This window comes from Amblyomma mixtum, chromosome 8 (genome assembly GCF_055824585.1).
Source record: "Amblyomma mixtum isolate Tamu chromosome 8, ASM5582458v1, whole genome shotgun sequence".
NCBI classification, from domain to species: domain Eukaryota; kingdom Metazoa; phylum Arthropoda; class Arachnida; order Ixodida; family Ixodidae; genus Amblyomma; species Amblyomma mixtum.
The window spans coordinates 29,741,849-29,885,650 of record NC_143019.1 but is presented as its reverse complement, the minus strand read 5'-3'; the positions used below and the strand labels follow the sequence as shown (position 1 = coordinate 29,885,650).

General features: G+C 46.6%; 4 protein-coding genes and 1 pseudogene across 5 annotated transcripts; all 5 read left to right on the top strand.

Moving 5' to 3' along the window:
- Positions 1–8,137: 8,137 nt before the first annotated feature.
- Positions 8,138–27,806, top strand: LOC149331876 (protein-cysteine N-palmitoyltransferase HHAT-like; annotated as a pseudogene).
- Positions 27,807–40,875: 13,069 nt separating this feature from the next.
- Positions 40,876–68,809, top strand: LOC149331875 (protein-cysteine N-palmitoyltransferase Rasp-like). The gene is made up of 12 exons (XM_089557423.1): positions 40,876–40,898; positions 44,239–44,330; positions 45,331–45,398; positions 47,477–47,587; positions 48,417–48,611; positions 49,863–50,093; positions 51,158–51,273; positions 59,532–59,738; positions 62,229–62,264; positions 63,137–63,338; positions 66,450–66,594; positions 68,615–68,809. The coding sequence occupies exons 1-12, from the start codon at positions 40,876–40,878 to the stop codon at positions 68,719–68,721; spliced, it is 1,533 nt and encodes a 510-aa protein (XP_089413549.1). The 3' UTR covers positions 68,722–68,809.
- A 4,178-nt stretch (positions 68,810–72,987) lies between these two features.
- LOC149331874 (protein-cysteine N-palmitoyltransferase HHAT-like) lies at positions 72,988–89,337 on the top strand. The gene is made up of 12 exons (XM_089555587.1): positions 72,988–73,105; positions 74,925–75,016; positions 77,264–77,331; positions 78,812–78,922; positions 79,868–80,062; positions 81,120–81,350; positions 82,451–82,566; positions 83,388–83,594; positions 84,282–84,317; positions 86,010–86,211; positions 87,854–87,998; positions 89,098–89,337. Exons 1-12 carry the CDS (start codon positions 73,032–73,034, stop codon positions 89,202–89,204), a joined length of 1,584 nt encoding a protein of 527 aa, XP_089411713.1. The 5' UTR covers positions 72,988–73,031; the 3' UTR covers positions 89,205–89,337.
- Positions 89,338–91,415: 2,078 nt separating this feature from the next.
- LOC149331873 (protein-cysteine N-palmitoyltransferase HHAT-like protein) lies at positions 91,416–107,472 on the top strand. Of its 2 annotated transcripts, XM_089556913.1 has the most exons (13): positions 91,416–91,496; positions 91,897–91,982; positions 92,097–92,188; positions 93,453–93,520; positions 94,043–94,153; positions 94,881–95,075; positions 96,800–97,027; positions 97,981–98,096; positions 99,575–99,781; positions 101,682–101,717; positions 103,427–103,628; positions 105,840–105,984; positions 107,288–107,472. In XM_089556913.1, the coding sequence occupies exons 2-13, from the start codon at positions 91,909–91,911 to the stop codon at positions 107,404–107,406; spliced, it is 1,593 nt and encodes a 530-aa protein (XP_089413039.1). In that variant the 5' UTR covers positions 91,416–91,496; positions 91,897–91,908; the 3' UTR covers positions 107,407–107,472. The 2 variants fall into 2 exon arrangements, with proteins under 2 accessions (XP_089413039.1, XP_089413038.1); XM_089556912.1 differs by lacking the exon at positions 91,416–91,496 and having other exon boundaries at positions 91,560–91,982.
- A 1,864-nt stretch (positions 107,473–109,336) lies between these two features.
- On the top strand, positions 109,337–132,361 carry LOC149331872 (protein-cysteine N-palmitoyltransferase HHAT-like). The gene is made up of 12 exons (XM_089556914.1): positions 109,337–109,608; positions 112,368–112,459; positions 114,578–114,645; positions 116,710–116,820; positions 117,880–118,074; positions 118,861–119,094; positions 120,427–120,542; positions 122,104–122,310; positions 124,006–124,041; positions 125,267–125,468; positions 127,852–127,996; positions 131,723–132,361. Exons 1-12 carry the CDS (start codon positions 109,529–109,531, stop codon positions 131,839–131,841), a joined length of 1,605 nt encoding a protein of 534 aa, XP_089413040.1. The 5' UTR covers positions 109,337–109,528; the 3' UTR covers positions 131,842–132,361.
- Positions 132,362–143,802: the final 11,441 nt, after the last annotated feature.

Genomic DNA, 143,802 nt, shown 5'->3' with positions numbered 1-143,802 from the left:
TCTTGTGTGTTTTTTTTTTCAAGCGAAAAACTTCTTTGAAGGGCAGTTCGATGTGAAAACATTGAAAGATTCAGCAGCTTTTGCAGGCTACATTTTGCATTTACGAGGTTAGTCTCGTGGCAACAACACACAAAATAGCCAAGCAATTTTGCTTCCTCCAGAGGTATTTTCGTAGAGAAAGCACGGCTTGCAGCGTAACGTCATCAGGTAGCTTCCGCGACAGCTGGACAACGTATAGCAGCAAGATTCTTTGAAGGCTTCCTGTACGGCGCCTGAGATTCAAAGCCTTCAACCAGGTATGCTATAGCTTGTACCTCCGCTGTATCGTTACGTGTTGGCACAATGTTACTCTTCCTCAGTTGCTGGGAAAAAAAACTTTTTAAAAGCAGGTCGTGAACTTAGAGGCTTCCGGCTCAGCGGGTTTTGAAAACGCATTTAGCATCTCTATCGACAACTTTCTTAACAGTTCATATTTTTTTTATCTTCGAGAGTTCGATTGAGAGCTGTATGTAGATGAAACTTTTCTTCAAAATATGAACTACGCATTGTATTTTTTATAGCTGATATTCATTGCGATGCCTTGAAAAGTTGTGAATGCACCTTCTGAGGCAATCTTTTGGACATTTGGATACCGGTGCTCACAACGTAATTATACTGTACACTTTCAGACAATGCAGCACCTTCAGCTGACTGTTTCAGCACAACTAAACAAGTGTGCCTCACCTCACAATTTCAGACCTCCCGGAATGAGCCACTTTAGTTACGCAGAGCTTTCAAATTTGACTGGAATTCCCGCAAAGACCACCTCTACATAACCGATGCACTCCAATATGCCCACCGAAATAAATTCAGGGTCCTTTTAACAGGAAAGAGAAATCCTTAAACTTGCTTTGAGTAACCAGGTGAGAAAAATATAGGAAAAGCACGTGTTCGTTTACTTTTTTTTTGTAATTATGTCTTTCTTCAGTTCACTTCTTTACCGCAAAAGCGGCGATCGCTTATTGTTTTCTAAGTGTCCCTTTTGCTGTTATCCGCACTTTCACCATGTTCTGTCGTAGCTGTGTTTTGTTATGTTTTAAGACTGGTTCACATGCAAGCGATTGAGCGGCGCGTAGCCGCAAAAATTTCCAACGTGGATCTTCGACGCCCAGCATCGCGACGACTCAAAACAGGTTTTTCCGCCGCGGCGGCAGGATTCGCTGGCATTTTCGCTTGCATGTGAAACAGTCTTTATGCTGGTAGATCTTGTGTAATTTTTCTCGAATGCAAATGGCGTAGCCGACGTCACCACCAGTCATCAACCTCGCCTTACGTCTCCATACAAATCTGAAAAAAGACACACTTCGAAAGCCCCAGCTGCACGCACCCATACACAGGCCATCGCCTCAATGTAACATTCATGACGTCGAAGCGATGGTGACCGCAAGGCGGAAGAACAAGATTACGTTCCAAATCCAGGGACCGTATTCTATAAGCTGTTCATTTTCGGTTGTCCATTTTGTGTCCATTCGGTGTTCTGTCAGTGGTCACTCAGATATACCCGCGGCTTTCAGGAGTGTCTGGCAAGCGACCCAGCCATTGAATAATTGGCGACCGGACCTGACCACTGGCTACCTTTGGTTGCGATATGCAGCCGATGCTGAGGTGCAGTCGCTAGCCACCCTATGTCCAGGACGCTTGTCAAGGGACTCGTCAAAGCCGCGGGTATATCTGAGCGACCACTGACAGAGGACCTGATGGAAATTGGCTGCTCAGCCCAAGAAGCCCTTATCACGGTCGCGGCGGCCGCATTTTGTCCAGTGCGCAATGCAGGTTACGCCCCTGTGGCATGCGTTTTTAGTGCTCGTTAAAGAACCGCCGGAAGTCAAAACTACACCGCAGCCGACCACTGCAGCATCTCCCACAGCCCTCAAGCAAGTTAGACGCGTCAAACCCCGCTTGCCACATCTAAAGGATAAAATACGTCCTAAACGACACATCAGGCGGCAAACGCAGACCGCGGCCAGCTTACAAGGCGTCCTCACTACAAATGCGAAGCCCAGCATCGCCCCAGCAGTGTTGGACATCTTGCTAGAAACAAATATTTTTTTCTGATACTCTTTCGCAAATTTTGTGGCAACGTTCAGCAGCCACGCGGTCTCGTCCAGCGTCGCAGGGGAATACAGCTGCACGTTACCACTTTTCAGTCGCGTGCGTAGACCCTAAAATCCTCATGCGCAGCGCCGTCTCAAAACAAGCTCCACAAACATAGAAAGCACTGCACTCTACACAAAAAGGAGTAAAAAGGAAGAAAGCTATCTTGTAGCGCACTTTCCTTTTATAGAAGAGAGTGCGATAGTAAACACCTTACTCCCCTTTTTACTCCCATATAGGCATATTCTTGTTTAGAATGTAAAGCTGAGGCAGCCGAGCGGCTGCTGACCCGAAAGACGCGGGTGCGATGCCGGCCGCGGCGGTTGAATTTCTTAGGAGGAGAAATTCTAGAGGCTCGTATACTGTGCGATGTCAGTGCACGTTAAAGAACCCCAGGTGGTCGAAATTTCCGGAGCCCTCCACTACGGCGTCTCTCATAGCGTGAGTCGCTTTGGGACGTTAAACCCCATAAAACCAAACCAAACCATGAAACCAAACTGAAGCTGAGGCGCGTGCAAGAGCTAGCCTTCCACTCCCCTTTCCAGAACACTCTAACGGCGCTCCTGACCTTATCGGGCATGTACATTCTTATGGGCTATGTTTAACTCCTAATGTCTTCAAAGGCTATGTCCTGATCGCCGGGCATCGATGATAGTCGTAAATTCCCAACAGAGCTCGCCGTTCAAGCGCTCCTGACAAATGCGTCGGCGACTGTACATTCAACAGGGGTATAGCACCAGACTGACCAAATCCAATACATACTAACATCTTTACCAGCAGCTAAAAGAAATTTTCGGTCAATGTGCAATGTGTTCTTTCTGGCCGCAATAGCTGACGAAACTAGAACGGCTCTAGAATCGAAAGGCTACACCATGTTGCTCCGTTCCTGTTGCTTGCCGGCCGGCTACATACTGCAGTGCACGTTTCCACACGTCTTAAAATCGAATTCGCAGGAAAGCCGGCATTACGAAGCTCTCATCTCAGACACAATCCGAGCTTGCTCGAGTATAGACCAGTTCTCAGTGACCCTATCGGCTTTGCAAAAAAGGCATACGGTCGTTTAGCGAAAGGCACGACACTTACCCATTGTTTAGACACGTGAAGGCGGGAAACACAGAGAAAACGCCTAGAACTGGGAGAAGGTCGACCTCTGTGGACGCAAGAAAAACGCCGCGATAGCCTGAGGTTCTCGTCCCGCTTTGCTCGTGCAGCCAGATATGCGTGCAGGTGGGGATCTTCAGCTTCTTTCACTATAACAAAATATTGCTGAAACACTCTCAATTTCCTGCTTACGTGAAACACGTGACATTGAGGACATTCACTAAACTGATGTTGTATCAAAACTCACTGGACTGCAGTGAGCTTTACTACATTCAGTGCATGGAACTTTATCATTCTGAAACCACTGGTCCCCTTAAGGGTAACGGAGTGGATTCCAAGAGAAGGCAAGTGTAGCAGGGGGTGCCAGAAAGTTAGGTGGGCGGATGGGATCAAGAAGTTCGCGGGATTATGGTGGCCGCAGCTGGCAAAAGACATGGTTAATTGGAGATGCATGGGAGAGGCCTTCGCCCTGCGGTGGACGTAGTCAGGCTGATGATGATGATGCTGAAAATATCAAACCTTGTGGCTGAGACCTAAACAAGACATTACAAAAAAAAAATTGCCCTACACTCGTTGTCATTTTTCATATCTTATGTTGCCCACACAGTGCTCCACAAATGAATTTGCTTCACTTTTGCGCGTAACAATTTTTCTATACTTTCGTTCGTCTTCTTTTGCGACAGTAACACAAAAGCGAGGAGGGAGCGTCCGGCGACAGCCTTGAAACCGAGTCTTAAACAAGTAAAGATATAACGAAAAAAAAAAGAGAGTTTGTGCTCCCGTGATCACGCCACGTGATAGCGTGCGGTAAAATCTAGCCCCGCTGCGCGCGCACATGCGCGGAAGAGAGCGGCAAACTGACTGTAGATCAACCTCCTTGCTGTAGACGCCCCGCGCCACAAGCCGCGCATACGCGCGCACTAAAACGTACCAGAACCAAAACATAAAGGACTGACTGGGACAGCGAAAAACTGAGGGAGAAAACGGCTTCATAAACACTCTGCTTGCGAACGCTGGCCGCGTGACGTAATGCTCCCTTCTTAGTTGTTTTTTTTTTTTCTCCATGAAAGCACCTGTCCTGCCTGGGCCCTGTTCCGGTCCGCCGCGCTCAACACACAAACAAAATAAACGTTTTTCCACTACCGTATCCTCAAGCAAAGCTTCGCTGTGACCAGCATTTTCTTTTTCTTCCTGGCCCTTTACAACTCCTCAAAAACATCTTAAAATCTGCGGCATCGTTATTCATGTTCTTTTTATGCTCCAGAAGCTTTGCTGCAGGCATATGCTTCACCGCGGGCGTTTACGACCGGCTACGTTGTGTAGAAGCAGCTGGTTTTGTGGCACGAAGCAAAAGGTTTCCTGACACATTCTCCTATTCATACGTCTACGCCTGAAGCACCTCGAGCACGTGCTTCATACGCTCATACGCCGTAATTTTCGTCGGGCCCGTTGCTTTTTCTGAAGTCAGCAGGCGCTTCATGTTCACTGCGCGTGTTCATCAAAAAAAAAAGCATGTCCGAAATTTCGGAACAAATTTTAACAAATTGTACAATACTTTGGGGAAATATTGAAGGCAATGGTCCATTCTTCTGATATGCAGCATAATCTTTCTCCTAAAGTGTTTCCATCGATCGCATCGAACAGTTAAGACTCCCATAGAAAAGCAACTGGGAATGCCATTGACGATAGAGAAAAACGTTAATAGAAAAAAAATTCAAGACTGCCATACGCTGATCTGCGGTATATTGATTGTTGTAGTGAAACCTCGCATCATATGAAAAAATTGCGTTCATAAAACGTTTCCCATTCAAAAATGCTTTTGTTCAGAACTGTTGGGTATGTGCTGCACACAAACGACTTGTATAACGGCATTTGCTATCGACTGTTAAATTCATGTCGTTAGAGACTTATTTCCTGCTTTATTTTTTGCCGCGCAATGAGGGCGAGCATTCACCAAATAGCCGAAACCAAAATTATGATTCGGGTAATGCCCTTTTTAAAAGCCGGTGTTGGTCATAATGGCAAAAAAAGCATGTTCGGAGGGAAACTTACAGGTTTTTCAAAAGCTACCAACAATTCCCCAAGCTGTTTGTGCGGAAAATATTCTCAGTCTATCTCGCCACGGAGAGAAAATGGTCCAATCATGAAATCATTTGCACAAAAGGTGCAGTGCATTCTAGCACGCCTCATAGATGGTGGTACCCGCACTCGAGTGTTGGAACCTGCGAAATCAGGAACTTTTTTTCCTTGGCTCTTTGTAGGTATCGTGACAGAACTCTGCTACCTTCGCCGCGTTTGGTGCGTGGAGACCCACGTGTACAGCGCGGGTATCTTAAAAATTGTGAGGACACTTTGCAACTAAAGTGTTGAGAGGTGAAAGCCGAGTACACTATGCCGTGACGAGTTCCGGTAGATGTGACGTCACACCGTTTCCGTGGCTATATCGATACCCAAATTGTACATCTTTCGAAGATCTTAAGTGTTAATTACGCTTAATTACATACTTTCCGTCTAATTTGACACAAATCCGACGTTTTTCCGACCATTATGTGACAATTTTCACTATGCCGTGACGAGTTCCGGTAGATATGACGTCACACCGTTCCCGTGGCTACATCGGCGACCGCGGTATTTCGACGCAATTTCGACATTTTTTACTATAATTTATTAACTTATAACTCTACAGTCACCAAACGTGGCTTCTAGGTTGATTTTTTCCATTTCTACCTGCAGCAGCCATTCGTTTTCTCCTATCTTCTTTAGTTTCCGAGTTAACACGATTTAAACGCTACCAAAGGTGTGACACCCTCTGCTAACGGACGACAGTATGAGCCATTGAAGGCTTTCGCCTTAAAAGAGGTGGCGCCGTGGTCGAGGTCCAGGACTACAATGCGTCCACGTGGCAGTAGACAGAGGGGAGACGGCAGCGTCCGGCCGAGGCGAAGGCCCCAGCCGTCTGTGTAGAATGTGCTGGCGTGAGCACGTGTCTCCGGCACGCGACCACTATAGGCCACGCTGGCCGATGCAGTCGCTTTAAGTGGCGCTGCGTTCAGCCACTTCTTCGTTCGTTTAGGCAGCGCGTTAAGCAGCTGGGAGCTGTGTGATTCGATATTTTGTACAGCAATTTGTTTAGCGGAAGACGTGTATTCTTCCTGTTCATTTTAGGATGCGTAAATACAATTCGCGACGTTTTTGAGGTGTGCGCAAACCAACATTTACAAAGATACGAATTCCTCATCATTAATATACGGTTGCTTAAAACGCTATGAAGCACGTCAACGTCGACGCTCAGAGAATTTTCTGCTCTAAAATAGCTCATTACAACCTCGTCTTAATCTCCCCATAGTATAAATCCACGTGTCATTAGCGACTTAAAAAGGCATCAGTAAATAGTAACAATATTACACTGTGCGGAAATACAAGCATTATCACCTAGATGCATCTCGTTTATTTATTTTCGACTCTCAAACCGATGTAACCGTGAATAATTTTAACACGGTATCGTTAAGAAGCTCGTGTGGCGGAAACTCCCGTGTCGCCGCCGGCAAAATCCACGAAAAATCTCCCAGCCCTCATAAATATGGTCTATAGACAGTCTATAGACTTATTATTGACTCTATTGACTTCCTATATATATATTGATTTTTGTCTATTCATAGTCTATAGAATGTCTATAGACAAAAGTCTACCAAAAGTGTATGGCCATAAATCAATACATTGTCCATAGACTGTCTATGGCATTTGTATTGATTTATGGCCATACACTTTTGGTAGACTTTTGTCTATAGAATCTCTATAGACAAAAGTCTACCAAAAGTGTATGGCCATAAATCAATATATTGTCCATAGACTGTCTATGGCATTTGTATTGCCTATAGACTTTTGTCTAGTGACAGTGTATAGAGTTTTTAGACCGAAGTATATAGACACTCTATATAGACTGTCTAAAACTTCTTTTGTAAGGAGAGAAGCAACATGGGAGGCAGGTGGGCAACCTAGGTCGCGCAACCTTGTGTCCCCTTAAGACCTTCCCACCGGATTGTGAGGAAACTCGGCACTGTTGCACGTGGCAGTTAAATTAACGACTGGTCGCTGGAGGTTCCTCGGCAAGAGCAACCTGAGTGGCACAAGCCCCGCTGGTGGAAGCGCCTTCCATCTCAGGGCAGTGGCGGATCCCTTAACGCCTGCGCCTTTGTGGAAGCAGTGGTGTGATCACTCTCAAGGTTCCATGAATGTTAAGTACAGAATGAACAATAGTGCACATATATACATTAACCGTTAAGCTATCGCTACACACCCTTAAGTCTGAGCTTAAGTATCTCCTCCACTTTTTTTTTTCACTTCGAAAGTGGGCTGAAATCTCGGTGAACAGTGATGAAATGTCATGCTGATTAACATAAAAAAAATTATCACTAAATTGTTTGTTACGAGGAACATGTATGGCTGAAGGCACAGAACAAAGCTTGCGCCTTTGTCGACTGTGGTCGCTTTTATTAAAGAACACTTTCGAAAAGCGGCACATCATTATGTTGTGCAACTTTGCAATGTTCATAACATTCTATGCTTAGTGATGTCTTGTGCTCTGCAGATGCAACTGCGGGATATGAATTGTAGTAATGGTCTATATGTTCGCATTTTTAAAAGCTTCAGTTACTGATATGTCCAACATTTCAGCGACAAAGCAATAATATTTGCTACGGCGGACGATTCATAATTAATTTCGAGTAAGTAGGATTCTTTAACGAGTGTCTAAATGCGCATATATTTTAATGATAATCCGTGACCAGTGCAATGTGTACTTTTCCGTGCAGCTCGAGCAAAAAAAAAAGCCAAATAGCTCCTACAGCAATTGTGAGGAGCGCTTCAGTCTAGACAGGCCAGGCGAGACAAAGATAACCAAAATATGTCAGAAGATGACACGACGGCTGCGAAGAAAAGTGGGGACGTGGCGGATCCCCACCGAAGCACCAAGGAAAGGTAAGCGGTCACATTTTTAAGGCGAAAGCCTTTAATGGCTCATTCTCCCTTCCGTCCGTCCGTCCGTCCGTCCGCCGGGCGTTACATACAGCGCTTGGGGTGACTTATCGACGAGCGCAGCTGCCAAAAGGTGACATCATCTTCGTCGACAGGTGGAGCTGTCGGCGCGGCGGCGTCGAGCGCTTTTTCGTCGTCAGTCGCTGGCGGCACCTAGTGGAGGAGGATGGCTCACAAGCTGTGCAGCCGTAACAAACATAGGCAGAAATTGGCAGTCGAAGTAGAGCGACAAAGGCTTTCGCCTAGCGCACTTTAGGCTGACAAAGTACCCCAATCCTTTTTGTTTAGTGTATAACTCCGTAAGGACCAGATCTTTGTAGGACTTTTATATCGTCATTTGCTGGCACAAAAAAAAAACGTCTCAATGGAGTACGTCGGAGTTAGATTTCACTCTTGGCATTAAGAATAAGAGCAAAACATTCACTCGCTTTTGGTCAAAATTGAGCTAGAATGGGAAACCATATCTGCTTGTAAATCTTCCTTCGAGTCCTCTTTCGTTTCATGGTTACGCTGATATAGAATTGCATATTACTGTAAACGATGCCATCCTTGAATTTCCTTTAATATTATGCCATGAAAACTGTTTCAATCGCTTCCGAGATATTTGTGAATTCTACTACGTAAAGAATGAATCCAACGCTAGCCTTAAATTGCTTAAGACATCATTTCAACAGAAACTACTGCAAAATAAACACATATCGCAACAAATCTTGTCATATATAAATGAGTACATCTTAAACAGTTCAGATTAAAGTATTCGTATCATTTGAGAACATCATGTTTTGCTTCCGATTTATCTGGAGTCAAGTTGCCTCTACGTACACATGGCGCAGATGAAGAATTTTTATTCATTATATGAACTATACTCACATTGCCCCAAACCTGCGTCACGCAAGGAACACCGTTCCTTCCTTGTTGTCCACAGCCTGTCCACAAGACACATTACTGTGTAAACTTAAATGATGCGCTAAAATCAATAAACTGGAAGCATTCCAGTAACATACTATCCACTCACAACTGTAGTGATCAAAGGAATGAAGAGGTAAGAAAGCTTAAAATGGTGGATGGCTGAAAAAATAAAAAATGATGCGAACACAACTTAAGTTACGATCAGCAGTCTGGGAAAAAAAACAATTATTCGGGATCTGTAGAGATGTCGCGAAAGAATCGCGGCAGGCTATCTACCCAGACTTGGTTCCTACCACGAAAGTAAATTACGGGGACAATAAGAATCGCAGGGAGGAAATTGAGCAGCTGTTCTCAAATTTTTAGGAGCAGTTTATCGATGCAGCTCAAAAGAAAAGTGCAGAACAGTTGTATCTTCCCAATACTTGTCTATAGGATCGATGGCAGCAGTCTGAATAAAAGGTTAAAATTATGCTCGAATTGAAGTTAGAATTGAAGAAAAATACCATGGGCAACAAGAGAAAAGTGGCTGACATTAGAGAACAAAACTCAAGCTGGTACCATCCTGGCAGAAGTTTTGACAGCTGAGTTGGTACGCTCTAGACACAAATACGCCTACGTTGGAATAAAAAGTAAAAAAGGAGTAACTTGTCATCTAGTGCACTCTTTCTATAAAAGAGAATGCGCTTGAGAACAGCTTACTTTCTTTTTCACCTTTCTGTTTACAGTGTAGAGCACCCAACACGAAATTCGTAAGTCGTGGGTTCGGATCCTACCGGCGGCACATGGTTGTTTTGCTTCCGCACTCTAAGCGATTATCTTCAGGCGAGTAATTAATTACACTGATAATATCCCAGTTATAAACTTCACATATTTAAAAAATACCCATATGCAATTGTTTAATGTATCTCAGAGAGAGCCTGTGTTTTCCCTTCCTTTGTCTGTTCATTTCCAAGATATGTGGCTACTAGTGGTTGCTTATACGACTACGGTAACATTTCTGCTGAGATAAACATCACCGGCATCAAAATGAAAGCTCTCAAGATTTGGGGAGATGATATTACTAGGCTGAGCTGAAGGCGTCCTCAATAATATTAACTCTGTATGGTCACCTGATAAACGTGAGCGGTGCCACCGCTGTTTTCGGTGTAAGGTTTCCCATAGGAAGAGAGCCGCGCCACTATATCCGCTCCTTCTGCCTGAAACAGAGGATTTATATCCAGGAATTTTTTTCGATAACGCAGGTATCGATTTCTTTACGCAGTTTGAAATGGCATCCTTGGAGACTGATCCATTGGTTCATCATCGGAGGGGGCGTGGTCTACGCCATGTGGAGCCTTTCTGTGAGCAAAGAAAGTAAGTGAAACCGCCGATGCTTCCTCAGCTAGTGTAGCAGTACTAAAGTGCCAACGTGATCTTTGGAATACACCACGTGACTTGTTTCTTCCCTGTGCTCGTGCCAACGTCGATTTTTTGTGTACGAATGAAGGCAGGATATGAATGTGAACCGAACTGTACATATCGACGTTCTTCACCAAGGAAGGTGCTTGCACCACACCTGTATATCATTCCTGGCTGCACTGGTGTCAGTTATCACTATAGAACACAAAATACCTTGTTCCCCCGCATGTTAAACAACTCCCAGTGACAGGTACCTTTCTCTGTCGTGCACTATGATGCCCCACTAATACACGTGTTCATTTAAATCTAAAAGGGCATTGGACCCTCTCTGTAACTGCAGTCGGGGTTCACTGTGCAGGAGGCAGTAATCACAGAGCCCAACAAATGAAAGAACACCGTGGAGGTGGACCCAGTTATCTGTATAACAGGCGTTAAACTCATGATAATCAAACGTAGAGGGCGTTGTTTAAAAGCAGTTCCAGGTACTCAGTGACAAAAAAAAAAATCCCCGACAACCTTCAGCTCAATCAACATCCATCAGCAGACCAATGAGATTCATGTTGCGGTGTAGGCGTGAGCATCAGAGTGTCCGGCGTTATCGTCTCGTCTACTCGGCTTCTGCGGTTATACGACTCCACTTGTTTTCTGCAAACCTCGCTTGGTGCGTCCTACCCTTTGCCTCCTCAGTGACGTCACTGTTGCGATCGATGGCGGGATCCCCAGCAAGCTGCTGCCGCTCCCTACCAAGCCGCTGAAGCTCAGCTCGCCGGGCTCGGAGAGTTTCTCTATCGTATACAGAAGCGACAGAACATCACTGATCTCCTCCCTGTGGGTGCCGGCTATAACTGGCATCGGTCACTGGAGACACAGATCCGACAGCTTCAGAGAGAGAACTCTCAGTACAGACCCAACCATTTCAAAGTGTAAAGAAGAACTGAAGGAGCGGACGTCACCGCTGAGGTGTGATAGAGCATGTGTGTCGAGCTCCCATATTTTCCACGCCTCTAATTGGCCACCGCGCTTTCTCCTCTCTACATGGCCCCTTCCGTTAACTGTGGTTGGCCATTGTCCTTCTCCCTTCTGTCCCGTACCATCCTCTTCGTATTCGGCCGTCCCAACCTGAGTCTACCGGACAATTTTGCGATGGTTTCAGTAATAATGCTACTGCATTAAAAGTCACTGTTTCGCTGTAGCTTTGCAAAGTGGAGCCTCCATCCTTCAGAAGCGCCATCTACAATCCATCTCCCCCCGCCCACCTTCACACTCCACAGGCGCCATCCACCACCCATCCACCTAACTATACCCTACCGAAGCGCCTCACTCTACGAATCCACCTACATCTCTCTACGAGGTCTGTGCCCTCTAGAAGCCCATGCGGTATCGGAAAGAAAAACCGACAGCGAATTCCATTTCAAAGAGGCTGTAGGGAAACCAGCTTCCCTCCAGAAGGATCAGCCTCCTCCCCAAGCTACCCCCTAGGCAGGGGTCTGTCACCCTCCCACCGCCGCCCTCGATTCACGTCTCCACCTGACCTTCCATCCTGCAGAAAAATGTCGTATGTGAAGCCTTGGCTTAGAGTATTGGAGTCACTGAATCGATTTATTCATTGAAAGCAAGTCCAACTGAGCTCGCAGAATTGTCGCATCGGATGTCTAGTCGTCCAATAAATACTTTCACTTCTCCGTTTCTTCTCGCAATAACGTAGTGCATGGGATTGCACAAATATAAAAATTAACACGAAATGACGTGCAGCCTTATCTGGGTCATTCCTTCTGCATAACGTCAAATCAGTTCTGACTAAACAACGCCGAGTTTCGCAAACGTAGTAGTTCTGACTCTTTCCAGGCGAACTTCTTCTGAAAGAAAGACCCAGCTCATTTATGCCTAGTCTATATGGATTTCAGCGAAAGCAGGTGAGTTTACAATTCCCCGAAAAATCTTGCCTCACTCAAGATTCTTATCCGCTAAGGCGAGCTAAGGCGTGCTACTCGAAAAGCAAACGGACAGTACTCATTTCAGTATTAATGTGAGCGTGCGAGCGTCTTAAGATATATTTAATTGCAACTGAATACCTGGACGCGCAACAAATGTTCCATCAGCATCAGAAAATGACTGGGAGAGCGCAGTGCAGTTTAATGACCTTGAGAATAATAGACATCCTTGGTATAGGCTCACACAAAAATTAAAGATTATATGTACTTTCTTGCAAATATCAGTTCATTTTATTCTGCCAAGACAAAGTTTCCATGAACGAAGGCCATATCTGCACCCGTGGGTATACATGTAACGTGCCTTTTATGCTTCCTTTGAGAGATAAGAAGAATCGCATAATTTTAAATATGCACCCTGGTCCCACGCTTCATTAGCGCACAGATTTACCTGTGTTGACGAGGTTTCGTAAACGCGGTAGCTCTGTTACTTCGACAGCAGCATATACCAGTAGCAAAAGAACATTCCAGGTATGAAGAAATAAAGCTGGCAGCTGAGATGGAACTCAATGTTATTTTACTGCACTTTCATACTTCCGTGCTTTAAAGGTGCACTGAAGAGGAATCTGAACTTGTCTTTTTGCCGCGGGAACTCGATCTACACGTTCCGAGCTTTCTTAGAAACTGCGATTTATTGCCTTGTGTGGCCGATTTCCGTAATTAAATCGAATTAACGTCCGGCTCCCGCCTTTTTTTTTTTCATTCTCCCGCGTACGGTGGGCGGAGTCGACCAACGCATGGAGCGCCTTTCACCCAGTCCCGTGGCGGCTTGCCGCTCTGCCATCGGCGGATTAATACGTAGTAGTCCGCAGTAGCAAATAGTCCGCGCGTATTTTTATTTCTGCGGGCTTATTTTGCGGCTATATTATCTGCGAATGAAACTATGTATTCATGGAAACCTAAAAAACAGAATAAAGCGAAAGCAAAGCCTCCACGGAGCTGGCTGAAAGGCACTTCACGCGTTGGTCGACTCCGCCCACCGTACGCGGAGAATTCAAAAAATAAAGGCGGGAGCCGGACATTAATTCGGTTTAATTAGGAAAATCGGCCACAGAGGGCAATAAGTCGCAGTTTCTAAGAATGCTAGGAACGTGTAGATCGAGTTCCCTTGGCAAAAAGACAAGTTCAGAATCCTCTTCAGTGCACCTTTAAGAACGTAATATAGAACTGCATTACAATTTCTATTGTAGCAAACTATCTCCATTAAGGAAGCAAGCAAAGTAAACGATTCATCCACACATAGGCCCGCTAAATAGTTCTTGCATACAATCTTACAAAATTAGTTTCATAGATTTAGCACAAAAAAAGTAAGGAAGTAAGAGGCTTGTTATGACATACATATGAAGGAAACCAAGAGTTATTGAAACCAGGCAAAGCAACTTTCTTGGATTAAAAGGACCATTGTTTTCCTTCATACGTTTGCGTATGAGTCAGTGCGGGCGGCTCTCGGTGATAATGAGTCAAATTTTGAGAAGTGCTTGCCTTATAGTATGTACCAGTGAGTTCGTTGTTCAAGGAAAATTTAACGCATTTAGGGAAGCTGTAGTACTGTCTACATATGACAAACGGCTCACTACCTAAATACACTTGTGCAGGGGCAGTTTATGTTATACGAGAAATGCTACGAAATCCTCCATCACATTACAGTGGTCCATGTATATGCACACCAGGCTTTAGCCACGCAGCTCTTTCTTTCCGCACCAAAGATGAACAAACACAAGGGGTGATCGAGGCCCTTCACAGAGACTTCAGTTTTAACACATGTATCAGCCATCTATCTCTGGCGCCTACGGATGATGTGGCATTTCTTATAACGAATTGACCACCTCTCTATTTCTAAATCAAAATGTTGCGATTCTTCATATCATCAATTTTATTTGTCCCGAATAAAACCTTTAGTTCATGTCCAATCTAGCACTGCTCTTTCTTCTCTTGTCCAACGTTTAAACACTTTTCCTTTTCTTTAGAAATGAACGGCAATCATCCCGCCCATCTCTTAATCTTGCAAAAGTACTCCTGCGCTGCATACAGTTGGACACTCTTAGCATCATATTAGATGCTGTCTCGCATGAAGAATTATGCTTTGTTTCCATTTATAAATTCCTGGCTTGTTGCATACTTTGGTGTCCAACTTGAGGAGGGCATGTTCTGGTTCTTACATTCTCTGGAAAGGTTTTATTACCAGGCAGTGCAGTGAAATACCGTTCATTTCTCTTTCGTGCTTATTTACATTTTAATGCACGGTCACAATCATTACTTTCCTCCAAAACCAGAATCGCATTCATACCGCGAGAAGGGGTCACTACATCCGAAAGGCGCAACTTACAAAACGACACCTGGCGTCAACTGGACAGTGACATGTTTTTGAGTGTGTATGCGTGTAGCGATGCAGCAGTGCGCGGATAACATCCCATCACTTCTCGCAAAACACGGAGGCCTGCTTTAACCACCTATTTTCTATTTACTAAATAGGACCACATGCAGTACGGATGGCGGACAATGCGAGACTACGTCACAGACAATTTAAAGTGGCTGCTTCTGCACCCTATCTTAGGAAGAGCAACTGCCTACGCTGCACCACCGGTGAGAAAATTTTAAAGAGTAATATCATGCAGTTTTTGTTATAAAACAATACGTCTCCAACGTACTTCGCATTCGACAAAGTGTCTCATACAGCTACAGCAAAAAAAAAGCGCTTATTCTGTTAATTGTCCATTGTAAAACTAACTTACGTAATTCAGTAGAGTTAGTTCTTGGGCTAGTTGGTATACTTGATTTAAACTCCTAGTTTTTCAGCGCAACGGCACACGGCCAAAGAAAGTAAAATAATACCGTAAACCAGTGTTGTAAACCAGTGTTTTCGGTAGTACGGATTCTAAGCACAAGCAAATCAAAAACAACCCGTGAAATGATAGAGGCATATTATATTCAGAGAGCAGGGTCAGAATGTGTCAGCGATACATCAATTCATCTGTATGCTGCAGAAAAGATGTTCCTATCCAAGTTTTTGCGATAAAGATGTGAAACGAGTTTTTTCCTGCTTACCTTGCACGGTGTGTGCCTGCGCTGGTCTGAGTGTATTTAAGCTGTGTGTGCGTCCCAAGTCAGCGCTGTGTTCGTCCTTCTTCTCTTCCTGCTTCTTTTCTTTGGCCGTGTGCCGTTGCGCTGAAAAATTATTAGTTTAACTTACGTAAAGCATGATTCATAACGTAGCACAATACAAAAGACCAGAATGAAGAGTGCCATGTTGTAAACCCCAAAGCGTCCACTGCAAGAAAAGCGGGGAGCAGAGCGTATCGTGCGATAACACTTTGATGCCTTTTCGTTATATACTTTACAAGTTGTTTCATTAGAAGCTCAGTATAACGTGTCAAATAATTTAGCTGGTCAACTCACATGTGCTTTCATTACAAACGGTGCAATTTGTCAGGACAGCGATTTCACATAACGACATCGGTCCCACTTTTGTCAACGCTGAGGGGTCAGTACAACTGGAAGTAATAACTTACATAACTTACATCAGCGGGGCACAAATGCCTTTTTAACAGTTCCTAGTGTTAACTTAGCATTAAGACTACTAACTTACTTCACCAGTCTGTTAATGCAGGCGGATGTTACTAAGTGGTGTTAACATTACTATTGTTAACGGTACTCAGTGTTAACGTCTGAATAAATATCCGTCGAAAGTCCAGGCTTGTACTGCCTCTATTTTGTGTGTTTTCCTTTGAGCACCTCCTGCTGTTGCATTCAACTCGTTGACTGCGGCATTGCGTGATTAATAAAAAATCTTCAAGCTACACGGCTTCTTTCAGTTGTACTGCGAAGCACTTGAGACACCAAACTAGCCTTAAATCATTCTGATGGAAGACAACCCCCATCCTCGCCTTTCAATATCTTTTGATCATTGGGGTTTCCGTAAAAGGCCACAAGTTCACCATGTGGTCTCAACAATTTTGGTAAATAAAAACGAGAAAAAGCAAACACTGGGCAATTACTGTCGGAAATTCGGAGCCCATGCGGTTTAATGTTTACGAATTCAAGCAAGGTTTGTAGAAAGGGATGCTGTATGGGATACACTGCATCAGTTTCTTTCGCATTCAGTTCGTCCATTATTATGTTAGGATACCTGATACCTTATATAAGTTATATATTACCTTATATAGTAATAAACATATTATACTATATTACCTATACATAATATAGGTAATATATCATGTTACGTAATGTAATAGCATACCGACTATATTAAAATACCTGACTCGTTCAATGATTTACGTGTGTTGTTTGCATACACTCGCAGCTGGTTCCTGTCTTCCACTCAGTATACTCGCTGCTCATGGTGGCATCGGTGTTGAGCTGGGAAGTGGCTGTCCTCTTCGTTTTCGAGCACACCATATTCTACGCCCTCACGGCGCTCCGAAGTCCAGCACTCAGCTATGTCGGCACACTCTTGATGCTAGCCCAGAATCGCCTGTTCAGAAGAGATAACTTTAATGTGAGTGACTTTCTTAGCCATTTTTTTTTCAGCAATTACAGTATTTTTCTGCGAATTTTGTGAAAATTTATCGTGCTAGAAAACAAATCAGGAGCAATGAAAAAAATTTGCCCAGGCTTAGCTTGGTTAAGCCAAGAATGCGTTGCATATTGCGCGGTCTTTTTGCGCGAGGTATTGCTTGGCGGCACTCGATTTTCTCAGCAGCTTTTCCTCCGTGACGTATGGATGGATGGATAGGAGCGCCCCCTTTGAAACAGAGCGGTTGCAACCGCCACCATGTTTAGTCTTTTCTTTTCTTGTTCTTTTTGTTTTGTTTTTTTTTTGTTTTAAGTTGTTTGATGACGTCACGTCACCACGTGACGTCACGTCACGTGGTTTGGAGGCTGCCCGGCCGCGCCCAAGGGCTGAACTGAGTGATTGCAATATGCTACGCATAAAAAGGTGGTGACCTGGTGAACAATGCCTGCCTGCAACGTTACACTAATCAAATCATTGAGCACGAGTGATAGTTTTGTAAAGCTTAGAACAGCTTGAACACCCTTTATATGCGTAGACATTCTGTGTAGACAATAAATAAACCTTCGTCTCTGAGGGCGTAGGCAAATCACAGGGCTGTACTATGTAAAACGTGATCTTTCACGCAACCAATTGTTGTTCACTAAGTTCTAATAATGCCTGTTTCACGCATGGCATAGCGGCACGTCTTAATGAAAGACGCTTTGGTTAATTCGCGCTTGTGAAGGCACAGACGCGCTCACGCTGCCTGAGCGTGAAGCAAGAAGCAAGTTTAACGAGACTGCGGTTCTTCATGCAGAATCAAAAATTCGCTCTATTAGACCAAAAAATCCTCTATTTCAAGCCTTTAATTCCTGCAGCAGCTTAAACTCCGTCACTTTTGGAAATTATGAGGCACTTTCGTTTCTTAAAAATCACTGAAGAAGACAAAAGTTCCTTTTTTTCCGAATGTTACACCTGAAATACCTGAAAAAGAAACATTATTCAGCTATGACATCACTGCAACAAGGCGAATAAAGATCCTTCACTTTTTCTATGGAGTAGCATCTCCAAGTTTGCTAACGTGCACGCAGGGCAGCGGAATTTAGAGGTACAAGTTGCAGTATTTAAAACAACTGCTAATTTGAAACACTCGTTAAGAAAGAACATTCATTGTTAAAGTCCTGAGTCGTTTAAGAGAAAAAATGCTTTGAACAAGTATTTATGCACGTATCAACGGAGCGCAAATCGTCACAGAACTTGCTTACTGAGTGGTGACCATGGTGACGAACGGCGCAGGTGAATTGCGTGAAGTGAGGATCGTCTTTTCTTCCTTTCCTTGCAATTCAGTATTTTTTCCGCAACTATGGACGCACTTGCTACATGGTTACCTTCATCACCTTCCACTGGAACATCCTCCGCGGCCTGAGCTTCAGCGTCGACTACATCAAAGCTGAGCGGCTGAAGCCGGAACAGAGCCTCACCCGGTGGCCGCCGTATTGGAAAACGCTCTCCTATGTCCTTTACGTACCGACCGTCTACCTGGGACCACTGCAGAGCTATGAAGACTACGTGGGACAGGTAACCTTCAGTAACAGTGCGTGTTAGCTCGACAAAAAGTAACAAATCGCATTCCGTCGACCAATGGATTATATATCAGTTAACTTAGTCAAGCTGCGGAATCCGAACCTTATGAATGGCTTTTTACTCGTATGACATAAACCTGCAAATTTTCATACTAAAATTTGGCTATCTGTCCTGAAGAATGCATGCGTTCTCATTTCCTTGGTACGTTACGGACATGAAACAGTGCACTATAGACGTCCGGGAGGTGCAGGAGCCCGGGTACCTGTGCAGAATAAGTTGAGTGTCGTGTGTTTTCTTGGCACATGTAGTACCAAGCGAGGACAGTACTCAATAATCATGATCGGCAACGAAGCCACTGGCTATATTTGAGTGTGAATCAGGACCACTTTTGTTGAAGCGAAAGTTGCACTAGCTTGTTGTAAAATCTACGCTAAAATAAATTGATCCTTCAAAAACGTGGCGCCTAAGCGCCCATATCGCTTTTCCCGTTCTTTGAGACTTTTGTTCGTTGCACAAGTTAGAGGTCCCACAATTTGAGAAAGTCGGAAAGCTGCAAACTTGCAGGCATTCTGGGTCTCTTTAGGGTTGAAATGACAAGGCGATGCCCTAAATCAGAAGAGGTATGTTATATTTTGTTCGGAATTCCGGGTCTCTTTAGGGTTGAAATATCAAGGCGATGCCCTAAATCAGAATAACTATGTTATATGTTCTTCGGAATATAAAATGTCAACGTTTTGCAGGTTGACAAGGAGAGGCCCAAGTGGACACTACGTGGAGTGACTTCAAGCATCACCATGCAGGTTGCTGCGCTGTGGAGTTCACTTTGTATTAATGGAGGCCATGACTCATTACATCTACAGGTAGACTCCCATTTCTTTCCCAATACGCCGTTAAAACTCCAGCTACAGAAAAATATCTGGAGTGTCGACACTGTTGAGTATCAGCTCATGTGTCGCATGTATTTTAAAGTTTCTATCATCTGCTCTAAATATTTTCATACAGTTAGCCTTTAAAATATTACCTAGTCTTTTAAAACATTCTTCGAATACGTTTATCAACAGTTCCTAAAGCCTACAAGGCCTAAAGCGCGCTAGTGGCACGAAATCATTATATCTAATTTCGCATGAACAGTATAGAGACATAAAACCATCATATCCTATCAGCCAATCGAAAAGTCTCATTTCAGTTGACACTCGCCCTTTGCGAGCATGAGTCTTGGTTGCTCTAACGCCAGCTGCACAGATTGCTGCACGAAATATTCCTATCCTGGCACTTCACTTCATCAGCTTGGGGTATTCCGCGAGGCGTACCACGGCCAATGTAAGTTTGAAGTGACCGCTTAACGATTGATAGCTGGCTGATTTCAGGAGGACCTAGACTTTACGACACACGCTGATCTTCAAAACAAACAATTATATATGTGTTCTGCTCGTAGTCTTTCTGCTCTTCTGAACCTTGTTCCTTATTTTAACGATGGAAACCAGTTGGACATTTCCAATTTTTCAGTCGTACATCAGGTTCGCTGAAGAGGAAAGTGCCAAAAAAATACTTGTGCATCTAACTCCAAGATCCGTTACTCTCATGAGCGCATTTGAGCAACTGAAAGAGAACTTGAGACCTCTACATTTGTTCTCTTCCCATCTCTTCTCCCTGCATGCATTTAGTAATCGGCAACAGCACGGTTACGTACGCTGGAAGACAAATTCCTCTCCCAGCGATCCCTGATACTTGTGTGCAGTGCGGCAATGGCTAACTCGCCCGGGATGATCGAGAAACTTGACCCCGCCTGCATATCGGGCTTCGTGCTGGCCTTCCACTTCTTCTTCTATGTCCGCTATCTGTTCACCTACGGCTTAGCCGGCGCCCTGGCCTGCGCCGAGGACATCGAGGTCCCACCCCCCGCCAAGTGCGTCGCCAGGTTGAACAAGTGCTCGCACTTCTGGAGGTGAGTGTCAGGATAAATAAATACCGCAGAAATTGGGACATATAGTTAGAAACTTAGCACCTTATAAATAATCTGGAAGGTAACCGAGACTAAAGGAAGCCAGTGGTTGTGTGCACATATACGTCAGTTTCTACTATTTTGCCATATATTGTTACTGCATGCCGCTGCTGTTCTAAAAAATAACTGGCGCAAGTATACAATTATAATATATTTCATTCAAAGAATATGTTGCTGAGCGCCGTCTACTATGTTACTTGAATAGTTACAGTCACCTCACACCGTGTGAAAACCGGAGCGCGTGATTATGACGTTTCGAGAGGTTTCCGTGTCTCTTCTTGCCTCGCAAACAAAGTGGCATGCCCATGTGCCGGCGGCATTAAACGAAGCGCTAAAGTAAAGACCAAAGACGAAGACTAAGAACACTTCGCGGAAATATACCGTAATTCGTTAGCTATTAAAGGTCTCCTCTAACAAGAGCTGGTGACTTTATTGTGGCATTCCTACAGTCAAAGTTTCTGGACATCTCAACGTGGTGCGTCATAGTGACGTCATGCGTGGCCTCACACTACGCAGACCAATCAGTGTGGCACGGCGTAACGCGTACGACGCCAATGCAGGAGAACCGGAACACCTTCCTTAAGCAGACTTCGCCGTAAAAAGCACGAGTAACAGTCTGCTTAAACTGTACGTTTTCCAACAAAACCACTCCCGCTAACTTTGTTCATACTTTGGATTCAACCGCTGTCACCTAGTGAAAAGAGTGGCACGGTTAGTAATGTAACCCTTCTGAACAAGACTCCTTCTTATTGTCTCCTCAGGTACTTCGACCGGGGTATGCACCTGTACATTCGAAGGTAAGTGAATTCACATGCATCAGGTATCAGGTTGTGTTACGGCGTTTTTAGAAAGCATATCAAATCAGCAGCATTTCAGAATCCTGTCTGTAGTCTGGGCTCGCGTCCTTTTATAGAATTCGCTTGGGCGGTCGATCGGTCCTCTGTGAAGTCCGTCACATGTGGTCAGGTTTTTTATCAGTCAGTCCTGGAGGCTCATCCCTAAAGCTTATTAGTTTAGTGCGGTTGAACGCTCGTGTATTATGTCTATTATGCTTTCCACGCCGCTTTTGAGAACCCTGTGAAAACTATCTGCAAACCATGCATTGCTTAGGGTGTGTGTTGGTGGTATGCTTATGTAAGTACAGTATGTGCTATGTCTCAGGCAGTGCTTGCTAAACAGGCCTATACGCATCTATGGCGCTTACGAACAAGTATTATCGGCAATATCTTTTTCTGCAAACACTGATGTATGCCTTCAGCTCCTTCTATCACTGACTAGCTTCTTGAGCCTTACCCTCCTTTCACTTTTCCTTTCTTTCCCTCACTGCAGAGAGGCAGACCAGGGTCATTTTTTTTTTTCGCGTGATTTCTTTCTTGTTGAAATGAAAGCTGTCTCTGTTCCAAGCATTTTGGACGCTGTGGTGTTCTAGGTTTATGGTTAGATTCTTTGCCTTTTCGAAGTAGTCAGAGCAATCATGCATTGCTCACGATGGGTGATGATTACATGTGCGAAGAGTGAATCGCATGAAGGAAGGGCAGTTTTTTTAAATGCGCAACGTTTTTAAACTCCTGTTGATTACGTACTAACGGGCTGACTGAATGAGTATTACTTAATATGCGAATAACATAAAGCTGGGTGAAATGATTTTACTTGTATAGCAATGCTCAAAAAAACAAGCATAGCACGAAGGAAAAAAAACAGCCGGTATCAGCCACACGATGCTATTTCATCTTAGGACTCGTACTAAGTATCGGACCTTTCATGTTAATTCCTGTAATATCAGCGATAAATAGTAAATATGCACCGACTCTCAAGCAAGCAATGAAAAAAGTGTCACAGCGTTTGACCCAGCAACAGTGCCAGCGGGGTATGGTAAAGATCTAATGTACAGGGAGAATCACACTTAGAGGGAACACGGCTCCGCGTGGCCACGTACCTGCGGAGTGCCATTGTATCTAACCAACGATAACAGAGACCTCAACGTGATGCTTCGTATCAGCTGCCGCTTTGCACAGGTTTACGAATTGCTGGGTCGCAATGGTGCTCCTTGTGTGCTCAGCCACGCACAGCCGTGTTCCCTCTAAGTGTGATTGACCCTGTACATTAAGCTCAAGCGGAAGCCTCGTCACGTTGATTTGTGCGATGAGTGTGAGTGCACGCTGCAGGCAATGCTACGAGCAATTTTGCGCGATTAATTTTTTTTTTCGAAGTTACAAACAATGCCTCTTTCTGCAACTTTTGCTACACTTCAACAGGACTAAGTGAAAACTGTTTCGTCAAGGGACGAAGTTTTTAGATGGTTCTGAATATTTTTAGATGGCTGTGAACCTGTTCTCTCGGGAAGGCCATCAATGTCAAGAACTGACAAAGTAATGCTCCAAATCAGAATTACCTTCCTATCTGACCATCGCTGAACCATCAGACTAATTGCTGATCAACTCAATTTCAACCACTCAATACGTCATCTCATTTCACAAGAAGAAAAACATAAAGTAGGCTGTAAGCGACTAGCTCAGAGCTGTTTCGATTTGTTGCTTCCAGCACTGGCCTAATGAGTGCAAACTGTCTCAGAAGCTATTTCGAATCCAAAGGCGGCCGTTTTGAAGCAGGATGAGTTTATTTGCCGCTTAATTGTAAATAAACATATTCACCGAACAACTCTTACCACTGTATGTACAGATCTCGTGTACATTTTTCCAGGGAATCTGACAACATTTCTTTTAACTGAATCACTCGCTTACTTCACTGTTCAGACAGAAATTGAAAAATAGTGTCAGAAATAATTTTTCTCTATTTAGACGAAGTGTCGAAACAATATTTGACCCAGACATTGCCCTGCACCAACGGAATAAGCGTCAAACGTCATTTTTGAATACTGCTCATGTTCAAAGAAAAATTAATGGTAGAAATTTCTGAAACTGTCCCCAGCCTTTGCGGGGTCCAAAATCTAATTTTAGAGACATGCAGTACTCTCAAAGGACCGAGGTGGTGCTAGACAATATCGTTAGCCCTGTTTCAAATTGTAGGCGCGTGAATAGTTTGTTCCTTTTGAGAAGGCTTTGCAGTGAATCAGGGTTCTTATTTCCGCTTTACACATGGTGAAATTAGCATAATAGCTATTTCACATGTACTATACACATGAAACCGCAAACAGCACCTCAAGCCAATTTTTTACACCACTAACAAAAGCTGGTGAACATTGTATGGCGCGGGTGGTTTGTGTTAGAGGTTTGTCTGCCGGGCACCATCGACGACCTTACCAACAGAGCCCTTGTCCTGTAGGACTCCCCTCTTAAATCACCGCCTTGCGTGCATTTGCAGGTATTTCTACGAGCCCGTAGAGCGTAACAGTAGAAGGCCCGGCTGGATTGTGCTTGGTACGGCAGCGGCATTTTCATTCACCTGGTACTGGCACGGTTTGCACAAAGGGGACGGCATCTGGTGCTTTCTCAGTGTGGTTGGCATCTCCTTCGAAGTGTTGGTGGCGGAAGTCAGGTAGTCCTGGTTTATAAAGTACTTCGAGGTAAACTTCACTCCTTTTGGGGGTGGGCATCAGCAATAACGCAATATGTGAAGCTGAGCCAGTAATTGGTCTTTGTCTTTAAAAGCTTACTAAGATTTCATAATTCATGACATGAGATAAAAATGCATGCACACAGCATTTGTCGAATAATTCCTCGTGAAGATATATTGCAATATGTCATTTCAAGAGCACGCACTAAGGCCTTCATTCCCTGCTGCATGCAATTACCCCAAAACGCAAAATGGGAAAACTTTACATACTGACAGCACAACGCTACAAAATACGGCCGTCTGGTCTTAAGGAGTAGCTATCCAACTTTCATATAACTTGAACAAAGATTTGAATTGGTCGTACATTCAGGAACGAAGAATACAGCGCCTAAGAAGCTTAAAATTAGATGCAAAAGGCTGCAGTCTAAATGAGAAACGGGTAAATTGCTTGTCGTCAATTCTTTAAAATGTACAACAGATGAACCAAGCTGCGAACTGGCTGGACACGAAGCAAATGCAGGAGAAATGGGGAGATGCACCGAATAGCTGAATCAGATGATGTTGAAAAAGTTTTTAGGGCTAACGCAGGGTTTATAATTACTGGTTTCGGAAATTGTATTTGATCAAAAGGCCTTCGTTTCCTGTGCGCATGCAGCGTAAAAAGAATATGACTTATGATGCATCCACCGAGTGAGAGCCACCAAAAAATCTTGAGCTTTCATTCATTTCAATCAATTTACGCAAAAAGTTTGGAATGCTTTTTTATTTTCATCATGTTTTTGCACTGCAAGCCTGAAACGGTTGCTTTAAACGGAACAACGTTAAGGCTCCTACTCAGCAGAGACCCCGACGGTGCCGGCTCTAGCGTCGCGCGAGGAAATGGCGATTAGACAAAAAGGTAGCGACGTCACACGTGGAGCGGTGGATTTGAAAACTGAATAAAACGTCGCATATATTGTAAATATAAGGTCGCAATTTTAGTCAAAGGCATCGTGACATATAGTAATAAAAATTAATTCGTTTGCACTCAAAAGAAAATTAGTGTGAGATGGGAATCAAGTCCCCTTTTAGATTCCGAGTCATACACGTTACCCATAAGCCACATTCATTCCACTTGATTGAAAGAGGGGCCTTATGAGTCGTGTCCCACAGTTTTCGTGTCTGTGCTGTGGTAAGCAAGGGAAACAGCGTGCTACTGAAGAGTTCATTAACGCTATCACCTCTTACCCTTGAGTCGGAGCTTTAGTGTCGCCTACTTTCGTTCCCATCAATGTCAGCAAAGCGCTTTTAATACTTGCCAATTTGCTTCACTCTTTGGCACTGCATACCTAAAATAGTAGCTATTACGGCATTATATGGTCGACAAAGCAACCATATTTTGGCGCATTGAAAAAGATGCATAAATAATAAACCGTGTTCTATACAAAATCCAACTCAACGCCGAAGCCTAACTGAAAACTCACGTTGAGTTAGCTCGTGAAGACAGTTTCATATATTAGTCCCGATCCTGTCTGAGGGGTGCCTGGATTACTGTCGGTTTCAAATCTGAGTGAAGTATGGCATATCCTTTTGTGAAGCCTGCTCACCTGACCACCTTCAAATACTTGCAGGCGCGGTACCTCGGCACATCTGATAGAAGGCGAGAGGCTGCAGCTGTCCTGGGCTCTCCGCACTACCTACTCACCATCCTCGCCTGCCTTTTCCACCTGGTGGACGTAGAAGTCTGTTTCACGGTCTGCAAGAGGGCACTGTTCGGTAGGTTCACTTGTTCCTTCTTATGAAGCAACTCCAGCAATGATACGGCCACGACCGATGACAGCTGATGAAAACAAGTAATGCCTTTGACATCTAACGCTTAGAACAGAGAAGCAGTGCCTTTGGTAGGGTAGGGCACCGCACTACACATTTTATTTCCGGATGCTGTGTGGTCAGCTTGGCAGTCATCTGCTGCAGTGTTTAATTGCAGCTGACTTTCGCACTATATATAGACAGGGTGTTTCCCCTAAGACTTTACATAAGTCTCAAAAATAGGTTTTTGTGTTTGAAGAGCGCTTTTTTCGGCGTAGCATTGTCAGCGGTGCAGTATATCAGAATACAGCTAAGACGTGCTAACTAGCAGGCTGGTGAACTAACTTTAAGTAGTCAACTGTTTAACTATTACTGTTAGGCTCCTTAATTATTGAGATGCGTCTAACCGACCGTAAAAAATGTTTAAGTTAGTTCTTATAATTCCGAAAACGCGGCTACCCTCGACGCTGTGGCCCAACAAGTTTTGGCTATTTCGGCGAGTTACGTGCACTGGAGGAGTTGCTTAGCCTGCAGGCTTCTCGAAAGCTCTTGTATTCTGGCGCGATGTAGCCAAAATTTTATGGACAGCGCCGAAGGTCACCGCCTTTTCAAAATTTTTAAAATTGGTATGGATATTACTTACGGTGAGCTATACGCCCCTCAACAATTAAGGAGCCTACCAGTAATATTTAAAAAGTTAGCTATGCAATATTAGTTAACCAGCATACTAGTTAGCAGGTCTTAGCTGTATTCTTATGTATTACAATGCTGACAATGCTATGCCACAAAAGGCGTTCTTCTAACTCAAAAAGCCTATTTTATAACAATTGTGTAATGTCTTAGGTGAAACGCACTGTATATATAACGCTCTTTATACACTTTGAATTCACCCGCACAAAATAAAACCTTTCAAGCATTTTCATTCTATGCACTGCACCACCCCTCCAGGTCAGTGTGCATAATGACAACTATGGGAACGCACCCACTGGCGCCAAAACGTATGCCGAGTGGCATAAAAACCATCAAAAAGGGATTCTGTCAAGGCACCATTGTTGCCACTCTTTGTGCGAAATATAAATGGCATTGCTTATATGTTGACTTTAGAAAGATTCCGGAAACGACCCGTTCCTAGAAACAAAGTATCTGAGGGCAATGGTGGAATCATCGAAGCTCCATGCTAAGAGAGAGAGCAAGGAAAAAAAAGTTCGTGCCAAGAATCATCGGGTGACCTGTCGAAGGAAAGTGTCATTGGCCTAGTGCACTATAATGCGGATTTGTGGAGGGCACGGAAATGAATAAAGCCGAAACGGAAACGCGAGGGAATGATGTCATGTTGCAGTAAGCTACATATACATATATCCGGATCATGCATGCAGACAACATGCCGAAGTCGTCATTATGGACGGCCTTGGTAGCCGGTTATTGCGTTTCATTCTACTTCCTGTAAAATTACAGCTATATAGAATCATTGGGGCCAATACTTTATTCTCTAATCAACACTGCCTTAAAAAAGTGAAATTGCCAATATGCTGTATTCCTCTGCTACACATATGCTAACGAAACCGTCATCTTTTACACGCTTTTATTCAATGACGTTATCAATGTAACAGAGACTTACTTCACAATAGTGAGGGTACAGATGCAAACGCACCTATTGTAATCATAAATAAAATTTCCTTTTCGACTGAGATAATGCCAAGTATTTTGACTCAAACTAATTCGTCTCTATCACACTTACCTATGAAATCTTTCTCCAGGTTTCCCGTTCCCTGTTCTGCCTGTGTTGGTGGCCTTGTACAGTGCCTGCCACGTCTCGTTCGACGTGTTGCAGTGGGAGACAGCGTCAAAGCAGAAGCAAGCCTAACCCTCGGCGTTTCCACTGTTTGCTGCGAAACGGCCATTCATACTAGATGTACGGGAGTGCTTTTCAACTATTTCTTTGTTAGTGAAACCGTAATCCCCATGTTATTTAATACACACAAACTGCTACGAATAAAAACAGCCTAATTGTAGGCAAGCTCCTAACAAAATTTGGTGCACTCCTTTATCGAAACACATACAAAGACTGCAGCCACACTGCAGAATGCGCTAAGTGTGGATGACATGCAGAACCACAGGTGTTGAAAGCTCCTTGGTTGGTTCACCACTCGCAGAAAGCGCGCTTATAATGATGTATCAGGTTCCCGCCGTCCTTGTTTATCGTAAGCAGAATGTTTCGACATGTTTGGCCCACATGGTTGGCCTTCAGACACCGTAGTCAACCCTTTACTATGCGCAGGTACTTTCTCCTTGTACGCGCCTTAAGGGTTATGACACGTGACAGCCGCCTTTAAGTATATGACACGATAGCGTTGACGGCTCACTTCAGTAGTTTCTCTTCACACACATTCACTGTTCTATGTTCACATTCACAGATTGACCACAGTTACAACATAGTTTCCACATGCTTGTCATTAAACTATTCCACAATGTAGTTTGTGCACACAATGTTACTGTGATTAGTATCTCACTAATCGGCACATCTCTTCTTCACTCCAAAAACATGCCACCGCACACACATCAACTCCCCGCCCCTTTACCTCCCTGGCAGGTACAAGAGTTGCCTGGCAGGCTAGTACGTGCCTGCAGGTGGCCGAAGGGAGGGTGGTCCGAATCCTGTCTGATATTGATGGAAATTTTCTTTTCATACAACCAATAACTTTGTAAAATTACGTCATTTTGAGACATGCGCCGACCTTTCATTCACCATACATATCCCCTTTTCAACTATTTTCGCTCCAGACATGCGCGAATGACACATGCATGACATGGGTTTTCCGCTCAACGGAAGCCTTAACGCTGCCTGAATGTAAACAATACTGCTGATTGCAACACTCACACTCACACACACTACAAGACCAGATCACCCAACGGTTCTCCCAATAGAAGAACACGATGGTAACACGCTGTGACGGATCAAAGTGACGCAATCCTAGCTACACGAGATACCAGTTACGGGGCTACGATCATCACATCCACTTACGCCAGGCACCGCTTCCGTCTTAGCCGGGATGCTCTCCCCGATGGACCGCCGCTGCTCAAAGAAAACGACGCCGGCACCGAGAGGCATGATCCAGGAAAGTATGCGCTGGCAGCTGGGCAACTGTAGTCATGATATGCACATGATAGCGCTACCATACTGAACATACCTCTGGAGGTTCAGCATGGTTTAGTTCAGGGAATAAAAAAAATTCGCTGTGGCTTAGCTTGGTTAAGCCCGGTAATTGCGAAAGCAATATCCGTACCTACGCCATGGTACAGCTGGTAGTGTAGCTGGTGGTGGTGCTTGTGGTTAGACTTGTGGTGATGCATCGGTTATACAATCCAAACCAATCCCATCCAATCCATTCCAATTCAATGCAATCGAATCCAATACAATACAATACAATACAATTCAATACACTGCAATCCAATCCAAGACACTCCACTCCAATCCAATCCACTCCACTCCAATCCAATCCAACCCACTCCTACAGTGAACCAGAATATTGGGTAGTGTGCTCACAGGCTTGCTCGGGGTGACCCCGCCGGTGTCGACAAGGCGCGGTGGCGCGTGGTCGCGCTGCACGCGTCTTCACGGGTGAAAACGAGTGGCGCATTCGGCTGGCGTCGCAGTAGCCGTGGTAGCCGCGCCGACAAATTGAATTATCGCAACATTCGCGTCGGTGTCATCAAAATGGCTAGGCAGATCTTGAATGGAAGTTAATTTCTGGCATGTGCACATGTTTATTTATTTCTCAAAGATCCACAAGGGACATTCCATGAGAGGTTACATGAGCAACTTTTTTCAGTATACGCTTGGCACGCAGGGATGATCCCGTATTGTCACTCGATCGTTCCTGCAATGTTTCCTTGTAATTATAATGCACTGCATACCGAGGGGTCATACAGCTTTCTATATTAATACTTAAAGTCAATAGTAGTAGCATGTGGTGTGGCATAATTTGATTCATGCCAGGGATAAACGCGCAGTGGAGAGAGCGTCGGCGGCAACAGTTCGCAAGGAGCCAGGCTGGCACACAGAAAACAGGGGCGGGGAGACGATAGGTAGAAGGGAGACACGTAAGTGAGACAAAGTACAAGAAGGGGGGGGGGGGGGGGGGGTATATATACATTATTTGCAATTAGCGTTTTGCGCTGAACACGAGGCGCGCGTACTGAAAATATTTCGACGCAACAATAACGGACTTCACATTTTTTTGGACAGCTATGCAGCATCCACTGCTATTTGAAAAAAAAAATGAGGCAGATTTGTCATCACTGCATGCATTTATGCTCTCTCGTTTCGCCTTTGGCAGCGGTGGCTCAATGGTTATGGCGCTTGGCTGCTGATCCGAAATACACGGGTTCGAACTCAGCCACGGCGGTCGAATTTCGATGGAGGCGAAATTCTAGAGGCCCATGTACTGTGTGATGTCAGTGCACGTTAAAGAACCCCAGGTTACAGTGACCTGTACCCATGTGGTGGAAATTTCCAGAGCCCTTCACTACAGCGTCCCGCATAGCCTCAGTCGCTCTGGGACGTTAAGACCCCGTAAACCAAACCACTTCGTTTCTTTTTCCTTCAACTTATTCTAGCACTTCGGTGGTGGTGAAAATATTTTAATGAAATGGTTTAGGAGGTTGTAGCCGTGGTTGGAGCTCTCAGTCCGGAACCCCATTGGCGTAGGCTGCTGTCCGGGCTCTTTCGATGAGTTGCTTTTGACTCTTTCCGTCCGAGCTGGACAGAGCTGCCTCCCACCCCTCCTGCGTTGGCTGGTTATTAACAGTGATCGCCTGATTTCGTTGGCAGGCCCATACCATATGGTACAGGTCCGCCTTCTCCCCGCAGAATTTGCATTGTGAGTCAAATGACTCCGGGTCTATGGCATGCAGTCTTCGTGGGTTGTTGTAAGTGTTGGTCTGTAGCTTTCGGAGGTGTTGTTCCTCCCCTTTATCTAGTGTCTTAGCCGGCGGAGGGTAGACCCGACGGGATAATCTTAAGTGCTGAAGTATGTCATTGTAAGTTAGTAGTGGGGTAGGAGGTTCCACGGCATCCGCACTGGGTGCCCGGGGGAGAAATGCTCGGGCTGAGGCATGTGCGCTCTCGTTCCCTGGGATGCCCTGGTGACCTGGTACCCATATTAAGTGTTTGTGTGTGGGTTGGTAGCCACGGATGTAGCTATCTTGCAGGATTTTAGCTGCTAGCGGTGCGACCCTGCCCCTGAGGTAATTGCGATACGCTGTCTGTGAATCTGTGAGAATGTATATTGAGCTAGTGTGTGTTGCAGCTAGAGCAATCGCCACTTCTTCCGCAGCCAGTATGTCCTGGCTAGCCAGTACTAGTCCGTCGACTGTTGTATTTTGGTGCACTACCGCGACGGCCGTCATTCCCTGCTCGGGACCCGCAGCATCGACATAGAACACGCCCTCGCGCCCGCCGTAGTGTCTTTTCATGGCTTCGGCTCGTGCTTGTCGTCTTGACTGGTGAAAATCAGGGTGCATATTCCTGGGTAGTGGAGCTGCCTTGAGTTGTCCTCTCCATGAGGCTGGGATGTCGGTTTTGGTGTCTAGCTGTCGGGGGCAATTGATGTTTAAATCACTCAGGACTTGTCGGCCAGTTCGAGTTGTGGAGAGCCGTACCACCTGCGCCGTAAGGTGTGCCTCTATCAGCTCATCGATCGTGTTGTGCACACCCAGTCGCAAGAGCCGGTCCGTCGATGTCGCAAGAGGGAGTCCCAGGGCCTTCTTGTAGGCAGTTCTGATTATGATGTCGAGGTTTTTGATGTCACGCTTCTTAAGGCGGAGGTAGGGCGCTACGTAGACGACGCGGCTTACAACGAAAGCCTGCACCAGTCGCAGAGTATCGTCTTCTCGCATCCCCGATTTGCGCGTCGTTATCCTGGCGATCATCCTGGCGACTTGCTCGCTCACGAGCCGTAGTTTCTGGAGGGCAAGAAGGTTGTTGCCGTTGTTATTTATGTACAGACCCAGTATCTTCATGGTCTGAACTTCCTTGATGGGCGAGTTGTCTACGCGGATATTGATGGTGTCTTGATTCTTGCGTTGACGGAAGACTAGCAGTTCGGATTTTTCGGGTGAGCACGTTAGTCCACACGCCCGGGCATAATTTTGAACTGTTGTCGCCGCGGTTTGTAGTTGTTCTTCAATCATTCCCATACTTCCCGTGGTTGTCCAGATGGTTATATCATCAGCGTACAGGGCGTGGCGTATGCCCTGTACCTGATTGAGAAGAGGTGGGAGATTTAGGAGCGCAATGTTGAAGAGAAGTGGGGATAGTACTGCCCCTTGCGGAGTGCCTCTCGTGCCCATCTTCACTTGCGTTGTGTGTTTTGAGCTGGTGCTGATGTTGACGGTTCTGTCCGTAAGGAAATCGCAGATGTACGAGTAGGCTCGCTGTCCGCAGTTCATGCTGTGGAGGTTGTTGAGGATTGTGGAGTGTTTGACATTGTCAAACGCTCCCTTGAGGTCAAGTGTTAGAAGCGCTCGGTTACTGTTTGTGCGTGCGGGATCAATGACTTCACGTTTGATTTGCAGAAGCACATCATGGGTGGACAAGTGTGCCCGAAATCCAAACATCGTGTGTGGCAGTAGCTCATTGTCCTCAAGATAATTGGAGAGACGGGTGTGGACTGCCTTTTCCATGAGTTTGCCTGCACACGACGTGAGGGATATGGGGCGCAGGTTTTCAATGCTGATTTTCTTGCCGGGTTTGGGAATAAAGTGTACATTGGCTGTTTTCCATGCTTGTGGAATGGTGCCGGTACGCCAACATTCGTTTATGTAATCCGTGAGTTGCTGCAGAGCCTCCGTGCCGAGGTTGGCCAGAAGTCCGACAGTAATTTTGTCTTGTCCCGGGGCTGTGCCTCGGCGCATATCTGCTAGTGCTGCAATGATTTCCTCTGAAGTGAAATCTCTGTCTAGGTCTTCGTTCGGTTCCCCACGGTACTCCTTATTGTAGGGTTGTGGGTCTCGCGCGGTGCAGATATAGCGACGCGTGAGTTCATCCACGAGTTCATGATCCGTGCCTTGAAAGCTGTGTAGGGCTCGATGCAAATTTCTGTGTTGTTCACTCTTCGCTTTCGGAGGGTCAATTAGGCATCGCAGAAGGTTCCATGTAGCCTTGGTGTCTAGGCGGCCTTTGAGGGATTCGCACTTCGTTAGCCAATTGGTGCGAGCGAGGTCCCATGCGTATTGGTCTGCTTGAATAGTAAGCTTGGCTATTCGAAGTCTTAGTTTCCGATTGTGTCTTTGTTTTTTCCACCGTTTTATAAGACTACGTCTTGCTTCCCAAAGGTGTAGGAGGTGGTTGTCAACAGCTGGGTGGTCCTCCGTGGTGGCAAGAGACTTTGTGAGCTTTTCTTTAAGGTCGAGAATGGAAGCCGCCCAATCTTCGTAGCTGGTTATTTGTTCGGATGTGGTTAGTTTGGTGTCCTTTCTGAATGTCTCCCAGTCTGTAATTCTGGCTTGCCCTCGTGGTTTGCTGTGCTTGTTGCTTTCGAAGATGGTCTGCAGCACGTAGTGATCGCTGCCTAGGGTCTCTCCTGTATTGAGCCACTCATAGTTGCGGGCATTGCGGACGAGCGTGAGGTCGGGAGAAGTATCCCGCGTTACGCTGGTGCCGACTCGCGTCGGGTGCTGCGGGTCCGTGAGTAGGGTCAGGGCCATGTCAGCAATGGCGGATGCTAGTTTTCTGCCTTTCGTGTCTTCCCTGGGGTATCCCCATAGGGGGCTAGAAGCATTAAAGTCGCCAACTATAGCTAGGGGAGCTTTTTGGGCTTCTCTTAGGGCTTTAAGAAAGATCACGTCGAAGGCTACGCGGTGCTGTTTGGGGCGACTATATATATTGAGTATATAGGTGCCCTTGCTGTTTCTGTGCTGTGGCAGTATTTTTATGAAGGTATATTCAATGTCGCTGTCTAGATTAAGGTCTACAGTTATTGCCGTGCATGATTTGTGGACCAAGATGCATGTCGAGGGATTTGTTTGATGTGTTGAGTATCCTCTGATCTTAGCCTCCATATTCACTTCTTGCAGGGCTATTATTTGCGGCGTATCGGGATGAGAGTCTATGTATTGCTGTAATGTTTCCCTCTTCCGTTTTAGTCCCCTGCAGTTCCACTGTAGGATAGTAAGTTTATGTCTACGTTGTGGAGCCATGCTGAACACTAGAAACTTGTGCCTCATCATGTGGTGCGCCCTCAGGTTGTAGATCTGGCTGAGTGCTTGGCAGACGACGAGTTCCCATTTTACCCTGCAGTCTAGCACTTCGGAGCAGCGTTAGCAACGGCTCACTTTTAGGTGCTTCGCCCGTTCGCGTTTTTCTGCACTGCAATGATTTAATTACATTCCGAAAGCATCCTTGATGTCTTGGAAGTGGTTAGAAGTAGACTGCGGAAAGAAGTTCGTTCTGTGAGGTTTTCTGTGAAGAGGTTTTCAGGCTTCAACACAAATCCATAAAGCTGCGCCGATGGGTACAGCAGTCCTCCGTGGTCGCGGTATTTTGTCAGCCTCGCAAGGAAAAGGTTTTCATCAGGAGACTGCATTGTAAGCAAGGTAATGCGCATTTGGCAATTTATCTTCAATACACACTTCCGTGCAACATACCCGGTTACGGCCCCGTCGTCAGAAAAAACCACAGGTGCGCATGCGCAAACTGCGTGACGTCACGGTGGACACCCGAACCGCGCCGTAAGGGAAGGGACACAGATCAAGCTCCTCCAGCTGGCTGAAGACGCCGCCGCTGCCCAAGGGATAGCGGCCGCCGTTTAAGCGGGGGGCGACTTCGGGTCGCTCCCCTATATCCGTTGGAAATAAAGTTCCACCACCACCACCACCTTCAAATGAGCATGCTTCGAAAGACGCATTACTGGCCCCCTGAGACAGTGGACACCTTAGTCGCGCTTTAAGCTACGAAACCAGTCTAGCGGGAGCTTGGAAAACAAAGGAAAGTCACATAACTGCCCCCTAGGAACAGTGGACACCTCATTCGTGCTTTAAGCTAGGTGGCGGTAGTGGCAGCTGTGTGGTGCATGCGTTGCCATTGGCAACGTTGTGCCAGAAACGCGGCACCCACGGTGTAAAATATTCTTACACCGTGGCGGCACCGAAGCCGTAAGCCGTCGGCGTTCATTGCGTTCATTGTGTTCATTGGCGTTGGCGTTGACGGTGCTTTACACTCCGATGATTTTAAGGAAACGAAATGCGCCTAACTGGCTCCCTCGGTCAGTGAACGCCTGAAACGCGCTTACCGGTTCGTGGGGTGATGAGAGAAAGATGTGGGCTGCACGCGTTCGCGCCGACATCGTTGTGGCAAACAAGCAACATTGCTTCAATAGGCCGCAGCATTCATTGGTTTAGAGAGAGAGAGAAAGAGAAAATCTCGCGATCAACCATTAACAGCCATCTGCCAGGGGGGGCAGGGCTGGTGCGCTGTCTATCCAGTGACCGGAACGCAAACGTCACAGACGCCAAGCCGCGTATAGTTGCCCGATACACCATAGCTTTTGCTCTCTAACCAGGTTCAACAGTAATTGAAATGCAGCTAATTTCTACATAGAGGGAAATTTATTTGACCCCCAAAACAATCGATCAGGCTGCACGTACAGAATTTCTACACAAAGAGAAATTTATTGTGTACAAACCAAACAAATAATTCAGTACACACATATACACACTGGGGAGTCTGCTCCGAACAAAAGATCATACAGTGAGACAAATTACCCTTTTGGGGTTGAACATAGTCCAATTCACAGTATCAGAAAGGCACAGTGTGGTGCCTACACAAAAAGGGGGGGGGGGGGAGAACCTCCTCTCAACGTATACGTACATGGTGGAGGCCGCCTACAGAGGGTTGCATCGCTAGGCAGCAAACACAGCTACAAAACAGTAAAGAATTCGAAGAAACCCAAAGCAACATGTGCTAGAAAAGAACGGGGGGGGGGGGGGGGGGAGGGGTATCAATTTCCCCGGTCCCAACACCAGACCCTCAACCAGGGTCTACAAAACCATACAATGGGAAAGGAGTATGTTCAGAGACATCCACACTAAAAGAGGGTGCTGATAGCATCAGCCTTCCGTCACGGACAACAAAAAAACGCATTTCCGGCTCATGAGCTAAAGAAAAAGTTAAAATACGCGATGTAGAGACAGCTTCTTGGCTGCTTCAAAAGGCGCGCTCAGCAGGTGCCTGGACAAGGGGAAAAATGGAGCCACTTTCCCGCTCACATTCTGCGCCGTTTCAGACAGAGGCGATCAATTTTGTTGACACCGCACGACGCGCGCAGGACCTTAAAAAACCCCTTTAGCTAGACCCTTCGCCTGAGTGAGCGCAATTCAGCTCAGCGCTTGCAACCGAAAAGCTATTCAGGTGCAGTAGGCATAGCCAAGCATGCCGAACGATGGAAAGTTTGCGGTGGGAACCAACAGAGCGGCACCTATCTACCGAGGAATCGATGGTGAAAGGTAGCAAGGCAAGATACCCGCTTCTCATGAAATATTTTCATTGTGTTCATTGGCGTTCATTGTGTTCATTGGCGTTGGCGGTGCTTTACACTCCGATGATTTTAAGGAAAGGAAGTGCGCCTAACTGGCTCCCTCGGTCAGTGGACGCCTGAATCGCGCTTACCGGTACGTGGGGTGATGAGAGAGAGAGGCGGGCTGCATGCGTTAGCGCTGGCAACGTTGTGGCACACACGCGGCATTGCTTCAATAGGCCGCAGCGTACATTGGTTGAGAGAGAGAGAGAGAGAGCAAAAAATTCAGGGGGCACTTTGGCTCTAAAGTGCTGCAAGGCGAAAGCGTTTCCTGGCGCACTGTTTGTTTTTATTTACCTTTTATTTTTCATAGTTTTTTAATTTTTTGCTCCTTTTCTTGTATTTATTTTTATTTTCATATCTTATTTCACTTTGTTTATTTTGATATTCTTATTTTCCTTTTCTTGACTTTATTCCTTTTATTTATGAAACCTAAGCATTCACTAGATGCGCCTTTGTTAAGGCGGAAGCCTTTAATGCCTCATCGTTGTAAGCAGTTGTTGTCGACAGAAATGTCGCGCTTTTCAATTGGTCGAAACAGTCGTGACGTCAGAGTGCGCGAATTTCAAACGAACCAATTGTACTTTGGCTACTAACCATGCAGCCAATTAAAGAGATCGTATAGTGATGCTCCAAGTTAGTGGGACTTACTTAACCAATTAGCCTAATTAACCTTTCTAGGCAGACCAGATAAATAAATAAAACCGAGTAGGAAATTGGCCGAGCTCGGGAATCGAACCCCGGTCTCCGGAGTGCGATACGAGCACGCTACCACTCCGCCATGCCAGCTCGATGGTTTAAAAGGCGCGTCTAGTGAATAGGGTGTCTTCGTTCACTCCCATCTTCCTCCTTTCCTGTTACGGTGAGGTTTAGGTGTCCACCGATATATGAGAGACAGATACATTTCCTTTCCTGAAAAAGCGTTGCATTCAAAGGGCAACGCATCGCGCCGAACGGGCGGTGGCGTTCCGTGGACCGCCTGGCAGCGCTACAACACGCTTTCGCGTTCCACTCCTAAAGGCGAAGCTTAAGCGTGATTAATTGGCAGTTAATTAATGCACCAACAGATTGTGAAGTGAACAATCGCGTAGCAGAATGCAGCACTCAGGCTTTCGCCTTTCACCACTGTAGCCGCTAAAGTTCCTCGTAATTTTTCATGCTGGAACATTGAGCCTTCGTGGCGGAGTTGTAGCGTCTCCTCTTCAAATGCCAAAGGCCCTAGTTCGATTCCCACCCTCGGCGCAGTTTCTTTTATGCGAAGCATATTACAATAGGTAACCCAAGCCCTTCGTGACGGTTACACGCCGTGCACACCATGTGTCACAATGACGTCACGACAGATGAGAGACGGGGCTCCAACTCGTGCCGTCGTTGCGGTTGCACGCCGTGCAGACCACGTGGTATGATGACGTCACACCACGTGACACAATGACGTCACGACAGATGAGAGACCGGGCTCCAACTTGTGCTGTCGCTGTGGTTGCACGCCGTGCAGACCATGTGGTATGATGACGTCACACCACGTGACCCAATGACGTCACGACAGATGACAGACGGGGCTCCAACTTGTGCCGTCGCTGCGGTTGCACGCCGTGTGAATCACGTGGTATGGTGACGTCACACTCCGGCGCATTTCGAACGCGCGTTCACACTCGGTGTAGGTGAAACGCTCACTCCACCGGGCAGGCGGACGCGGCTTCCGTGGCAATCCAGGCGCTCACCCAACGCGCGTCTCGGGGTTAGTCGGCGTTCCGCTGTAGCCATGCCGTTGTCTTCCCCCACGACGAAGGCTTCTAGTGGTTGTATTAAAATGACCAAGTATTCAACCAAGGAAAGCCATGTATTACCAAGCCTACCCATCAATATGCTTCGCATCTGATTAGGCTTAACCTTAGCTAAGCCTCAGCCATATTTAAGCGGTGACGCCGAAAGGCGTACAAATCTGCCGACGCGTCTGTCGACATTCCTGCCGACGCGTCTGTCGACACTCCTGCCGACGCGTCTATCGACATTCCTGCCGACGCGTCTGTCGACACTCCTGTCGACGCGTCTGTCGACAAGGCTGCTAACGACAGTATGAGGCATTAAAGGCTTTCGCCTTAAAAAATCTCGCGATCAACCATTAACAGCGATCTGCCAGGGGGGCAGGGTTGGGGCGCTGTCTATCCAGTGTCCGGAACGCAAACGTTACAGACGCTAAGCCGCGTACAGTCAATACCTCCTAGAAAGTATTGGTACAGTTGCCCGATACGCCATAGCTTTTGCTCTCTAACCAGGAGCTTCTCATTAGGCCGCTCCCGAGGAATATGCACCCGTCCCACAATGAGCAGCGCCGGAAAGCCCGTGCGAAGGCACTCCATCGAGCGTACGGCCCCCAGCCGGACGCCGTGTGGGTGGACGCTGCCTGCACGGGTGATGAAGCGACAGCATCTGTGGTGGACTCCTCTTTATCCGCCCTCTTCACACTACCTCTCCCTCCAGACACGTCCCCAGAGGCTGCAGAGGAAGCCGCCATTGCCCTTGCTATAACCCGCACGGAAGCCCGGTACATTTTAAGCGATTCTAAAACTGCGATTCTAAATTTTGCTCGAGGCCGAGTCCATGTCCCTGCTTTTCGCATACTGGACTCGCCCGATGCCCCCCCGCCCCGCCAAGTGGAGCTGATATGGGTGCCCGCGCACTCCGGGAATCCCGGAAACGAGGCCGCCAACCTTTTAGCCCCAGGTTCTTTAAACCGGGCCCAGGTGGCCTCGGATCGGGGATTCACGAAGGATCGCATGCACTCATTCAGTGAGCTGACCCAGGCATACAGAGCCTCTCCCCAGCTCTACCCCCCACCCCACCCCTCCCTAGATAACAGACACGCAACACTCTGGCGCAGATTACAAACACATACTCTCCCCTCGCCCCTTACCCTAACCCACTATCATCCCTCCTTCCCCACTCCTGCTTGCGCCCTATGCCCAGAACCCTTCGCTTCTTCCCTCCACATCCTTTCCCTCTGCCCGGCGGACCCTCCCCCGCGGGACCTAGAGAACCTCAAGACCTGGGAGGACTGGGAGACCCTGCTGCGCTCGGAGGACCCGGCCGTGCAGACCATCGCCACCGGCCGTGCTGCCAGTGTTATGGACCTTCGGAACATAAACACTTGAGTGCAGTGGGGTCGTGCGGGGACCCTGGGGCGTGCCCCGAATTCCTCTGTAAATAAAGTTTTCTCTCTCTCTCTCTCGATCGAGCGCAGCTGCTAAGCAGTCGCGCCGCTCGCCACCATACACCATGCTACATCAACAGACACATCGAAATACAAAAGCGAGTGAGCAGATTCCGTAAGTACTTAGGAAATCAAGCGTGAATGCAGCGCGGGATCAGTTAATCACCACTATTTACAAAGCTTGGATCGAGCTAGCGGCCGGCTGTTTTCTCCTCCCCGTCCGATCAGGAACCCGATTTTAATCCGGTCTATACATTCAAAGATATTACAACATATTATAAAAATTGTCATCGCCTTTACCCTAGCCCATGTAAAGGCCTGAAGAAGGCGGATGAGCGGCTCGTTCTCCGCCTTCTCACCAATACATTGCTGTGCCCGGCAGCGCTAAAACATTTTGACCCCTCCTTTAGCGGCAGCTGCCCACACTGTAGTGCAGTGTCTTCTGACACTTATCACATGGTGTGGGCCTGCCCCTCCAACCCCGCTATTCCCCCCATCCCCAACCCAACCCGGGAGGACTGGGAGGCGACCCTGCTCGGCTGCCACGACTTACAGGCCCAACAAGCCTTAGTCGGGCGCGCCCGGGCGGCGGCAACCGCCACTGGGGTCCCATACTAGGGACCTCCACCTAGTGTTTGTAAGGATCGGTCCCTTACGGGCTGATCTAAACATACCTCCTGGTTATTCGTAATAAATGTTTTCACCACCACCAGCACCAGTAAAGCGCGAGTACAGTGCACTGTAGCGCGAGCAACCGGCCACAACCAGCCGCCTAAACGCGCGCCGCCATATTGGATTTTTGATGCGTTTACCGCCTCTCCCAGGTGCCGCCACCATCGCCTTCGAAAAAAACGTCCCCATTGGCTCTATGAGAGTGTCACTCCCTTGCCTCTTCAGAGCATCGCCACAGCGAAATCGCAAGTTGGACCTTCGGAACATAAACACTTGAGTGCAGTAGGGTCGTGCGGGGACCCTGGGGCGTGCCCCGAATTCCTCTTTAAATAAAGTTTTCTCTCTCTCTCTCTCTGTCGCAAGTTGGTGGCCAACGTAGCTTTCGCCGGAAAAAACTTTCATTCCTTCACACAATAAAAGTTTGTGCTCTCTCTCTGCCACACATTTTAGCGCACAGTCATCACACACGTATGGACATGAGAGCTGCTATGCACAGCAGGTGACTCCTCGAACCAATGTTCTTTTCTCAGCGCAAACAACACTAGTCACCGCTTAACAGTGGTTCGAGCCAAACGTCGAACCCACAAGTTCCTCTGTGCCATACGAGATGTCGCGTCGTCATGCACTGGCTCAGTGCCAGATATTAACGCATCAAACTGGGCAGCACGTCGCAGATGCCCGGAGAAATGTACAATCCCCCTTATATTTGTCATATTGCGGACAGTTGTTATCTTTGAATCTGTGTTGTTGAGAAGGAAAAAGTATTCGCAAGGCTAAAGACTTGGAAACGCGTGGCCGTATCACGTCCCGAAAGCAATTCAGAGCAGATCGAAATGAAAGTGAAAGGAACAGATGTTGCTAGCTATGGCAGATACTGCGGTTAGCAACATCTGTTCCCTCCACATCCTTTCCCTCTGCCCGGCGGACCCTCCCCCGCGGGACCTAGAGAACCTCAAGACCTGGGAGGACTGGGAGACCCTGCTGCACTCGGAGGACCCGGCCGTGCAGACCATCGCCACCGGCCGTGCTGCCAGTGTTATGGACCTCAGGAACATAAACACTTGAGTGCAGTGGGGTCGTGCGGGGACCCTGGAGCGTGCCCCGAATTCCTTTGTAAATAAAGTTTTCTCTCTCTCTCTCTCTCTCCATTTTAGAGCGCAGCTCTTTGGCGTCCGTTCCTGGGTTTCGCGTCGTCGTCGGCGTCGGCCTCGTAACCAGCTCCGCCCCCCTTTCATCCCCCCAGCGCTAGCAGCGACCGACTGATAACGACCGACTGATACCGCTGGATGCCGCTGACGCCGCTAGAGAGTCAAGATAACGTGACTGCATAGAACACCATCGCCGCCATGCAGAAAGAGGAGGAAAGGGTCCCCCCCCCCCTGTTCTTGTGTGGCGGATAGGGTGCTCTTCAGTTGCCGACGCGCCGGTTATTTCACGTAGGCCCCGGCACGTCGACGAATACGTGACCACCTTCCCACGGCTAGACCTGGTTCTTAGCGCTGCGGAAGCGAGGGTATCATATTGTTTGTGTCGGCATCGGCGGCGTTGTCCCTGAAACAAACTCCGCAGCTGGGGTTGACTCACTATCGAAAAGGTGAAACAGCTTATTTGCTGCGCTCAAATTTCGCATTAGGAAGTAACGTAATCGTCGGTAATTTTTCTCTCTCTCTCTCTCTAACCAGGTTCACAGTAATTAAAATGCAGCTAATTTCTACATACAGGGAAGTATATTTGACCCCCAAAACAATCGATCACGCAATTTCTACTTTTCCGAGCTGAAGAAAAAGTTAAAAAACATGCGATGCAGACACAGCTTCTTGGCTGCTTCAAAAGGCGCGCTCAGCAGGTGGCTGGACAAGGGGAAAAATGAAACCACATTCCCGCTCACATTCTGCGCCGCTTCAGACAGAGGCGATCAATTTTGTTGACACCGCACGAGCGCGCAGGACCTTAAAAAACCCCTTTAGCTAGACCCTGCGCCTGATTGAGCGCAATACAGCGCAGCGCTTGCAGCCGAAAAGCTATTCAGGTGCAGTAGGCATAGCCAAGCATGCCGAACGATGGAAAGTCTGCGGTGGGAACCAACAGAGCGGCACCTATCTACCGAAGAATCGATGGTGAAAGGTAGCAAGGCAAGATACCCGCTTCTCATGAAAAAATTCATGGGGGCATTTTTTGACCTAAAGTGCGGTGAGGCGAAAGCCTTAAGCGCGGTGTTGCTGCTTGTGTCACTGAGATGTGGTTAAGATGGTAAGCTTTGCCTCTAAGAGTGGAACGCGACAGCGTCTTGCAACGCTGCCAGGGAGTCCACAGAACGCCATAACCCGTTCGGCACTAAGTCTTGCTCGTCGGTAAAATGGTTTTTGAGGAAAGGAAATGTATTCGACTCGCATATCTCGGTGGACACCTGAGCCTCTCTGTAAGTTACGTGGTGAACGGAAAGGTGATATAAGCTGTGAACTTTCCGCACTGCTCGCTGTGGATAACGTGTGGGTAGGATGGATGGTTGGTTGGTTGGTTGGTTGGTTTATGGGGTTTAACGTCCCAAAGCGACTAAGGCTATGAGAGACGCCGTAGTGGAGGGCTCCGGAAATTTCGACCACCTGGGGTTCTTTAACGTGCACTGACATCGCACAGTACACGGGCCTCTAGAATTTCTCCTCCAAAGAAATTCTAGCCGCCGCGGCCGGGATCGAACCCGCGTCTTTTGGGTCAGCAGCCGAGCACCATAGCCACTGAGCCACCGCGGCGGATGGAAACAACTTTATTACACACACAAAAAAAAATCTTCCAGAGTGGTCCCCTACTGGTCCAGGAGTCCACGGGCTAGTGTATTAACAGTTTTAAAGATAAAGTGAACCGTTCTATTTGTTGAGCCTGGGAAACTACTTCCTTTTGATTCTTCTTGTAAAGTACTATTTCCAACTTCTCTGTTCCGTAGAAGTAGATTTCATTTCTCCTGCACATTCGTTCATCCAGCTCCACGATTACTGTAACAATATAAACACCGACCAATGAAACAAAACAAGATTATTTCTGAAGAATTATAAAAGGTACTTCAGCATTCTCAATTACTCCGATTTTCTCTCTTTTGCTTTTTGTGTTTTTACGCCGGGTAGCTCTGCGTTTGACGCCTCTAGAAGGCTGCACGTTAAGCCCTCCTAAGTCTCTGAATATAATCTTTACCTTCAAGGCCATTCGAAGAAAACACTGGGTTCTAGTATTGTGGAAATGAGCCGTGTACGCTCTTAAACAAAAGAAACTTGATTTGAGGGCGCTTTGACGTGTCCGAGTGACAACGGTATTTATTAATTTAGGGCCGGTGCTTTTAGTTTTCCCCAGTCAGCTCCCTTTGGTTCGTCTCTTATTCAGTCCGTAAGGACGCCCTTCCTTAGGTTTCCTGTTCTCTCCTTTCCTCCCATCGACCGTCCCCATGTGGGCAGTAGCCTACCCGGCTAGACATCTGGTTAACCTCCGTGCCTCTTTATCTTTAATGCTCCCTTTCTCCGTGTATTTTGGTACTATAGTTTTTCTAGAAGAAAAAAATTTCCTGCTGGGAATAATTTATGGGAAGCCTCGGCTTTGTGGACTGTAGCATTCTTGGCAACCTGAATATATGGACTGTAATCACAAAAACACTTTGAATTTCGAAGATCCTCCCCAACATCACGAACTAAGCGGGTGATGTCTCCAACGCATTGTAATGAAAAAAGAAGCATGCCATAAACTTATCACTTATGGCTTGGAGGTTGCACGGGGCTTCCTGCCGTATCGTAGCTCACAGTAGTTAAATGAATTGTAAGTGTGCGCCAGTAACTATATTTTTGTTCTCCTTACAGATGCGTATCGCAAGGATTCAATTTGTTTCATTGGTTCGTTGGATTGACGGCCGTGATCTACTCCCTCTGGAGATTTTCGACCACCGAGCAAAGTAAGCAAAAAAAACGAAGATAGTATCCACGGCGTTCGCTTGGTGCTAAAGAAAGAAAGTGGTCCCAGAATTGTTAATCTTTACCATGGGGTAAAAAATGACAGTGACAGCAGTGAGTTTTCAGCTGAAATACATTTCTACTCAAGGCAATTTTCGTTTTAGAATTTCCATTCGCTCCTCGCAGGGCAGTGCGACCCACTTCATATCATTCCATGGTAGGCATACAACCGCATTAGCTCCGAACACAAACGCGTATTGCGCCGTACACGATGTAGTGAGATCAACAACCGCCAAATGCCAGGAGTGTTAATCATCGTTAATCTAGCGGCACGGCAAATATATCAACCCGCATAATAACCATGTTTGAGGTTCTCTTTCAACAGACACTTATTGCGGGCCTGACATATGAAAATAAAAGACTTGCTGCTATATGGGCCGATTGGTACATACTTTACTTTCGCGAACAAGAAATGTCTTCCTTCCGCCGTGCTGCTTTTCCGCCCCATTTCTTGTTCATTCGAAGATATTAGGTCACTCTTATAGGCATGGAAAAATTATTCTAGCCCTGCTTTGGACCACTAACTGAGCATATTTCATTACATGGATAGCGGTCACCCAGCATGGCTGACTACGAATGATTGAGTGATTGATATCCTTGAACTCATTTGCCAGAACCACACTGTAGTCATTAATCTCTTGCCCGCAGAGTTACAGATTGATGTTTCTCGACTTTTTTTTTCTTGTTCGCGCCAAGTATGGACTTCTAAAGCGCATCCAGGCCACAGAGTTTGCCCTTGACCAGTATATCTGGGCACTTACTATACCTCTGAACGTCGATAACTTCCAACGGATCCGAATAAGGGTGCTCCTTTCGGATCGGTAATAAGGAACATTGCGCATGTTGTAACGGCCCTATTGCATCAGGCAAAGAGTAATACTGTGGCCTGAAGATGTTTAATCAATGCAACAAGTTTTTGCAGCCGAATGCGTTTTTTTACAGACACTTTCCTGCTGCAAGAAATGCGCTGGGCATTCAAGCCCAGTCTTTACGGGTTTCAGCGGAAGCAGGTAAATTTTAGTCTCTCCTGATGGCAACACCAGCTAAAAAGTACACTTGTTGAGCTGTTGGTTTTGAACCGTTGCTGAACTGTTACTGGTGAGAGAGAGCGAGAAAACTTTTAGTGAAATGTTAGAGGGTTCTCCTCGTGCATGAGTGTAGCCCTCAGTAAGAGGCTTCATCGATCATGTGCAGGATTCACTTCCCACTAAATCAGCCATCACTGCTTCTCTCAACACAAGGTTAAGGGATTGAAAATGGGGGTTGTCACTCAGGATTGGGTACCCCCAATACTGGTGAACTTTTAAGTCTTGTTTGTATAGCGCAACGGAAATCCAGCAGCGTTACTTCTCTATCAGCTTCCTGTGCTACCCCCATCTAATCACTCTACAATATTTTATCCAATCCTGGGCAGCATAAAGACTTTTGACTTTTTAGTATTTACGGAGTACGCGAAGTACTAAAGTACAGAGGCCGAGACCTTGGCGAAGACCGGATGGAGCTAGTGGCAAATGGGTCAGCTACTTTAATTGCGAAGCTAAGGCATGCGAACAGTGCTATCTTTACGTTTTAAAATCAGTGTTAAGAGATTACTCGTCGTTTAAGGAGGATGCAAACCACTTAACGAATCAATCTTTTGGCATGCGGTAAAAACCACGGGACGGTCCATCATCTAATAATGGCGCCGGATTCGCGTCTGCTCTATTAGCACAGGAGAAGCAGGGCAATTTTAATCTGGCGATGCAAGAACAAGAACTTTCAACAATACAAAGCAGGTTATTTTGAGGGCGCGACATCAAGGTACTTGGAAGGAGGGAGTCCTCCCACGCTTTTCTCTTAAACAACCTTTTCTGTGCTAGAAACGTGCACTCCCATCTCCTTACATTCGCCGTATGGCTGCATAGCTGTGCACAAGCGTCAAAGATGCAAACTACCAAACTGATGAAAAGGTTTCTCCTTTAGAAAATACTTCCGTCACCAGGAGGTCATCACCACAGGGAACCCGACATACGGCGGGAACACGAAAGAAACACACGGCATTAAGTTGCTATACTGAGAATAAAATGACTTCCTAAGTTTAAATGACAACCATGGATGCAATGCCGAGGTTGTTGTGGCTAATGTCAGTGGAACTCCTTTCCCGAAGAGTTCATTCAGGTTCCATGAAACACCCTGCACATGTGCGTGGTGATCAGTGTAAGGCTGCTCATTTCTCTCGTGCCTTAAATAGCGCCCTAACGAAGGCAGGCTCTTTGTGTCAATATAGCGCGTCTGCGAGTTCAGGGAGGTTTTTTTCGACGTTAATAAAAAGAGAGCTGTGAAAACGACCACGGGTAGACAAAATCCGCGATAACTCCCTTCCTTTTTCTGATAACGTGCCCCAGGCTTTGAGGGAGGGAACGAAAGGGGTTACCGGACTGTATTTAAGAAAAACTAGACGTGACACCTAAGCTCTGCCTTAAGGGTACGACGCGGTAACGCAGTGGGTTAATTAGCATATATGCAGAAGGTAATTTCCTATTTTACATTAATAGATCACTGGGAGTCCTCATACCTCTCCTGGTGCAGTGGCGTAGCGGTTAAACGATGCTCCACTGCCCTGCGATGGCAGGTGTTCCCAGCGGTGTGCCTTGTACGGCCAAGGTTGCTCTCTCGAGCGATAAATATCTTTACCGCCACCTGCCACGGTGGTCAGTTTGCTCACTATCCGGTGGGCAGGTTGTGATGACGCCGCAGGGTCACGTGACCATGGTGGCTCACTAGGCTGCCCTCTGAGGACGACCTCCTAGAGCCATTCCCGGGATTGTTCACTCACAACGCGGGCGCCGACACAGGATTTTCTGGTGAGCAGGGTCTTTGACGCTATCGGGTTAAGAAGGCAAGCCTAGGTGGGGGTCGCAGGAAGTCAGATGTGCGAATGAGGGCAGGGTTATTTCGAGGGATATGGGACAAGCCTTTGTCCTGCAATGCTTTACTTAAGCTAACCATGATGATGTGTTCGACTTTACTGTTGAAAACACCCTGCGGCCACAAGACTTTTGCTACTCATCTGCATACATGTACAGTGCTGGACACGTCAACCGTGCAGGATGACACTCACCGCGAATGGAAGATCATGAGATCCTTCGTCACAGAGAATTGGAAATGGCTGCTCCTGCACCCTTTGTTAGGAAGGGCAACCGCCTTCATTGCGCCATCCGTGAGTTCCCGGTTCGTTTTTCTTCAGCGATCCGTGTGAAGGGGCATCCTGCGGGTAAAGTGGTGCTGACGTCGGCAGGACGGCATCTCGGGACTGGAAACTGCCCCTTTCACCTGCACTACAAAGGCGATGTTACCGAAGTTTACTACGACTGAACCACGTGACCGCATGGATTCACGTATTCCCGGTACACTTGGCGATGGCACAGTCGTGAAACTGTTGTCCTGATTTTGTTAACCATCCTCCGGAAGTATTATGTGAAGGTTTAGTAAGGCTTCATTTCATTTCATCCTTACTACCTTGACGTCAAGAAAAGGAATCCTATGCAATCCGTTTATTTTCAAATCGAAATTGAACGCCCCCAGGCAAAAAGCTTCTTTATGACAGCTTGAAAAGTACATGGGGGCCCATACCAGGCAGCAGTGGTCACAAAATGGTTTACAGTGCAAGTTAACTTCTTCAAACAAAATTTGAAATAAATCCAGAAGAAAATTATAATCAAAACAACAGTTATGCATAAAAAATCTAAGTAAGCGTCTAAGTAAGACTGGGAAACATTGCGGAAATAATACATGTCAGTCTGACTCTAATCCTGAACACGATCATAGTGCATAGGTAGGTACAATGCTGCGAACATTCTGCTTCGATCATGATCCTTTGAACATCCGGCCCCCAAATCACTGGCGAGAGCTATAGCTTCCACAGCATCGCCTAAACGCTTTTGACAGAGTAATGTTTTTGCACAACTTCTTTTAACTACACTTGTGTTATTCCTACACTTGTGTTATGTTTTCTTGAAGAGTATGTGCCCTCTTCTCATACACCTCAGGCGGTACCCGTCTTCTACGCCATCTACTCTTCGCTATTCGTGTCTTTGCACCTAAGCTGGAAGGCGACCGTCACGTTCCTGTGCCAGCACGCCATTTTCTACGCAACTACAGCACTTCATATTCCTGCAGCGACCTACGCAGTAGCAGTATTGATGATCGTAATGAAACGTTTCGTGGGCACGGACATACTCCACGTAAGTACCGCTATTTATTCAAGGACCCTTTGATAAAGGCAAACATCAGTATATAGTGTGCACCTACTTTTTGCGTACGGCCACGCGACCTCGGTCACGAGCCTAAGTGAACCAATCGAGGCCACTGGTGACCAATTCTTGACATGTCCGGAAGACACTTTATGAAAAGTTAAAACTACGCTGCAAAGGAAAGAATGTCGGCACTGTCGGTGCACTTAGCTGAAACCGCATAGCTGCATGTCTCATAGCGAAGCTACTTGGCGTCACTGAGATGTCACCAGTGTGGACGTCATCGGGTGCGGAGGAACCATTTGATCACCTCAACCCCGCTTTCTCAAACATATTCTCATTACCTACTTCTACGCGGAGCTCGCTCGGTACTATTTCCAAGACAGTTCAGCAATACAGCGCATGAAAGAAGTATTTAAAGCAAATACAGAAATGTTTATTCTTTCATGAAAGAGCAGAAGACAAGCTTTCGCAGGTTTTTTTTTATATAAAAGACGCATTTAAGGAGAAATCAATGGAACGAGCGAATTTGTTCTTACATAGATCAACTTCTGGATAGCACTGAGAATTAACCAAGCGAATAATTTGCAAAAAAAAATGCGAACATCCAGTGCATCAAAAACCGCTTATTAGTATGAATGGCCATGTTCGCCATGCAAATAGCACCAAAAAAGTGAAGTGCAAGTGCGTTTTCATTGCCGCCAGCAATATTTCAATTATGAAGGCTCGAGTGTTCTTCACACCACTGGCGAAGATCGTATAGTGATGTCACATCTTTTGACAAGTCGCGTTACATCGTCTACCCTAGGCCAAGGAAGCAGCCGTGTTACGAAACACATGTAATCCATGTGTTTGGGCTTTTCTTAGACCGAAAGGAGACCTATCTTTAACAAATAAATCCACTGTGTGACAATACATAGGTAGGAGCATCCAATTCCAGAGTGCCACATAATTGGCGAAACTTGTCAAAGAGCATTCCACGCATTGATGCTCGATCGACAGGAAGCTGGTGCTTGCTTTGAAAATGATGAAGAGACCAGCGCCACGCATTGCATGAAACTTGAAGTTCTGTGTGCAAATCCTACAACGTATTCGAAACAGCATAGCTCACTGGCGATCAGTAAAGCACCTCCTCAACGGCGGTCCTTGAAAGAACTCCAAGGGTGGTGCTCACAGCATGCTGTAAAGAGCAAAAAAGTTCCCTCTTTGCACTACGTAATTGTTTTCACTATTTCTCTCTAGACTGTGTTCTACCGGTACGGACCCACGAGCTTTACTGTGAGCTACATAGCCTTCCAGTGGAACATTCTGCGCGGTCTCAGCTACAGCGTCGACTTCATAGGCGCTGAGCGACTGAAGCCCCAAAAGGAACGGCGCCGACTGCCCCCATACTGGAAATCCCTCGCCTACGTACTTTACCTGCCGACTATCGTCCTGGGACCGCCGCAGAACTACGACGACTATGTGGCTCAGGTAAAGTGTCCTTATTTGCAGCTCTATATTCTCATTGAAGAAACGCCGGGCATTTGCATTTTACCTTTTTCCGGGTTTATCACGCATTATGTAACGCAGCAAATGGCTGCTCATATCGGAAGATATGGCAGAAGGTTCAGTAATAAGAACCACAATGTTCAAGTGAGGTCAAGTCATGCGGAAGGGCATAGCCGACGTGTGTAAGGTTACGTCATCATCCGTGTTGTGCATGTCGTCAATTATGAGGCACTGTGAACTTCGTGACGTAATAGGCTGGTCTTTCGGTAACGATCACATAGAAAAGTTAACAGTCAGTAGCTTCTCGTTGCGGAAACCGATTGCAGAAGGTTGTAGAAATGTAAATTCGAATTGCGTCGCGCAACAACAGTCAGCTCAACAGTGTATTTCGAGTAAGGCAATGGACCCTTAAGAAAACATTTCCTTGCAAATAAAGATAGAATATTAAGTGATAAAGAGCGTGTGCGTACAATATCATCTTAAAGGCTATAAGCGCGTAATCTCTAAGAAACTATTCAGAAATCAGGTGTCGCGAGAAGCATGGTGCTAGGAATAAATGTGTTTCGCTATTGAAACGAGCGGATCCATTTCCCCTAACCGCATGTCCTTACGTCCATAGAGAGAGGATGGGATTAATGTTATAACTAATGCCCAACTAATGTGCATGCCCTTAAGTTTTGGAGCCCAACTTTAAAGCCTGTGTTTTCGAAGAGCAACAACCTACATAATTCGACAGATTTCTGTTTGGACGTTTGGAACGGTTCCTTACCATTCCCTCGCAATCAATAGTGCTCATTAACACTGATGACAGTTCTTCAGGAGAAAGAAAACAACTTCCTACACCTGATCTTCAGTGCTTCTGATATTGTGTTAGCACTCCCCCACTAATTATTCTTGACAGGCTACGTGAAATGGTTAACGTGCAGGTGTTTCACTCTTGATCTCTCAGCTGCTGTAAATCGGGGTCACGATGAATTTGTTACCTTTAGAGGAACAGTCAGGGGCTTTATGATAACTTACCAATTTATACTCGTCAACTTTTCCAGCTCGACAAGAAGAGGCCGAGGTGTACACCCCGTGAAGCAGCTTATTGCGTCACAAGATTGTTACGGAGCGGCGCTCATTTTGTGCTAATGGAAGCCATGACTCACTATTTATACAGGTTAGTGATCCTCTCCTTCACTGATTATAATAAGGTTTGACTATAGCTTCTTGCCCCTGCAGCCTTGGCAAAAACTTTGGAGGCACTTAATGTCAACTTAACATTATGACGCGTTTGCATCAAAGTGTCATTAAGGTCTTTTACTGACCTCGGGTGCAGCCCTTCGCAGATATTGGCACACTTGTTGCTATCACTTACTGCTCTAACACATATCCCTGTTCAGGTGATTGGGGACGCTAATTAGTTTCGCTAATTAACTAGGTGCTCTTGTAATGCGGTTTGCCGACTGTGTAGTGTAAGGTGCTTGTAGAAGTCATCCATTTATCCTCCCGATCGATCGCTCCTGTGTGATTGAGTGGTAACGCACCCGGTTCCGGACCCAGAAGACAGCGGTTTCATCCCGTTTGACCACCTTTTTTTCCTTTTTAGCGAATCTACCCACTCGGCCGATTGGGATTTTCTCGTGCCGGGTTTTCTGCCAAACGGGGCCTATGACCCTATCGCGTTAATGGGTGATTTTCGTATAGCGTACGCAGACATACGCAGAGAGATAGCATGTGCTGAAAATAGCTTGCTTATAGTACACAACAGCTACAGAAAGGCCTAAAACAGCTGTATCTTACCGGTACTCACCTATAAGGCAGAAACGTGGAGGCTAATAAAGATGGTTTACCTTAAATTAAGGACAACGCAGCGAGCTATGGAGAGAAAAATAGTAGGTGCAACGTTAAGAGACCCGGAAGCGGACTGTGTGGGTGAGAGAACAAACGCGGACTACTGACTTCCTATTCGAAATCAAGAGGAAGAAATGGACTTGGGCAGGGCATGTAATGCGAAGGCAAGATAACCGGTTGCACTTAAGGGTAACGGAGTGGATTCCAAGAGAAGGCAAGCGTAGCAAGGGGCGGCAGAAAGTTAGGTGGCCGGATGAGATTAAGAAGTTTGCGGGGATACGGTGGCCGCAGCTGGCAAAGGAGAGAGTTAATTGGAGAGGCATGGGAGAGGCCTTGGGGCTGCTGTGGGAGTAGTCAGGCTGATGATGATGATGATTATGATCATGATAGTGCGCATGGGCCGAACGCTATTTCATATCGGGCCGCCGCGGTGGCTCAGTGGCTATGGTGCTCGGCTGCTGACCCAAAAGACGCGGGTTCGATCCCGGCCGCGGCGGCTGGAATTTCTTTGGAGGAGAAATTCTGGAGGCCCGTGTACTGTGCGATGTCAGTGCACGTTAAAGAACCCCAGGTGGTCGAAATTTCCGGAGCCCTTCACTACGGCGTCTCTCATAGCCTTGGTCGCTTTGGGACGTTAAACCCCACAAACCAAACCAAACCATTTCATATCGAGCCTTAAAATACGCTCGCATTGAGTACGCTATTTCCCGAGCTAAGCGTGCGTGGCTCCTGCGTGCGCTAAATATGGTTTCGAATATTTCGGCGCCCTTCAAAGCACGATCCCTCACATAGAAGTGAATTTCTCGTTGTTACTGCTACTTTCAGTACGTTCACTGGCCGTAAAAGGAGAATAAGGCTTTCGCTTACTCTCCTGTGGCGTATAACAAAACGTATTAGAGATAAAATTGCTTTATCTTTTGTTTAGAGCGAGGATTCTGCTCCTCCTAAGCCTAAGAAAACCGTCAGTTTATGAACAAAATTGGTTTCCGTTGTAAAAACATTATAGCGTCACTAGGCTGCAGCATCCAATCTAATCCAATAAAATATCGTTGGATGTCATTTTGCGCAGGCTGAATTAAAAGTAAGGATGTGGCAGACAGCGTAACGTCCCGCGTTTCCCGTACATAATCGTGCAAACGCTATTCTAAAATTTACAAATATTTGCCTGCTCCCTCAGCACGGCGTGTCCTTATCAGTCTACTTATGTCCGCAGTAGGGCGCAGGTCTCTCTCACTTATCTCTAACCACGCAACTATATACTGTGCAAACTGCGACCACTCTACACCAGCAAAATCCAAAATCTTATCTACCTAGATGAATTTTAACGCAATAGCCGTAAAGGCCCCGTTACTCAAAAAATCCGGCGTCGGAGATGTGAGCGAAATATCACGAGCATGACTATGGCAGTTTGTGCCCTGAGAGAAACCTAGAGAAAAAATAGGCCACGTAGGTCACGTGACATTGCGGTATCATCATCATCACACAGCAAGCTGCCTACTGTGTGAGGTGGTAGTATAATTAATGATTGGTCTCTCGGGAAGGGCAACCTGCGCCGCACAAGGCCCACCACAGGGAGCACCTGCCATCGCAGGGCAGTGGTGCATCGCTTAACCACTGCGTCAGGAGAGGTATGAGGACCCCCAGGGATCTATGAATGCATAGACTGACCACATGCATATATAGGAATCAACCCATTACGCCATCACGTCATATCGCGTTATATACTACGCTGTTCTTGTTTCAATTGGTCGAAATGGTCGTGACGTCACAGTCGCGAATTTCAAATGGGGTCAATTGAGCTCAGATCGGCCACTCCACCGCTAAAACTTGCGTTCTGGGGTTAGAGCTAGCCAGCACGGTCTCCCACCGCTCGAGAGAAGGAGCGTTAACTAGATCACCGGAGGTGGCTCTATTTTGTAGTCCCACAGGATGTGATCATAAGTGGCTCGTTGGCCACAGTGTTTACAATTTGGGTTGTAAAGATCTGGATAAATGTGCGCGAGGAGTGTTGGGGTGCGTATCGATTTCGTCTGTAGACGACGCCACGTAACGTCTTGTTCTTTAGTCAGGCTTTTGTCCGGGTGATCTAGTTAACGCTCCTTCTCTCGAGCGGTGGGAGACCGTGCTGGCAAGCTCTAACCCCAGACCGCAAGTTTTGGCGGTGGAGTGGGCTGACAAAGTCGTCGAGGGCTGCGTACTCTCGACCACTTAACGCGACCTCTTACCAAGCTCTTTCCGGCGAATAAAATGTTTTACAATCAATCAATCGGCCAAGGAGCGAGTGACAACCCACAAATAAATTACTACCCACTTCAAGAAAGAAAGAGAGATCTTCCCAGAACCACATAAATCTCTGAGTAAAACACAAGTCAGTTGGCGGCAGCTCCAAACAGACACTTTCTTCAATCCGTACTTGTACTCCATATGGTTCCCGGAGCAGTACAGCCCCGTCTGTTCTCTCTGTAGGCACCAAAAGGCAGACACACCGCACATCCTATACTCATGTACTCAAGACAAGCCATCGCACAGTCTGCAGCTCTCTACCCAATGTCAGTGGGAGGCCGCGCTGCTCAGCTCGGACCCGGAGGTTCAACTTCGAGTGACAGAGCGAGCCGAAGAGGTCGCCGAACGGCATCGTCGGTCGGCCACCTGGCGTCCGGCCTAGAAGAGGAGCCCACCGCGGGGAGGGGAATACCACCCCAATCCGCGCCTAAGACCTCTTCTTTAATAAAGTTTACCTCCTCTTCCTCCTAGTAACCATGCAACCACTTAAAAGGATCGTATAGTGATGCTCCAAGTAAATGGGACTGAGTTTCGTTAATTGGTTAATTAACAAATTGGCCTAATTAACCTTTGTAGCCCGACCACATAAATAAATAAAACCGAGTAGGATATTAGCCGAGTTGGGGAATCAAGCCAGGGTCTCCGGAGAGCGAGACGAGCACGCTAACCACTCCGCCATGCTAGCTCGATGGTTTGGAATGAACAAAAGCGCGACTAGTGAATACAGTGTCTTCGTTCACTCCCATCTTCCTCCCTACCTGTTACGGCGAGGTTCAGGTGTCCACCGAGATATGTGAGACAGATACGTTTCCTTTCCTCAAAAACCAATTTACCGACGAGCAAGGCGTAGAGCCGAACGGGCGATGCCGTTCTGTGGACTCCTGGCAGCGTTGAAAGACGCAGTCGCGTTCCACTCAGAGGCGAAGCTTAACCCCTTAACCAGACATCAGTGACACAAGCAGCAACAGCGCGCTTCTCACCGCACTTTCGGCCACCAAAGTGCCCCCCCTGAATTTATTGTCGCCTTGAATTTATTGTGAACACCCATAGTTAAGAAGTGGTGTAACGCTGGATCCTTTGATACTCTCCTAGTGGTCCAGACACTTCTGTGCAGCCAAATGGAAGAACTTGGTATGCAGCTTAAAGTGCCCGCTAGGTGGAGTCACGTTGCGTAACGGGCAGAACCTTCTACCGGTAGATAGATCGGCGCTCTTCAATGCTCAGATGCGCACCTTACAAACCAGTACACGCACTTGTCACTAACGGAGTCGGTTCGCCGCCTTCTTGCTCGACTCCATATCCAACACACCACTCCCATGGAAGACAGGTTTCACATCCCGGAACTGTGGAGACGTGCCCTCCACGTGCGGCCTCTTCCAGCCAACATGTCAAACGAAAAAATTCAGGGGGCACTTTGACTGTCTAAAGTGGGTAGAGGCGGAAGCGTTTTCCGCACCACCTTCGCTGTTTCTGTGGCACTGGTGGCGTCACATATAATTGAGTACTAATTACTAAGTGATGGCAAATCACTAATTAATTGCTAATAACTGATCAATGCCTGAATACTAATTAACTGCTAATTAATGACGCTTAAGCTCCGCCTTTAGGAGTGGAACGCGACAGCGCGTTGTAGCGCTGCCAGGGAGTCCACCTAACGCCACCACCCGTTCGGCGCGATGTCTTGCCCTTTGAACGCAACGCTTTTTGAGGAAAGGAAATGGCGCAGTAATTCTGTCATCTCGGTGGACACCTGAACCGCACCGTAGAGGAAGGGAGGAAGTGGGAGTGAAAGAAGATAGATAAAGAGGAGCCGTAATGAAGAAAATGAAAATTGTATTTGAGGAAAGGAAATTACGCAGTAACTGTCTCACATATCTCGGTGGACACCCGTCAAAATTCAGGGGGGCAATTTTTTGACCTAAAGTGTGGTCACTGATGTGTGGTTAAGATGTTAAGCTTCGCCCCTAAGAGTGGAACGCGACAGCGTCTTGCAACGCTGCCAAGGAGTCCATAGAACGCTATCGCCCATTCGGTTCTACGCCTCGCTCGTCGGTAAATTGGTTTTTGAGGAAAGGAAATGTATCTGTCTCTCATTTGTCGGTGGACACCTAAACCTCGCCGGAAGGGAATGGAGGAGGATGAGAGTGAGTGAAGACACCGTATTCACTAGACGCGCCTTTGTTCATTCCAAACCATCGAGCTGGCATGGCTGAGTGGATAGCATGCGCGTCTCTCACGCCGAAGACCGGGGTTCGATTCCTGAGCTCGACCAATTTCTTAATCGGTTTTATTTATTTATATGGCCTGACTAGTAAAGCTAATTAGGCTAATTGGGTAATTAAGCAATGAACAAAGCTCAGTGGCACTTACTTGGAGCATCACTCTACGATCCCTTCAATTGGTTGCATGGTTACTAGCCAAAGTGCAATTGACCCCGTTTGAAATTCGCGCACTGTGACGTCACGACCGTTTCCACCAATTGAAAAGCGTGACATTTTCTGTCGACAACTGCTGCTTACAACGATGAGACATTAAAGGCTTCCGCCTTAATACCATAATGGTCGGCGCCTGGCACGAGCGGAAGGCCCAGTCCGACATTATGGCAACAAATCAGGTGTATACTACGTGGACGCCTCCAGTCCTCACCATGGGGGATGGTACACGGTCGCGATAGTTCACAACAGCAACACAGTTAACGACCTCACCTTCAGAGCCCGTAGTGCAACACAAGCAGAAGAGGTCGCGATTGCTCTCGCGGCCTCAAATTCAGATTCAAAATAAATAATCACCGACTCGCGAGGGGCCTGTCGGAACGTCGAACAAGGCTGCACTCCCTTCCTAGCCTATCGAATCTACCGAAATTGCATACGGGATACGGACCCCGCTCACAGTTACCTTACATGGGCCCCTGCTCATCAGTGGTTGGCAGGAAACGAGGCAGCAGACGCAGCCGCCCGCACGCTCTCTCACCGGGCTCTTTTCTCTTGCCCAGCCGATCAGGAACCCGATCCTAATCGAGTTTGGTTTGGTTTATTGGTTTTTAACGTCCCGAAGCAACTCAGGCTATGAGGGACTAACCTACTATCAAAATTGTCATCACCTTTACCCTCGCCCATGTAAAGGCCTGAAGAAGGTGGATGAGCGGCTCCTTCTCCGCCCTTTCACCGATACATTGCCGTGCCCGGCAGCTGCCCGCACTGTAGTGCACTGTCTTCTGACACCTATCATGGTGTGGGCCTGCCCCTCCAATCCGGCTATTCCCCCCATCCCCAACCCAACCCAGGAGGACTGGGAGGCGACCCTGTCGGCTGCCACGACTTACAGGCCCAACTATAGTCTGGCGCGCCCGGGCGGCGGCCACCGCCACTGGGATCCCAAACTAGGGACTTCCACCTAGTGCTTGTAAGGATCGCTCCCTTACGGGCTGATCCGAACATACCTCCTGTTCCTTCCATATAAATGTTTTCACCACCACCCACCCAGAAATCACTGACCTTATGGTGTCTTGCAACGCTTCCAGGGAGTCTTAAGAACGCCATCAGCCGTTCGGCTCTGTGCCTTGTTCCTCGGTAAATTGGTTTTTGAGGAAAGGAAAGGTATCTCTCTCGCATATCCCGGATGACACCTGAACCGCACCGTAAGGGAAGGGAGGAAGATGCTTGGTGAAAAAACTAACGCAGCCGTGGACTTGTAAAATAACCTAAAAGACTCAAGCAATATCGGGTGTGCGTGTTTGTATTCTAATTTAAGGTGTTTTTCCCAATAACACACGCACGTTCTCGCTGACAAACGCAATTTAGACTACAGCAACTGCACATGTCAAAAACATTAGTAGTGCTCGTATCGCTTCGACGTGACCGTTTCCGTAAAACTGTCAACCGTGGCGGTAATGACGTCGTCAGCAGGGGTCGCGTGACAATGCGGCTCTTGCCATATTAATGTGGTGCGCGATGTTTGAGCGCGCTGTTTGCGCGCAATGTTCATGCGCAATGTCCGTGCGCGAAGTTCGTGAGTAATGTGTGTGCGCGGTTTTGTGCGCGGCTTTCCACCCGGTGTGTTACCCCGCGTGTGGACCCACTTGAACTTTCTTGGACAATTTGTGTTATTGTACACTTACGATCCCTGTGAGTGTGTGTGCACTGGGCGACATCGGTCGCCGTAATGTATCTTTGTTTTTGTAGAGGGACGGATGTCTCTTGTCTGATCGAGGGTCCAAATAAACTTCTCTTAAACGTGCGGAAATAAAGAGAAGCGTCTTGTACATGAATGTAACAAAATTTGATACAGAGAAGAGTGCTTGCGTATCAGAACGCGAGAGCATTAGTGTGGTGACTCGGGCTATGTTGTTTCTATGAGTCATGACTATGCATTCTTTGTAAAGCTCTATACACTTACAATACGCTACCTGCACAGTGCTGGGTCATGCTGCGTTGCAGAATGATCGAGGCATGACAATGACTACTAGGGATGAATATGGATGTTTCTACAACTTTATACACCTCACATTACTTAACTCATAAACTGCTGAGTCAACCTACGCTGCAGAAGTAAAATGATCACTCATGCGCCATGACTGACTACGCGCCATGACTACGTATACTTTGTACTAACTCTATGCACCTTAAGTTACTTGTAAAGTCCTGAGTCATGCTCTATTACAAAAGTAAAATTCTGAGTCATAGTGCGCCTTTAATTTCCTGATAATTGATCTCAGCGCAAAATACCATGCATGCGGCGGCCGAGGTTCGATAGAGGCGAAAGGCAAAGGCATGCATGTACTGTGCAATGTCAGTGCACACTAAAGATCCCTTGGTGGTCGAAATTATTCTGGAATTCCACTACGACATTTCTTTCTCGCTTTCTTCTTTTTCTTTTACTTCCACATTCCTTCCCTTACGGCACGGTTCGGGTGGCCTCCGAGATGAGAGACAATTATTCAGCAAGGTAGACGACAATAATCAGCCTCTTCGGCTTATTCCTTCGCTAATCGTGCATCTCTGTTTCAACGCGATAAAGAGCTCGCGTTCCTGAGGTATTCATTCTGTTCAAACATGATATAATGTGTAATTATCTGGCTAGATGTGCTGCTTGAGATGAATGAAATTTGTTGGAAGTTAGTCCTCGTGCATTTAGTCTATGTTTCAGCGTCTTCTTCTGTGGTGCTAGTTTGTTTATTGATAAATGATTTGTTTATTACACTTCCTAACGCGACCATTCTCCCTCAGTGTACGCGATTGCGGTTTCTACACGGCCGTTTCACCCGAGACAGTCGTAAATATCTTTCTCTTCTTTATCTGTCAGTTCAGCGATGGCCAAGTGGCCCTGGATGATTGAGCAACTCGACGCCGCAAGCCTTGTGGGCTTCGTTATGGCCTGCCATTTCTTCTTCTACGTCCGCCACGTGTTCACATACGGATTCGCCGGTTCTCTGGCCCGCGCCGAAGCCATCGAGATCCCGCCGCACCCCAAGTGCATCGCCAGGATAAGCACGTGCTCACAGTTCTGGAGGTAAGTGGCCCATACAGTTGGGAGAAATTAAGGGACAGTATATCTTATGTCGACAAAATGTCTGGAGCTCCAACCTCTCGGTGAAATCTGATTTCCTCGAAATCTTCAGGAGCATCATTTAGAGGTCTGCGTACTTTCACGGAATTCTGTCGAAGAAAATGACGGAGATCTGCCATGGAGGCAGCAAGAGTGGCGAAAGCTGCTTAAGGGGGATTATGGACTTAAAAGTGTACTTTAACAATTAAGAAACACAGTTACTAAGGGACTGCTCAACATGAACAAATCAGCGAAAACTTGTCCCCGTGGCGACATTGCCGCTGCCGTTCGATTTTCCGAGCCTGCTAGTGATCTGTTAAAACACGTGTAGTAAGCGCTACTCCTTCGATGGAGTAGCCGCCCCGCAGCGGTGTCCTAGTGGTCTCAGTATCCGCCTCGCAAGAGGGAGGTGCGGGGTTCGATCCCCAATGCCTCCGGGTACCGACCGGTGATACACTGGGTACAAGCTATCCCCTAATCTGGTGCTCGGCTTCTTTAGGTGTGGAATGCTTGGGAAATGCGTCTTTGAGCCCACCTTGAGTAGAAGTACCTTGTGCCATGGCGCTCTTTGGCCACAGATGCCGTTGCGCCTTAAAAAAAACACCATCATCCTCTCCTTCGATGATCCGGGCACAGCCAAGAGGGTAGCTAGGCTGGATGCTTCCCCCTTGTGCTCGTGATACTTCAGAGTATATTCTGCCTTCACTAGCAACAATTCTCGGTTTGACTGCAAAGCCCAAAGGCTTCGTGCTCGGCCTCATACACGGCTGTATTCTGCAACTGTGGTTTCTTCGCATCCTCGCAAGCAAGCCGAATCTTGGCTGCTGACTGCGGCTGAACCGTCGCCGACTGTGCTGAGTCTGCAATGGCGAAGGAAGAACACGCCCCGCGCGACCTCTGCTACGCGCCGCAAAGAAGACGAAGGGGCCACGGGAAATATTCTCTTATCGTTTTCCAGGAATACATTTTTCAAAATTCACGTTTGGCTCCGATATTTTGTCGTAATCCTATGGAAATTTCCTTATTTATACCACTATACCTTGGCCAATCCCCCCACGTGGGTATGTGCCATTATAAAGAGGATGAAGAAGAAGAAGAAGCGTGACGTGCATGTTCCCTGAGGTAAACAATAAGAACAACAGCGTGAGGTGCACGTGGCATAGTCACGCGGTCTTGCTACACCACCACCAACACAGATGCTCCACAGGCAAACGAACTGTGAACAGCTTAGCCCACGACGCACAGGCGTCCCCAATAAAACACAGCATCGGTGACAGGGACTCAATCCCGCATTCTGAATGTTAAGGTAATGGCTCATTCACGGGTTCGTTCCTTTTATAAGTATTCCTTGAGTTACGCGAAGGCTGCGGCCAACCAGACCCAGCTGGGCCGGGCCAATGTGGCTGCTCGGTCAGAAGCGCTCGTAGCGCGGGTTCCCCAAAAAGTAGTTTTTTCACCTACAGATGCTCCCTCTCAGAACAACTTGGCCGTATCTGCGCCTTTAGCAAACAAATTCCTGGCGCAAGAAAAGCATCAAAAGTGAAAGCATTAAACATATATTTTTTGTCATCCTCGAAAAATTCACCTCCTGTGTCTTCTTCCACGTCGAATCACGATTTGAAGGGTTTAGGAACCTTCCGAAGACAACGAATCAAATTCAACTTTCAGACTCAGCAGCCAACCTCTCCGCCATGAAAACTCCGTGGCGGGCGCAGACATCCCCGCAGACAAGAAAAATAGGGTGCTTATGAAATATTTTAAGGCATTAGGATTGATATGGCCCAGAGCCAACGTCACACTGAAGCAGGACATCAGGATATGGTGCATGCTGTGTGGAAGCTTGCGATCGCGGCAATTCCACAGGGCCCGCTTTGTCGCTTCTGCTTGCAACTCCGCCTGTTGTGGCGAACGCGCTTGCAGAAACCTTGACTCAGCTTTTAGTGCAAAAGCAGTACTTCACGAGATCAAACCGGACCAAGAATGTTGTGGCGTCCCTGGAAGTGAGGGTGCAAAAAAAAAAAGAAATATTGCCGCGACTGCGAACTACTCCTAAGCTCAGAGTCCATATTCAAGTGGACAGCAGTGCGAAAGGCGAAATGTTCTGTTGCATCAGCAGAAAGTGTCCACAATTTTGTCCGCGTGATTACGTCGTTCTCTGAAGATAAATGTGATAAAGTGTGATTGTGACAGATAGTGTGTGATAAAATGTTGCCGTGGGGACAATTCGGTTGATGAGCGGTAATTAATTAATTTATTAAACGCGAAAAACGCAGAAGAATACTCTTAGACGTCAAAATACCCATAGACGTCGTAATACTGCATGGACGTCAGAACAGCCACTGATGTCGAAATAGTATGTGGACGTTTTGCTTTAGCATTGCTCCAATACGGGTCGCCCCAGTGATCTCAGTTTTTCTTTACAGCTTCGGTCCTGACATTATCTTTCTTCTTTAGGTATTTCGACCGTGGAATGCACTTACTAATTCGAAGGTAAGTGCTTCCGTGGGCTACGTGGGAGCATAACCATTTATCTCTTGCAAGCAAATAATCTTTTCCGCGCGAGATGCGAGAAACATCGTCATGTTTATGAAGAAACCGACGACTACCTTGCCAAACGCTGGCAACTACCGATACCTTGCTTAATATGCCAGTGCAAACAGTATCCTTATATCCATTTAACGTCCATGTTGCGTATATTCTCCTTTCATGTTCTGCTAATCCCTCTCGTTTGCATATATTTTCGTCTATGAAGTAAACAAAGTAGAAAATTGAATATTCATCTTATCAGTTGAAACTTGCGTGGCAAGAGGCAGTTCCGAAAGGAAATCGACCACAATGGAATTTTGGCGCATATGTCACTATGCTGTAAAAACGTTAAACTTCATCACCCAGAGCAGTTTAAAAAAATAAGCTGTGGCTTAGCTTGGTTAAGCCCGGTAATTGCGAAAGCAATATCCGTACCTACGTCATGGTACAGCTGGTAGTGTAGCTGGTGGTGGTGCTTGTGGTTAGACTTGTGGTGATGCATCGCTTATGCAATCCAATCCAATCCGATCCAAACCAATCCAATCCCATTCAATCCACTCCAATCCAATCCACACCTACCCAATCCTATCCAATCCAATGTAATCTAATCTAATCCAATCTAATCCAGTCCAATATAGTCCAATCCAATCTAATGCAATCCAGGTCAAATGAAGGTCAATGGTGGTCACCGCCGCGGCACGATGGTGCTCACCGGCCGCGGCACGGCAAAGGCGTGAAAGTGCAAGTAGTATTGCTTTCGCAATGAAACACATAACGACTCTGTTCGTTGCCACATTTCTCATTTTCTAATGTGCCACTTGGGTGTGCGTTCGTAGGTACTTCTACGAGCCGTTGGCGGGCACCAAGAAAGAACCCGCTCGGCTGGTGTTCGGTACAGCGGTGGCGTTTGCCTTCACTTGGTACTGGCACGACATGGAGAAGGAAGTTGCCATCTGGTGCGCCCTCAGCATGCTTGGCATCACCATGGAGGTGCTCGTAGCTGAGGTCAGGAAGTGGGCGCCCGTCAGGAAGTTCGAGGTGCGCTAAGGCCTATAACGACTTTTCCAGGAGTACCAATATTAACAACTTCAGGTAGACTTTTGGTGTAAATATGTCATAGAGTTTGTAGGGCCGACCAGTAGTGATTTCAAATCAAGTAACATTGTCCGTAGTACCCCATGTAGATATGCCCAGATAGAGGAATGGCGTCTAAGAGGTTTATTGAACCGGAGTATTGCTTTGGTGTCTAATGCAGTACCCTCCAGGTAATCTTTTGGCGTTCATTTAATATAGGAAGAGAGTTCGTTTGCACAGGATCTATTTATGGAGCAGCTAAGAAGCGGTCCTGAGACGACTTTATAATATGGCAGGACTCCAGAAGAGTATTAAGCATTTATATTAGATGGAATTGTTTACGCTGTTTTTTCAAAAGCACTGGTTTTAGGGAAATACGCTTATGCTTTTTGAGGTCATTCCCCACCTGAAGCACACTCTTTATCCCAAAGTGACTCAGGCTATGAGGGACGCCGAAGTGAAAGGGTTCCGGAAAGCCGAATATGATCATTTTATGTGCTCATAATAATGTATCATGTCCTGACAAACCAAAATAAATTGAACAGCGGTGAAGGGAACAGTATAGATACATCTTCGTATAGTCGTTCTTGCTGCACTGTAAAAAAATTGCAGCGCAGATTACACTCTCGTGTAAGGCTGATGACACAGCGACGCTGTTTGAGTTTGCTTCGACTAAGTTTGCTATTAGCGATTTAGCTGTGGTCGTAAACGTTCTTTATTGGTTTTCTTTGGCAGCCTTAACTACTTTATGCGAGCGACGGACAAACTTTTGTAGGAAATATTTTGCTACGCATCTGAAAAATCGACCATTACATTCAATGTTTCTACAGCAGTACCTTAAAGCGTTCCACAGTTGTCTCCCAATTAAAATTGGTGTCCAAGAAAATCCTGAACTTGAGCTGGGTTCACAGTAATGAGGTCACCCACGGACGCCTGACACCCCCTGTCGGAGCGGACGACAACTATTGCGGAGAGAGAGAGAGAAAACTTTATTTACAAAGGAATTCGGGGCACGCCCCAGGGTCCCCGCACGACCCCACTGCACTCAAGTGTTTATGTTCCTGAGGTCCATAACACTGGCAGCACGGCCGGTGGCGATGGTCTGCACGGCCGGGTCCTCCGAGTGCAGCAGGGTCTCCCAGTCCTCCCAGGTCTTGAGGTTCTCTAGGTCCCGCGGGGGAGGGTCCGCCGGGCAGAGGGAAAGGATGTGGAGGGAAGAAGCGAAGGGTTCTGGGCATAGGGCGCAAGCAGGAGTGGGGAAGGAGGGATGATAGTGGGTTAGGGTAAGGGGCGAGGGGAGAGTATGTGTTTGTAATCTGCGCCAGAGTGTTGCGTGTCTGTTATCTAGGGAGAGGTGGGACGGGGGGTAGAGCTGGCGAGAGGCTCTGTATGCCTGGGTCAGCTCACTGAATGAGTGCATGCGATCCTTCGTGAATCCCCGATCCGAGGCCACCTGAGCCCGGTTTAAAGAACCTCGGGCTAAAAGGTTGGCGGCCTTCTGCGAACACAGCCACCACTGCGCACGAATAACGGAACAACCTCCGGCTTAAACAGAATCTCCGTTAAAAAATATTCAAGAATGAAAGAATCGGCAAAGGAAACGAGACCAAGTAATCGCCTATGTAAACATCCATAAACCGGGACAAGTGACTCTGAAAACTGTTACACGCAGCACGAAAATTCCATCTGTCAGGTAATGCAGCGCTGACAGGAAAATGGAGGTCATGACAAGTAGAGGCAATAATCTCTCATATGCTGAAAGGACAAGCCATGAAGCATCATTGCCAAGTGAATTACTACACAATATAGACAACAAAATGCAAAAATCCGAGCGATAGTTCACAGCGAACTAGTCAATGTTTTCGGTGGTAAAGGTCATCACATAGTTAAACCATCTACTCTATGCAGCATTAATTATAACGATGAACGGTTTGAGGACAGGAGAGACGCGCATTTCATGTCTCACTCTAGGTGGACACCTGGATCACGCCGTGAGGAAAGGAGTGCAGGATTGAGGTAGAAAAGAGGGAGAGAGAAAGACGCCGTATCGCGTAGCAGTCTCACTGCCGGTGGACACCTGGGTTAAGAGATGAAGGAAGTAGTGAAAAAAGGAAGAGAGAAGGTGCTACAGCGGATTAGGGCTCCTTATCTGTTTCCCCTGAATCCTTCTTTATAATGTGCGCTGACATGACGCGGAGCACCGGCGTCGTTTGCATTCGTCTCCCATTGAATATCAGCCGCAGTTTCCGGACATAATCACGAATTCAGCGCAGCGCCAACCAGTGTTTTATGCGAGGCATATTACTAGAGCTACACTACAGCCCGTCGAGCGCGGCGGTGGAGCTACCATTGACCTTTAGCGTGACCACGTGACACCACGTGACAACATGACGTCACAGCAGAGGAGAGATGAGCTGTCGGCTCGCGCGGTCGGCCGCGGCGGTGGAGGCTACACATCAGAGGCGCTGCAGCTGACCACGTGACGCTACAGCAGCGGTATAAAGCTGAGCTTGCCTCGCTCTCCGGGCACTTACGAGGCGGCCAGGTGTTGGGATGCCGCCTAGAAGCAGGGCACATTTGAACGACTTCAGCGTGCCACAGAGACCGATGAAGAACGGGATGAACGTCAACCAAGGAAAGCCATGTATTACCAAGCCTAGCCATCAATATGCTTCGCATCTGACTAGGCTTAACCTTAGCTAAGCCTCAGCCATTTTTTTAAGCCCAGCGGCCTATTGTACTCCGATGGGAAGCCACTTGGTCGCTCTTTCTCACGACACTGTTGATGTCAGCGCGCAGTTTTTCTGTGTTCGAAGCTATGCGCCACGTGATGGCAGCCAAGGGAACTAGAAGCGCTTATCACTGATTCTTGGTAATTGGTGATCCCGCGTCTTCCTGCTGAGCAGCCGAACAAATAAACCACTGAGCCAACACAGCTGATCATATGAGACCACCTAGCAGGAGTACGAGAAGAACCTGAGGAGGAGGTTCAGGGGAAAGTGAAATTTCAATAGCTGTCTCAGTTTCTGTGCGTAAAATTTCATGAATACACCGTGCATTCTATTTCATCAACAGGTGCGGTACCTAGGCACTCCTCACCGCTTGCGAGAGGCCGCAGCCCTCCTGGGCTCCCCACACTACCTCCTCACCATCCTGGCATGCCTATTACACGTGGTTGGCGTCGACGTCTGGTTCATCGTGTGTCGAAGGGTTCTGCTCGGTAAGCTCGTTCAATAATGTCAGAAATCTTTTGCAGTGACATTTTCTCTTGGTCACCACAGATTACGGACAAGAAGAGCAGGGTATCATCAGTTAAAGAATGCAGCGCGAAAAGACAAGGACAAACGAGAAGTGGACAGGACTGGCACAGCGCCAGTCCTGTCCACTTCTTCGTTTGTCCGTGTCTTTTCGTGCTGCATTCTTTAACCATGATCACTGACCAACAAGCCCAAACAGCCACGCCGCGGTGGCTCAGCGGTTACGGTGCTCGGCTGCTGTCCCGAAAGACGCGGGTTCGATCCCGGCCGCGGCGGCTAGAATTTCTTTGGAGGAGAAATTCTAGAGGCCCGTGTACTGTGCGATGTCAGTGCACGGTAAAGAACCCCAGGTGGTCCAAATTTCCGGAGCCCTCCACTACGGCGTCTCTCATAGCCTCAGTCGCTTTGGGACGTTAAACCCCAGAAACCAACCAAACCACTTTAGATTATCATCAGTTGTTCGGAGCAGAAGTTTTTCTGGCCACTCGAGCTTCAATTCGCCTGCATTGCGAGTCCAGGACCGTCTTCTATCGAGACAGGTGACAATGGGATCATTTTTATATCGTGTCCATTTTCATTTGCTCGTTTCGATCCGGTGCGCTCCTTCTGAGCGTACACAGCAAAAGGCGACGCCAAATAAGGCACTGCAGCGGTGGCCTAGTGGTCTCAGCATCCGATTCGCATGCGGGAAGCGGGTTTGATCCGCAATGCAGCCGAGTACCGCGGGTGACACAATGGATGCAAGCTCTCGGCCTATCTGGTGCGACAGGCTTATGAAATTGATCTTGAACCCCCTCTCGTGGGACGCAATAAGAGGAAAATTTCCAACGGAAGTACCTGACACGGCTCTCTCGCATGAGGGAGTGATTACTTATTAGCATCCACGCAAGAGCATTCATGCGGCTACAAAGGTAATCTGTGCAGCTTCCACAGAATCTCCGTAGTTGAAGCAAAATTCGTCCTGGTCCGGAGTTCGAACCCGGGACCAGTGCCTCATCGGGTCAGTCGCTCTACCAACTGAGCGAACCAGTACGTCTAGCATATGGTAGTGCGAGAATTAATAACTCGACGTGGAAGCGCTGCTTTTGTTTTCAATGTTTTAGGGGAATCTACCTTGGGAGATCCCTCCGGGAAGACTGGCAGGTTACCCTGCTCGGCTGCCACGACTTACAGGCCCAACAAGATTTAGTCGGGCGCGCCCGGGCGGCAGCCACCGCCACTGGGGTCCCATACTAGGGACCTCCACCTAGTGCTTGTAAGGATCGGCCCCTTACGGGCTGATCCCGACATACCTCCTGTACCTCCTTAAGAAATGTTTTCACCATCCCCCTTGGTAGATTCATCTAAAACAATGAACCAACACCCCTCTATCTATAAAATCAAGACGGAAGGAAACCTCTTCCGTCGGAGTAAAAAAGGAAAACAAATTTTCATTTCTCTAGCCTCCGTCATAGTCCGTCTCTCACAATTTCAACAAATAAAGGCTCTACTACTACAGCACACTTTCCACCTACAGCATAAATCATGCTACACCATACTCTAGTGCCAGCATGCTTGCAGCAAAAATTGCAAGTCTTATCCGGTCCTTGTTTGTCTTTCTACGAGGGTGCCAGTTAATACATAAATGGTGTGGTTTTAAAAGCAGCGTTGCGAACGACATACATGTGCCACTAATAGGGTATTGTTTCTGCATTAGCTGCGGCCTCGCGTTGAGTCAATGGCTATGGTGCTTGCCTACTGACAGCGAGTTCACAGGTCCTGTGCTGGCCTCTGCGGCCACAGTTCAGTGAAGGCATAAAACGTAAAAATGTCTGCGTGCAGCCTTTGGTTCCCGATTAAGGATTCAAGGGGCCTGCATCATACCAGGTCTTTTCGCTAGGGCATGACTGAGAGCTTCCTCTGCGGAGTATTAGCGCATAGAAAAACTATTTAATTATTCTACGTCGCTTAAGTTTATGTTTTCCTGTATTTTTTTTTCTCCAGACCTGCCGTTCCCGCTGCTACCAGTGCTGGCAGTCCTGTACATTGGCGTCCATCTCGAGTTCTACATGCGAGACTGGGAGGCAATGGCAAAGAAAAAAGAAACATAGATGTATCCAGGCTAAGCTGCGACAGTCAAACCAGTAGTAAAGACAGTTTTTCAATGATATTTCTCCCTTCGTCGCCGCTTTATCTGCCTCATGCTCATTTCTAAATGTTCACCAATAAAAAAATGGTTACATGATCGCAGAAGTGTCGCGGTGTGCTTTTAATTACACGAAATAAAACCAGTGAAAGATTCACAAACACACAGAAGAACTCAATTTGACGCTGTGCTTTTTCCTAAGATTTCACCCATTCCCAATCCTAGCCTGACCAGGTCGGAAGATCAGCTGACCGACAGCACGGCCACTGGCTAGTAATAATCCATGACCCGCGCTAGCCCAGGGGTCCCGAACTAGGCGCCTAGCTACGCACCAGTCTACAAGTCAAGTTCATTGCTGATGCTATGCTCCTTGTGTTAACTTTGGTATTTCATAGCCTTTTACACACCGCTGGCAAGACCTAGAGAGAATTTATGCAAAGAGTCTTCTGAATCCGCAATATTATCTTCATGAAAAGCTGGTGGGATCAAAAGTTAGCTTGTTTTATAGAGCACATCCCAATTACGTCCTAGCCTTCATTATTTTGTGAATTTCTACGCATGACAATTATACGACTCCTACAGCGTTGAACCGTGGCTTTGTTCGTAGAGAAAAAAAAATCTCTGCGATGTTTTTCTCGAAAATAATAAAAAGCAATATGCACAGCTTGAAATTGTGAAAGCTCTGCGTTTCGTTAGCATTTGTTACTTCATTTCTGCGTTATCGGAGTCAACAAAGTTTCGTCTTGTTGAGGTACCTCTGACCTTTTGGCTGAAACAAAATCCGACGTTGTGCAAAAGCGATAGCGCTGTGCCGCAGGCGCTGTGGGGTCGGCACAACTTTCGAGACGTCAAAGAAAAGCATTCGTCCACGTGCTATAGATTCTGCTTGCGTGTTGCAGAACTCAAAAGCTTACGTAATTGTTCTAACCTAACTCAGTGTGGTTTCTTTTACTGTCTCAAAACACCTGATCGATTAGCAAAGTACTAATTTAAAGAACGCGAAGGTCATTAAATATATAAGGCCTACTAAATTGTGGGCTTGGACAACTTAGAATATCATTAAACTCGGTTCAACCCTGCCTGCGACGGCCGTGTTTCGAAAAAGATGAAACGAAGAGGCGCACATGTGCTGTGTGATGTCACGGCACGTTAACATACCCAGCTTTCCTGGACAAGCAACCAGCGTCATGTGTCAAGCGCCAGTAGCGAACACCATGTAACTGAAACGGGATAATTTAAACTTCTAACTTGGAGAACACTAGACAGTCCCGAGAGATTGTGAGCGAACAAGATAACTATCATGACCGACATTTCCACTCCTGTGCAAAATCGTATTATGTAAAATGCTTCCTGCAGTCATGCCAGGTACTTCCAGTGGCCATAAAAAAAACCATTTGAATGTTGCAAACATTCAAAATTCCCGCGACGACTTTGAACACCGGTGCCACTACGTAACGGCAGCTGTGCAGAGTAGAAACGTTTGTTCAGAGCACGAAAACTGAAGATTTTCTAAATTAATCAGGAGCCCTCCAAAACGGCGTCTTTCATTGCCCATGAGCCGCTTCGAGAACAAGCAATGCAAAGGAAGGAAGGAAGGAAGGAAGGAAGGAAGGAAGGAAGGAAGGAAGGAAGGAAGGAAGGAAGGAAGGAAGGAAGGAAGGAAGGAAGGAAGGAAGGAAGGAAGGAAGGAAGGAAGGAAGGAAGGAAGGAAGGAAACGGCAGGAAAAAAAACGGCAGGAAAGAAAAAGAGAAGGAAGGATGATGGCCAGAAGAAAAGAACGAAAGAACGAACGAAGAGAGAAAACAACACGTAAGAACCAAGGTAGAAGAAGGAAATGAAAAGGAAACAAGCAACAGAAAAGAGGAAGAACTAAGGATGTAGGAGAAAAGAAACAAAGCTGTAATGACTGCTAGACTGAAAAATTCTGCAGACGAGCTGTTTTCCGAAAAGGACGAAATCCAGCGATAATATTAAAGGCATTTGAAAGAAAGGGGCAGGATTCCAAAATAACATGAGAACAGTTAAAATGCTGATCTTCGATTTGACACGAATACTTCCTTCCTAAGAATGTGGCCTTTATTCGAAAACAGGGTCACTGGCAACGGGGTTTGTTAACTCTGCATAATAACGAATGCACGTCTAGTTATTTCCAGCCACCTCATTTGCAGGGTGTGAGAAACATTTTAGATTCGTTTTTAGAAAAAGATAAAAACATTTGCCAGTAATTGCTTTTGATCTGCGGAAACAATGCGCATCCTTTTTAGATTCATATCGTTTATCTAAAGAGTTTTTCATTGTTTCAGGAGCCGCATGCCTACAGGTTAGGCAGAGTGGGTGCGCAGTGCCTCGAACACTTCTTCGACGTATGGACATTGTACGCGCCGTCGTACCGTGCTTGTTAAATGCTCTCATATCTCATTATTTTGCCGTGGTGAAAGCATATTTCAAAGCTAAACACGGGGATCAACCCTCGTGAACCTCACCCCTGACATTTTTTTGCTGGCGGAGTTTTTGAGTTGCTGAAATTTGAGGACGATTGATCTGAGCCCTTTCCGCAGTATGCTTTTCGAAAAGCAGGACGAAGCAGTTGTTTTGCCATCACATAATGAGGCAGCATATGACCACAGCAGCAGTTAAGTGCTACGCAACTGCTTCGACTCCTTACAACTAAACAGCCCTTTCCCAAGCACAACACGCCGACAGCGTACAGAGATTGACGACGACACCAGAAAACAAGATGTCGACCCTATCAGGATTCGTTATATTTGGACAACCATTTACTAGGAACCCAGAAGACGCGACACCGGGCAGCGAGACCATACATCTGACTGTGATGTTCTGAGGAAGACCCGCATAACGAAAAATGCAAATGCAGTATGGTATTTACTTCAGTAATATACGGAGTCCATACTTTAGGTGTGAAAAAGCACTATTTTTTTCACTAGCGGAATAACCGCAGACATTTCTTTTACTCGATGATGACGACGAAATACAGCCCCCTTTCTCGAACACTAACCCTCCATCTGCAACAGCCTTCATTTCCAACATCCACCGACTGCACTAGGGTCCATATGACTACGGCCTTAAGTCTTTGACTTCTGTACTTTGGAGTATTCTTCTTGAGTGTTTACCAACCCTTCCCCTGATGCAGTTCCGAAATGCAGTCTGGAAGTCCGTAATGATAGTTTCCGGGAAATCATCACCAAAGCAACCGCCACCTCCTCCGCCTGGGCAATTTCCTGTAATCGAATTCATGCCCCACTAAATCACGCTCCTTCCGCAGCCGTGAAAGCTACGGTTGACATCCCGGTGACCGGTCCCGCCGTGTTCATGTAAATTGCCTCTTTCATTACTCCCATGTTCTCTCGACGTCTTTCACCCTAGACTTTCTTCTTTCCTAACGAAATTCCGGGTGCATGTTTCTTGGAATGGGCCCCACCTTGCTTTTGCTTCTGTGCTGTTCTTCCAAGTCTCCTCTGCCCTCCGTACACCAAATGAATGGGAGCCGTAGTCTATACAGTACATCCCTACGCGTCCTGCTTCCTGATGGCCGTTTCCTCTGCGAAATTGAATAGCCTTCAGTAATTTTGTCTGCCGTGCTGTGCATACCCCTGTTTAGTAATCTTTCTGTTCGCGCGTTTACCAGGATACCAATTGCTCTTTTATATGCTTTGCTTATTAGAACGCTGAACTTGTTAGTTTCTTTTTTCTTCTATTTAAAATAGAGTGATTTCAGATATGGTGATGTGTAAGCGACCCTGCTCAGAATAAAAGCCTAATTAACTCCACGCTTGTGGTTCGATACCCTATTGGTCATTCTCGCCACTTGCTCAGTTGTTGCTCGCAATCTCATAAACGCTTCCGTGTTGTCCTTGCTGTCTATTAATAGACGGGTGATTTTCGCTAGTGGTACCTTGTGAATTGCATACAAAATTACAGCTGTTAGCAGCTGTGCCGCCTGCAAATCATTCCGCTGCAAACCCCCGCTTCTTTCGTATCTTATTTGTTCTCCTATTATTTTATTTAAAGGCGAACATTGTTCCCTCGATTCCGACTGAAGTAATGCTCTATAGAGGCCAGCTTTGGGTTCAAAACACTCCCGCTTTCCATCTGTTCTTTCCACTCAGCGCGCTTTAAGCGAGGACGATCAATTTTCGAGACATGTGCAGCGTTCACTATTCTACGAATCACGAGCAGCGAAACTAAAGCCACGTCGAAAACACTTGCGATGCCGCATTTGCTGTCTAGGCGCACAGTGACAGGGAACAAGAAGCATGTCAGCGGATATCACGACTAAGGAGGCAAAGCACGACGGAGCTGTTCTACAGCCAGCAATAGACAGCCAAAGGTAGCGACGTCAACTTTTTTTTTTCAAGAATAAATCGCGATGCAAAGTCTACTTGTAATGAGCGTCACGGGTGTTGATGGTGATCCGTCCATAGCCCTGCAACCTATCTTTGGGTCTTCTTTTACCGGCAAGACCAAGTCGTCTCCAGCCACTGCTTTGGAAGTTGTTGCAGTCCCGTCACCCTGAAACTGTCCATAGTAACCATCGTATTGCTTAAGATTTTTAAACATTTTACCCGCGCTAGGAATGAAATTGGGGGCCCGAGGCAGAGCTAGAGAAATGTGATAAATATAACGGCCTGAGCCTGACTTTGATCCCAATATCCAACCTCTGACATGACTTCATGACTTTGTCAGAGAAGCAAAATGGCCTAAATTCGTGTCTGATTGTACACAGTAACGCTAATAGCTCGCGTTAGGGATACCACAAACAATTACCAGGGGAGTAATATGACACCGGTAACAGCCGCTACTGGCTGTTCCAGTATTATAGGTGTGCACAGAAGGGTGCAAAGGGTCAGGGCCGCCCTAATAGGCATGGGGAAAAGGGTACGAATTTTGACCCATACTGTTCTTAGCTACCAAGGAGACATGAACAGGCGCAACCATGAACACATTTGCGCCCAACCTAATTTTTATGGAGAAACCTGCGCTCACCTTTGGTGAATATCCAACATGCATGCATTTTTAGCCGTGAAAAGATGATGACGACGCCTTCTACGCCTCCGCTGCATTTGCACGCATTATCTGCTGACGGCAAAGATCTAGGCCGCATCGCTGCATGCCGGCATTGACTTCGGTGAAAGTTCATCTGATTTTCTGACACATACCTTCGATGTGTTGCGCATTTTTTATCTCATATTGCGCCGTCAGCAAAAAAATATAGCCTAGCTATGCCTTGCTGTACTTAATGCTCCATGGTTTATTAGCTTTTTTAATCCGGCAGTAAATATTCTCCCAGGCGGGCACCGCACCTATATTAGTGAAGCACATCACACATATTTATTTTAATCGATTGTGACGTGGCTGTTAAGGTAAAAAATTACAGAAGGCACTTTTTACCTACTTTTAATTTTTTTCTTCCTTTCTAATAACACTCCTACCAATCTGCATACATTCGTAAGGCAACGCATAAAAAAGGCTCACCTTTTTTCTCAAAGAAGCAACGCGGTTTTATGGCCTCCGGTTTCCGTGCTCGCCTCGCATTCTGAATGCCGTGAGTTCAATTCCCCACGCCTTCAAAAGAAATTTTGTTTTACTTTAATATCACGGTGGCGTAATCTGGGAATTTTGGGACTACTGCTGCTGGTCAACGCCGATGCAATGTCTCGTTACCTATGCGCCTTATATTGTCTTCGCATTAAAATGTGAGCAAGGCGTTATCAAGCGTAAGCACGAAAGACACCCCCCCCCCCCCACCTCCTCATCCTTACCTAACTCAGTAAATATTTGCCAACCCTGCACAAGATAACCTCTGGTCCTTATGGGTTGGGGAGTAGATTCCGAGATAAAGCAAGCGTATCAGGGGACGGCAGAAAGTAAGCTGGGAGGATGAGATTAAAATTTTTGCGGGGATACGGTGGCCGCAACTAGCAAAGGACAGGGTTAATTGGAGAGACATGGGCGAGGCCTTTGCCCTGCAGTGGGCGTAGTCAGGCTTATGATGATGACCCTGCACACGACGCAGGGACAGTGCGTCATGAGCGGTCGACTTTTGAGCGAGTGTGCAGAGTTGCCGTTTCAATCGTCTTACTGAAGCTCATGTGAATGACTTGAGAGGAAGAAGTGGTATAAGGAAGTAATTGCTCCCCTCTGCTCAGGTGGAGATGGGACAAGGTGAAGGTGTTCCACTGGGTCTTCCTGGTGTCGGGCGTGACATACGCCCTGTGGAGCCTTTCAGTGAGCGAAGAAAGTGAGTAGAGAAAGCGAAATGTCGTGAATCCGCACGCTTAGAAGCAATAAAGATATGTCAACTGGGTGACGCAGCAGTCCGGTTTATTTCACGTAAAGAAACAATTACGAAAACACTTAAGGCCAACCTTATGGGAGTGACGAGAGAGCGTTGATGGTTATTGGCTGCTTTCTTAATTAGTGTCGCTTTCTAATTACACACACTTATTAGCATGCATCAGTAGTCACATTAGACCACGTGATACACCACAAGGCACACAAGGTTTCCATTCAACTAAGTGTAATCAACGTGCCTCAATGACCTAGCTGTTGCGTGTAGTCTGACTCGCAACAGAATGCTCATGGGTTCGGTTCCAAATAAGTATCTCAACTTTCTTTTCGATGTCATTAATTTTTTTACAAAATTGTATCTAATGATGATATTTAACTCAGTCTACTACCTCCCAATCACAACTTACGTTTACTGTTAATCGTTTTCGTCCCACAGCTCAACGTGGGACGTCACAACCTTCTCAACCAATCCAAAATGTCCACAACAATGAGCACGGCTTTTCCTCCGAACGTCCGCTTGCGTTGCAGTCAATCTAAGGTGGTGATTACTGCTCAGCAAATTGGGGATAGCATTCTTTTCGATGTGTACTGGCGAGAGCTACGCACAGCTGTTTTCGGCTTATTAAAATCGATCGGGGAATCGAGTTTGCAAGGGGCGCCAATGATAGATTTTGCGTTCTCGACGGCCAATTTTAACCAAAGGGTAACTTGTCACAGAAGCATCCCCACTAAAAACAGCGCGTTATGTGCGATGGGAGGAAAGCAGTCAGAAATACAGACGTTACCTTTTTACCAAACTATGCATTGTATAAAAGGGGAACAAAATTGAAAGCATAACGGGGGAGATCGCACTCACAAGACAGCGAGTCAGCTCAGAGTTTGAAAAAGCGTTTTTTTTTCGTAGAGAAAAGTAACATTTGGTCGATATAACTTAGAGCAGGCATCACCTACCATGTATTCTTCGCGAAACACTTGTCCCATATCTCTGATATAAAAGTCCTCGTTTATCACGCGTTGCCTCAAACGAAAGGCTTTGCTTCCAGGCGCCACATGTTCTTGCTTGGCCTTTGTCTCGTGACGTAGCCTTGCTGGGTACAAAACAAGTTTATTATTTGGCAAATGCCAATAAATCGTAAACGCTACACCAACGCGATATCGTTTAAGCAAGAAGAACAAATATATTTTAGTACATGATGGCGCTATTGGTTACAGAATGGTCGTTGTCGAACAAATTTACAGTAGATGTATTGGTGGGGCGCTTTGGGGACATGAGTAGAAAAACCAGCAGCAATAAAGGAAAGTATTTTACGTTTACGTCTGTTAGAGGCGCCAAAATTTCACGTCCATTGTCGGGCCTGAAAGTTCCAACTTGTCCAGTAATATATCGGAGCCACGTTTTGTCATCATGAGCGCCGCAATATTTACGGACACTGTAATAGAATAGGTTCCATGTTCCTCAGTAATGCATCAAACCCTGTGTGTGGCATTAATAAACACGCGAAATTTTTTACTCCATCAAACTGGTCCGGCGAATTACTGCCCATTAAAACATTTCTCAAGAAACTAAAACGTTTCTCAATAGTCTGCAATCATGCATACTCTAAAATTCTGGACACGCGCATTTTTTCAACAAAAAGTCGTTTATCGACGCAATTTTTTCGCATATGGTAAGATTTCACCGTAACAATCAATATGTCTGCTGATCCCTGTTCCGAACGCTTCTATTTGTTGCCAAAAACGCGCCCCAGTGGCTTTCTATGCCAGCCGTAACTACTCAGTGCGAACGCAGGACAATCTTTAAAAGCAAGATTTTGCTACTCGGCGGAAGGTTGGACAATTCCCATCAATATAGTCATAATAGTATCTTTCAATATCCCACACTTCTCCCGAAATTAAAAATGATGAGCAAGAAAAGAAGACTACGAGTCTTTCCGGAACTGTACAGACCGTCGGAAGCTTTCGATCTGCTTGTTTGAAAAAGATTAGTCAGCTTACGTTTGCTGAGTATGTTTCAGAAACAATTGATTTGACGACAAGTTCACTTAAACTCAAGAATACGCGCCTGTTGTAAAACCACACCATGTAAATTCAATTTTTACGAATCTTACCCTGGTTTTCAGAACCAGTATGACGTATTGTTGAAATCAGCAACTAATCCCTAACATTTGTTCGCAACATTGGGCTTGTTTATTCACAGGTGCATTCCTCGTGAAAGAACTTCGCCGAGCCTTCAAACCTAGTCGATACGGATTTCACCGAAAACAGGTAAATATTGGTATTTCTCCTCACAAAACGGGTGGAGAAAAACTAAAAACTTTTTTTTTGTGACGGACAAAGATTTAGCGATAGTTCAGCATGACATATGTGGCAAAACATTGTTTCTCCATCGTGTATAAAAAGAGCACTGTTACTTGCAAAGTCATGATATTCCAGCTGAATACTATTTTCTCGCAGCTCGCAAAGTTATTCACTCCCGCCCTGTTCATAGCTCAGGCCACAGGGTGCTGAACTAAGGACCCCTCCCTCACGTCTCTAGCAACAACCTGTTTTATCAGGGTAATTTTACTCTCTCTCTTTCTCTCTCTTAAATCTTCTGCAGAGTTTGCAAAACATTTATGCAAATTTTTATACCCCTGAACGGATAACATTATTGATGCTTTGCGACGAGCTATGTATTACATCCCTAGCCGCATTAGCCTAGGGCTCCCAGTCATCATCCAATCCGTATGCAAAAAGATAGACGACTGTACACTAACGCACACAGCTACCGACTCGAAGACACGGCCATTCTACCCTGATCTCCCCCCGGCAGCGAAGGCCAACTTGCGCAGCAGAATTCGAGCCCGAGCCCATGACCTGAACCGTAAAGCAGAGAACACTTTCCCCCAACCATTAATCAGGCTACTGCGGCTGGTTATGAGCGATCGGTGGCAGTTGTGTGGCTGTGGCAGCCCATCCCGGCGTCATTACTGCGCCAATCATTTCGCGATCCAGCCAGCGCTTATCTCTCGCCGCCCCCGACCACAAGCGGCTGTGATTTTTTTGTCATTGTACCAAAGTTTTCTTCGTAGGCCACCAGACAAAAAAGCAGGCTTGTTTCGGTAGTGAACAAGCTTTGCTTAAAACCTGGAACAGCACCCGACTTGAGGGATAGAGAGCTAAAGAGAATAAATTGTAGACGTTTACGCTACGTCGCCTAATGAGCTAAACTCGGCGAGGACTCAGCTGCTTGTGAACTCTTTATAGCTTTTTGCTGCTTCGTGTGACATTTTCAAACGCCACCTCTGCTAGAAACAAGGCTACACAACCACGCCCTCTCGTCCCAGATATACCCTCACCCGTTCGCTACTAGGACGACCAAGCGTGCTTGCACTACAAGTGCCCCTCCTCCCCTAGCTTTCCCCCTCACCCGCGCGGAACGGGGTTCAGCGTCGTCATTTGCAGAACATGTCGCATAAAGAGCTGTTGTCGTCAAACTTAAGACTCTCAAGTTCTAGTCCATTGTTTGAAATAGATGAATTTGGCGGCGTATAAGAGATACCGTACAATGGAATATGGCGCAGTATGAAGGTTACCCTTAAACGTAAGTGATATGGACCACCAAAATCCTCCGCAGCCTTGGGCTAAGTAAAGCGGATGGAGCGACTCATCGGGAGGGGCCCCAAACTTTCAGAATAATCTCCAACTGCATGCTGGTGGCTAGGTTTCTAATTTTGTTTCCACACCTCGCGCGTTCCCCTTGCAGGACAACACGCACTACGGGTGGCGAACCACAAGGTCTTTTGCCACGGAAAACTGCAAGTGGTTACTCCTGCACCCTGTGCTAGCAAGGGCCACCGCTCATTTGACGCCGTCGGTAAGCATCCAGTTGGTCTGTCACTTATTGCCACACTTACCTCGTAGCCAATAGTGCGTTTCTATGTACGAGCCTGTGCTCCCTCCTCTGTTCTTGCACAATCAAGGTTGCGCCACCTAGCGGTAGACTTTGTAAAAGAGCAGGATATCTGCCAACATCCGGCTCTTTGCCTGCCGAGGTGGATTTACCGTAGTGACGACTCCAGAACACTTCAGGACTACAGATCACTGTTTGAAAAGATGGCACTCAAAATGGCATGTAAACAGTGGTTACAGAGTTGGTGAATTAAAAGCAGGGCAGATAATTTCAGATTGAAGCTTTGGCTTTAAATTCGGTATAGTATAAACGTTATTAGTATATCTGTCTTAAAATGGTGCTAATTTCAGTATAGCTTCTTTTAAAACATAATTCATTATGGCCTAAAATTTCGCTTTCGCTGTCCGGAGTAGATCGCAGCGCTACAAACGACTGATGCGCAGTAGGAGTGAGCCTGAATTCACATCTACAAGCTCACTACACGGAACAGCAGTGGACCCAATTTTCACATGTTTGGGTTTGAGGCGTCCTGACTCACCAAATGACTAAGACTGCTCACAATTTTGCTGCTATGCTTGTGGAATCTCCTCATATACTTGATTCGTAGTTGACCGTTTCCTAAGAAGCTTAGACTATTAGTTATATTAGTAACTTGAATAGCACGGGAGATAAGCAATTTAACATAGGAGTCGATTTTATTGCCTTTATTTATGCAACAGTATTTTCTACGCTACAAAGTATATGTGGCAAGCAATGAACAACATGCGCCCTCCTGGATTGCTGGGAACCACGCGCATGATATGGAACAGAAAATAAGCGCTACCTAGCGAGTGAAACACTTCAAAGGTGTATTTGTATCGTTCGCCACATTGTAAACGCTGTCTCCGCCATCTTTCCATGTATACACAGCTGGTACCCGTCTTCTACGCCGCCTACTCCTCCCTGTTCGTCGCATCGCAGTTGAGCTGGGAGGTTACCATCGCCTTCCTGTGCCAACATGCCGTGTTCTACGCTGTGACGGCACTGCACATTCCTGCATTGAGCTACGTCATCGCATTCCTGATGCTCCTTCACAGGCACATCAGGGACAAAGACTCATTTTTGGTTAGTTTGCTGGCACCTTTAACAGCGGAGATTGTTGCAAGGTGGACGCGACTTGTAAGCGTGTTCACTGGTATCTTCTACGGCGAAGATGATTGCAGGTAACGTTACCATTACAGGTAATGTTACAGAGTAGCATTTCGTGTGAAACCGGTACTGTTTAAGGCGTAGAACGTAACAAATTAAGTACGTACGCCCTTTTGATGATTTTTTTGCGCACCTTAGCAGCTGACAGCTGAAAAGCAATGGCATGCTTTTTGCCGGCGTTTCCATTGGTTCCATCTACGCCGGATGTCGTTAAAAGGTATAGCCATGGCAGTGGACATGTTTTCTGAGACCTTTCATGGCAAAGGTTATTAAAATTGGGTATTGACGTCTTTTTGGTAAGGGAGTTCGCTTGTGCATTTATCGGCGGAGATAAATTCTAAAAGCAGAGAAGGAGAGGAGAACAACCCTATGAAGAGCGGGAAGGCTGGGGATTGTTTCGTTCGAAGCATACATCGTGTTCTACCCGCATACGGTTAACTTCTCCACCTTAGAAACCTTTTTCCTTCGTATACTGCTAATTTCGCCCAAATACTCCAACCGCTTAGCAGTTTGGTGTCCGCAGCATGATGAAGCAGTTTTCTTTCACCTTTCGTAAAGGCCGTATTTACTGTGCATGCATAAACAATGGTTACCTAATTCACACGTTAAAAAAACAAATGAATTTTTCCATCTCTAGTTCATTTTCTTTGTAAGAGCAAAGTAAGGAACCATAAGTTTATTAAAGAAGAACAAAAGGAAAGTTGAGAAAACAGAGAGTGATGTTGGAGGTGGAAGTAGAAACTACGCATGGTTGAGGGAGGGCGGGTATGGGTCCATCCTAAACGTGTTTTGGGCACGTGGCACCGCAACGCACCACACGCCCGCAGATTCCCCATTACTTATGAACTAGTTTACGTCTCTTGAGCAATACTTCATGAAAATGCTCTAACAGGGGTCTTATGATCTCAATATAACAATACCAAAAACTTCCATTAAGTGCAATCTGTAATTTCGGCTCATGTATACCCTGCAGTATCTTTACAATCACTACGGGCGCACCTGCTACATGGTGACCTACGTCGCCTTCCACTGGAACATTCTCCGCTGCATGAGCTACAGTGTGGACTTCGTCCGCTCTGAGAAACTCAAACCGGAACAAAGCCGCCGCCGACTGCCGCCATACTGGAAAACGCTAGCCTACGTCATCTACCTGCCGACCGTCTACTTGGGACCACTGCAGAACTACGACGACTACGAAGCTCAGGTAAAGTGACCTATCTTGCAGGCATAGATTTTCCCATTATGTTACGCTGTGAAAGCAAAGGCCCCATAGACGCCTTGGTTTACACATTATAAAGCGGTGTTATAATCGAGGAAAACATGCGATAAGTCAATTTTGTATGAGATTCTATGAACGATCAAAAATTGGGATAAAGACTGTGAGAGTGAGATAGCAGTGCAACAAGACTTCGGTTTTCAACTAAAGATATATGTTTAGAGATAAATTAATATCTATAATGTTAGAGTAGCGCGAGTACTTGGTCGTGATAAAACTAGAGGCCTTATTCTGCAGTGATTCGAGTTGACCGACCAGGTATGCTTGATGCTAGTTCCAGATAACACCTGCGCATTCTAGTTGCGATCTAAATGACGGGATGCATGACAGGAGCCCGTTCGCCTATTCCCAAAGTTTATTATACTCTTCGGTGTTTATGCAAAAGAGGAAAAGTCGGAAGAAATGTAAACACCTATGTATTTTCATGCACGAACTTTCTCAATGGCCACGGTATTGATACAATAAAAGAAAGACTCATTGGCTCTAGTCGTCGTAAATGTTATATATTTCGTCTTTAAACCTTAATTTGTTTAAGTGAGTAGAGTACACAATATGAGTCCGGCGAAATAGCACCAAATGTTTTCTTTACATTTTTTAGTCTTCGTTATCTCAAATTGCATTTCTTCATTTAACTGTATTCGCGTTCCCTCAAACATCCACTTTCAATTCAGTCGTTGATGTCTACATTTATTTTCAGAAAATATCTCCGTTGAACCCATCCTTGGCAGTTGTCGTTTGTCGCTCCTGCCTGCCATGCTACTAAGCACAAATATCGCGTCTTGAGGTACAACAGGAAGCCGAAGAATTGTGGTAACTGAGTGGAAAGAAATTAAGCTATGAAAATGTGCCTGGCACACATTGGAATGACGGCTTTGCGGTTCCTTTCTCCCCACTTTGCGCTCTGAATGAGGGTCAAACCTCAAGGCTGTTTAGAGGTGGCAGATATAGTGTGTTGTGCAAAGTGACGTTTTCCAAAGTATTCAGTACATGCCGCTTCACGCGTCAAATCATGCTTGTATTTTTTTCAGCTAGACAAAGAGAGGCCCAGGTGCACGCCGCGTGAATTAGCTTCAGCCGTCGCAAGGCTGCTGCGCAGCGGAGCCCACTTCATTCTAATGGAAGCCATGACTCACTACATATACAGGTCGGTGCCCGCTTCCTTCCAGTTCAGTCTGCTGAGCCTCCTTGGTGACTTCGTCGCTGCAGATATGTTTGCGCTGTTTTCTCTGTTTGCCTCTCTCTAGCCGGGTGATTTACCTGCCCCTTTCTTCAGCCTTGTCTCTGTACATCCTTGTCGCAGTAAATATTTCACACTCGGTAGATGCCTTAAACACGCCGTAAAGAAAGTGAGGGGGGTGGCAGAAAAGAAGGAAGAAAAGAGGACTCGCCGCAGTGCAGGACTACACAATAATTTCGAACACCTGGGGCTCTTTAACATGGACACACTTGGCTCAACAACAGGCGTCTTCAGCAACTCGCCGTCATCTAAGAGAGGCTGGTTTTTCATTCTGCGCCTTAAGACTGAGCACGCTAAGACCATTATCGTTGAGCCACAGCAGTGGGTAGACACATGAACCGTACCGTGAAGGGAGACGTGCAGAACCTCTTCCCGTACTGCCAGTAACGGCGGCCTATACAGCCCAGCGTAAAAGAAACGAAATTTCTAGTGTTGCCGTTAAGTGCAGTAAAAATTGTAAGAGTGATGGAATCTGAGGAGCTTGGTACATGTTTTGCGTGCCGTCAGCTCAAGAGTAGCCCCAAGAGGCGTCGTCATGCGTTTTACTTGCATGTTTTATTACTCTCGAGCTGATGGCACGCAAAAGTAAAAATAAAATGAAGAATTAGATGAAGTAAAAATTTTCATCCAATGTAAGGTAACTTGTCAGCTGTATTTTTGCACAAATGCGGACGTCTGCTCACCATGTTCAACCTCCGGTGCCTCAACTGCCCGTCTTCCTTCCGCAGTTCCGCGATGGCCGACTGGCCCTGGATGATCGAGAAACTGGACCTCGCAAGCGTTGTGGGCTTCGTGCTAGCCTTCCACTTTTTCTTCTACATCCGCTATGTTTTCACATACGGCTTCGCCGGTGCCCTTGCCAATGCCGAGGGCATTGAGATCCCGCCGTACGCCAAGTGTATTGCCAGGTTGAACAAGTGCACCGAATTCTGGAGGTGAGTGACCCAACTTGCTGAAACTGGGAACCAAGAATCAATATTCGATGTCACCTTTTTCTTCGAATTTAGTACTCTCTCTTTACTTTGTGCGTTTTTTCATGTTCTGACAGGACGCTATTTTACAGATGTGGTGGATTCTGTTATTTTCTTTATCTTCGCTCTGTAGTGATTCTCTGCACGACTATAAATGTAAATATATTTTTGTCGTTTTTTTTTTTTTATCGCACGCTCGTTTTATCTCCGGGAACAGGCTGAAGTGGCTGTCGAACCCTGTCTCGTAGAGATGACATATTTGTCAGCGGTCCTTTATGCAAATCTGAAAACCAACACCCATGCTTTAAGGTTGACCCTGCTCTACTAAGATTCGGGGTGGTGACTCCATAGCGCGCCATTTCGTTAGAGCTAATCGAACTACCCTGCTTTCCTTATACATTACGGAGGCATACCTAACAGGTGAAGAGACATGCAAAAAGAAAGGAAAGAAGAAACAAAAATGTTATCGCGTTTAGAATAATGCAGCGTCTTATCACCCTCGCGCCCTCGCTAAAAGCTCCGAAAGAGACTTGTCAGCTTCGATCTCTTCCAAATACTTACTGAACAGGCGAAAAATTTCAACCATTAAAAGATTTCCCGTGATGTCTACTGAAAACTCCGCCCTAAGGACACACTGTTGTTTTCTTTCAGGTACTTCGACCGGGGAATGCACCTACTAATTCGAAAGTAAGTGGTTCGAAGATTGAAAAGTATCGTTATTCACTCCATATTTACAAGAACCGAGACAAAACTTTTATTGGGAACAAGTAATGAATGATACGTTAGTCAGGAACTTAATCGTTTGTGACCCAACTGTGCTGAACAATGTTGGAGATGGCTTGGGTTGACTGAAAGCCTAAGCAGACAAAGCACAATTGTAGGTGTAACCAATAATATGAACAAAAATAAACTAATGCCCACCTTTATTTAGAAAACAGATTTTACAGAAGGTATTCCCCTATTTCGGTTAGTAAGAGTGATCAACCGTTCATTTTAACGAATGAGAGATTTACAAGCAAATACGAAAGTTTAAAAGTTCGTTTAGCAGTTGCTTGCTATTAACAGCAAGTTAACGATATCCTTGAAACGGAAGATACATAACAGGCATATTTTACCTATATCTGTTGGTCCGAAGCCTTGAAGCTCACGAATAGTGTCAGCTAAGGACAAGGCAATGGGATGTACAATAGAAAATTACGGGTGTAAAGCTAAAGGGCAACGCCGAGGATTTCTCAATTATTTTGAGCAGAAAATCGCATTATATTTCTTAGGTGCCCTTGTCTCAGTTCTGATGAATAGTTGTTCAAAATAACCAAGCAAACAATCATAAAACACCAACAATAATTCAGGAAACTGATCTCAAAACTGAGTTTCCACTAAAGTGTGATGTCACGGCACAGCAGGTATTGTCGTCATGGGTACTGTCTCAAAATGTCCACTGTGCACGATGATTGGCTAAACTGGTGACTCTTACTGACAACTTCGGTCATTATTTGCCTGAAATGACCGAGAACAAGCTTGAACTTTTTCTCTCTGCAAACGTAGAGTGAATATCGACGCGCATGAAGCTCGTGATGTCACGCAAGATTTCCTGTGAAAAATCATTGCAACTGATGCCACGAAACGAGAAAATTTCAAACTACTTTGCACCGAAACAAAACGCCGTCTGGCTGCGAGACTTGGCACGAAGGATCAGAGGACAGAGCAGCACTTACCGTGAAAAATACCAAAGTTGCCTTTAAAAAGAAGCGGTATTGACTATAAAACGAATGTGGCTTAGTGATATCATCAAATGAACTTGGGCGTAGCATAAATAACTTAAAGCAATGACGGAATGCTTGTTAAACTGTGTCTCTGTACATGCCAGTTCGCGCAGCAATGCCTTTTTGTGTTAACACTAGCCTTACTTGGCCTCGTGGTAACAAAGCTGTACAGGACGAGATTACGAATGTTAACAATACGTACTAAAACTCAGCAGATGCGCACTGTATTCTACTGCACCTGTGACAAAACAATGCCTGCGTCGAAGTAGTTTCAGCACCCCTCGAACTTTATCTCTGCTCGTCACGCTTACAAAAAAAGTTTTAGACAGTCTATAGAGTGTCTATAGATTTCTGTCTATAAAGTCTATAGACTATCTGCAGACAAAAGTCTATAGGCAATACAAACGCTATAGACAGTCTATAGACAATCTATAGATTTATGGCCATACACTTTAAGTAGACTTTTCTCTTTAGAGGGTCTATAGACTATGAATAGACAAAGAGCAATATCTATAGGAAGTCAATAGAGTCAATAAGAAGTCTATAGCGTGTCTATAGACCATTTTTATAAGGGCAGTGTCGGTTCCTTGCGCGCTTCTACTGTTTGCGTTTGCAGGTACTTCTACGAACCCTTGGCCGGCGGCCGCAAAGGGCCCGGTTGGTTGGTGCTGGGCACAGCGATGTCTTTCGTCTTCACCTGGTTCTGGCACCTCATGGAGAAGGGGGATGGCATCTGGTGCGCCCTCAGTGTGCTTGGAATCTCTTTCGAAGTGTTCGTCACTGAAATAAGGAAGTGGACGCCAATAAAGAACATCGAGGTGCGTCGCTGCGTGAGCTATAATACGGGAAAATGCAATACGGCCAATTTCTGTCAAATTTCAGCTATCTCAAGCAAACATTTCAAGAGGTGTAACCGAAAAAATATATCAAATCATGCCGTAGGTTATTTGATTTAGAACTGTATTTATTCACTGTTCTGCTGAAAGTTAGCATTCTTTTGTGGTTACAGTGAATGCCATGAAAACCATGTGCAGACTTTGGAAATCAATAAGCCGCGGAAAATTGTGGCCAAAAATTATTAACGTTCTTCAGTCAATTGTGTAGCTTTTCAACTTTACAACATGGTTCCTGAACTGTGTCATGCGGATTCCTCCGTAAAATTTTTATGAAGCTACAAACCCAGAAGTTTCCGGGCTTGATTAAAATTTTCCTGAATTCCAACAGACACGATAAATGAACGTAGAGCGTTAAAATATTTCAAATAATTCAAACTGGCGTATTTGCCAAAAGTAACCGGGCAACGATAGTTTGTTTCCTAGCAGCACAGCGAAGCGCTTATGGCAGCCCGTAAGCTCTGAATCTGAATAAAGTGAGGTGAACCCTTGTACTCACGTTTTCACACTTTTCGGTCATTAGGGGTGCCGTAAAGGCTCCTTTATACGGTCGAGAAGCGAAAACCTGTTGCTCGGTTACTTTTGGCAAAGGGAGTACATTGGCACGACTGAACTCTTGATAGCCTCCCATTTATATGCCTACCCCGCCGCGGTGGCTAAGTGGTTACGGCGCTCGGCTGCTGACCCGAAAGACGCAGGTTCGATACCGGCCGCGGCGGCCGAATTGCGATGAAGGCGAAATTCTAGAGGCCCGTGTACTGTGCGATGTCAGTGCACGTTAAAGAACCCCAGGTGGTCGAAATTCCCGGAGCCCTCCACTACGGCGTCCCTCATAGCCTCAGTTGCTTTGGGACGTTTAACCCCAACGAACCATTTATTTGCCATTATGAACTGGACATCCTGTGTTCTAGCTTCGAAACAAGATCACTGCTGTCGTTCCTCGTTTTGTTCTCCACAACCATAATTTTTCGACGTAATGCTTCACATCTGTTTCGGTCCTGCAAACACAGGCAATCGCTAGAAATAACTAGCCATAGCAGTGTAGTTAAGAGTGCCGTCCACGGCCATTCTTTAGATGCAAAGTAAGGCCGCCGCTGCGATTATGCCGGGAACCTTATGCTAGAGTGAATAATTCGCTCTTCTAGAATCACAGGCACATTTAACACAGAAGGATATTTGCTGTCCGGAAAATTCCCTTGCAATCCCAATTTTTCGAAGTGTTTTGACTAAGAAAGACTAACGCCGCTACTTTCTCTCCACTCGCCGCCGCGGTGGCTCAGTGGCTATGGTGCTCGGCTGCTGGCCCGAAAGACGCGGGTTCGATCCCGGCCGCGGTGGTTGAATTTCTTTGGAGGAGAAATTCGAGGCCCGTGTACTGTGCGATGTCAGTGCACGTTAAAGAACCCCAGGTGGTCGAAATTTCCGGAGCCCTCCACTACGGCGTCTCTCATAGCCTTAGTCGCTTTGGGACGTTAAACCCCATAAACCAACCAAACCAACCAACCGCTTTCTCTCCACTCGATGTTTTCGTCAACATCAACGCCATGTGTACTGGATCTTTCTACAGACGCGGTACCTCGGCACGGCTGGCCGAATGCGGGAGGCCGCAGCCCTGCTGGGCTCTCCCCACTACCTCCTCACCATCCTGGCCTGCCTCTTCCATCTCGTCGACGTCAACGTGTGCCTCATTGTGTGCCGAAGGATTCTGCTCGGTATGTTCATCTTTCGTGACCGAAATGCAAGTGCAGACGTCCATTTGGGACTAGCAGTTAATTCTTTTTTTTTTTGCATAACAACCAGTGCGCTTAATCGGAGGACTATTTCATTGCCTTTTCGGGTGTTCCTAAAGTGATATTCATCTCTATAGATAGACTTAATGCGTCCTTAACTCTCCAGAGCCAACTTATAAACAATAGAAGCAATGTTCACGGCATGTGCCAGTGTCATTTTAGTCACGAGTGAAAATTGCTCATTAGGGGAATTTCAGTGTTCGGATACAAATAATACCAAGATTAGTGAGTACCGTCAAGGAAAATCGAACGCTGTGGCGCAAGAAGTGCGGAAACTGTGAGCTTTGTGACGATACCAGCTGAGAGAGCAGTCTTCGTTTCTTTGACACTGATTCGCCAGGTAGTACGCACGGGCCAGAGATGTAGGTATTTAATGCGCGTCCTCATTTAGAATTTTCTCCCAAATACAACAAAAAAGATAATATGGGAGCTAGGCGCCTCGCACACGCCGACACGTACTGATGTTTGCTAGCAGGTATTCAAATTCATATGCGGTTTAGTGTTATATGTGACCCTCAAGGGCTATGGTAAGTTAATTATCGGGAGACAAAAAAAATGGAATAACAACACGTTACTATTCTGGCTGTGCGTGCACAAAGGCGCCCATTATCATGCCGTAATTCTTCACAGAATGGTTTAGAAATCTAAGATACGCATACGGGTTCACCGATTCCATAAGAACGGAAAAAAATGGAAAGATCGGCACTGGCTTCTTTAAAACACACAAGTTTTAGAACCTTCTCCTAACTGCAGGGGCGTTTGTGTTGGACTGCGTACTAACACCGACAACGAGCTTTTTTACGATGGCAGCGCCATCTGTAAGAAATACCTAGTCACTATTTGTCATATCGAAATTATGTGTAAAGAACGATGTGAAAAATCTGACAAATACCCCTTCTGGCCCAGCAAATTTTGCGTTTTTTTAGCAAATGTCACTGCCTTTTTGCGTCTACCAAATAGTGTACTCACATGTGCCTCAACGTATTTGTGCTAATGCCTTTCTTTAATACCACTACTGCAGGCTTCCCATTCCCGCTGGTACCCGTGTTGGCCGGCCTGTACAGTGCCTGCCACATCGCGTCCTACATAAAGGAATGGGAGGAGACGGCGAAGCGCAAGCAAGCCTAGGTGCGGCAGTCATCTTCGAAGTGCACCCAAGACACACCAAGATATCACAAGATCAGGAACAAAAGAAATTCCCCCTTCACCCGGCTACTGACATTGCTTTCGCGTTCCTGCTGCGCATTTTCTTTCCGCATATTCGCCAATAAAACACTCACTGTCCACAAACATCACAATCTCACAGAACACTTTTATAGCGTGCCTGTAATGCCCACAACAGTAGTAGCTTCATTTTATTACCGCAGCACAAGCATTTCACAAATTTACTTTGCTTAATAGCAGGTGTTAGCTTCGCTAATTCCTTGGACCAGTTAGTGGCTAAGTGAATATTTTTGTAGTGTTTCACTGATCAAAAGCCCATACCATGGCCTCCTCTGATATATGGATCTCTCAAGTTGTAATAGTTCCAGCACCCGCCTTTCGCCAACTTTACAATATACACTAGTCTGCTCTGCATACCGATTCAGTGGTACACAAACTTAAGGGAACCACCCATTGCCCGAACTGGGCAATTCAAGATGCGTGTACATCATCGTTCACCAAAAGCAAGCCGATCAGACTTCACTAATTACAAAAATTGCTTTCAGCGCCAGCTAAATATTGCCAGTATTTGACATCTTTAAAACGCATTGTTCGTGAAATAATGATGCAACGTTACAGTGCCCGCTGTCTTAACTGTTCCTGCGGCCGGCAACAACTCATCCTTCCTTCTTTATTTGTTTAACAAACTGCTACTGCTACTAGACTCGTTGCTTAGTTGCTTCAGCAGCATTTCAGCGTGCGTTCAGTCTACAGGCTGGCACGTCTTGAGCCACATGACACTTTTTTTCCTGTATTTCGACACCCATGGATTTAGCTTCCAAGGTGAGATGCTTTCGATTGCTTCTAACTGGCCATATGGCGCACTGGATCCCGAGAGCGCTCAGATTTTTGACGCACTGAACTGAGAATTTATTCCTTTAAAAGTTTTTTTAGGCTCAATGTTTGTTCATTGAGATTCCGGTTTATTGGAGCCAACGCTCTCTTCCATTTACAATGAATAGCCTCTATGTTGGAAACCAAAAAACAATTTCCGTGCCGCAAGAGCACTATCAGTGGACATTTTTAGCAAGCCTCCTCTAGCGTTTCTTGCCACTGCATTGTGAAAAAGACGTAAAATTTTTTTTCGTCATGTGCGTCGGGCGCGAGCAAAGCAAAATGAGTCATTATCGGCGGTTGAAGTAATAACTATTTTTACCTCCGCATCAACGCTGCGCATCGGCTAATGTAGAGTATGATCTACGTGAAAAGGAACTCTGCTAGCGCGAATGTGTAGATGCTTTTTTTTCCCGAGCTTACATAGACGTGGCAGCTTCATCTGCGAGTTTGTGCACACAGAACTCGGAAACTCAATTAAAACGTTGAAACTTCGTACCCGCGTCTGGTTGATTAAAGGCTCCCTCGAGATTTATCTTCTTTTGTACCCGTCCAAAGACAAGTATAAGTTTAAGGCATTCAAAGTTGCGACTTAGCATGGCCTCGCTAATATTCTATGCGCCCCGACTCCTTCGCTACAAAAGATTTTTACACGCTTGAAAAGTTAACACTTGCAAGTTAGCGCGGCTCCTGTTTATTTCTCTGTCCTTCATCCACATTTACCCAAGTTAACTCTCGTTACTCGGATGGCGATCAGGCGTCGTCAGGTTGACATGATCAGTTGTGCAACGTTTGGGGGCGCACGCGCGATGAACCCATTTCATGGTTTAACGTCAGATAAGTGCACAGGAAGGCCCTTTCAAATTAATGGTTCGCTTCGACGCCGTCAAGTCAGCAAAATTATTTGATGAAGCTATTGCTACCATTTTATTTCCATTGCGAATTGAGCATATGCGTGCTGTGTTTCCGCCCTGCTCTCGCCAACGTTGACAATAATTTGCAAGTATAAAACATTTTCAAACCGTGCTTCTAAATCCCCGTTTGATGGTGGACCGGCGCTGCGACGCGTGCAAAACCGTGCAGTTATTTTCTTGAGGCAAGAATAAGGCCTCGAAAGAAACGTATCATATTGACGCGCACTCCAATGCTGTGACATTAGACCTTTTCTCGACACATGTGCGCAGCGCCCAACTGGCGACCTTATCTCTCATGCCCTTTGTCTGACGAGCACTGCTCGAGACCTCCCAGCTGAAGCCTCTCGACTATGTCTTCACTCGGTCTCCGTCGCGAACAGTTGCGCAAAATAAATACATAAAACGAATATGACATCTCTTGCAGCTTCCTGGGTCGACACTTTTTTAGCCGTCTGCACATGTCAGTGAAGTAAGTAGCCAGGGGGCGTTGTTTTCTAGTTTTTATTTCATCACTTGTAAAAAAAAAAGGTAACTACAACAGTCATTTAGCGGATATTCTGCGTAACTAAAGGATGGTGGCTTTCTGCAAAGTAACAGAGGAACTTGATCAATTCTTTCCTTTATCGCGTGTCGCACTTTGGCAGAATCAATGCCGCTACAGCTTCTTCTCCAACCAGAAAGCGAAATATTTAACTGAGGCGTTTCTACTTTCCTCAGAAAAGCAGTTGTTCAACACAAACAGCCGGTATTTCTTAAACGTGTGTGCGTGTGCGCGCCTGTGTGTGTGTGCGAAAAGACAGTTCAAGAAGGAGGCGGCCGAGACTGAAAGCGGAACGATAAGGTCTTCTGTTGTTCTGCTGACGTCGCAGGTTATACGAGACATGCCTCCAAGCACAGGCACTGCGACTGAAAGAAAGCGGACTGCGAATTCGGAGCAACGCAGTGACACTCAGAGGTATGCTAGGTGCAGCATTCATGTTTAACCACTTTAAATGTGTTTGCTTGTGTAGCTTCTTCTTAGTGAGTCATATCGAGCACATGCTAATCCAGTCGCTCATCCCCTGGGCAGCTGGACGTGGAACTGTGTGATCCTTCTTCATTGGTTCATCGGTTGCTCAGCCTTCGCCTACGCAGTTTGGAGATATGCCACCGACAAAGCGAGTAAGTAAGAAACGCCACAACAACGCACGATATTACAGCAAAATAAAAACAAAATAAAATGTAAAGCATATTCATTAGCAACGAAGAGAAATGAATCAATCAATAAACATTGAATGATTGTTTACTTGTATTGACTAAGTGGCTAACAAGTACAAAATTAGATTGATTTTTTTATTAGGTTAAGCCAATCACATTACGTTCTCAGCGTTATCATCTTTGGTTCTCTCCTCTGCAAAGTACAAGGCTGATTAGACTGAAGCGATGGCCTCGTGCCTTGAGCACCCGCTCGCATGCGATAGGTGCGGAGTTCGGACCCCAGTGCCGCCGGGAGCTCGTCAGTTATGCAATCGGTACAAGCTTTTCCCTGGCCTGGTGCTCCGATCCTATATAGTGGAATGCTTAAAAAAGCGGTCTTTGACACTACCTTGTATAGAAAAAAAAGAAACCTTCAGCCATGGCGCTTTTTGGCCAAACTGCTCTTGCGTCAGTAAAATTTATCCTTTTCATAATAAAGAGAAAGAATGAAGGGAAGAAAGAAGGAAAGAAAGAAAAACTAAAAGAGCTTCGTCTCGATAAATGCACACACCATGTTTGAAAGGGTTATGGAAGTTCAGAAGGGAAGAAGTGCCGCTCAGGAATTCGATCCTGAAGACGGAAGTAGGCCTTATGAAATGACGCTTTATTTGTACAGCAGAAAAAGCTATTGCTTCGCGTTCAAAGGAGTCTTGTGGGTTGCTGCTGCTGCAGCGTTGCTGTGTGCCTTCCGCAGTGGCTCAGTGGCTTTTGCGATCGTATCCCCTTCACCCCTCCTGTATACCTTCCCTCTCAACATGGCTGAGGGGTCAACTGTCAGTAAGACAGTTCCTGTGCTAGTCTTTTCTTCATAACCCTCCCCCTTCTAGTGTTACTATGGAGTGCGCACACGGTAATGCTGCCTTACAGAAGTTTCTAGTTCAGTTTGACCAGTGTATTGAATGCATGTACTGTGACCACTGTGAATCTGTCGAGTGGAAATGGCCGTACATAACATTTATAGAGAATGTATTGTGTAAGGCATACGATATGCATTTTTTTATTCTCATGTGTTTTCTTTTGGGCTATATTCAGTCTCTAACGGACGGCATATTTGATCACAGTTTCGTTAAGAGAAATGGCTACTCCGACCAGTGACTGCTAAATTCTCTTCTTTTGCTCTATCAAATACTGCCCTCCTCTCTGTAAGTATGCGCTAACTACGCCTGTCTCTTTATCGCTGGTCTTTCAGACACGTCCCTTCCGAAAGAGATGCGGAGCGAATTCAGACCTAGTCCCTATGGTTTCGGGCGAAAGCAGGTATGTTACGTGTCATTCCCGATGACAACATGTACTCTAACATGTTTTGGTGCTGCAGATACAATGGTCATGCCGAGTGTAATGCGTAAAAATATTTTACATATCTCTCACAACATTATTGCGACCAAAAACGTAGCAGGTTTCTCGGGCGCCTATAGCTGTTATTCTCTTGCTGGACACCGTTGCAGTTTCCTGAAGACAGACGCCTACGGCGGCCTTGGTCGTGTCTTCTGTTTAAGAGTGTTGACCTCGCACTGTTTTTTTCAAAAGCAAACAGGTTGGATACAAAAAGCGTTGGATTACTGCAACAACGGCTTCTGATGGCATAGACGATATATGAGATCATCAGCGAAACATCACAAAAGCAATGAAGTGGTAGCGGTGTTGTGTCCAGTCACTTATTTCAGCTTGCTTTACGTGAGTGTTAGCGCCAGAGAGACCCAGGGATGTCGGCATTAAGTTTTTAGTTCATTTGTGGTTTATTATATCTTTCGTTATGTATACGCTGTCCCCGGTGCGCAGGACATGACGAACTTCGAATGGCAAATCGAGCGCTCGTTTGTCTTCACGACATGGAAGTGGCTCCTCGTCCATCCTCTGCTGGCGAGGGCGACGGTCTATGCTGCCCCGGCGGTGAGTTCCAGAAGCCGAACAACGACATTATTTTTGCTCGCACATTTTCGCCCCGCTTTTTCGTTGCGTAAGGACATCGGCAAGTTCACCTCCGTATAGCCTTACATACGAAGAAAGCCAAAAATCACTGAAACTAAGATAAGCACAGGAGAGTTCTTGAATTTTCGGCGTTTACCAATAAAGAAATTAATGGTGTAATAATTTTGTACATGAAAGGAGAAAACCCAACCACATGGCGCAGCTTGAATCCGAACCCACGGCCTCCACGTGTCGTGTACGGTGCTGTATACCAACTAAGCTATCTTCTACATTTGTTTGTCTATGTTTGTGGGGTTTAACGTCCCAAAGCGACTCAGGCTATGAGAGACGCCGTAGTGAAGGGCTCCGGAAATTTCAACCACCTGGGGATCTTTCACGTGCACTGACATCGCACAGTACACGGGCCTCTAGAATTTCTCCTCCAAAGAAATTCGACCGCTGCGGCCGGGATCGAACCCGCGTCTTTCGGGTCAGCACTTCTACATTTGAGCCCAATGGGTACTTGAACTCCCTTGGGCGTCCTGGGGACGTTTGAGACGTCCTGCGGATGTCCAGTGTAGTTTCAGTGCCCACTGGGAGTTTATCTGTGTTGCGTATAGTCTAACCTTAACAGTGTTCACTAGTGCAACCCTTGAGCATAGCGCCGCTCAAGCAACGACTCATGGTTTGCTTCCTCCACGCCCTGCAGTTGTTACCGATGTTCTACACTGGATACTCAGCCCTCTTCGTGATTTCGCTGCTGGGCCCGGAAGTGGCGGCCGTCTTCTTGATCCTGCACGCACTCTTCTTCGTCGTGGCCAGCATACGAGCACCGTTGCTCTGCTACGCCACAGCTTTCCTAGTCCTCGTCATAAAATTCTCACTGCCGGACAGCTTCAGACAGGTGAGCTTATCTCATCCTCACTTAGTTTCCCGTTCTAAGCAGCTTGAGTTTACCACTGTAACGTTATAACGCTGAGAACGGAAGACACAATTAGTGCAAGAAACATTATGTAAGCCAGTGCATGAATCAGAGCCTAATTAGAGTGCAAGAAATAAACCATCGCAAGTCTACAAGAGGCACTTTGCGCAGAAAATGTCCTCCGGCACTACTCAAGCTCGCAAAGGAATCAAGGAACAAATTTAATTTGTACCTTGCGCAAAACGCGCTTGGCAACCGTGATCCCGGCGACCTTCCCTCCGTTTCTGTGCGAACTTAATGTTTTATCTACGTGCAAGACCTAAATACTGTTTCAATGCACAAAATAAGTGTCATTGGAAACAAGGTCACTGCAGCCTTTCGAAACTAGCCTACCTTCATTGGCAAGGCGAAGTTTTACAGGTCACGATTACTCAGTTTGACTTGAGTGGCGCATTCGTGTACTTGTATTGTTTTCTTTGGAATGGCATACTTCTAGAGGCGTTGCCTGCGTATCTTGACTTCCGTCTGCGGTGTCAATATAAGCGCACAGCAAGTAATATAATCGAGTTGCAAATATTAAGAGGTTTTAAAATCAGTGTAACGTTTGTTATTCTCTCAGGAAACGTCTCATACGAAACAATGCGGCTCTTGAGCACTTTTAACTTTAAAGTTTTTTAAGTGCGCTTTAGAGGTTACAGCGTTATCAAATCACCAACGAAACTCTTTTTACCACACAGCACAGATTTCTCTGGTAGATACATACTGAAAAAATTCGCGCAGAAAGACGAGGACAAAGCAAAGACAAACACAAGGACGAGTGCTCGTCCTCCTTGTTATCTCTGCTTAGTCCTTGTCTTTTTGCGCAATTTTTTCCAGTGTGCATATCAACCAACTAGCCAAACTTTCTGCTCTCCTCTCTAGTAGACACCGTGCAGTGCGAAGAGCCCTCACTAATAATGACGCTACGTTGATTCTCTCTCACAGGCATAAATATGTATCTATTGACTTAAAAAAGTTAGCAATAATCACCAGGGCTAAGGCACTTTCACTCATTTTAAGCAAAATACGCCGCAAAATATCTTTCGCCGGTGTAAAATGAATCACTTAGCCGATAAGTAAGGGACAGCTCAGTTTCCCCCGCACTGTTTTGTCGCCATATGTCAGATTAGAAAACAGAGTCCCATAAGACGTGATAATCGTTCTGTCCGTCTTGTCGCGGTCTTGTTGTCATGACCACAAGAGCCATGAGGAAGCTCATGAAACGGCTCGGATTGTGAACGGCTCCAGGTTTCACGTCCATGGGTTTCTATTTGTAGTTAAAGTAATATCATAGCCGTATAGTCACTATGTAGGGACGTAGCCAAAAGTCAGAGAGGTACAGCAAAGCCATCTTGTTCTTGTTTTCTGTTCTTGCGGGGCAGGTAGTTGTAGCGAAAAATATTCGCTAGTGAACAAATTTAAGTATAATGTCTTTGTCTACGACCTACCCAGAAAAATAACACGTTGTTGTATCAGCTCGTAGCTAATTTCAAACAGCGCAGCATGGAATGCCGGCTGCCATCAAGTCTTCCTTCGTAGTCAGACGCGTCGTCATGTAAAAACGCTGTGCTAAAACTCCTCGATGGTGGTTGGGCTTTTTCTACACCGCGTTCATGCAAACAATTAAGTGTACAGTGCTTACTTTTACCTTCCACTTCGGTCTTCAGCTCCTGTACTTTCGATATGGTGCCCTGGGCTACATGGTGATCATGGCCGTCGTCCAGTGGACCTTGCTGCGCTGTCTCAGCTTCAGCCTCGACTTCATCCACGCAGACTGCACAGCTCGCCAGCGCATATCACGAGGACCGCCGTACTGGAAGACGCTAGCATACGTCTTCTACCTGCCGCCTCTTTACCTGGGACCTATGCAGAACTACGATGACTTCGAATCCCAGGTACATCGTACTGTGTGCAAAACAGACTGTTAAAGGAACCTTAAACTTCAACGTAGTATATGCCTATATCCACAGATTTCCTTTCATAATTATGCAGATTTATCAAGAAAAAATTCTACACAGACACTTAAGACTGATTACTTGTGGGAATGCAAAAGCATGTCGTGGACGCAAGAAGTAAATGTTTGGTTGCATTTGCTGAGTTTGCTTCAGGCGATCAGCCTTTTGTTTTTGTTTTTTTTTTAAGTATGACCCACTCCACAAACACAAGCGCGTATGACACTACTCGGAAGGCTGTACGAAGAACGATTGCCTCACAATTTTGATGTGAAAATCTGGGAGGCATAGAACTGAAGGTGCATATGTCGTAGGTTCCAATCCCTGTAGCAAGCTAGCCTTCGATTTTACTAGCACAAGTAAACAATATTCTACAATAAATCGCATGACACCGCACGGAACGCTGTACGACAAATGGTTGCGTCATAATTTTAGTGCGATTGTCACCGCAGAAATGACGCCACATGGACTTCGGCCAGTAGCGTGTACATATAGACAAACGATATGTGTAAGATTGTTCGAAGTGGCGGTGCTCGGCTTACTGTGTGCGTCATACGGCCACTTCATGACGTCACCCTTTTTGCTTGCCATCGCTTAAATTTTCTGCACCAATCGCGAGTACACATACAGACGCCGCCGGGTTTTCTTGTAATTAGACTAGTAATGTTTTCGCATTAAAATGAGAAGCTTTCATCATGTCGACTAGAAGGCCGATTTTCTGCATACAGAGTCATTAAGGTTTTGAGATAAGCAGTCTCTTTGGCTTGTTCTCGCAAAATTATTTCGCGAAAAACCACGCTCAGGTCGAGGCAATACAGCTGTCACTCGGTGCCCAGAGTTTTGCGAATTGCTGTGTCGTGATGATTTGTAGCGATGTATTTTTTTCTTTTCTTCAGATAGACAAACGGAGGCCAGACTTGACGCCATTGGAGATAGCTGCCATCTTCGGGAGGCTGCTCCGAAGTGGGGTCCACTTCCTCCTCGTTGAGGGGTTCACTCACTACTTTTACAGGTCGGGAACAGTATTTGTCTAGTACTTCTACAAACAGTGAGCCTAATGCTTCACTTATTTGTCGCTGCCGCAAGTTTTGGGCAGTAGAAATGACAAATTGCTGGAGGTACAAAATTTCTGCTTCGTGTTCTCTCTTTTTAATGATGTGGATCATCGCACACAATGAGTGTGGCCAGCTAATTAATTTAAATTAAATCTCTTCTCCTACGTAGTTTCCGTTTCAGCTGCAGAATGATGTCTCTGCACAATGGTTCTCAACCTAAATAGGCTGAGGGTATATAAGGCTAGCAAACTCTTAAAAATATTCAATGCTTTCTCGTTTTGTTTCACTACAACCTTTACTCTTGCATGCCGCAGGAGTCGGATTGCTATTTAGTGAAAAAGCAGCTTTTGTACTGCAGTTTCATCATCCCGATCAAAATCCAAATCCTACTTTTGACGTCACAGCCCCCTATTCGGCTAATGAAACCAGAACTCAAGCTACATCGGAGAAGTCATTTGACTACAAATTATCTACTAGGCGCATGCAAGCTTGATACATTAATTCATGTTTACTCATCTCATATACATCACTATGAACAATAACACCGAGCGATAAAAAAAGAAGCGTACATCTACGGTGTCTAACGGTATCTAAGCGTACATCGTGGCCCAAGTGCAGCTTTAGCACATGAAGTTAATGTCAGAAGGAAAAGTGGTGTACACCACTCGACCTTTGCTTATACTTAATTTTAGCCTACTTGCCAGCAGCGCCAACAGACGATTGATGCGAGGACTTGAAAGCTCTTATATAGAGGCATGCCGGTTTGCCCCGTCGAACGTAAAACTGGGCGAGTTGATGGCAATGAACAGCGCAAAAGGACCCGGACGTTTTCGTGGAGGGCCTCACTCACCACTTTTACAGGTCGTCAGGGCTTCGTGTGCCTGTTTCTTTCTTCGTGTCCTTTTGAGCTTTTATTATGCTAAACCGGTTTGCTGATTTCGTTCCATAACGCCCTGCTGGACGAAAACAAGGAAGACACATCAAACAACGGTACAGGCGCCAACTCTAGGCTGACAGCTTGATACGACAGTATGGTCGTATGGGGTTGTATGTGCCCCACCATTGTATGTACCAACCTCACTACCGCGTCAACCTGCCAGTCACGAGTTGGGACCAGCCCCGTTGTGTTCATGTGCCTTCCTGATCCTTGTCTGCTTTGCGGCGTCCTCGGAATCCACTTTAGTTATGAACCAACTTGCACAAACCAAAGTACCACTTTACGAGAACGTCAGGAGGTGTCAGCGGACGAGTTACCTTTAACGTACACCACTTCTCTTCAAGTTAGTACGATTATATGAAAAAAAAAAAACCTTTGTTTCCTTAATTTAGCGAGGCTTTGTTTTAGTTTATTTTTTCATTTGAAGTATACTTGTTTTAAAAGAGCCAGGAACCACGTAAACGACGCAGTGACCTTACGCTCTCCGCCAACACGCAGTTCGGCCATGTCCAACCAATCATGGATGGTCGAAAGACTGAGCCTCAGCAGCCTTCTGGGCTACGGGCTGGCTCTATACTTTTTCTTCTTCCTGCGCTACGTGTTCTGCTACGGCTTCGCCGGATCCCTGGCCCGTGCCGAAGGCGTCGAACTGCCGCCGCACTCCAAGTGCATTGCGAGAATGCATCGGTGCTCGCATTTCTGGAGGTGGGTATCCAGTGCAGTTTCATTAACTCCTAAGTAAAACTGAACAGTACACCAAATCTCCAACATAATAACACCCACTGAGCACTGTGAATGGGTAACAACCGGGTAGCAGAAGATACTATGTGGCTAGACTATGAAGGAAGACAGTATCCAAGAGGTTATTATTTAAGTCCAAAATTTCTCTAGTTGTTGAAATTTTCTATGCAGAGGAATGTTCAGGGCATTATACGCGCTAAATATTATGCCCGATCTCTTTGATTCAATCGACAGTCTACTCGACGCATGTAGTGATTGTTGGCTGAAAAGTAGCAGGAAGAGAAGAGGTGAAAGTATCGTAACTAACCCGTTTAACGGTGGCACCTCAACCATCCCGCCGCCTACTGAAAAGCCAATACAGAGAGATTTGTTCGCAGGTTGTCATGAACCATGTAGAGAATAGATTGGGTAAAAATTCTTATGAACACTGTATAAGGTAGGGTGCATCTATACCAGCTCGGCGGCCTAGTGTGGATACCAGTGTCTCTAAAGATGAGGCTCGTCCTAAGATGAGGAACACAGAGGTAGTAACGAAAAAAGGCTCTAGGGTACCCTGCTCGTGAAACTGCGTGCCATCCATCGACAAAAGACAGGGATGGAGTGCGCACTATAAAGGCCGATTAAAAAAAATGGCTCAGGCTTAGCTAAGGTTAAGCCTAGTCAGATGAGAAGCATATTGATGGCTAGGCTTGGTAATACATGGCTTTCCTTGGTTGAATACTTGGTCATTTTTAATACAACCACTAGAAGTGTAGCAAGGATTGCCGTGGCAGCGGCACGCTGAAGCTTTCGCTTCTCGTTCAAATCAGCCCTGCTTCTAGGCGGCATCCCAACACCTGGCCGCCTCGTAAGTGCCCGGAGAGCGAGGCAAGCTCAGCTTTATACTGCTGCTGTAGCGTCACGTGGTCAGCCGCCGCGCCTCTGATGTGGAGCCTCCACGGCGCGGCCGACCGCGCGAGCCGGCAGCCCATCTCTCCTCTGCTGTGACGTCATGTTGTCACGTGGTGTCACGTGGTCACGCTAAAGGTCAATGGTAGCTCCACCGCCGCGCTCGACGGGCTGTAGTGTAGCTCTAGTAATATGCTTCGCATAAAAATTCTTAGTCGGTTTGCGGTGGAAAAAGACCTCACCGTAAGTGTAAGCGCCTATAGCATTGTCAGCAGCACTGCTAGAGCAGCCTCGCTCTTTACCCAGCAACAGACCCATGCTCACCCTTGCAGCAAAGAGGCACGTTAAGTAGCGGGAGGGGTAAGACCCGCAAGAAAGGGGACGCCCGCCCAGCTAGGATAGGAAGGATCAAAGTTTTTGCAGAATATGTGCCCTTCTGGAGCCCCACGTGTATCGATTCGTTTTACTGGTAGAAGGAGCTAAAACGTAGCTACGTACGGCCTCCGTTTAAATGCGTACAATATGCACTTTGCAAGCCCCGAAAAGCACTTCTAGCACCGTTGCTGATGCTGTTAAATAGCTGCCATTATTTGTGACAATCGAAAGAAGTTTGGATCTGCATCAACAATGTACTCATTTTTATGCAGATCCCACCACATAACTGCACGGCATATTTACCGAAATTATCGATCCACTGCTGGTCATTAGCTCCAACAATACGCGATTCCTAATCATGATGACGTAATAACTTGGACGCATTTTTATATATACGAGCATTCAGGGACCTTTTTCGGAACAGAGCACTGTATTAGCATTTTTTTTTCTCGGTGTTAGTAAGCAATCAAAAAACTTCACTAAATGTTTGAGGCATACCGATCGGTCTCTCTCAGATACAAGCACGAAATGGGAAATGATTTCTTCAGGGTGCATGAAACAGGGCTCATCAAAAACCTGTATTTTAATTGTTTACTTGCAGGTACTTTGACCGCGGCATGCACTTATGGATTAGAAAGTAAGTGTTTTTCTGTTCTCCAGATTTCTTTGGTATTAAGTAATCGTTTAGCCCACAAAATCTTGTTTTTCTCAGTTAGATCATGCAATCTCTTGGCATTAGAAAAGCATTAAACCCTCCTCAGGATAACTGAATAGACTCGTAGTGGCAAACAAACTTTTCTTACAAAAAAAAAATGGTCCTGTAGCACACAGAGGTTCACTGTCATGCGTAAAAATGTTATCGTATGTAGGGGTTGCTCCACCACAACCGTTTTTTTCTAAAAGAAGGCATGGAATACCGCACATAAAAAGTAGGTACCAGGACACAGTTATTTACGGAAGGTCTCATAAGAAAATTAAAACAGTTACATTTGAAATGACCAGGCTAGAGCGTAATGAACAAAACGCAAGCAAAATTCGATGCGCTCATCACATGCCATTGTTATATAGCTCAGGAGATTTAGTAGAGCGAAATATTACAGGTGTTACAAGGCACAGCATTTAGGGAGCTGCGGAAATTAAAACGATAAAGATTATAATGAGAGCATTGTTTTTAGCGGTACAACTAGACTTTTTAGAATTTCCGTTTATATCATTGAGAGGTTCCCAGGCACAGTGCCTCCCACATATTTAAGCCAGGCATACACCTTCGCATTTTCGCCAGCAACTTATCTGTTTCCATTTCTTGTGAAGTTTTCACTCCTCACATCATTGGACAGTGAACAGCTATACAGTGACAGCTGTTGATGCGACGTTCGGCGAAACTATGCCCCGTCGATTATGTCGTTGCCGTCCGCACGCCGCACCCCACACCCCATGTGGGCACCCACTACCCCCATGACTACTTAATGCACCCGACTACTCTAACACTTAGCACGAGGAATTCACCCGTGCTTATGCGTGGTACTGATGCAAACGCAGTGCAGCGGGGTAAGCTCAACAGACATCCCACACACTTACTGAAAGCTCCGATTGGCACCGCAATTTCATTCATTCATTCATTCATTCATTCCTTCATTCATTTATTGGTCTTTGTTGCTTTACAAATGTACGCAAACACTCCTCGGACCCATAGCCAACGGCTAGTAACGGGTCCAATAGAAAAAAAGTATACAAGCATGCAGGTAACAATATACCAAAATAAAGACAGCAAGTTAGTATAAAGAAGGCTATGCATCACTCTCAACACTTGTAAGAGCATCAACAAAAGAAACACATATATTACATATTATATAAACTAAAAACTTACAGATCAAACAAAACGCGTAGAACTTACACAAAAATTAAGGCATCACAAAAAGCTAGAGGAAAATAGCTGTTAACTATTTACAAAACATCACAAGGGTACAAGAAGAGGATAAAATGATTTCATGGCACACTTTTTAATCACAAAACATTTTCAGAATAGACGCAAATGTATAAATCTATAAATAAATCAAGGCATCAGGTTTCGGCTACATGCAAATAATATCAGGCAAATATCTAAGACGACTAGTAAAAAAATGAAAGTATGAACTCAAAGTGTGTCATTCTTTTTAAGGTAATAATTTTTTATTCCAATGGAAAAATTGTAGGCAGTCTTTAGGTCATGTGGTAGATTATTCCAAATTTTTCAATGACAGCACCACCTTGGCTGTCATTGAAATCCACACTGCATAAGGGTACACATCCGGTGAATTCGAGCAGTCATTTGCAGGCCATTTCCCATTGTCAACCTTGCATACGCAGGTACGTTTACAATGCCCTGGTCGGTGAAAGAAAAGGCGCCATCTGGATTCTGTCCGGCACAACGGTGGCGTTCGGATTCAGCTGGTTGTGGCACGGCATGGATGACGTGGCCACCTTATGGTCCGTGCTTAGCGTGTTCGGCATCGCAACGGAGGTCCTCGCAGCTGAGGCCTGGAAGACGAGGCCCATCAGGAACTTTGAGGTGCGCATAACATTTCGGATGTCAGGGAGACGCACATTGCTTTTCAAACACAGGGACACTTATGTCTTTCAGCCGCCGCGGTGGCTCAGTGGTTACGGTGCTCGGCTGCTGACCCGAAGAACGCGGGTTCGATCACGGCTGTGGCGGCCGAATTTCGATGGAGGCGCAATCCTAGAGGCCCGTGTACTGTGCGATGTCAGTGCACGTTAAAGAACCCCAGGTGGTCGAAACTTCCGGAGCCCGTCACTACGTCGTCTCTCATAGCCTGGGTCGCTTTGGGACGTTCAACGCCGTATACCAAACCAAACCAAGCCAAACTTATGTCATTCAAGCGGCACTTCGTCGCGTCGGGCGCAGGGGCACTCGAAAGTTCGCTTGCTGTGGTTCTTATGGTTTTCATATTCAGTCTTTTTAATAAGCTCGCTATTAGTGTTGCCTAAATATTTCACAAGATGAAGCCTATGGTAGTAAAAGATTGGAGTCACGCAACGACCGTTCCGAAGCTACATAAGCCAGAAATATTTCAATGTTACAGAAACCACATAGAGGATGAAAGAACAGTAAACTGTGAATGCATTATGCACTGCAAAGAAATTGTGAGAAAAGCGACTACAAGGATCCGCTGCCCACTGCTCCGAAATTTATTGTTTTTGTCATCAGGATTGAAGTCATCAGCATAATGATGTTCATACAGATTGAGAACGAATAACGACAAAGGCAGGCCACCACTCTACAGGACACAGCGCCCACTAGCCTCAGAAGTGGGAAGACCCAGAAAACCAGTGAAAGGAAATTAAAAGGATCCGACTGCGTAATCAAAGAGAAACAGAGAAACCCGGATTCCTGCAGCAAAAGCACTAAATAAGGATAGAAAGAATGACGCATCGGCCTCGCCAAAAGGAACAGAGCGCTGCAGATAAGCCACACTTACATGCACCTATCATGTTCATAGAAGCTCAGAAAATCTCAAATCGCGAACTTGAGTTAGTGCGACATAGGCGATGTCCACGCGAGTTTATACGTGCAAACGAATCTGCTCCTTATAGACTTACTACTTCATGGGCCACAGCACGAAACGGTGAACTGATTACTTCATAGGGCTCAGCACAAAAAGGTGAAATGGATGAGCATCAACTTGCAGCTGCTTATTCCAAAAAAGAACACGCTTACATATTAACTTCTTGGAAACTTCCCATAAAACAAACAAATAAAACACCACACATTTTTTGTCAGAAAAGTTCTTCAAAGTAAAAACTTTTATTTAAAGTTCTTCACCGTTCATTACTTAGAGTAAATAACAGTTGTAGGTCGCGCTTGTTCCGTCTACCTTTCTGTGCGGTCCTATGTTTGCGTCATAAAGTAATCTTCCTACCACGATTAGATATCCAGCCCCAAACCAAGCGCGGCTAAGAACCTCCTACTGTTTGCTAATATAACCTAGCCTCTCGTCGGAAAATTTCTGTGAGGATTAACTGTGGAAATCCAAGTTTTATGTGGGAAGTGCTAATTAGACACGAATCCTTTAAACCGAATTTCGAAGAATAACGAAGAGGACACCACTCTGTCCTAATGCATAATAAATGCTCCTTAGGCCGTTTCGGAATTGGGGAACATGTACTAAATTTTAGGGATGCAACCGATTTCTAGCGTATTGCCCTCATCGGAAAATTTGCACAAGGATTGCTCGGTTGCCGTAAATAGAGATCATGCCCTTATGTTTTGCTTTAATGGGACAAAAATAACGAAATGGTACGGGGCTGCAAGATGCAAGCAAGTTTCAGGGTTGGTATACTCTTCCTGACAAAATTCATAGACCTTCACCTTAATCGAAACTAACAAAATCATTGGGCCAGCGTTTTGTGATGATTCTTTTATTGGTAGACTCTTGCAGATTTTTTTCATTCAACGACCCTGCCGTTGTTACTGCAGGAGATTAACCCTATTTGCTAGCCTTGGGGCCTCATGCGATATCACTATCTACTGCGTCAGCACAAGGCAGGACGTTAAACTGTAAAAAAAACTGTTAGAAAATATAGCTTCTGGGCAAGGACACACGCTATTGATCATAGGTAGATGCATCGTGACACACTACAAATCAATATTCTTTTTTATACACAAAAAAGCAGAAGCACTGAGCAATGGAAGTGGTGAGAAAAAAATATAAATGATGGTTGCCCACGGGTCTGTACTTTTTCTTGCGAATTTCTACAGATGAGATACCTCACCACGCCTCAAAGGACGCGGGTGGCCGAAGCAGTGCTGGGCTCTCCCCACTACCTCCTCACCCTCTGCGCCTGCATCTTCCACCTGGCCGAAATGGACGTCTGTATAATCCTGTGCAGGAGGATCCTGCTCGGTAAGGTCTACATAATGAAGGACACCGACAATATCTCGCAATGTCGTCACCTCACAGGCGCCCATAAATACATTAAAAAACATTACAACAAACTCACATCAAGCAGGATCCTAGAAGCACGTCAGGAGAGGGAACGAAACCTTATCTTTTTCCTTTGGAAGCAACATACACAAATAATGCTTACTGGCTCTAGTAACCAAAGGCAAAGGAACGTTGTCGTCGCCTCCGTAACTTGAAAGATGGCTTAGGGCATCTGCAGAAAGATCCATGAAAGAAATTACGACCGGAGTCACGCTCACAAAGATCAAAAGGCTTAGAAAGAAGTTCTAGCTTTATTTAACAACGTGTCACCCCGGGCGAGATCTCAAAGTAACAGTGGACAGTGCAGATAAAGGGGCTGAAAGTGAAAGAACGGGAATAGATAAGGCTCTCGTAATGACATATGTAGCTGCAAAGGGAGTACTGAGCACATCGCTACTGCAAAGAATCCAATGTGGCTGCCAATGGAAATTGTTATGATAGTCACAACACATTATCGCAAGAGTTCGGCGGCCCTCAAGAAATATACAACAGGCTATAGGTATTAAAGAGCAGCTGTTGGACCAGAGGATGGTTGGAGGCTCAGGAAAAAAGGATCACTGCAGCATTAAGGGAAGTTCGAAAACATGGCGATCTATTTTCTAAAAGAATACGCCACGTAATTTTCACTAATTCCAAGATTCCGTGTTTTCTCCTAAGCACTGTTAATGTGTTACAGAATTTTTTAAATAAAAATTAGTGTGTTAAAATGTTCTACAGCCTGGTTGCAAGCGCTGACGCTTATTGTGCAGCTGTATCAAACATGGCGGCTTGCCGCTTCGAAATAACAAAATATTCACTTCTTATACTGTCCGTAAAGCTACTACTGCCGCTCCCACCTTTGAATTGCTATCATGAATTTCGTTGGTCTGAAACTGCAAACCTTGTTTTAAAAACCTATAAACTCTATATACAATCTATATTTCGCTGCTTTGAGCTTAACTTATGTCGTAATTATTTAAGAAGCACAAACTAATAACTCCCTAAGATTATTGCTAGAGTTCATGAAGGGATGGGGCGCTATCAGCACATGGGCAGTACAGCTTTACTAGTAGTTTAATTGAAGTATGCCCCTTTTTAGTCAAGACTGGAATATGACGAAGAGCAAAAGGCTTGAAGAGTAGCCTCAACCCGGAAGCAGAACTTATGGATGTCACTGCTCTACCTGTATGCCCTGTCATTACTCGTCGGTTTTGCTTAACCTTCTGCACTTCTCGAATTGCAGGCTTCCCGTTCCCCCTCGTGCCCGTATTGGTTGTCCTCTACACAGGCTGCTTCGTTGCACCAGATGTAATGAAGTGGGAAACGGCGGCGAAATCAAGACGGAAAGAAGCCTCCTCTTAGCAGCTCGAAAACAATGCGCAGAGAACAACACCTGGGACTGAGGGATTAAAGCTGAATGCTTGCTTGCTTGCTTTCTTGTCGAAAACACTCTTCATCCACATTGTCTCCTATGATAACTGAGTGGGTCCCGAGGCTAACAGAGCAACCCAACACTGGTGCTCATCTCCAAGACGAAGCAAGAACCTGCCGGGAAGAGACCACCTACTTAAGGCGCAGTCAGGCACATAAGCGTGCACGAATGGGCCCTTCTCAGCTCTCTAATAACGAATTTATTCAAACAGTGAGCATCGTTCTTGAAATAAAGAAGCCAGCTACATCAAGAACTTTTCAGCTAGTGACAAAACTGTGACAAAACGACCGCTGTAGTGACATGAATAAAAAAGACCCTCTTTGCTCCTCTGCCCCTTTATTTTATTTGCGGCCGATTAGAAAGTCATGCCTGGCAGTCGACAAGTAGGAGACTGTTATCTATTCTAGTAAAAAAACATCTTAATCCATGGCAATGAGATCAAATAATGGGCAAATGAATTTTTTGAAAAGCACGCCCTCAAGTCGACAGAGATGTGGTACGGTTTTCGAGACAACGTAACATAAGCCTCCGACTCATGGCTGCGTAATAAATCTGATAGTATCGGATAGATTAAAGCAGAACTATGAGGCGACCACGATATATGGTTAAATAATTATGCCCTGAGAGAACCTGATGGGATTGGAAAAAAAACTGTAAAAAGCTCTAATCTGAACACAAGGAGTGTGAGGAAAGATATCTCGAGTGTTCTAATTACTGCGTTGCCCAAACATACCTAAGCTGTAAGTCTTTCTAAAAATCCTCATTAGCACTACCACACACCTAGTGCTGAACGTATGTTCAGCTATGAGCCATGTTTTCTATCTCATAACGCTGGCGTTCCACCGTGGAGAGAAAGCATCGAGCTCTCAATAACCATTCTTAGCAGTCTGCCACTTCTTTAAGCCTGCTTTAAGCCTGATTTAACGGGGTCGGACCATGTGGATCACCTCCGCCCTACACTATCTCAGTGTATGGTTTGCAACACCGGTTGAAATATGGTTTAGTGCTGCATTTTAGAAAGCAGCACAAAATTAATACAAACATATTAAAAAAATGTTAACAAAATCATATTCCCAACTACCGCCTCCTAGAGGCTCCGTGTGTCGTCCCATACATTATGTCTGCCCAACTGACCAGTATAGGGAATTTAGGGTCTCGTGGCGATTGTAGCCAACAGTCACTGAAACCGAGGTAAGCAAAAGGATATGTTTCTAATTTTTTTAATTTGTGCTGCTGATCATTAGGTATTAGCAGCGTAACTATTTCAAGGATTCGATCCCGCAAGACAAAGAATCTGTGCCTCACGTCTAGAGAGAAAATTTGATGTTTCTTTTATGCCCTCTTCTTTGTATTCATTGCAAAGGAGCAGTGCAAAGGACCGGTGTTGTGCAAAGGACAGCATAAAAGGAAATTCACGCACATACTTGCCAATTTTCCCAGATATCCGTTTCAGCACGGTTTCTTCTGTGCATAAAAAAATATAAAGTAATTTCAAAGTGATTGCATTACTTTTCGGAAGTAATTGTAATGTATTATCATTATTTCTTGTGCGCAATAATTCGTAATGTAATCTAAAAACTTTTGAGCGGTTTTTAGAAAACTCATTAGCCATGCATGTCACACGGCTTCTTTAAAGACAGAAGCAAATCTTCATTGGGACCGTCGCTAACGCTAACGAATTCCTTGTAAAAAAAAGGCCAAGTACCGGCCTCACAGAACATTGGGTTCCTTTTGCGTCTTATTTATTACAACTTGTTCTCCCTTCTGACTTATCATCGATGGGCGGGGGTTTGTTTTTCAAATGCCGAAGATAGCGCCATTACCGAGCCTCGTATTAGAGCTTTTTTTTCTTCAGGCGTTGATGGAAACAAGACATCTGCTGGCGCATCTGCTCATTTGATAATTTTAGCGATGTCACAGCTGGGTTGTGATGGATCTTTGTAAAGTGTGCAACGTGTTGCTTTCGTGGCAGAGCCGTGAAATAATTCCTCGCTGAATGTATGTCCGCCACGCCTCACTTGAAGCTCAGCGGGAAGATCGCGTCAAAACACAATGCGTGCCGGAATGCCGGCGACGGCGGCTATGGAAAAAGAGCGAGAAGTGTCGTCGAAGCGGGAACCTGACTGTCGAAGGTACGAACTGCACTCTCTGTTTTTATGCTTATGTTTTGCGCGTCTTTGTTTCATAACAACAGCGTGGACCAAAGCGCATACTCGAGTAAGGACAGAGAGCGGTAATCATAGAGTTTCTGAGTATTAAGGCGTAAGCCTTTAATGGCTCATACTGTCGTCCGTTAACAGAGCGTGTCACACTCCTTTAACTCGGGGACTAAAAAGATAAAAAAACAAATGATTGCTTCAGACAGAAGAGGAAAAAATGAACCTAGAAGTCAAGTTTAATGACTCTAGAATCATTAGGTAATTAGTTATAGGCAAAAATGTCGCAATTGCGTCGAAATAGCGTGGTCGTCAATATAGCCACGGAAAGGATGTGACTTCACATCCACGGAAGTCGTCACGGCATAGTGAATATTTTCACGGAATGGTCGGAAAAACGTCGAATTTGTGTCAAATTAGATGGAAAAATGAGTAATTAAGCGTAATTAACACTTAGATCCCCGAAGTATGTATAATTTGGGTATTGATATAACCACGGAACGGTGTGGCGTCACATTCACCGGAAGTGGTCACGGCATAGTGTCCTCGGCTCTCGCCTCTCAACGCTTTAGTTGCCAAAGTGTCCTCGCAATTTTACCTCAAGGGAAAGCTGGTGTCAGCGTCTGTGCGAGTTTTCTAAAGGGCACTTCATCCGCCGCGGGCAGGCCGGGAAGACGAGGTTTCCTATTTGGCTTGGTTAGTGTTGGGCCGAAAACATGGATTCTGCCCCGAAATAGGCAGCTGCGCTGAGAGACTATCGTCTCCGAATAGATGCAATTATTTTTAATATTTCGTTTTCCACTTTTTCAACAAGTTAAACACAGTTCTTATGCTGATAAAAAATTGCGAGGACATTTTGGCAACTAAAGTGTTGAGTGGCGAAAGCCGCGGACACTATGCCGTGACGACTTCCGGTGGATGTGACGTCACACCGTTCCCGTGGCCAACTTCATATATACTCCATCTCAGTAGTTCCTTGCAGCCCTACCAAAACTACGATCAGTGCTGACGCGACATTATGACGCTGCAGAATGCAATGTCAGTATAAACCGGGCATATGGGATAGCATACACTAAAAAAAATGCGCGCTTCATAGTGTTTATGTGCCAAACGCGATTTCAAACTCAGCCTCATCGTACATTCGCGTTACGTACAGCCAGCCAAATCTTTAGCTGGCGTGAGCGACGGCCGCTTTTTCTGCGCTCGTGCGCTTTGTGACGAAGAAAACTTGGGGAAAGCTCAATATTAAGCAGGGGTTTAGTGAGCCTCTGCTTAAATATGATATCTCAGCAACCCCGTCATAAGCTGCAGGAGCGCGGATAACGCGGCCGTCGCGCACGCCAGCTAGAGATTTGGCCGGCTGTACGCTATTTCCCGAGTTTACCGTGCATAGCTCTTGCGTACGCTAAAATATCGTTTCCAAAATGACAGCGCCATTCGAAGCAAGACCCCTCGCTACGGTCTGGATTCGCCGTTGTTACTGCCGTTTTCGGTACATAAATGGGGCACTGGACTTTCGCTTCCTCTCATTTCGTCTATAACAAAACGCAGGAGCGATAAATTTGCTGTATTTTTTTATTTAGAGTGACGATTTTGCCGCGCTTCAAAATCTAATGAGGAGCGTCGCATTAAAATTGGTTCCCAAACCAATAACCAGGTGGCGCCACTAGGCTGAGCAGCTTGTCATTGCGTTACGTTTGCGTACGCTGAAGTAAATCTGGGAATGTGGCAAATGGCGTAACATCATTCAAAATACTTGCGTTTAGCGCACGTTAGTATGCATACGCATATGGTACGCAGCAGCGTTTATACTTTTATTTACACTTTTATATTTATATTTATATATGTTTATAATTTGTGTATTTGTACTTTTTTTCTAATCATATCTGTGTGTACACTGCGAGCAGACGATAAGCAGACGACGAGGTGTGGAGAAACACGTTTAAAGCGCTCTCTTGATTGGCTGAGGAGGTCTCCAGTTTCAATAGTACTGCAGGCTATTTATAAGATGGAATATAGTAATGAGTACAGTGTGTGCAAACAGTAAGTCGTAAATTCGCGACACTGGGCGTTAATTTAATGGCATGCACTGATATCACACAGCATGGGCGTCCCTCCCATTCCGCCCCTGGCAGTCGCCAGTGACGACGAGGGAGCGAGGATGTGAGCGCCTTCAATGAATGAATGAATGAATGAATGAATGAATGAATGAATGAATGAATGAATGAATGAATGAATGAATGAATGAATGAATGAATGAATGAATGAATGAATGGGAGTGGCGTGTCAGTCAGGGAGCACTTACGTGAATGATCGAGTAGTTATCTAGTAAGTGAGTCGACAACTAACCAGCAGGTAGGAATCAGCCAGTGAGTGAGGATAGAAAGAATGTAAGAAGTCAGTGAATGAAAGGAAGAGATGGAATCAACGGGCGAGCTTCGCTTCGAACGCACTCAGGCGAGAAAAGTAATTGCCGAAGGGGTATCCTGCAGTAGAATCAAAAAAAGACGCAATGGAAAGGAAGGGACTAACCGGTGACACGCTATACAGCGACACCTGGTGAAAGTAGCGAACGACTAACGCTGAAGAAAAACAAAAGAATCACGCTTTGAAAGAGAAGCGTAATGTTATTGCCTTGAGGTGGCACACAGGCAGGCGTGACCGATATATGTTTATTATAAACCTCGCCACGTACCAAAGCCATATAACCAAGAAAATTAATGCGTTCCTCAAAGGTGGAGATGGGACCTAGAAAAAGTGATCTACTGGACCGTCACCTTTGCATCCGTCGGCTACGCAATGTGGAGGTTCGCAGTCAACGAACGAAGTAAGTGAGGTACTGAAATATTAAGAAAAAAATAGGTTTTAGAAGTTTTAGTGAGTTAGCAATACTTTGTGTGAAACTTTACCTTTGTGCGAAGCGTGACCTTTGTGTGAAGCTTGACATTGATGGTGTTCTTGACCAAGCTATAATCAAAATAAATATTTCCGCTACTGGGACTCGAACCTGCAGCGGCGCGAAAAGATCAGCTTCACTGGCCAATACACGAGAGCACTGTGCAGTCATTTCACTTTTTAAAGCAAGGAAAGCGAACCATTATGCAAACGGCACTTCTCAACGGTGCGCACATTCAACATTTCCTTTTGCCTGCGTATCGTCGATCCCTAAGTGCAAGCACATGTCGCCAAAAGACGCAGACGCACTTCGACATTTGTTCGCATCCACTGCTACACGCGCGCTAATCTAGCGCGCGTCTATAAAAATTAAATTGATCACGCCGCGCAAGCGAGCAGTCGCAGCGCGTACAGATGTTCGCTCAACGGCTAGGCATCCCGAGCCTTAGGGCGCATTTCGTCGTCGCTTCCTCAGAATCGGGTAGATTGAGCAGTGGGCCGTAGGCGCCGCTCTTATAACATAAATTTCGCAACTCCTTCCCGGCAACAAGTGCCAAATATGAATTCCCACAAATACTCTATTTTAGGTTTGTATTTATGGAGCTTAAGGTCCCAAAGAGACTCAGGCTAGGAGGGACGCCGTAGTGAAGGGCTCCGGATAATTTCACTACCTGGGGTTCTTTAACGTGCACTCACATGGCATAGTGCAAGGGCGCAGTACACGGGACCGTTGAAGGTTGTTTTAATAAAGGTCTCCTCAACAACGTTTTGACTACATGAAAATATTTATTTTGTAGAGAAAATCGCACAGAACTTCAAGGGTAGAAAGCTGAGGCGGCGAAATTTTCAACCTGTTCATTTCCTACGCTTGATATGTATATAGGCTGCGCGACACAAGTATTGCTGACGACCGTTTTGTTGCGACAAGATTCAGTTGTCACCCGTTTGCGACTGATTACTCTCAGTGGAGCTTTAAATTAATGTCGTATTTGGAGACACGTGAAAGTCAGGCATAAGTTCTTCAAAGTCTTCATATAGCTACTGACTATATGGATCGAGGATCATGGCCTCTGTGAAAGGGCGAGGATCAAGGCGGTCCAGAGCACAACGCAGCTTACGTCTTCCGTTCACAAAGACAGGGCACTCACACAAAAGATGACTTATTGTCTCTCCACAGACACAGTTTACACAAGAAGGGCTGTCGGCCATCGCGGTCCAGAAAGCGTGCTTATTTGTGAAGGCAACGCCGAAGCCATACACGACGCAGTAATGTTGCTTCACGACGCGCTACCTCACACGGAAGACAGAGGCCCAGTCCAGGTTCCAATGCCCTGAGGCGACGGTTGCAGAACTCTCTCGTGTTCCACGCTGAAAGTGTGAGCGCCAGCCTCAAGGAACGAAGCCCACACGTTGCGTCAGCTCTCGTTACAGGGATATTGACAGGGATTCCGTCATTGTGGGCAGAACGGGCAGCTTCGTCAACCTGGTGATTGCCATGAATGCCGCAGTGGCCCGGCAGCCACTGGAAAATTACGTCATGTCCTTTCAATGTCGCGTCATGGTGCAGCTTGCAGATTTCTGCAACGAGTTGTTCGTGTGACCCGCAGCGTAGTGCAGCTTGCAGGCCTTGAAAAGCGGCTTTAGAGTCGGTGAAAACTGTCCAGACATGTGCTGATTCCTGACTGATGAATTGAACTGCAGCCCGTAGGACACCTAGTTCTGCACCCGTTGAAGAGGTGAGATAGGTAGTCCTCAACTTTATTAAAATATACCTGGCCGGTATCACCACAGACCCAGCAGAACTTGTTGAAGTCACTGAGCCATCTGTGTAGACATGTATGCGGTGTTTATGGTTAAAATCCAGATGATGCAGTGTCATTGGCTTGAGAGCAGGCAATGATAAACCAGATTTCTTAATAATTCCCGGAATACAGAGGTGTACCCGAGGTTTGTCGTTAAAACGTGGTGTAAAACGATATAGCTGAACTTTAATTGGTCGTCAGTCTCTCTTTAACAGCTTGTCGGTATAACAACCTCTCGTTCTCCTCAGATGCAGAACTCCTCAGGGAAATGCGGCATGGCTTTGCCGCCAGTCCGTATGGACTCAGAAAGCAACAGGTAAGCTGCTCGCTGCTTTGGAGATAAGATGGTTAAAAGCAAGTTTTTTACGACGAAAATAGCAATAAAATACAACTAAAATGTACGCCGTTGTGCCATCGTGTTACTAGTTGCTTTGAAACTATCTCTCACAACATACTCGTATCGAAATCAGTCTTGCGAAAAACAAACCAGCTCCAACACTCTTACAAGAAAGATGTGCTGTTCATAAGAGAGAGATGCTCTAAAAGTTGTTTTGTTGTTTGCTGGATTTTACGGCGCGTAAGCATCTAGGGCGATCATGCAAAAAACACAGGGAGCTATAAAAGAGTGGCACAAAAGGCTGTCACAGACGACGGGACAGCACGACTTGTCCCAGCAAATTTAAAATCCGAGCAATCATGCCCGGGAGCATTCTGGAACCAAAGCACACTTTTAAAAAAGTAGCAAAGAAAGCAGTGCAAGACATCTCAAGTAAATTTCAGCAATAACACTGCGACAAAACACCTAACCCACCGAAAAAGACATTTGTTTATGTGAAGCGCAATTATAGAAGCTTTAGCCGAATGTGTGAAAATTACTTGCTATACTAAACCGTTTTTCACGGCGACTGTAAGGTGTAAGCGATAGTTGCAAGCTGTATTTCTTGTAAATTGAAGAGCGAATGAATATGCCATGGAATTCTTCTCACTTTTTGCACAATTTAGCATGTATTGGATATAACATTGTTGTAGTGCGACCGTGCAGAGCATTGCAGACGCCAAGCTTTGACACCTATACATGATATTCCTGATCGCATGTTGGTCAGATGACCTTATCTGGCGTTTTTTATAGTTACACATCTTCCTTAGTTACAGCAAACAGGTACCGTTAGCTAAACGCAGCGAGTCGAAATATGTGCTAACGACCAGACCTGATTTCATCGACAAAGGAAACTTGGTGGTCTCCAAAGGGCAGTTCATTAAAATGTATATCAGCACTGCTAAGAAAACACGACTATTTTTCAATCTGAGTTATGGTGTCCACGAAACAACTCAGAATGTAAGCTTGGGCGAGTTGGTGACGGTTTACTTGCCACATATCGCTAAACAGACATTGACACAGGGAGACAAACAGGACGGGCGCTAGCTCACAACTGAAGTGTTATTGCATGAAACCAGGCAATATAAGCACTTTCTTAACAGAGCAAAAGAGATATAAAATCATTGAAATTTAGGAACCATTCAAACAGCGTTATCGTCGAACAACGCATTTCATGCATTAAAAATTCATGAAATGCTTTTGTAATGCATTTCATGTCTGCTAAACCGTAAGTGTTGTTCGACGATAACGTTGTTTGAGTGTTTCCTATATTTCAATGGTTTTGTATCTCTTCTTCTCTGTTAAGAAAGTGCTTATATTGCTTGGTTTCATGCAATAAAACTTCAGTTGTAAGTTAGCGCCCATCCTGTTTGTCTACCTGTGTCCTTGTCTCTTTAGCGCTATGTGGCAAGTGAAACAACTCGCTTTCTAAAAACGGGTCATGAGCATGAGGAAGGGGAGTTGGAAAAATATTTACTGAGAGCTTAGAAGTTGATTGGTCTAAGTCCGTGAGCCCAATGGCCTCAAGCGCTGCTCGTCCCCTTTCCTTTAGTGCAGGGTAGCAAACTGGTTTCATCCACCGAATAACCTCGCCGCCCTTTCACCTCCTCCCCCTCCTCTGGACAGCGGGGTCCTCGCTGCGCAGGGTGGCCTCCCATAACTCATAAATTGTGTGAAATGTTTCTTCCGAGTTGAAGTTTCTTTGGCAAAGTCATGTCATCTGAAACATGGCGACCGGTCCCCCTCATAGAGGGCAGGCCAGATCATATATGTCGGGGTCCAATTTTTTCAGAGTGGCTGGATTCGGTTGAGTGTTAGTCTGAGTCGCGACCTTATTTCTCGACTTACCTAAAGCAATTTTAATGTTTGTAGGTGCGTGGGAACGCTAGCGTCAAGCAGTGAGTCTGATTTAACTTGCAGGAAATAGGCTATGCTTTTCAAGTGATAATGACATCGCTAATCCACTGTAATCCCCAACAACGCTGTTCTTGCCTTCGTGTGCAGGACGTGACGAATTGGGGATGGCGGACAACGAAGTTTGTCGTCCTCGAAGCATGGAAATGGTACCTCCTTCATCCCGTCTTGGCCAGGGCTACCGCCCACTTCGTACCGTCGGTGGGTACGGCGTAATTATAAGCATCAAGACTACCAACATATAAAGCACATGCTTTCGGAATGTTTCAAACTCATAGCGAACGCTGTCGTCGCTCTTCGCTCGACCTAGGGCAAAGCTCGTCGGGTACTGAGAAACCGTGCTATAACAACAAGTAGTGAGCTCTCAGTTGTACTTCAAGAGAGCACGAGAAACCTCTGTTGCGAGTAATTCTGAACATATATCTAAACAAAATCTGCAGCATCTATTTGCCGAGAAAGGAGACAGAGAACCACCATCCGCCACTCCAACCAGTGATCTGGTAATTAGGCGCTCCTCTCGAGCCTTCAGCGTTTTGTTTTCCGAAGGTGTGAAAAAAAAGCGCTGTCTTTCCGGATATAGTGTAACATGGTTTTATCAGCGTATAGGTGTGAGGGGTGTTTTTGCAGAGACGTACGGCACGCTCTGTGAACTGTGCGACAGTCGTCGCTGCCTGACGGATTTCATATTAGTTTCTGAGACATGAGAAGTTAACCACGATCCACGCGAATGTTAAAGCGCGGTAAAGTACTGCTAAAGCCCCTGTTTAAACACCGCCATTGATGAACACTTTGCCCAGACGAAGACAGGCCCTCTTGTCGAAACATTGGCAAGCTCCATGAGGCATCCTCCTCCCTTGTTCACTTTTTGTTGTCAAGAAGCCGATCTACCTAGTCTCTCACTACTTCGTTAGGCTTAGGCACTCGTAAATGACGTCAGTGGACTCCCCAGTGCGTCATTCGAGAGCCGCATAAAAATTTGTGGGTGTCTTCACTGTGCAGCTTAACTGCATGAAACAACAACGCGTTTCTAAAACAGTTTTAATTTCAGTCTTCTGCTCAACCACCGCATTTTTTCTTCAGCTGAAATAAAAAGAAATTTCTTGGTTTCAAGCCTATGACCCTGAGAAAACACTGAATTCTCAAGGTTTCATAGCCTCTGCAATAAGATGCGTAAACAAACGAAACTGCATCTCCAGAGGGGTTGTAAATGCATATATATTTCTACTTTCGCTCAAGCTCACCTTCCTTCTCACCTTGCAGCTCCTGCCTGTGTTCTACGCCACCTACTCGTCGGTGTTCGTGGCTCGGATCTTCGGCTGGGAAGTGTTGGTCTTGTTCCTGGGCCAGCACGCTGCATTCTACGCCGTCTCCAGGCTTCGCAGACCCGCGCTGTGCTACGTGGTCGCATTCGTGATACACTTCCAGAAATTCGTGCTCCCATACGACGCCGTCGGGGTCAGTCCCACAGCCAATCCTTGTCTTCCCTTATTCGCGCTTAATACTTTGGTTCCCGCGCCTTCTCTTAAACGTCAAAAAAAAACTCTCTTAGTACCGTATTCATTTTCATTGTTTCTCAGGACATGGAAGGAAAAAGGTTGTCGCAGCAGCGTTGCCAGAATAGCGAGCTCCGATATTTTCTAGGAATAGCTAAGAGTCATGTTGCGCTCATTTTCAGCAACATAATGTCTACAGCAGAAGCCAGGCTAATGGACATGTGCAGCCTTTGCCAAAAGTTCAGAGCCCAGGGAAGTTTGCTAACCGGTTCTGGTGAGCGAAACCACCTTGGAAGCTGGGAGGGGTGGCCGAGGTTCTAAGCCTTGATTCAAACAGAGATGGCTTTCGCAGATTGAATTCCTTGACGAAAGTTTATTTCCATACATACAGGTAATGGGACTCGGTTGAAAGCTACATGGGTAGCTTGAGAGATGCTCGAGGCCCGGTAAAGGCCGAACAACAAAACATGTGCGCATTCAAGGCGAACATACAGAGAATGAAATTTTGCAGCATGGAAAACAGCAAAAAACAGGACAAATACTTGTGTTCATAAAACAAGCAAATTAGAATGAAGACAGTAGTTAACGGTTAGCGATGCAGCCGCAAAAAACATTAGAGGGCACACCTGCAGCACAGCTGCCATCGAGTTTTTCGCCCATTGAAAAATAGCCCAAACGCTGCACAATTTTTTTCGGCAATTGGTCACGTGATCGGCTCGCTAAGTTGGGTTAATGTCTCTCTCCTCAGTATATGTATCCCAGGTACGGACTGATGCCGTACCGAGCGGCCTTCGTCGCCTTCCACTGGAACCTGATGCGTGGCATCAGCTTCAGCCTCGAGTTCATTCGCGCCCAGCGGGCCGAGCCGGACGAAAGCCGTCGCCAGAAATGGCCGCCCTACTGGAAAACGCTGGCCTACGCCTTCTACCTGCCCACGATATACATGGGACCTCCGCAGAACTACGACGACTTCTTAGTCCAGGTATGCAGTGCAGTCCTACGGGCATGTCGGCTCACGTCTAACAGGCTTCATTTCGAGCTAGTGGCTGTTCAACTGACGCCACGCATATATGGTAGCACAAAAGAAAAATTCGCGGGGGCACCTTCCATCTGTGTTGCCATGGCCCTGTGCATGTGTTGGCAATGCAATAGCATTACCGTCTGTATATGCCTTACCGTAAGCGATTTCACTTACATACCTCGCATTCAGCGAGTGGAAAAACTGCACGGTTACTGAGGTCCACGTATGTTCACGGTCGTTGTATTGTGTATGGACAAAGGCGTGACTGTAGCCCGCCACAGCAAGGCCAGCAAATTGCTCCGACGTAACAAATGGTGCAGTCTTGACTTCACTCGTTTAACCAACTGAAACTGTTCATAACTGCCGCAGACACCATTTTAGGTCCAGTTTGGCGTCACAAAGAAATATTTAGAAGCCAGGAAACTTTCCTTGACATCATTCGGCTCCGCAGTGAAACGCAAATGTATTCCGTGCAGTCATGTAGCAGCACAGCGGCACGGCAGTACAGCAACGCTGTCCATCTTCTTCAATTGACGACGCGAATAGGACGAAGTGTTAGACATGAACTGAAAAACAGCCTGAATGGAGACCATCGTGGCAAGGCCAAAAGCTAGATGCGTCTGTCAATCTGTCCATTGATGCCACAAAATTCTGGACAAAAGCATTTTTGAAGGGGAGTTTCCAGATTATGAACGAAATTTTTTTCAAATTTTATAAGGTTTCACTTAACACCCAATATATCCGCAGATCTCCCGTCAGAAGACTTTCATTTTTTGCTATTAACGTTCTTGCAGTCGTCGAAAGTGTTCCCCACTGGTTTTCTATGGCCGTCCTAGCTGCTCGATGAGAGTGATGGAAACATTCTAAAAGAAAGATTTTGTGACAGATCGGAAGAATAGACCATTACCTTCAACATTTCTACAACAGTACCTTACAATATTAGAATATTAAAAAATTGTACCCAAAAATGCTGGATTTTAAATGCCACTGGTCTTCATGCTTTATTGACCAAATCCCGGTGCCTCAACAATCCAGAGGGGGAATGACGTTTCGGAGCCCCTGCATTCTCCCTTATTCGCTAGCAAGAACGTTGTGAACAATCCCCCGTACGGGCCCTGAAACAGCATTCCTTCTATGGATTGGTCTGTGACCCAGACGTATTCTCGTCGAACCCTCCGAGACCTGCTCTTCACAGTTCTTTTGCAGTCGATGGTTATCACTCAGCCTAAACTCTTCATGCCAGCTTTATGCATGGATCGTCGAAAAAAAATACTTTGCAATTCACTTTGGCAGATGAACAAGCCGAGACCAAGGTGCACGCCGCTGGAGTTGGCTACCTGCGTCGGAAGGATTCTCCGCAGCGGAGCACATTTTCTTCTCATGGAGCTCATGTCCCACTACTTGTACAGGTCAGTGGTTTCCGAGGCTGAATACTAAAATACAGGCCCTGTTGGTCATCAGCACTCTCGTTGATAATCTCAGAAAAGGAAGTCGCGCTTGGGGAGTTATGCATAATTTTAACGTCACCCGCTGCCCAAGGATCGCTCCCCGTTTGCTCTGAAGCTGTTTTTATGTAACAGTCATGCTGAAGCTGGTTGCCGGAAGCTGATAGAGGAGTTTGTGGTTCATCGAGACGAATTCAAACGTCACGCGATCTACACCACTCACCTCTAAGAGTGTGAGAGGGCTATCACGCGCCTTCACTCAGCGGCCTCAACTGGTTCCACAGAATGGCACACGTTATGAATTACATGGCATATGCGAGCTTATTTTGCGTTTTGCAGCAATATATACACAACAGCAAGGTTTTCTGGAATCCGCTGTGCCATAGCTATCAGTGACTTCACCCCAGTTAGGGAAGTCAAAACATCACATGGCCACCTTTTGACGGGTGACGATGGGTTTCTTTGCAACCAATAACCGTTCCAATAAGCGTAATGACCATGCGAAGTTAGAGTGCTCGTTGTCGTAGCTGTTTCTGAGAATATGGCAAGATCACTCATTACGGGGTACCAGCATAATTGTGACAAGCGAGGAGCGTAATCTCACGGCAAGTGCGAGAGAGTTGTTTCATCTCGAACACGCTTTTAATTATTCGATTTGTCAAAGACGACCGTCTGAGGTCGCTTAAAGGGAAACTGCACAGGTTTCAAAAATCGACGAGCTTAAATGGGTCGAATGTGCGAAATTTTCTGGTAAAGTATGGGAGGTCTTTTTGGGCTAGCATTTGAAATAGTGATGTAATCGCCGATTAAAATCGCGACACCTTTCAAGCTTCTCCGCAGCGCACAACGCGAAGTGAGGCGCGCATGGTGACGTCATCGAAGCTATCTGTACATTTCCAAAGCACAAGCGCCTATTCTTGAGGAAAAAAAAAAACCAACGCCACCGAAGGCAAATCCCGCCGAGCGTTGTTTGGTAGCGTCCAACGAGGCACGGCAGGGTGTCGCTGACGACAGCGGTAATTTGAAATCATACCTTCCCTGACGTCACACTCAACTTCCCCGCACTCCTACAGTGCATTGAGGAGAAGCGGAAAATTCAATCATCGGTTACGTCACTATTTTAAATGATAGTGAAAGAACACTTGGCATGCTTTACCTACAGCCTATTGAGATTTGAATCCTGGAATGTCGCGAAATTCTCATAAAGTGGTGCAGTTGCCCTTTAAGGCAGGCGGGAGCTCTTTGGAGCCACGACTTACTAAATCCTCCCAGCTCCGTCTAGGTTCCTCGGTGAATCGCACAGCGTCCCGTGATCGTAACGTCACAGTCGGTCGTTGCTCCACCATGATTGATGGTTGGCCCTAAAAAAATTTCACCTAGCTCAGAAACTCGCAGCATCTTTGATGGTCGTCCGGTAGTTCTTTTTTTTTTGTTCCTTTTGAACAATTTTAAACTGACCTGCCAAGTACATGGGACACTTAATTCCTCTTCTCTCCATCCCTCTATCCCTGTTCTGACCTCACAGTGCTGCAATGTCCAAGTGGCCCATGGTAGTTGCAACACTGGACCTCCCTAGTCTCCTGGGCCTCGCCTTGGCCCTACTCTTCAACTTCTACGCGCGCTACCTGTTCACCTACGGATTTCCCGGCGCCCTCGGACGCGCCGAAGGCTTCGACGTCCCGCCGCACGGAAAGTGTATTGCGAGGATGTCTCGCTGCTCTTTCTTCTGGAGGTCAGTGCCCCGACTTGATTCGTGCACATGACGCCCACTGTGTTCGCAAAACCAGTGTTATGTTTACTGCTTGTCTAAATGAGCTCATCACAAGACTCAGCTTAGGAATGGACTTGCAACAATGGGTTGGTTTATGGTTTATGGGGTTTAACGTCCCAAAGCGACTAAGGCTATGAGAGACGCCGTAGTGGAGGGCTCCGGAAATTTCGACCACCTGGGGTTCATTAACGTGCACTGACATCGCACAGTACACGGGCCTCTAGAATTTCTCCTCCAAAGAAATTCAACCACCGCGGCCGGGATTGAAACCGCGTCTTTCGGGTCAGCAGCCGAGCACCATAATCACTGAGCCACCGCGGCGGCTTAGAAAAATTCGTCCTGGTCCGGGGTCTTGCAACAGTGAGAAAATGGTGAAAATAACCACAATACCTACTTTGATATGGCAAGTGTTTCAGGTATGAATTTAAGTAGCTTTCTAAAGTAGGTTTTTTCAGGTAAAAACATGGCATTTTAAGCATAGTATTACCAGTGTTGGTGGACACCAGAAAACTTGTCAATCGTCTTAAGTGGTAAGCCGGTTAACTAAATCTTAATAATTAACGTTTGAACTATTAGGGTTAGGCGGCTAGTTAAAATTACAGATTTGTAGCCGGTCGTCAGTAATAGCCATATAAGTTGTTAGGATTTAGAAAACGCAATTAGTCTTAGAGATGTGGCTCGACGAAATTTGGCTTTTTTAACTAGTTATGTGCACTGGAAAGGTTGTTTTGTCTGCATGTTTTCCGACAGCGCATGCATTTTGGCACGATGTAGCCAAATTTTGTCGAGCCACAGCGCCGAGGGTAATCGCGTTTTCAAAATTCTAAAAACTGATATGGCTATTGTATACTACCGGCTACAAAATCTAATTGCAACCAGTTGCCTAGTTGTGATAAGTAAAAAGTTAATTATCAAAAATTAGTTAACCAGCTTACTATTCAAGACAATCCACCGCCTTGCCGGCGTCCGCTAGCACTGGTAATATTATGTCGTAAAAGCCATATTTTTACCCAAAAAAGCTTATTTTTGAAAATTACTGTGTTCCCTGAAACACCTTGCATATACAGTGAAAGATGCAGCCTTTGTAAACAACATTCAGCCCAAAGAGTTAACTTCTGTGCTATGTAGTCTAACTTTCTTCCACACCTGAAGTCCCAAGTTTGACAGCCGCCGAGGTGGCTCAGTGGTTATGGCGCTCGACTGCTGACCCAAAAGAAGCGGGTTCGATCCCGGCCGCGGCTATAGAATTTCTCTGGAGGCGAAATTCTAGAGGCCCGTGTACTGTCCGGGTGGTCGAAATTTCCGGAGCCCTTCACTAGGGCGTCCCTCACAGCCTGAGTTGCTTTGGGACGTTAAATCCCAACAAACTAAGGAGTAAAAAAAGAGCTTCTGTTAGCTTTGAGCTGTTTGGGAAATCGGAGATACAAAACGAGAAACACTACATGGACTAGAAGGTAACTCGGTAGGCTGTATTTTCTTGACAAAGACTATATTCTGAGCGGCTCATAGTTGCACCCTGCACAGGAAGTTTTTGAACCAGGCTGCACAGTAACTATTTGAGGCAGTTAAAACTAAATAAGAAAATAATAAAGCAGAAGCGCTTGCCGAAATACGCATAATAGAAGAACAAACCTTGTCACATGTTCTCCTTTTCAGGCACTTCGACCGGGGCATGCACCTGTGGATACGAAGGTATGCATCTGAACTGTACATCCTTAACCCTTTGAGGGTCGAATTATTTTGAAGAAAACTTTCCCAGGTGGTCAAATTACTTTATTGCGGATCTTGAATCTACAAAATGTATATAATCGAGAATAAATAGTAAAAAAAAATTAGGAACAGTACTTTGGTGACAGCATCACTCACAACTGGAAAATGTTCAATAGAACAGAATAGCAACGGTGATAAGCAAGCTAAGAGCAGCACCAATAAAGAGAGAAATCAACTTTCACCGCCTCTGCAAAACAGTGCCCACAAAAGAAAACACTTTCCGCGCGACTCCGTTGCGATCCCGCGGCGGAATCGAAACCGCGTAGGCGCGTTGCCACAGAGGGCGAGAATACCTCGCGAGCAACGGTGATAAGCAAGCTAAGAGCAGCGCCAATAACGATAGAAATCAACTTCAGCAGCCCCTGCAATATAGTGCTGACAAAAAGAAAACTCAAATTTCGCGCGACTCTGTTGCGATCACGCGGCGAAACCAAAACTACAAAAGGGGTGTTGCCGCAGTCTGTGCCGCCGCGCTAAAGCTAGACATAAGTTCTGCTTATCTCCGTAAGAAGGCAGCACAAAATTCAAACACCTCTTGTAAGTCCTAAGAGGTGGCAGCACCCCCCAGTGAGCACGCATTGCTCTTTTGGCGCAAAATTTCAAACGGAAGATCGAAACCGTACCCGTACGGCAAAGACCTTGCGGGACAGAAAACCGCCGCCGTACATATACGGCAAAAACCTTCAAAGGGTTAATCATACAGCCGTGTTCATGTAACATCCCTACATCCCATTAGGTGAATGCTTTCTTGATTGTCTTGTAACAAACGCCCACACAGTTGGTTCTTGTGTTTTTAGAAATGTCCGCAGGAACTGAGTATAACATGTTGCATGACCATCTCGACCAGGAGTGAGGGGCGTGCCTTGTGTCTTGTGTCTATGTGTCTTGTGTCAGCGCTAGAAGATCGGCTCGAAAGATAGCAAGAGGTGCTTGATATAAAGGTCTTTACCAAGAGCGCCTCAAGTTTAGTTCGAAGGATACTGAATGCCACATCGCACAGCACACGGGCCTCTGGAATTTCGCCTTCATCGAAATTCTGCCGCCGCGGCCGGGATCGAACCCGCGTCTTTCGGGTCAGCAGCCGAGCACCATAACCACTGAGCCACCGCGGCGGGGCTCTTGTGCCACCATTGTACCGCACACGCAGGTACATCTACGAGCCCGTGGTCGGCGAAGGTAGACGTCCCATCAAGTTGGTGCTCGGTGCAGCCGTGGCCTTCTTCTTCACCTGGGCATGGCACAGCATGGTGAAAGGTGACGCCATCTGGTGCTCGCTGAGCGTACTCGGCATCGCCTTGGAAGTGCTGCTAACTGAGTTCAGGAAGTGGCAGCCCATGAGGAAACTTGAGGTATGCATAATTGCAACTTCACTGTGCGCTGATGCAAAAAAGGCCGTGCGCTGTCTCGCATGTGCTTCATAACGTGGAAGCGTTTAAGGTTTTGTACTGCAGGGACAGCTGGATGTGCCTCAACAGTCTTATAAGTAATCATCGCTTTCACTAAGATATCAGTCGACCAGGCTGCTTCCTACCCCGTCCGGATCCATGATTGCGCCCGCTTCTTCTCGAAGCCCACATGGTAGAGAAGCACGGGCATCCCATAATTCACAGCACATATTTCGTACAGCGCGCACTGTTTTGCTCGGATTAATTATTTTAAAGTATAGTACTCAGGCAACACTTGAGTGTGTCACATAGGTCACGTGATGGTTTTCGGAGATACCACCACCGATGGGGGTCGCTGTGGAAGTGCTATTATTTGCTTTCTATACATATGAAACATAGACAGTTCGTCGGAAATATGTGCACCACTTACAGCGATATCTGTTGAAGTCGTCGTTACGTGTGGGCGGTATTTGTGGCCCGTGTGTCATACTCCATCTGCTTTAAGGACCGCAGGTTAGCGGCTAAAGGGCAATCGACTGTCACACATTAGGGAAACACTGCTGGCTATGTGACACGCGGCAGTGCAAGACTCCGAATGCATTTCATCAACCTGCGGCTCGGTCATTTAAAGCGCAGTGAAACATCAGTACACGGACGTTTCTATAGTCTTCGCAAAAGTAACCAGGCTGCACGGTTTGCTTCTCAGCCGTATATTGAAGCTATCATGTCAGCTCTCAAGCTCTCAATCCTGTATGGTAAGGCGAACCCTTTTCCTCATCTTCCAAAAACTTTTTTTATTTTCAGGGAAGCCTTAAGGGCTCTACTATTCGAATCAGAAGCAAACCATGAGACTGGTTACTTTTGTCAAAGGCTGTACATTTCAGCCCCTTCGAAACACGGCCGAAAACCCCCGAGAAACCGCGGATCATGCGTTGAATTGTTCCTGGCAGAAGCTGCATGTGTTGAGTTGATATGATTTCAGGGCAACTTTCTTTTTGTGACATCCTTCCAAAGAATAAACTTCAGGCTTCGCTCTACAAGATTTACGTAACGTAAGTGAAACAGTGAAAATGAACCGTGATTCAAAAGTACAAAATTCTTATTTACTTACTGCGTAGCAATCCCGTTTTAGAACAAAATCGACATTTATATCTCGACGCCGTCTTGGAACTCCAAGTTTCACTTGAAGCCTACATCTGGCGCTAGTATACACCGAAACACTGAGGAGGAGGAATCCTTCCAGCTTTCCTCATTCCATGACACCCTCGCTATCAGGTATAAGAGCGTGAGGATACTGAGGCGCCAACGGCTACAGAAGGTGCCACGAACGTTGTAAGATCAGTGCTTCTCCTGGGGCTTCCGAACTGTACGCACCCACCATATTTTCGAGTGCCTTACTGTTGGGCTCCACAGGCCATATCACGTGACAGGCCAAGTCAAATGTGCGCTGAAGCCCGCTCAATTTCTGACAGTGACAGTACAACCGCTCCTGAAACGTATACAGGGTGTTTAACCTAAGACTTTACATAACTTTTAAAAATTGGCTTTTTGAGTTACAAGACCGATTTTTTCGGCATAGCATTGTCAGCGGTGTAGTACATCAGAGTGCGGCTAAGACGTGCTAACTATCAGGCTGGTTAACTAATATTATGTAGTTAACTTTTTAACTATTATAGTTACGCTCCTCAATTACCGAGAGGCGTGTAGATCAGACACGTACAAGCGCTAAAAAACACGGACAGAGAAGAGACTTGGACAACACGAGCGCTTACTTTCAACTAGCCAACTAGCCAAAACTAGCCAACTAGCCCAAAGGTCTGTGCTCCTGCGTGTAGATCGCCTTAAGTAATATCCATATTAGTTTTTAGAATTTCGAAAGCGCGGTTACCCTCGGTGCTGAGACCCAGCGAATTCTGCCTACATCGCGCCAAAATGCGTGCGCTTTCGAGACGCTTGCCGGCAAAGCAACCTCTCTAGTACGTTAACTCATCGAAATACCAAAATTTGTTGGATGACAGCGCCGAGAGTGATTGCGTTTCCGAAATTCTAAAAACTGATATGGGTATTTATGGTGGGCTACACTCCTCTCAATAATTAACTAGCCTAGAAATAATAGTTAAAAGTTAAATATTCAGTATTAGTTAAGCATCCTGCTAGTAAGCGCATCTTAGCTGTATTAAGATGTACTTTATTGCTGGTAGTGCTATGCTGACAAAAAGTGTTCTTCTAACTCGAATAGCCTATTTTTGAAAATTGTGCAAATTCTTAGGTTTAACGCCCTGTAGAGTGAGGGACTGTGCAACAGCAACAAATGAATTCCGGTCTTGTGTATTCGATTCTTCGACAGGGTCGCTACCTAGCTTCAGCTCACCGGATGCGAGTGGCCACGGCCGTGCTTGGCGCCCCTCACTTCCTCCTCACCATCTGCGCCTGCCTGTTCCATCTGGGAGACTTGGAGGCCATCCTCGTGATCTGCAGGAAGACGGTGACAGGTATGGGGGGATTGCGACACAAACATTATACTACACCTTGTTTGCGGCGTCTCTTCATCCGCTCGCCGAACATCGCCTATCAGCCAGGTACTGACCTAACACCGTGCACGTGCAACAACATCACTGAAATTCGACAAAATAAAGAGGGAGGAATGACCACGCATCAGTAAGAAAGAAAAGTAGCAAGTAGAAAGAAAAGTGTTGACGGAGCTTCGAAATTAGCTTAACTTCTACTTCACGATGCCAGAGATAAAAGAAATACTTTTTGTATGCGAGGTACGTATACGTACCTCGGAATGCATGACGTATACGTCATGCATTCCGGTGGTTCCCGTATTCTGGGGTAGCTGGACTAGCTCACCAGTCAATGAGCGTTGTAGAAATTACGCAAGTTGACAATCATCATCATCATCATCAGCCTGACTACACCCACTGCAGGGCAAAGGCCTCTCCCATGTCTCTCCAACTAACCCTGCCCTTCGCCAGTTGCCGCCACTGTATCCCCGCAAACTTCTTAATGTCATCCGCCCACCTAACTTTCTGCCGTCCCCTGCTACGTTTGCTTTCTCTTGGAATCCACTCGGTTACCCTTAAGGACCAGCGGTTATCTTGGCTTCGCATTACATGCCCTGCCCAAGCCCATTTCTTCCTCTTGATTTCGACTAGGATGTCATTAACCCGCGTTTGTTCCCTCACCCACTCCGCCCTCTTCCGATCTCCTAGCGTTACACCTATCATTTTCCTTTCCATAGCTCGCTGCGTTGTTCTTAACTTAAGCTGAACCCTCTTTGTTAGCCTCCACGTTTCTGCCCCATAGGTGAGTACCGGTAGGATACAGCTGTTGTATACTTTTCTCTTCAGTTGACAATGATTAAGTCCAATATGTACGATCCACACACAAGGCACTCACACGCTGCCCACACATGCAACTCTGCTACCTGTAGAAAAAAAATCACGCAGAGTAATAAAAGGTGCAGGATTGGTTTAACGATGAAAGTCATAAAAAAATTCTGGCAGATAAATTAGTTCGAGGTGAAATTTTATCCAGCTCTTTTTACTGGCCCTAACCCAAGAATGTGAGTGCTGAGAGGGTTCACAAAGTTTCCCTCTTAGAGAACGTATTTTTGTGCAAATGCCCTACTTAAAGGGACAGTGAGGAGAGCTCTATCAATATTTTTTTAAAGCAAAATCCGATAGTTCGGCATTTCATGGCTTTGTTGCCACTTGGCCGGCAGCGAAAGATGCATTTATTTCTAGCAAATTTGGATTCGAAGTTCAGAAAGGTTTTCCCGCCGCTCTGATTCAAACTTGGGATTCTCTTATGACGACACAGGACTAAGTGACGTGAAACATGACGTGCACATGACGTAACGAAGACTCCGTGATTTCTGTCGGCCAGCAGTGCGGCCTAGCCGCAGCCGAAAAGAAAGCTACCGCCGGCCGCACAAACGTTGGGCCGCACGTTGAAGGCATCTATCATACATCTATCAGCTATTGCGGCCGTCACTACCGTCGCTTCGTTTACGTTTGCACCGGCGTTTTGCCAGCGTTACGATGGATCCCGCTCTCGAAGTCGTCAACGAAGTTCTCGCAAATAGACACCTTTAGCATACCGTGTACCTTGTTACCGTTAGCGGAATACCGGGAGCCCGCCTACCGCCGGAGAGCAGGCGCTGATTGGTCCCGATGCTGCAGGCGCGCGCGTAGCTGCCGGGTACGTGGCGCCATCTGGCGACGTCCGGGAGATTTGCGCTAGCATTGGCTGCGCCTCAGTGATTCGCGGTTTCTCGTGTCCTAGTGTATGGTTCTAGCAACACTGTCTTGTCCTATGACGTCATCACGCTTGTACTTGCGAGTTTGGCCTGTGGCGGCGATACCTGTATTTTGGTTCTTGCTCTTTTCTACGTTACAAGAGCTTCGTTGTCAGTATGACTGCTGTTTTTGTAATCAGGAGCTGGTATTCTATGGATACAAGCAAACTTGAATGTCTCTTCAGTGTCCCTTTAACGGGGTGAGTCAGGTGAGCTCGGGTTAGTTCGGAGAAGAGTCGCACAAGCTACAGTCAATGGGAGGAAGCTCGGGTTAGTTCGGAGGAGCGTCGCGCAAGCTGCAACCAATGGGCGGAAGCTCGGGTAAGCTCGGAGGAGGGTCGCGCAAGCTGCAGCCAATGGGCGGAAGCTCGGGTAAGTTTGGAGGAGCGTCGCGCAAGCTGCAGCCAATGGGCGGAAGCTCGGGTAAGTTTGGAGGAGCGTCGCGCAAGCTGCAGCCAATGGGCGGAAGCTCGGGTAAGTTCGGAGGAGCGTCGCGCAAGCTGCAACCAATGGGCGGAAGCTCGGGTAAGCTCGGAGGAGGGTCGCGCAAGCTGCAGCCAATGGGAGGAAGCTCGGGTAAGTTCGGAGGAGCGTCGCGCAAGCTGCAGCCAATGGGCGGAAGCTCGGGTAAGTTCGGAGGAGCGTCGCGCAAGCTGCAGCCAATGGGCGGAAGCTCGGGTAAGTTCGGAGGAGCGTCGCGCAAGCTGCAGCCAATGGGAGGAAGCTCGGGTAAGTTCGGAGGAGCGTCGCACAAGCTGCAACCAATAGGAGGAGGGCGCCGCGCCACCTGCCGCCGAGTGGAAAAGTGGAGAGAGCTGTGAAGATGAAGAGCGAGAAACGCGGTCATGTGCACATGCAGATGCCAGAAAGAAGAGGAAAAGAATGAACACACGCTTTCGCACGGCTGCTCGGTTTAACTACATTAAAACCCTACTGGTGGAGGTTGCTGCGTTCGCCGTTCCCCATTACCGTGGACCTTCGCAGTCGCACCATCCCGATGTCCAAGACCAGTCAACAGCCCGCCGCAGCCCGTCATCTGCTCCGGTGCCGTCCGGCAGCGCGACCCCGCTGTTTTCAGCGGCCACAGCGACCAGGATGTGGAAGATTGGCTGGAATCATACGAACGGGTGAGCCGCCATAACAATTGGGATGACAGCGTCAAACTGACCAACGTTATATTCTACCTGAGCGACGTAGCGAACCTGTGGTTCCGAAACCACGAGGCCGACATTCCCACCTGGGCTGTTTTCAAGAGCACACTTGCGGAGGTTTTCGGCCGTCCCGCCGTGCGGAAACTGCGCGCTGAGCAAAGCCTGCGTGTCCGAGCTCAGCACAAAGACGAAGCTTTCACGAGCTACATTGAAGATGTAGTAGACCTATGCAAGCGTGCTGATCCGGCTATGTCCGAAGCTGACAAGATTAAGCACGTCCTGAAAGGCATCGACGACGACGCTTTTCAGATGTTGCTGGCGAAGAGCCCCACCACCGTCGCCTCGGTTTATACACTATGCCAAAGTTTTGACGATTACAGCCCTCTCGTCGTCTCCTCGCCTTGAGTCGCCAGGATGGCTCCCTCTTTCCGCCGGGGCAGTTGGAATGAAGATGATGATTCAGCACCGCCACCAACGACGACGAAGCGCTAGCGCCGCCCGTGAAAGGCTCGTGCTGGAGAACTGCCGCTTGTGTGCCGGGCTCTCGCCTCGCTGGTTCCTAGACGACTTGCGCCCGGGTCTTCGTTGCCGGCGCTTCAACGTGCCAATAAACCACTCTTCACTACCACTTCTCTGCCAGATGTCTTGAAGTTGTTTCGTACGGATGCTGTGGTCAATACTGCCGCCGTTAATGTCCGAATTGTCAATTTGACAAGTTTTAAAAAGCAACCAGTTTCATCTCTTCTGTTTTTCTTTGTTTCCAGGTTTCCCATTTCCACTGTTACCTGTGCTGGCTGTCCTCTACTGCGCTTGCCATGCCGCCATAGACGCCGAAGAATGGGAGACATCGGCAGCTGCCAAAAGAAAACAGGCATCCTCGTAAACATGCTACCTTACCGTCACGAAACCGACACGAAAATCTGACGGCACAAGGCGACTCAAATCGACTATTTTTCAATCTGCCTTCTGTACCATCAATCTTTTTGAACATTTTCAGTCTTCTGTGAAGGCGTCCTTAAGTACATCGGACTCAAGACTGGCCTCACCTTTGCTCCCTGCGCGGCGAATAACATCTTAATCGGCCAGAATAATTTAACGCTTCCCTTTCCGATTTACTTTCATTTTTCCTGCACTTTGTCATTGGTTGAAGCGACGCCACGCCCCGAGTTCGCTATTCTTTTATTGGCTCCATCCCAAGCGGGGGCGTGGCATAGCTTGAACCAATGATGAAGAATAAAATCGGAGTGCAATTGCCATATTACCCGTGCCCAGCACTAGATCGGGCAGAACAGCGCCGGTTCAGAGCACTTCAATAGCCCTCACATTGACGGCTTGTGTCAGGGACGATTCGGCCTTCAAAAGCACCCTTTATGTCCTGAAATGAAGAGCATTTGTGAATAAAATTGCTGTTATCTTTTGATTCTAATTGACTACTGTGTTGACAACTTTGAAGAAAAGCATATCACTGTGCGTTCCTCGTCTGAATGGCTTTGGTTGGGGAAATATTTATACGCCCTACGCACAATATACAGATTATGCATAGCAGAGACGTATACGGTGTGGCATCTTCACGTGTGTTTCCGATGTGCGCGCAGCTTTTATCGCCTTATCTGGCGATCCTTCATAGCTTCGAGCTATCGCTATGTACACGTGGTCTTTCCTATCTTCCGGCCACTCGGCTGCTTATAAATACGTCCTACACTTTTGAATAAACGTTCATTCTTCTGGTTCTACTGGTTGTGCGGCTGCTTCCCTGGTTCGGCGTTCTGCGGGCACGCTATGGATATGCAACAGTGGCGACGAGGATGAACGCTGCCCATGCAGTGAAAGTCGACATTGAACAGGAACCCACAGAGAACTGAGAAACCAAGGCCAGCATGGCTCACCACCTTCCGGACTTCGAAGAAGGCAAAGATAAGTGGCAACCGTACCTTGTTAAAGTGGAAGCATACTTCGAAGCGAATGCGATTGAAGACGGGTCTAAGAAAAGAGCATTGCTGGTTGCCGCGTTAAATACGCATACGATTCAAGTGCTGGCAGGAAAGGTTGCCCCGCGCAAACCAAATGCGTTGACTTATGCAGAAGTTGTCGAAGTACTAAGTGAGCACTACAGTCCGAAGAGACACGAAATCACCGAAAGCTTCAAGTTCTTCAGTCGTTGTCAAGCGGAGGGAGAGCCGATTAATGAATTCCTGGTAGAGATTCGCCGAATAGCTGACAATTGCAATTTTGGCAGTGCTTTGGATCGCATGCTACGAGATCGCATTGTGTGTGGTATACGGTCAAGTGCCCTACAGAAGCAGCTACTGGCAAAGCAGGACTTAACGCTTCAAGACGCTGAGACGATGGTCCTTGCAGCTGAGGCTGCGGATAGTGGCGTGGAACGCATGTTTAGACCGACAACGACACCCGGTACAACAACACCCGTGTTAAAAGTACGGGCGTATCAGACGGGAATTCGGCCAGATGAGAGGAGGGCTGCTGAGCATCAAGAATGCGCAAGGTGTGGTAGCACAAAGCATAATGACGCAGGTTGCTCCTGGTCTAACGCCCGTTGTTACCGCTGTGGACGACGTGGTCACCTCGCAAGGAAATGTCGAAGCCACGGCGCTCGGGGACAATGCACGGCAAGGACGGCGCAAACTAACGCCCTTTCAGGGACGGAAACCCCAGTAGACGAGGAACACGATGCCGCCCACATTTGGACTTTGGTATCTCAACGAAAAAACTGTCTGGAACCACCGATCCGCCGAACATTTGCCTGGGGAGGCGTGCAGCTTAGCATGGAAGTCGATACTGGGTCGCCCGTTTGTGTCATTCCGCGTCAGCTGTACGATAAGCATCGCGAGCAATGGCCGAAACTCAAACCGTCCAGCCTGAATTTATCGTCCTACACAGGACGCCTTCCCATAGTTGGGGAGCTTGCGCTCCAGGTTTGCCATAAAGGGGCGACAGTAAAGTGTGCGCTGACTGTGTTGGACTGTGCGGGACCAAGTCTCTGTGGTCGTGATTTAATCCAGCAGCTGAACAGCGCAGGCGTTCCAGTGGTTCGGTTTGTCAAGGACTCCGTGTCAACAAAAGAAGCAAGCGAAGCCAGCGTGAACAACATATTCCATGACTACCACGACGTGTTCTCCGAGGAACTGGGGCTTATCAAGGGTCCTCCAGCCAGCTTGCACCTGAAGGAAGGCGCCGTACCGAAGTTCTGTAAGGCCAGACCCATTCCATACGCGTTACGCGAGCGAGTGTCACTTGAACTAGACCGCTTAGTTTCTCTGGGCGTACTGTCCCCGGTGGCTCATTCTGAATGGGCAACGCCCATAGTCACAGTGCTTAAGAAAGACGGTGCAGTAAGAATCTGCGGCGATTTCAAGGCCACGGTAAATCCAGCGTGTGCAACAGAGCAATACCCATTGCCAATCATTGAGGATATGTTTGCCCAACTTCATGATGGGGACTATTTCAGCACTCTTGATTTACGGGATGCATACAGCCAAGTGGCTTTAGACGATAACGCGAAGAAAGTTTGCGTCATTAATACGCCAAAAGGGCTATTTTGCTACAATAGGCTTCCTTTCGGGATAGCCTCTGCACCCGCAATATTCCAAAGAAAAATGGATGAAGTTTTGGCTGGCCTTCCAGGAGCGCAGGCTTATCTTGACGATGTGCTCATTTCCGAGAGAGCGAGTGACAGCGGTGAGAGGCTCAAAAACGTCTTAGAGCGCTTCCGAGAGTGCGGTGTAAAGCTAAGGATCGATAAGTGCAAGTTGCGTAGCCCAGCGGTAACTTATCTTGGTCATCGCATCGATCGTGATGGGCTTCATCCGACGGAGAAAAACCTTGACGCTATCATGCAGGCGCCGAGCCCCTGTAATGTGAGCGAGCTACGTGCGTTCTTGGGTATGGTTACGTTTTACGCGAGGTTTCTGCCGAACATGTCAACCACACTTGGTCCATTGTATCAGCTGCTTGAAAAAAATGCACGTTGGCAATGGAAACAGCCTCAAGAGCTCGCGTTTGAACGTGCCAAGGACAGCCTTAAAACAGCCAAGGTTCTCGTTCATTTCGACCCTTCGAAGGAACTTAAGCTTGAATGTGATGCATCTCCGTACGGTGTGGGAGCTGTCTTGTTTCACACGACTGGTAACATTCACAGGCCAATCGGGTTCCGCTCGCGAACATTGACCCAGGCGGAGCGCAAGTATTCACAGCTCGAGCGAGAGGCACTGGCTCTGGTATTCGGCGTCACGAAATTCCGTGACTACCTTCTAGGTCGGGAATTTACCTTGGTGACGGACCATCAGCCACTGCTCGGCCTGCTGAGATCAGACAAGCAAACGCCCACAATGGCCGCCGCACGGATACAACGGTGGGCGCTTCACCTGGGGGCCTACCGATACCGGCTACAGTACGCACCAGGACGACAGATGCTGAATGCGGACGCCCTGAGCCGACTTCCGCTGCGGTCTCCGGAATCTGGCGACGACGGTGAGCCGCCCGAATATGTGCTGTCGCTGAACCAGCTGAACAATGGCGCCGTAACAACGCGTGAGCTGAAGGCACTGACGTCTTCTGACCCTGTCCTGGTCGAGGTCAAACGGCACATACTACATGGGTGGCCCAGGAACACAAACGGAATGACCCGGGCTGTCCTGCCGTTTTTTGACCGTAAACTAGAACTATCCGTTGCACATGAACTGGTGTACTGGGGTAATAGGGTCATAATACCGACCGAAGCTAGGGAGCGAGTGCTGCATATCTTACACGAAACGCACCAGGGTTCACCGGCAATGAAATCCGTCGCACGTTCGCTGTTCTGGTGGCCAGGCCTCGACAGAAACATTGAAGAGGTGTCTGCTCAGTGCCAGCACTGTGTGCAAAATCTGCCGATGCCAGCCGCGGCCCCCGTCGTTAACTGGCCTGAAACAGGCGAAAGGTGGTCCCGTATTCACATTGACTACGCGGGTCCGATCTGCGGAAAAATGATACTCGTAGTAGTCGACGCACATACCAAGTGGCTGGAAGCACTGCCTTTGGCGCATGCTTCAACGCAGACTACAATTAACGGTCTGCGTGACATTTTCAGCAGGTTTGGAATACCTCGCACAGTCGTTTCTGACAACGGTACCCAGTTTACCAGTGAAGACTTCGCGTCGTTCATGGCAAACAACAACATTGTGCACCTTCGGTGCGCTCCATACCATCCCCAGTCTAATGGTGCGGCGGAAAGGGCCGTGCGAACTGTGAAAAATGGCCTTCGAAAAATGAGTAAAGGGAACCTGGAAGAGAACCTAGCACGGTTGCTTTTTAACTACCGGAGGACTCCGCAAAAGTCGGGTAAATCCCCAGCAGAGCTGCTTTTGGGCTATCAAACACGCTCACGCTTGGACACATGTTTTCCTCCAGCCCTTGCGGGACCAAAAGAGAGCAACGATGACTGGCTGCCACTACCTGGAAGTGAGGTATATGCCCGCAATTACGGTGCAGGGAGCAAGTGGACACCCGGCCATGTGAAGGCGACATCTGGATCAAGAATGGTGACAGTGGAAACATGTGACGGAGTCGTCCAGCGGCACGTAGACCAGGTCCGCCCGCGGCAAGAAGCACCAGGGGTTACCCCGGCAGTAACTACAACCACCACACATCCTAGTGAGCCAGACGAAGCAACACAACTACAGCATCCAAAAACTGTGAGCCCGGATGAAGACACCAATGCGCGGCGCATCCCAAATGGCAACGATTCTCCACATTTTCCAGCACCAGATATTCCGGTGGCCCCGTTGAATACGGGTGTCGCCTAGCAAGCTCTAAGACGCTCGACAAGAGAACGCAAGCCAGTGCAACGCTTTCATTTCTGAGGAGGAAGGAATGTGGCATCTTCACGTGTGTTTCCGATGTGCGCGCAGCTTTTATCGCCTTATCTGGCGATCCTTCATAGCTTCGAGCTATCGCTATGTACACGTGGTCTTTCCTATCTTCCGGCCACTCGGCTGCTTATAAATACGTCCTACACTTTTGAATAAACGTTCATTCTTCTGGTTCTACTGGTTGTGCGGCTGCTTCCCTGGTTCGGCGTTCTGCGGGCACGCTATGGATATAGCGCCCCGCCCCGCCACGCCCCGAGTTCGCTATTCTTTTATTGGCTCCATCCCAAGCGGGGGCGTGGCATAGCTTGAACCAATGATGAAGAATAAAATCGGAGTGCAATTGCCATATTACCCGTGCCCAGCACTAGATCGGGCAGAACAGCGCCGGTTCAGAGCACTTCAATAGCCCTCACATTGACGGCTTGTGTCAGGGACGATTCGGCCTTCAAAAGCACCCTTTGTGTCCTGAAATGAAGAGCATTTGTGAATAAAATTGCTGTTATCTTTTGATTCTAATTGACTACTGTGTTGACAACTTTGAAGAAAAGCATATCACTGTGCGTTCCTCGTCTGAATGGCTTTGGTTGGGGAAATATTTATACGCCCTACGCACAACATACAGATTATGCATAGCAGAGACGTATACGGGATTACTGTAAACCCGGGATCACTGTAAACTGTTCATGCGCACTGATAGGTGCGCCGGTCGATGAGCTACCACGTCTCCGCTATGCTAAATGTCTCTAACGACACTGCGGGCTACAAGACGCGACACAGATGAGGGAAACAGGCTGTCTTCGACTAACAGGAGTTCTTCAACCTACTCCGAAGTCTTAGTGCATTAAGTGCTTTCATTTAGCCTAGATTCCAACCCATGACCTCGTGCTTAGCAGCCGAATGGGATGACCAAGCCACCGGTAGAGAAATCAATTACTGAATTAATTCAATAGTTAAATAATTAACTTATTAATTTATTATATTTTGCCCCTGTGAACGTCAGCAGCCAATGACGCCGGCCACTTCGCAGCATTGAATTGGTATGCAGTGGATGAATGATAAATGTGTTGAAATGGCGGAAGTTACATGAATTAGGACAGCTTTTAGGTGCTCGCATATGATAAAGGTTTCGTTTCGTGGTTGCGACACTGTTGCTCAAACGCACATTTGCAATGAACGTTGAAGAGCTCAAGTATGTTTAACTGCATTTGCGAAAGCAAGAGCAGAGCTTTTTTTTTAGCGGCGCTAACTAGGGCAAAAAAGAAATCACAGTTCACAAGAAACATGCATTCAGTGCTAAAGCAAAGGCTCCGCGCTTATTGGAAAGAAATATGGGCTGTCATCGATAATAAAGCATAATAAATTAATAGACAAAGATAGCAAAGCTGAAAACCTTTGGCCTATGGAAACAATAAAACATTTTTGCCTCGATGGGCAAAAACTTTGCTAAACACCGAACAGATAACGGATACTCATTACCTTTAAAATATTATACACTGCCCTGAAAAAGCGACCCCCCGAACGTACTTCTAAGCCCGTATGCGCTCTAAATCCTGCGCAGCATCTTTTTTGGGAGTCGGTTCACGACCTTGGTGTATATCCACTATCGTACTCAATGTCTTCCGAGTCGGAGAAGGCACAGATGTCCTCGCGAGCTCAGAGGTGAGACATTCTTTTTCTCCCCGCCAGCTTGAAGCTCAAAGTGGCAGACAGCCGATGCAAAAAGAGCCATCCGCCGTCGTTTAGGACGCTGAATCCGTCACACAGACGTTAGCAGACGCAATCAAGCAAGGAAATGAGAGGAACGCACGAAGAGCTAACAACACTGCCAGTCTGGAGCCGCTGAAGAAGAAATCGGGGAAAATCGAGCGTATAGAACTTTCCACTGTTTACAGACTGATTGAGCGCGCGTGCACCTTGGACTGTGACGCGCATGCGCAGTAGATGCGTGTACGAAATCCGCAAATCAGAACTATGCTGGCACAGCACAGAAGAAATACGAGTGCGCGCAAAAAGACAAACGTGAAAAGGTCTATAGTGTCTCGCCATTCACAACTACCTCTTATCGTCCCTAAAGGTGCTTTGTTCATTGTGCGGAAGTTATAACCCATTAGGCTTTCGAATTAACACGAAGGAATGCGAAAATTATGCCTCTTCTTTCAGTCCGCTCGTTTAAAGCGCACGAGATAAGAGGAACCCGGAAAACGTCCCTCAAGAAGCCCGAGCTCCAGCATGCGCGTGCACGGCGAAACTTGCGCGTCTAAAGCAATCTTGATATCTATACGGGCCAGAGGCAGACAACGAAACAAAAAGAAAAAAATGTGGCCGCAGGAAACATGACGACGCGTCGTCTGCCCATGGAAGCAGCGGCGCGATGAAGTGCGCATGTCACGGTTCCCGCCCGCTGCACCCAGGGGAAGTTTGCGATAGCTGATAAGCGTGACAACGCAGATCGCCCGGACCCCTTTTAAAAGTAGTGTAGTCGAGAGTAACGCGCATGCGCAAGCAGATGACTCGCGAGGGGAAAAATGCGACCGACAGACGGTCAGACCACAGTTCTTCGTTCGTTGGTGCTAGCCACGGAACTAGTTTTCGCCGTAGTGAAAGCGGCAGTGCACTGAAGTGATTTTGCGCCCATTGCCGTTGGGTTGCTGTCGTCCTCACCGTCCAGCGGAGACTCACGACCGACCGACTACAGTCGAGGAATACCCCTCCGAGCCAGGCCGCCGGCATCGAAGGTGAGTGCGGGGCAAGGCCTCGCGGCGAAGGTGGCGTGTCCGTGAAACCTGCTCAGGGCTGTTAGAGCAAATTTAAGCTTCACTCGCGCTGTTTCAGCGAGCATTCGATAATAACCGGCAAGCAACACACAGCACGTAGAGCAGAGGTTTCATGGGCTGTCGCCATCGGGTTTCTTTTCGTGACGGAAGCGTTGCGAGCTAGAATTTGGGGCGCGTATATAGCTTTAGGCTTAGCTCACACTAGGCAGGTCAGCTGTAGGTATTGAGCCAGCGAGGAAACTTAATATCTGCGCGCGGTTTGCTCGCTACCTCAAGGGGGTTTAGATATGCAAGCTCGCTGCCGTTTTCGTCACGAAACACAAACCCGTTCCGAACGGCGTGGCGACCATGCCATCATGTCGTTCCACCGAACGCCCAGGCGCGTATATTATCTTGAACGACATGTGGTTTGTGGCCGTACACGGCGCTCGGAAATTCTCGCCCGCTCTTCCAGCAACTCCGAAGAACGGACGATGCCTACGGTCTGCAGCACATCGTGTTTCCGCTGCAGCCAAGGTCGGTTCGCTTTCTTATTCAGCCCCACGGCACAAGACTTCAGCCGCGCTCACTCTGCCACGGTGAGTATGTGCAACTGCGATATGCTTGCGTGTCTTTCATCTTTTTTTTTTCTTTGCAGATATGCCGACTCCAGAATTCCCATTCTTGATCCAACGGCACTTGTGCATTGGGCCCGATGTGCCAGATAAGGCCGATTCGCGCCGCCGGCCGCGGCCTCTCACGGCCGGCAACGCGCCTCTCAATGTGCTGACGCATGGACACGTAGTGCGCGGGCCGCGGGCGAACGGTCCGTCGTGTGAATAGGCCTATACTGGTCGTGCCATGTTCCTTTCGTGCACTCTTTGCCTCCCGTCACAAACGCTGTACTGTCGGGTGACTACTCTGCATCGCAGCGTCGTTTTCTGCGTTTTCGGTAAGCATGCCCAAGACTTGTCGAAACGAGAAAACTGGCATGGCTGCAGATGAGAGCGGTACCCCCTAAGGCAGATCAACACCAGGCGTCGTTGAAAGGGGGTCGAGGATGTAGTTTAGTCACAGTTCGCGTGGCAAAAGCCAGGTTTGTCTCCGACAGTGCAGCCGTTGTACACTGTGACCCTCGGAAGACTTTGGAATGCTAACAACATCTATGGTTGCAAGGAGAGGGCTTGGTCGGTCTGGTTAGTGCATGTTGGTGGAGGCGGCATTACAGCGCTAACAGACGGGTTGGAAGAGACCACAATTTCTGCACTCTCTTCTGTCCCGCCTATTCGCGTTGTTCAGTCGTTTCCATCCATAGTTGCCGTTGGCTAATTAGTTCGTTTTTATCTTTGCAGATACGCCGGCTTAAGGACTGAGTTGGATAAGGACAGCACGAGCCGACTCAGCAGTGCGAGGTCAGAACTATGGTGTCGGTCCGGCATCCATGAACGGCACAAGACGTTCCCTTCCTGCCTCGCCTTGCTGCTGACTCCCGTCACAAACGCTGTACTGTCGGATGGCTCGACTGCACTGCATCGCAGCGTCGTTTTCTGCGTTTTCGGTAAGCAGGACCGACTTATCGGAACCAGAAGACTGGCATGGCTGCAGGTGAAAGCAGTACCCTCTAAGTCTGTATCAGCGCGGTGCCGCTGTCGAGGATGCAGTTCAGTCGAAGTTCGCGTGGCATACACCCCGTTTCTTTCCGACAGTAATGCCAGTGTGCAGTGTGACCCTCGGACGACTTTGAATGCGCTCGACATCCATGGTTGCAAGAAGAGTGCTTAATAGGTCTGGTTTGTGCATGTCGATGGAAACGACTGAACTGCGCTATAACAGACGGGACAGAAGAGAACACAGAACATGTGTTCTCTTCTCTCCCCTCAGTTCGCGCTGTTCAGTCGTTTTCATCTATGGTTGCCTTTGACAAATGTACCTTTTATCTTTGCAGATATGCCGGCTGAGGGTCTCACTTGAATACAGCAAGTGCGAGGTCAGAACTCTGGTCCCGGTCAGGCATCCGTGAACGACGCAAGACGTTCCCTTCCTGCCTCGCCTTGCTGCTGACTCCCGTCACAAACGCTGTACTGTCGGGTGGTTCGACTGCACTGCATCGCAGCATCGTTTCCTGCGTTTTCGGTAAGCTGGACCTCTACTTACCGAAACGAGAAAACTGGCATGGCTGCAAGTGAAAACGGTACCCTCTATAAGTCTGCGTCAGTGCCAGGCGCCGCTGAAGGTGGTCGAGGATGTAGTTCAGTCGGACTTCATGTGGCATAAGCCACATTTCCAACAGTACAGCCAGTGCACAGTGCGACCCTCGGACGACTTTTGGAATACTCCCATCCATGCAAGAAAAGGGCTTGATTGGTCTGGTTGGTCCATGTTGATGGAAACTACTAAACAGCGCTAACAGACGGAATGGAAGAGAGCAGAGTATATGTGTCTGTGCTCTCTTCCGTCCTGTCTGTTCGCGCTGCTCAGTAGTTTCCATCTATGATTGCCTTTGGCAAATGTTCCTTTTTATCTTTGCAGATATGCCGGCTTCCCAGGCAGCACAACAACATTGGCCGAACGTCGGGCAAGTGTTGGCAAAACTTGGCACGAACATCGGTCCTACACTGGCATTTGGGCCGAGCGCTACCACTTTACACATTGGCCCTACTTTCATGCCAGTTTTGGGCCAACGCTCGGCCGCTCAAGCGGCCAACGCAGTCCCGATGTTCGTTCTGCAGCATGGGCCAGCAAAGGTCTCATACTGGCATCCAACTTTCAAACATTGGTAGCCAACTTTCAAACATTGGTAGCCAGCTTTCGAATAATGGTTTCCAGCTTTCGAATAATGGCATTCAGCTTTCGAATAATGGTTTCCAGCTTTCGAATAATGGCATCCAGCTTTCGAACGCTGCCACATGCAATTAACCCACTCGCCAATGACCGGCACTGTGGATGGATGTACATACATACCATTCTACCTTGCAAATATTCATAAATGAGGGTGCGAAAGAATTCCAGAAAAAAGACCCGTTTATTGCTTTGAGTTACAAGAATCACGCTTCTAGCGCACACAGGATGGTTTGCGCTACCACCAGCCACCGTGGGGAGTAAAGAAAGGGGGCCCAAGAGCATGGTGGCAGAGGTTGTGGGAAAACAATTTATTTTCAAGTTTGGTGCGTGCCGATCAGGTTGGACAAAGCATCTCGGCAAGCTGCTGCGGCACTGCTAAGGCATCCATAAAGCGCTCAACGGAGCTGTCCTCCAGTGAACTGATCAGTCATATCCGAAGTAATCGTTGCACTCCACTTGCAAGGGGGCTGCTGGACTGCATTCAAACAAATTCCTCGTCCAGTTCATGCACGATGGCCTCACGAAGCGCCAAGCCTGCAAAGAGATGCATGATGTCATGGTAAGTTGAATTATGGCCACCACAGAACAAAAACAAAAATGATTAAATAACACCGAATTTTGTGAAACACAGTCATCGTGAAGACACTAGCAACATATTTTACAGGATAATTTTTAATTTATTCTTAAGAACCAGCACCACATTAGTTGCACAAAGTGGAATTTAATTTACTAAACTTCCCTTTACCAAATGGTTTAATTTAGTTTAATGCGTCGTGTCGCACTCCCAGTAAATATATTCAGTGCGAGATAAGCAAATTAATGTGATATTGAAAAGATATTAATGTATTATTTTGTTTTAATATCATAACTCGTATCTCTAAATTGCGAGCTAATTTTTTATTCCAGTAAATATGCACAGGTTGTAGCGTCTCTTCCACGTGGACGTCAAAACAACATTCTTGATTACTTTTATTTAATGGGGTTAAAAATGCGGCCTGCGATTTTTGACGAAATACGCTGAATGCAAGGAACTCAGGGCACCTTTGTTTTACCTTAGTTGCTTCGCATGCATGCTATAATTGGATTCGAAACTGCAACTTGAAAACCACACAAAAATACTAGTCTGATAGTCCAGAGTAATGCCCTTTTTCATTGCGAGAGAACTTGGGCAAAAGCTTTAACCAGTAATTGCGGATTTTCTATTGAGTCTGCAAGTGTAGAAGGCAAAAAGAAACAGTACGGAAGTATTACACATATCTTTACCAACTAGTCTGCAGTGGAAAATTAATTAAGCGGTTCTGATTTCCGTCGTGCATAAGCGGTAAAGGACATATTCCCGAATGCATCCTATCTCAAGTCATATGAGTTCAAACCCGCTGTTAG

Bases quoted from the DNA above. Each gene is read 5' to 3' on its own strand.
- LOC149331875 (XM_089557423.1), top strand. From the start codon at position 40,876: ATGAGAGCTGCTATGCACAGCAG. The intron at 45,399-47,476 runs GTAAATTTTAGT...TCAACCGTGCAG, and splicing joins ACGGGTTTCAGCGGAAGCAG to GATGACACTCACCGCGAATG. The intron at 47,588-48,416 runs GTGAGTTCCCGG...CATACACCTCAG, and splicing joins CCGCCTTCATTGCGCCATCC to GCGGTACCCGTCTTCTACGC.
- LOC149331873 (XM_089556912.1), top strand. From the start codon at position 91,600: ATGGTGGCTTTCTGCAAAGTAACAGAGGAACTTGATCAATTCTTTCCT. The intron at 91,983-92,096 runs GTATGCTAGGTG...TCCCCTGGGCAG, and splicing joins CAACGCAGTGACACTCAGAG to CTGGACGTGGAACTGTGTGA. The intron at 97,028-97,980 runs GTACATCGTACT...TCTTTTCTTCAG, and splicing joins ACGATGACTTCGAATCCCAG to ATAGACAAACGGAGGCCAGA.
- LOC149331872 (XM_089556914.1), top strand. From the start codon at position 109,529: ATGCGTGCCGGAATGCCGGCGACGGCGGCTATGGAAAAAGAGCGAGAA. The intron at 114,646-116,709 runs GTAAGCTGCTCG...CTTCGTGTGCAG, and splicing joins ATGGACTCAGAAAGCAACAG to GACGTGACGAATTGGGGATG. The intron at 116,821-117,879 runs GTGGGTACGGCG...CTCACCTTGCAG, and splicing joins CCGCCCACTTCGTACCGTCG to CTCCTGCCTGTGTTCTACGC.
- LOC149331874 (XM_089555587.1), top strand. From the start codon at position 73,032: ATGTCAGCGGATATCACGACTAAGGAGGCAAAGCACGACGGAGCTGTT. The intron at 81,351-82,450 runs GTAAAGTGACCT...TATTTTTTTCAG, and splicing joins ACGACGACTACGAAGCTCAG to CTAGACAAAGAGAGGCCCAG. The intron at 86,212-87,853 runs GTGCGTCGCTGC...ATCTTTCTACAG, and splicing joins CGCCAATAAAGAACATCGAG to ACGCGGTACCTCGGCACGGC.